This window comes from Astyanax mexicanus, chromosome 17 (genome assembly GCF_023375975.1).
Source record: "Astyanax mexicanus isolate ESR-SI-001 chromosome 17, AstMex3_surface, whole genome shotgun sequence".
NCBI classification, from domain to species: domain Eukaryota; kingdom Metazoa; phylum Chordata; class Actinopteri; order Characiformes; family Acestrorhamphidae; genus Astyanax; species Astyanax mexicanus.
Window position 1 is genome coordinate 25,909,719 of NC_064424.1, and position 121,896 is coordinate 26,031,614.

Consider the following 121,896-nt stretch of genomic DNA (forward strand, 5'->3'; position numbering starts at 1 on the left):
TCGGTCTCCTCGAGCCGGACGCACAGCACCCTTGATGGTCTGTCGTCAGCCGGCTCCACACACAGCCTGGCTCATGACTCCATCTCCTGCAGCACTCGGCAGTCCCAGGTTCCCCTGGAGTCGCGGGAGCATGAGTGGTTTGTAAAAGCAGCATCAGGCAGCTGGAACGTCATCTACTCCCTCTTTAGAGAGGATCCCAGTCTGCTCAACAAGCGGGACTTTGTTTCTGGATACACTGTCTTGCACTGGATTGCTAAGCACGGGGACCACCGGGTCCTGAACACGCTGTGGTACGGTGTAAACAAGATAGGGATGATGATGGATGTGGACGCCAGGAGTGCTTGTGGATACACACCACTGCACCTGGCTGCTATTCACAGCCAAAAGAACCTTTTGCGGCTCCTGGTGACCAAGTTCAAGGCCAACGTAGCCCTCAGGGACAACAGTGGCAAAAAGCCTTGGCAGTATCTGGAGAAAAGTGACGACTGGGAATTGATGGAACTGATGGGTGCACCCCGAAAGATGTTTGGGGTTGGTGCAGGGAGCCAGTGGTCAGTAGAGAAGACCCCAGTTTCACAGGTTGTACAGTCAGCAGCTACAGTAAAGAGACACTCGTCTCTTGCTGCCTTGTTCAAACACAAGTCTCAGCTCAGGGTCTCGGCCAATGCTGAGACGTTTCTGTAAGCAGGGGTCTTCTGTTTGCGGTGTAGAGGGAGCACGGTGGAGTCTGCTGCACTGAAGTGTAGACTTTTATTCTGCTAAGTGAAAATGGGTCTAAAAATGTTGGGGACACTATACTATGCAATGCTGTGGTCTGTAAAGACTGAACTTTGATGCCCAGCTATAATCGGGTACTGTTTTTAAGGTGGCACCTTCTTGTTTCTGGTTTATATTAAATCTAATATTGTAATGTCCTTACTTTGGGTTGATGGACACTAAATGTTAAACTATTCACGTTTTGTATCCAGTGTTGACCGCCTCGTGGCAGTGAGGCTGTATCTTGTTTATTCCACATGGTTTATTAAAATGTTGTGGGTGCTTCAGAAGTCACAAGTGTTTCTATTTAACTTGTTTAAGTCGCCACAGTTTACTCAGGCAAATGTCCTCTCCATTGAAAAGAGCTAATGTGAGTTGGTGTCTGAAAGTTGTGTAAATAGGAGTGATGGTTCTGCAGTCACGTTATGCTGATGCTCATCCTTATCATCATTCATATCATCACCTTTGCATTTTTCTTGTCCTCCAGCAGTGTTGTTAAATGTTTTCTTTGGGGTTCTGTTCATCTACTCCCTAAGTGTTTTTTTTTTGGTTTGACATCTGAGCAGAGAGAATTAGCTCTTTGACATTTTCAGCCTGGTACTGCCAGTTCTGCCTGAGCTTCTGAGCCAGAACCTCTCCACTCCCTTTCCTCTTGTTCCAGGAATGTTTGTTTAGTAACAAGAAGACCAGGTTGGCTCCATTTGGCCTTGTTCCAGTGGGGCAGAAAGTGATTTCTAAGTATTTGAAGTTGTCTCTGAGTGGGCATATCTAATTTTCACTTTAGTTAGAATGTATATTGTATCATTGAAAAAAACTTGTATCTCCATTATATTTGTTGACATAATGTGAATCTAGCAGTTGTTCTTTATATTGTAAAGATTTAATGACGACCTTTTACCTTTTCTTTTAAAGTTGTATTTTGGAGATACAAGGTTTTTATGCAACAATAACAATGTATAGCAAAGTTAATTTAACAGGGTTTAAATGATAATATATATTTTTATACTGCCATATAATATTGATTGGTATAATAAATTAAACTTTTCAGAATGTATTTGAAGTGAAATTTGTTTTTCCCGAAGAATAAGACATAAAACAATAAAAACATGTTTATCATTCTCAATTATATATAAAATTCTGGAAAAATTAAGAGACCACTTCAGTTTTTGAATCAGTTTCTATGATTTTGCTATTTATAGGTATATGTCCGAATAAAATGATCTTTTTATTTTTATTTTATTTTATTCTATAAACTATGTACAACATTCCTCCAAAGTTTCAATTAAAAATAGTGTCATATAGAGTATTTTATTTGCAGAAAATGAAAAAAAAAAAAAAGATATTCATAAAGTTTTAAGAGTTCAGAAATCAATATTTGATGGAATAACCCTGGTTTTTAATCACAGTTTTTATGCATTTTGGCAAAAACTCAAGCAGTTCAGCTTGGTTTGAGGGCTTGTGATCATCCATCTTCCTCTTGATTATATTCCAGAGGTTTTCAGTTTGGTAAAACTAAAGAAATTAAGTGGTCTCATTTTTTTCCAGAGCTGTATATACAAAGAACCTTTGTTTAGATAGTCTATGTGTGTAATTAAAACTGTAGCTACGTATGTATTCGAAAGTTTTGGCACCCTTGTTCAAATGGCACCATTTACTTATACGTCCTCTGTTTTAAATTTAATGTTTGTAGGGGTGAACTATATAAAGTAATGTACCTTTGCTTTTCCACACATATCATGTTTAATATTATAATATACTAAATCAAGGCAAGGCAAGTTTATTTATATAGCACCTTTCATACACAATGGTCATTCAAAGTGCTTTACAAATTAGAAAATGCAAAGAGAAGTCAAGTAAGTGAGCAATAGCTATACTTTAGAATGTGCAGATGTGTGTTTATAGACGATATATATTATTTACACAGTAAACAGCTTTAACACGGGTAATTTTACTGGACTGCCAAAACCTTCACTAAAACACTGAATATGAGCTAGATTTAAGCACTTTAGTCAGTACCACATTAGACCTGTCATCTGCTGTGTCCAAATGACCTTTTCTACGGATACAAGGTGCAGTAATACGCTCAGGCCAAAGAAGATCAGTGATTGAGATAAGAGCGTTCAGCAGTTTCAGTCTGTGGGGTTAATATTTAACCTTTGATCTGGTTGGTGGTAGATCTGAAAGGGAATGCAGGCAGAGGGACTTCAAATAAGAGATGGGCAATATAATTATTAAGTATTAGTTTTTCTGGAGGAATGCCAGCGTGCAGTCTTGTCCCAATTATGTAATAGGAGAGGCATGATGACTTGGAAAAAAGTTTACAAGTGCAATTGTTTTTTTAAACAAAAAAAAATATTTAAATACTTCTTAGATATTTTATTTTGTCTATTTGACCAGTTTGTAAAAAACCCAACAATACTAACACTTTGGGCTAAAAATAAATAAAGATGTAAAAAACTTTGTTTAGAGTCCACTGTGGTTGGTGATGCCTTCTACAACATATTCCTGGTACACATGTGATATCTCAGAAATGGAAAGTCCCAGCCACCTGGCACTCACTATCAGGCTTCACGCCCATAATTCACAACGTGTTGTTTTATTCTAAAACTACAGACAACATTTCTCCCAAATTCTAAAAAATAAAATAAAATAAAATGGCAAATTAAAGCATTTATTCGCAGAAAATGAGAAATGGCTGAAATAACAAAAAGATGCAGAGCTTTCAGACCTTAAACAATGCAAAGAAAGTAAGTTCATATTCATAAAGTTTTAAGAGTTCAGAAATGGAACTCTTGGTGGAATAACACTGGTTTTTAATCACAGTTTTCATGCATCTTAACATGTTCTCTTCTGCTAGTCTTACACACTGCTTTTGGATAACTTTATGCCACTTATGGTGCAAAAATTCAAGCAGTTCAATTTAGTTTAATGGGTTGTGATCATCCACCTTCCTCTTACTTATTTTCCAGAGGTTTTCAATTTGGGAAAATCAAAACTCATCATTTTTAATTGGTCTCATTTTTTTTTCTAGAGCTGTATTTGCTTGGTTTTGCACACATGAAAATGCTGAAATGTTTGAAAGAATGTCTACCAATTAAGAACATACAGAATAGAGTATATTTCTGTTAATGTTTAGATTATTTGTCAGTAATCATTGGCTTACTGTCTGTAGGCTGTATGGCCAGCCAGGCCTGAAACACAGAAACTTGTGGGAGTCGCCAAGGGTTGAGTCATACTGTAGCTGGAACAGTGAGGACGGATCTCCAGTGCTCTGAGGTCACAGTGAGAGTACAGCCCCTCTCCCTCTGCCTCTTTCTCTCTCTCTCTCTCTCTCTCTCTGAAACTGGTACAAGAGAATTAAAGCACTGTTTGTTGGAGTTCGTCCAACTCTGTCTTGTTTGCAGACACGCACTAGGCCTACGGCCTTCAGGCTGGACTGCTATTATCCACACAGTCAAAAACAAAGCAGTCATCCTGCTGCACTTAAAATAATAGAAATTACTTTAATTTCTATATGTTTATTTATTTAATTTGTACAGCTTTTCAGCTTCCCTGCTTCCTTGCTTCTCTCTTTATCAACAAAAACATCTCAGAGTTGAGCGGGAAGTATTTGCATACCTGTTAGAACTTGCTATAGGCGTGTTTCAGCACAGCCTGTTTGCTGGTTAGCAGTTCAGTTGTTTTCCCTGAATGTTTAATGTAGTTCTGTAACAGCTCAGAGGAATGCAGCTTCGGCTTGCTTCAGAAGGGCTTCCCTTTACCCATGATAAATCCCAATAACAAGCTATGAATCAGAGCCTGATTTATCTAGCTAAGGTCCTGGTTCACACTACATTATGATTTTAGTCTACTGTTTTTTGGGATCACTGACAAAAACCTCAGATTAGAGGCAAATTTCTGTTAGTATAGTTCTGTCTTAATGTAAAAGACACAATGTGACCTTGATCACCTAGTTATTAGCGATGCCGTGCAAGCCTCCGACAAATATCGAGCAGGTTTGATATCTGAACCTGTCGGCAACTGCTACAACCAATGAGAGCACAAGATATATATTATTAATATTTAGTGAGTTAAATTACTGCAGAAAGTAATTTAAGTGTCTGGCTGTAAGTGTTACTGTAAGAAGCTACTGTACTCTATATTTTCCATTGAAATGTATTATACTGTAAAGTAAGTAAGTACAGATTTTAGTTGTTTTAAATTATTTTAACCAATCAAACTGTCAAAAAAAACTTTGGGCCTGGGCCTGGGGGATTGGAGGCTGAGACCTTAATGCTACCTTTCTGAAATTAGTTTTTGCAGGCTGAGATGTCTGCTTACCTGGCATCTATTTTGGACCAAAAATATGTGTTTTCTTAAAAAAAAAAAAAAAAAAAAATTGTAATTTGTAATCTCGTAATTTGGGATACTGTGATCTTGTAAAAAAATCCTGATAAAAAAAGACATAGTGCATAGTGTGAAGACTATAACAATCTAAAGACTATTAAAAATCATGTAGTGTAAACCTAGCAATATGTGGGGTCCTGGTTTGGTCTGTTGGAAACATTTTAAATAACAATAACTAACAAAAACATGTTAAGGAGTAGTGGTGAATGATACCCAAAATCGGAACCACTAAAAGCTCTTGAACAAAAAGGTATTACTCCAAATACACCAAAATACTGATTTCCCATATTTTAGCACATATTGTGGCTTTAAACACATTTTTGAAATGTAATATATGGAACAATTACTGGTTCAACTGCTTATTAATAGTCTTTCAAAACCAAGAGTATAAAAATGCCCAAATTATCTTATTTAGCTTCAAATATAATGGCATCTCAGAGAGTGAGCACAACCTTGCAGAAGGTGCTGAAATTCCTGTTTTTCATTCCATGAAAGCTGTACATCTCCAGGGTATGTAGATATGTTTGTCATGTTTGTCCCTAAGGACAATGGGAGTGTAAAGATTGTTAAGACTACACACAGATTAAATGTTAAATTACTGTGACTCAGTGGGTGAGGCACCTGTTCTCTCCTACTATATTTGATATTGACATCATAAATGGTTATGATTACTCCTAAAATATAGGTTTACCATAGTTTTAAAATACTGTGGTATAAAACATATTTTTGAAATTGGGACACTTGCTTATTAATATTAATTATATCTTCAGAAATTAAGTGTATTAAATCTGTTTATCCTACTTTTGCTGGAGTTACTGTCCAGCAAAGACATTTTATACTAGATTTTAAAGTATTTCTGTGAGAATTTGATTGTATTCAGAATGTTGGAGGATCAAAACCTCACCTCATAATCCCCAACTCTCCAACTCAGCTTGACATCAGACATTACTGTGCTAGAAGGTTCATGTTTGTCTGTTTATGAGAGTTCTATTCTTTTGCCAGTATTTCTTTTTAGGAACTAGACACGATATATGTGGGCATTTGCACTTTGTGTCAGCAATGGCTGCAATTTAAAGTAACTGAATTCATTTTTTAGAAAGGGTGTCCATGTAAATTTGAACATATAGTGTATGATCATGTTGGACGGATGCTGTAATGGAAAACAGTATTTTCTTACATTTGCCACTGTATCACTATAATCATCATTCCATTTGAAACAGGATGATCGAAACATTGCATGTGATCTACCTGCTCATTACTGACTCATAACTTTGACTCAGAATCGAAGTGGGCTCACAGGATTTAGAGTAGAGCTTCAGTTTTTATGTTCTTGTTGAGCAAGTTTTTCAGAGCCCTGGCGCTGGTGTTTGCGTGATGTGATGCAATCAGATTTCACGAGAAGCTTAGCTTCCCTCAGCTGGAACCACAGCCACAAGCATGTAGTAATATATCAGATCATCACAGCACACACACATACCGGTATGAAGGAATGCATGGAATTCTGACCAAAAAACAGGAGGACAAACATATGGAAGCCCATTTTCGCCACCTGAAGAAAAAAAACGTCCTCAACTAAGTCATAATTATGAGATAGAAAAGTCATAATTATGGGATAGTAAGTCATAATTATGAGATAGTAAGTCATAATTATGAGATAGTAAGTCATAATTATGAGATAAAAAAGTCATAATTATGAGATAGTAAGTCATATTTATGAGATAAAAAGTCATAATTATGAGATACTAAGTCATAATTATGAGATAGAAAGTCATAATTATGAGATACTAAGTCATAATTATGAGATAGAAAGTCATAATTATGAGATAGAAAGTCATAATTATGAGATGACTTTTTATCTCATAAATATGACTTACTATCTCATAATTATGACTTACTATCTCATAATTATGACTTACTATCCCATAATTATGACTTTTCTATCTCATAATTATGACTTAGTTGAGGACGTTTTTTTTTCTTCAGGTGGCGGAAATGGGCTTCCATACAAACATGCACACAGTCATCGGAGTAACCAGTTCCAGCCCTGACTCAGAACAGCTCATCTAGCCAGTCGAGGACTTTAGGCAGATCTGGATATTACAGGGAGGTGTACTGGGTTCAACTCAAGCAATAGGGGATGAGCAGTCTTGAGAAAGACACTACAGATTAGTTGTGAGCAGACAGTTTCTCTTTTTGGCATATTTTTTTTATTTTCTCTCCACCGCATTTTTTCAAACTGCCACCCCCATTCATTGAGGACTCACTCGCGGGCTCCCTCTAGCGGTATCCCTCCACCCGTATCGGGGACGCGCACAGCCAGCGCGTCAATCACCACATCGCCACACCCCTTTTAATATCCCGAAAAAACTCATATAAAACACAGTAACTGAAAAGAAAAACACTGGGGGTTATTAACACAGAATGGGGGCTTGTAGAATGTACAGAACCCAACTTCCAAAAGACATTACTGGATGTGTAATTTTAGATTAAATATTTCGCCATCTCTCATTCAAATAAATGGAAATAGGCGGAGTTGAAAGTTGTACTGCAGCCGGCCACCAGAGAGCATAAGAGAACGTAGTGGCTTCACTTTTCAACCCCTGTCGTCCTGTCCGTACTTATATACAGGCTATGGTCTGTATATTATGCTTAGGTCGGCTAGGTGTTGTGCTGAATTCAGCACCCTGGTCAGAAAAGGCACCCCGTCTCGGGAGCATGCGCTGTCGCTGTAATGGAAAGCTGAAAAATTACGCTTACATTAGTTTGTTTATTTTGACCAAATATTGAGCAATACTCCTGAGAGAGTGCATTTCATTGCGGGGGAGCTGAATTTGGCACAACACCTGCACATTCGTCTCATGCTGACCCCGTTTGTCAGTTTTTTTTTTTATAAATTCGCATTTATCTTTAGGGGAAAGTATGGGGTGAGTGCCAGTTTATTTCATTAGTTTTTCTCCTGTTTGTTTGGCAGGAGCCAGGCTAGTTTTTGTATTTGGTTTTCTTTGTTCCAGGTGTAGTTTGGTGTTTGTTTGAAGTTCACCTTGTTATTATGGGATATGCTCACTCCTGAATCCATAATTTCTCCATTTCTGTTTAAATTCAACCCTGTTCAAACATCAGCACAGTGTTCAGGGTTTGTTCTGTTGGAGAGAGCCAGCAGCCTAACCTCAGACCGGGTCTTGGTGGTTTTAATGCTGTGGGTTATTTTCTAGATTATTAGTGTGTGTGGGCTGTTTTACTGTAGTTTTACAGAGACAGCAGCTTTATTCAGGTTAGAGGAGAGAGAGGCAGAGACAGTTTGATTGATTTTATTCTAAAGCTATATAGAGTTTTACATGTAAACACAATCACTGATCACTGCCTTTGTTTATTTGGGTTTATTCCAATGCTATAGAATAGTCACACTTATATAACAATTATATATTTACGTATGTAGCAGATCATTATCTAACACTCTAACAACCAATGGAATTTTCTAAAATTAAACTTTTTGTTTTTTTAAGCTTCAGAATATTTATGGTCTTAACCCAGAGTTGCAGATACAAGTCAGCAGGAGGTCAAAAAATAAATCAGATAAAGTAGGCAGGGCTTGTTTTTAAAAAATAAATTTATTTCGTAAAATGTGGATCTGCTGTCTTGTTGTTTCTGTCAAACAGAACAAAGCAAATCCAGCCTGTTTCATCCCCCCAAATAAACACAAAAAAACATCAACTGTCAAAAACCAAACTCAGTCTGAAATTCTACCTCTAACAAAGGCAACGAAAGCAAAGTATGAATGGCACCGTTATCGGTGTGTGAGCTCAAACATACACTGTGTTCACCAACCGTACAGGGTTACCATATTTCTGTAAAATGGTTAAACACAGGGATGCACAACGTTATCGGATTTTGTCTGTGGATAACTGCTTATGATGATGGTGGCAATGATATAATAATGATCACAGTACGTGTAGAGTAGTGGGTAACAACACTGCCCTCCTGTGGCAGACTGGGGTTTAACTGCCTGACTGCACAAGAACACCATTTTACAGCAATGACAGTCCTCGGTGAAGACTCCTAACTCATACCTGTCAAGTTTTAGATTTAAAAATAAGGGATAATTTCCTCCGTCCGCTTAAAGTCGTCCCACCAGCCCAACGAAGATTTAGTATTCCTTACATTTTAAGACAGGTTTACAAGAAATCTGAAATAACCACATGTGAACCACTTACACACTAAAATTAGATTATCAGAATCTGATATGCCTTTGCGCTCCGCGAAACCAGCAAGCTGATTGGCTGTTTCTCCTGAAAGGCGGGACTTTCTCCTTGAACCGGCACCACGATTGGTTAACAGACACAGATCGGTCAGTGCCCTGTCTCCTCAATAATAAAGTTTTTTAAATTTTAATATAATACGGGAAATTTACGGGAAAATACTAATGCGGGAGGACGGCGGGAAAGAGGAGTAAAATACGGTAGTTTCCCGGCCAAAACGGGAGACTTGACAGGTATGTCCTAACTCCACATTCTCTTCTTCCTGTGTAACAGATTTTTACAGTCAAAATCAAGACACATTCATGTGAGGCTTCAAATCTAATCCCAGTTATCTGATTGATCAGATTTCTGGGTCTGTGATTTGAACCAGTTGGTCCATTCAGAACAGATTTTGTGTTTTTACATGAAATCAGAACAGCCTTGACATTATTGGCCTTATTATCCTTAATCAGACAGGAAGTTAAATCTGAGTTTACAACATATTTTAATATTCAGGCAGTGTTATTTAGTGTGAGATTAAGGCGGCAGTAAGACATTTGTGTATGTGGTTTTAAATCTGGTCAGATCTATCAGTTTTGCTGCGTATGCAGCTAGAATTTTTTTCCATGTTCTGAAAAGAAAAAAACATGAAATACAACTTTTTTGATTAAGAGAATTTTGTTTGTGGTTTTATATCTGTTTGATTAAATTTGTTGATATGTGACTTAACTCCAGAAGGTGACATTGGGTGTATTGTACTCAAATATCAGCATTTTATTTTTACTAAAGCTGAAGGTGCTTCAAATGGTTCTTTGGGTGACGCCGCTGAAGATCCACTTTCGATTCCAGTGTAAACATCTACAGACTCTTTACACCAAGTTAGAGGCTAAAATACAAACATTGGGCGGGGGTTTAGGCATCTACAAAGCCAGCCTTCCCTCTCAAGACTTAAGAAAAGTACAGAGAATTAATAGGATGTTAGACTGGGAAGGGGGGGGGGGGGGGGGGGTGCTTCAGGCAAGTTCCTCTTCTCAAAACTTTATTTAATTATTTCATAGCAACATTAGCCCAGAATTGGTCCTGGTTGTGGACTCATATTTGGAACAAATGTGAAAATGCCCTTATTCTGCTTACCTGCTCTAAGAGCATCTGTTAAAGAACCATTCAAAGCACCTTTATATTTTAGATAGTATAATCCTGCAGATGTACAGTATGTAATGTATCAGCATCAGCACACAAAGAAAAGAGTGTGAACAATATTGAATATCGGCATCGCCCCCCCAACTCCCATAATGGTGCATCCCGTTAAAATATGTTCTCAAAATCAAGAAGAAAACAAATGGAAATGTGATAAACAGTTTGATTTTTACAGTTTACAGTATCAGCTGGTAGAAGCGTTTCTGCATATTTCAAATCTAGAACCCTCTACTTCTCCTGCTGGAGTGAATCCCGCTGGTTCTACTGGACGACTGATCTGGTTTAGATACAGAAGCACCTTTATCTTTTTAAAGCCAACTCTTAACGTAAAATGAATAAAAAAAAAACAACGCACATGCACAGTTCTCTGGATGTGCATTCTTAACTAATCTTTATAAAATATACACTTTTTTTCTACACATTTAAAAGATCTTGAGAGGTTAGCTTGGAGTATGTACACTTACATATTACAAACCTTTTCATATATAGAGGCTTTTTATTATAAATAATTATTGCAGTTGCTGATGTCATCATGGCAGCCTTTACTTTCCAGCACTTACTTAGTCTTGTCAAGAGGAAGATTGAGGATAGTCATCATTTTAAGGCTGTGTGTGTGTATCTGTGTGAGTGTGAGGGTGTGTGTGATGTGATTCTTTCTGTTTGACGAGGAAAGGAATCATCCACTGCTTATTGGTTATTCTCACAAAACTCAGCAAACACTGGGAAAACCTAAAACACTTAAAAGTATTTCCTAGACTGTTATGAAAGACTGATGGAATTCCTTCCACTCAAGTAACCAAATAACCCAAAATACTACAACACATTCTTATAATAAATTAATAATTAATATAATCACCAGATGAAGTTTTTTTTTGTATCTGCTTAATATACAGTACCAGTCAAAAGTCAAAGTTGGCGCTCTCTTATCTGGGGTGCTGTTAACTCGACTGGTAACTTAACTGACCTTCATTTCTTAAAATGAATTAGTTGACTAGTTCTTGCCACAATATGGATTAAAACATTACTCAAATAGGGCTATACGCTGTATTCACCAACTCTTATGTTTTTTATTCTCTTTACTAAATAATTACAAATGTTTTTCTTCATAGTTTGGATGACTTTAACTTATTAATCTACAAGTTTAAAATAATTTAAAAAATAAAATAAATAAAATTAAAGGTGTGTCCAAACTTTTGACTGGTACTGTACAAGGTCCATAAAGTTTTGGTGTGTCTGGCGATTTTCTTTCCAGACAGGTTGCTCAAATTAGATTTTTTAATACACCTGAACATAAAACTTAAAAAATTTGATCTTGGTATGCGACTCGATTATTCGTCTGTTTTGTGAGAATAACCTTATCCTTATTATTCAGAGTTGATCAAAATAATTGCAACAATTTGAACTACAGAGGTGGCAGTAGTTTCTGAAACATTTGAAACAATAAACAGTATTTACAGTACTGGTACTGGGGTTTTGTGTATAGGCAACAATACAGAAGACACAGTGTGGCAGGTCTGGGATCATCCGGTCCGGTCCTGTCAGGTTTGAAATACACAGGTGTGGAGGCACGTGTGAAATGGTCTGGTGTTTTTGTGGCTTGTGATGCTGAGGACAGATTCAACTGCACTTCCTAAAGGCAACAGATTACTACGGTCCATACAGTAATATCATCCTTTATACCGATGCATTCCGGTTAAGGCACTTTCCCCTCGTGTGCAGGGGGTCCTGGAAGAGGAAGGATCTCTTTAAGATTAAGATTTCTTTCTCCCTCTTTTATTATCCACTTTATTAAACCCCTTTTTCTCTCTCTTTCTCTCTCAAACTTCATCCCTTCATTTCTCTACCTCCTCAGCAGCCAAGAGCAGTGTCTTCAGTGTTCAGGTGGGCGGAGTCAGAGCGAGGTCACAGTGGTGGGTCGTGGTGAGTGGGTAGAGAGTGCATTAGAACTGGTGTCTGAAGTGTGGGTGGAGTCTGTGTCTTGTGGGAGGAGCTCAGGAGGCACGCTCTCGGTCAGTCTCTTCAGCTGCTCCTCGCCGTGTCGGATGAGCTCGTCCAGGTGCCGCTGGCGGATGAGCAGGGCTGGTTTGGCGCGGACGTACCGCTGGTAGTCGCGCAGCTGCGCCGGGCTCAGGTAGCCAGCCAGGAAATCCAGCACCACGCGCTCCCGCCTGTCCAGATTCTCCTTCAGTTCCCGTGCATCCTCCTGCTGACTGCACAGCTGCCTCCGCTTCCTCTGCAGAGACTCCTGCAGAGCAACAGACACAACAACTCAGTCTCCTTATTGTGTAGTACAGAGAAATACATTTAAGAATAATATACAACTGTGACTGGACAGGTTTTTTTTAACACCAGTGTTTTCAACTTGTTGCAGCTGCATTATTTTACATAACAGGATCAATACTAGTGTACTGATACTGATTTTTAACTGAGTTTTTTTTAATTGGTTCTTCAAATCCAGCACAACTATTGTTATGGATAAATGGGTACGAACAGAATGACTACTGTATTTTCTTTATGAACATATGATTGTTGTGTAAGCCACAAATTGCTGAAGTTCAGATTACTGAGGTTTAAACCCACAACCTTTTGCTTACTAGTTCGAAACTATTAGGCAAGCTCTAGTATCGTGTTTTGCCCCTAGTATCGTGTCTAATTTAGCTATTTTGTAGTTAGATGTGTGAACGGCAAACTGCAAAAAGTTGAGCACACTGGGATTTGAACCCACAACATTCTGGCACTTCTGTGATTAGTTGTGTGGCTTTTAAGACTACAACATTTACTTTTTATGGCTAGAAAACAACCAATTAAGCATAAATCTGCTAAGGCACTGTGATCACCTGTTTGGGCTGCAACCTACAAAATATTCTGAACCTTTGGATTTGAACCCACAACCTTCTGTTTGCTGGTTCTCAACATGTACTAGTCCCCCCAGTTAGGAAAACACAATTCAAGCACTTATCTTTTCATCTACTATTGTGTGACCAGTTATGTGGCTACAAAACGTTGGGACCATGCCATAATTTAGCCCTAATGTATAAATTTGCCACTAATTGATTTAATGGATAGAAGACAACAATACACAGTGCAGTTTATAAATAAAAGAGTATTGGAGATCAGTGCTACTCAGAATGCAGTTTCTAGTTTACCCAACAAACCGGTTTTAAATTCTAGATAGTAATTATGCAGTAGAAGTATACTGTTTATCTGATTACACTGATATTCAAAAAATCTGAGTATCTGAGAGAAATATTTATGTTTAAAATTTGGCAGAGAAATTACTAACATTACTATTATTATTATAACATTCTAAAATGCAGGTAAATGTACTATTGATTAGTGATAACTTCCAATGAAATACAGAAGTATTAAATATGCCAAATATAAAGTTATTTGTTGATTTAACTCTGATGCCCCCTGGTGGTTACTACATGCACAATAATCACTCAAAAGTCCAAAAAAATTACAGTTTATATAAGTTTAGATATAAAGTCATTCACAAAGGTGGCTCTAAATGCATTCCATATTACACAAAAAGCCCAAAACACTGTTTAACCATCATTTACTAAGACATTTTCATATAAAACTGAGCCACATGTTATTGCGTACTTCTATAATTCTCAACACTGTTTGATTACTTTATGAACAGCTTATATGTTGCGCTATGGAGTACCACAGACCCCCTAACCATAACACAGGTCTATACAACACTGCCATTTATAGAACAGGCACAGTCTGATGACTATATAGGGTAGCTTTACCTTAATTCCATTGATCTGTATCAGGTTTCCAGCATTATTAAGAGATTAGTGTTCTGAAGAACTTTACTATTACTGGCACCACTACTGTGTTTCAGAGAACCAATGCAGATAACAATGACTGGCTCACAATGTATGTGCTGTAGACTGACAATGGAGATATTGTGTGCTCTTTCTTCAATGTCTGCTTTTCTTTCTGCTTTTCCTGAAACTCACAAACGCTTTATGATTCAGCAGGTTTCAGTCTGGCATAAGCTAAAGTTACAGATTGGCCTTAATCAGGCAGTGTCACGATTTATTCCTCAAAAAAATGTGAATGAATAAAAAAAGGACTTATGTAAAGAAAGAAAATTTAGAGAAACTCCAGCAGAACTACTGGGAAAAGACAAAACTCATTTTGGTAGCTGTTCTTTTTAGGTGGTAGTTTGTTCTTTTGAGCGTTTATATAAAAATAATGTCTGGATGCCAGCAAACATGACGTCAGACTCTATGTGAGGAGCGCTGTGTTAGTCTAATGACCAACACAGGGGAGGCCGACAGAAGCTTTTCATAGCTAACTAACAGTCGTGGACACATAGTATAGATAAAGTTAATGTGGTCGATAACAACTCAGATAGAGCTGTTATACAGGTGTGATACAGGTGTTATAAAAAAGGAAGCATACAAAAAAACACAGGGCAGTATGTCACGATTATGTCACAACCATTACAGGCCATTCATGCAGAACGTGAAGAAATGGAGGAGAGGGCAAAAAGGCTGCTGACTACTGGGGAATCCTGGGGAAGTGATGGCTCAGTGGTGGTTAAAGCACTGGGTTATTAATGACAGGGTGTGGGTCTGTGAGTTTGGCCATAGGATCTAAATAAAATATTATGTAGCCCTGTTTAATTTCCCTGTTATGAATGAATGAGCAGGCTTCCAGGCTTCTGTCCATATAGTGTTCATACTGACCGAATGAGTGTGTGGAAATGTAATAATGAAATGTGAACTCTAACCCTTTCATCAGCACTGTCCTGGTCAGTCTCCTTGCTGAGAGCACTGATGGCGTTCTCCACTCGGGCGAGCCGGCCACTAAGAGACAGCAGCAGGTTCACAATCTTCTCCAGGTCTCCAATAAACATGCGGTACTTCTCCTTCTCATTGGGTTTGCAGCGCTGCTGCACCAGTGCCTCCATGCTGCTGCCCAGTGCACTGTAGAGCTGCTGCTCCTCTGCCAGGCTGGATCTCTCTCCATGCAGTACCGATACACTAACAGCCAGGGCCTGCAATAGCTCCACCTGCAGGACCAGAGGAGACATTGCTCTCAGCACAGGCAAAGCCACATCATAAAATACTTAAGATTTAAACCTATATAATATGGTTTGCACCACCTTCTGTCCCTGAGCTGACTTCTAATCCGACCAGATTAGTAGAGAACTATGTTTGCCGACAGCAGACTTTAAGAGAACTGCTTAACAAAGCTTAAAATTCTCTTCATTTTTTAGATTTGTCTATATTTTCCTTTTAGCAGTATTCTTCTTCTTTTTAGCGCTTTTTGACTTCACTATCAATACACATAAAAGAAAAGTTTGGCAAAAGGTCAAGCAAACTTGATTGATCACTGACTCCAGATTCAGTCAATCAGCCAAGACTTGACTTAGGGTGTGTCAGTGTGTCTTTGCTATCATAATGACTGGAAAAGTATGCCTTGTGCAGATCAGTAAACGCAAAAGACCTGTATTTATTCTCCTAATTAATCATAGGTGTGTTTTGGGCATTAAATCAATCAGCACATCACATGCTATTCCATTTACTTTGTCAGGTTGCTATTTTAACAGTGCAGTGCTTCTGCACTTCTCAGCAGAGGAAAATGAGATGTGCATTCACACTGTGAAGGTGAGGGAGCAGATCATTTACATAAACAACAATGTTATTTTGTTTTGTATTCTGTTTATTGTTGATGTAAAAGTTGGGTTTGTGCACTGCTGCGTGACCATGTGTGTGTAATTATCAGGGGTGCATGTGAAGATAGTTAATGAATGTCTGACAGGTGACTATTGTCAGGGTTCTAATCAATCAGGTGCGCACCTTTTCATTGCCAAGATTCCAGTATACCAGAAATTAATCTGAAAACGGTGCACCTCCAGGCCACCACGCACATGAGTGCTGATGTATTTGTCAGCTCCGTGCAGGTGCAGGGCGTGAAGTTTTTGGGGTGTAAGATAGCAATGAGTATTGCCTGTAAAATAGGGCCCATTACCTCAAAATGGGAGATTCTAGGCTAATGCTAAAATGTAACTATATTAAGTTACAGTGATGCACATCACCACAATTGTGCTTGTTCCGCCTGATAGCATTTTTTCCACTTTCACTGAGATTTTTAATTAATTTGTATGACCTGACTTGATCTGGTCCTCTCTTTCGTAGATTTTTTTGTAAAAGTAACAACAGCTATGGGTCCCAACTCCCAACATAATCATTTTACCACTATTGCTTGTAATATATTAATACGCAATAAATCAAAAAAGTCAACACAGTGACATAGAAACCTCATTGCCAGCTAGAATTTTGGTAGTTGCAGAGTGAAGGACACACACCAGCACACAAGTACAGTATAAACTCTCACAGTGGCAGGTTACACTGATTTGATTATTACACATAATTTGGCCTTCAGACTTTTTATATGTGTTGAGAGGAAATTATATATTTTAATTGGGAAAAATATCAGTTAAAAGTGTGCATCCCGCCCACAAAACAAATTTAAGGGTCAATAAAAAATATGCAGATGCAGGGCTTAGTTACCTGCTTTAAAAATATATTTCTAGATAAAATATATTTAGAATTTAGTGGCACTAGAGATTAATAACATGTTGTTAATTAAAAACAAGAAGCAACCTTCTTCTCATTTAGATTTGACTCCTCCTCATCCAGATCTGTCTCCATCCCAACTTTCACTGAGGTGCCTTCTGCTGACAGTGCCTCAGAAGCCCTGTGTGAAACCACAAAAACAAAGACAAGAAGAAACAAAAAGTTAGCGTAGTGTAAAGAATAATACTAATGCTAATCATCTTTTGTGGTGGAAGGTAATATTGAAATAGTGAAGTATAGTGATATTGATATATTAAAATAATATATAATTTTAATTTAAATAGTTTATATTCTAGAATTGCAGGTACATTATTACAGAAAGATTTGTTTCATGGTCAACTCTGTTATTGTCATACTGTGTAAACCAGTTAAAGAGTGGACATTTACTTTAAGCTACTGACAGTTTGCACATGTGTACAAGAGGCAATTTCAACACAGGAAGGCTAATTTCTACCCTTAATTTAAAACTTTGCAGTACAGTATACCCTAATAACTTGGAACATTTTATGTGCTGGTAAAATATAGCAAACTACCAGTTAGAGCCAAGGATTTATACATTAGTGTGGTAGTTAATCAATGTCAAGACTATTTTTATTCTGTGAACCTAAAGAATAATAAAGACTTGTAAAGAATAATTATATGGGTAAATAAGTACTTTGATTTTAAAATGGTCATTGTATTCAAACATCTAAATCTAATATTTAGGTGCAAGTGAGTAAAAGAGAGTTATATTTGCTAAATAATGAAATGCAGTTTTAACAATGGAAATGGTCAATGTTATCACACTCGTGCAAAAAAACTTCATTTTACTAATTTAATAATAATAATAACTACATTTTTAATAACAGATTTTTACGTAATTTGAATCTGTCCGTTGTTCTTTAAACTTTGTAGAAATGTCATGAAGAATGGACCAAAATATCTGAGAAAACATTGAACAAATAATTTTTACATTGACTTCCAAATAAAGATTTTTATTAATTGTACACACTTAGACCTGGGTGCAAATAGTGTGTGCCTTTCTTTCATTAGTGTTTTAATTCCAATTTCTAACCTGAATTAATTCCACAAGACACATAATAATATCATCATTAATTAAATATTGAATGGGAGACTCACTTAAAATGCAAATAATGAATGTACCTTTGCAGAATTTAATTACATATGATTTAGAATATAGATATTATGTGCTATTAATTTTAGAACTGTGAATAGCAAGCAAGAAAAAAAGTTTGACCTTTGATTGACAGATTTTGACTCACATTAGATCTTCAGATCCTGCTATTCTGATTAGATAAAAAGCTAAGTTTTCTTTTACTTAGATTGTATGCATATGATGGTCTTGTACTTATATGTCATATTGTTATATACCGAATTGTAACCCCTTTATCAACCCCAACATTTCATATTGTTGTGTTGTTGCCAATTGATATTTTCAAATATAAATATAAATAGCCTGTGTGAGAAAGATAACGTAAGATGACTGGATGAAGGGCAGCCATAATTTCTAATAATATAAAGAATGCTCTGTCTATGGAATAGTGGTGCTAGCATTTCTGACAGGGAGTGTAAGAGAGAGAGAGAGAGAGAGAGAGAGAGACACAAACACAAACATAGGCTTGATAAAAGAGAGAGAGTAGGAAAACACCCTTAACAATGCAGATTCCAGCAACCAAGCAGGGCGCAAGTAATTGTGATACTCATGCGTGCCTTGACTGAAACAATGGCAGTAATGACGTCAAGCCTTTAGTGCATCTGTCTCGACCCACGACCCCTAATACAGCCTTGACCAAACTAAGACTAAACGTTTAGCCCCTCAAGCTCCTAGTTAAAATGTAATTAATATGTAGTTAAAATCCAACTACATATTAATACCTATTGGTTTAGAATAGGCAATCATCAAAGCTTTTGTAGGTGGTGTAATTTGTAAGTATCCCAGTACTTTTGTCCGTACTAGATGTTGAACCATGGATGTGATGAAGATCTGACTACATTTGAGAAAACCTGAGTAGATACTGAGTAATGTAAGATGATTAGTACTTGACACACCTTGATTCTAAACGTATTGAATGGAGCTCCATCGTTACTCCAGAAAACTTTACACCACAATGTAAGGGTGGCTTTTTAACTGCTTACTAGCAGATGCTTTTCAAAATGCACAATTGTCTTTAGGTTCTTGGTCTTGAGTTCTTTAGATGGAGGTTATCTAGGTCTAAAAAGTATAAAAAAAACATCCCAGGATTATCTTCCAAGCTGTTGGAATTTCTGGGCCTGGTTTACCCAGCTCTAGTGCTTTTCTTATGAGATTAGATATTAAGGAAGCAAGGTTAGGGTACATACGTTTACATCACTGTACTTAAATTACTTAATTATTAAATTTTGTACTGTGAAAGGTAATGTAAAATTAGCATGAGTGGGTCAACATTATTAAAGCTTAGTAGATCCTTCAGCACTAGGTGGCAGTGTTTCCATGCAGCTGAAGGAACTGGTGCAGCCCCGCTTTTTTCCTAGCCAGCCGCAGAAGATGCCAGACAGCACAAAACTGAGAGTTGAGATGTTTTTTCTCTAAGTTGTCCAACACTTCATAACTGTAGCTTTTCTGATAAAGGCTGATGAATCTTTAATGAAGACCCTCCGGGCTGACTGTGAACTTTATTTAAATATAATCTCGGCTGTAAGCCTGTGTTTCCCTCTCAGACAGAATATATAAACAATCCGCTGCTAAAAAGCTACTTTTTACAGTTGCTGGAGAGAAGTCCTCCCCGGTGTTTGTTTATGTGCTGTATCAGATCTCCTGGTGGCCTGGTGGCGCTGATGATCTTTACAGCTAATGACATCAGCTTCAACAAAGAGCTGCAGTGTTTACTGTCCCTATGGGATCGGAATCAGCCCCATCACTCAGTTACATAACCCTCACCCTCACTCACTATCTGTCTTTTTCTCTGTCACTTTCTGCGTCTCTTAGAATCTGTCTCTCTTACTTTTAGTATGTCTCTCTGTGTCTATTAGTATGGCTCTTTGTCTGTTTCTCTGTCTCCGTCTTTACCCCAGTGTCTCTCAGAGTCTGTCAATATCTGTTTCTCTCTGTGTTTTCTCTGTCTCATTTAATCTCAATATTTTTCTATTGATGTCTCTCAGTGTCTCTCAATATGTCTTTCACTCTGAATATGTCTCTCAATTTCTGTCTTTCTAAATCTCTCAGTGTCTTTGGCTCTGTCTGTGTCTCTAAGTATGTCTCTTTCAGTATATCTCTGTCTCTCAGCATCTGTCTCTCTGAGTCTGTCAAAATCTGTCTGTCCTGCTGTCTCTTAGTATGTCTTTCTCAGTATCTGTCTCTCTTTTAGTGTCTCTTAGAATCTGCCTGTCTCTCCAAATCTTATAGTATATCTCTCTGTCTCTTAGTATATCTCTCTGTCTCTCAGTCTCTGTCTCTCTCAGAGTCTCTCAGTATCTTTCTCTCTCAGTGTCTCTCAGTATCTTTCTCTCTCAGAGTCTCTCAGTATCTTTCTCTCTCTCAGTGTCTTTAAGTATCTGTCTCTCTCAGTGTCTGTCTCTGTCATTGTCTCTAAGTATCTGTCTCTCTCAGTGTCTTTAAATATCTGTCTCTCTCAGTGTCTCTTAGTATCTTTAAATATCTGTCTCTCTCAGTGTCTTTAAGTATCTGTCTCTCTCAGTGTCTCTCAGTATCTGTCTCTCTCAGTATCTTTCTCTCTCTTAGAGTCTCTTAGTGTCTGTCTCCCTCACAGTGTGTCAAAATCTGTCTCTCTCAGCATTTCTCAGTCACTCTTTTTCAGCTTCTCTCAATATTTGTCTCCTAGTATTTCTTAGTATCTGTCTGAGTCTCTCAGTCTGTTTTGCTCTGAGTATCTTCTCAATATCTTTCTTTCAGTGTCTTTCTCTTTCTAAGTGTAGATCTCACTCTGTCTTTCTTTCTCAATGTCTCTCAGTATCAGTCTTTCTCAGTGTGAGGTCTGCATTTACCACCCCCTGTCTCCTCTGTGTCTCACCTGTCTCCTGGACGACGAGTGCTGCTCTTCGCGTGTTGATACAGAGATGAAGAGCGAGAGGGGAAGATGTCCTCCATCAGGTCCAAAGTGCTTGTGCTTGACCAGGCATCTAGTAGAGGAATGAGAGTCTCGTCTCTGTGCACAAGCTGTCGGGCCAAAGCCTCAACCTTCACCTCGGCTGCTGAGCGTTCTCTCCGGGCCAGCAGAGGAGATTCCAGGTCCACTGTTTCTGAGGCTTCCTCCTCCTCTTTCTCTAAAGAACCATTTTTAGGGCTCTGTGGAATCCCAACTTCAGAGGTCACAGATCTGAAGGGGGGTGAACCTGGATTAGAGGCCACTGACATAGAAGAGAGGTCATCCAGCGTTTCATCTCTCTTCTGGTGGACAGTCACAGTGGAATGATACTCCGAAACGCTGTAAAGAAAAACATGAATCTCCTCAGTGGAGCAACAACACATTTGTGAGCCCAAAACTGACCAAAGATCATCTAAATTCTGCCTGACATTCTGACCAAAAGTGGCCCATTAACACCCATAAATAATAGGCATAAATAGAAGAATAAACAAATAATAAAATGAATAAATAATAAATTAACCAGCTACCTGTTCAATCTCTGTGGTTCTTGAGGTGCTGCAAAATTCTGTGGCTCCTCCCCCATGGTTTGGAGTGTGAGTGGTGGACAAGGAAGGGGGAGGTCTTCTGTGATGTCAGTCTCTCTCATTGGCAATGGATGTGGTGGTGGTGGGGGTGGTGGAGGTGGTAAGGAGGGAGAAAGTGGGGTAAAAAATACATCATCCTCTTCTTGTGACACAGCTGTGGGCGGAGAGAAGTGGAGGCTGGACTCTGAGATCCGCAGAGAAAGGAGTGGCTTAACAGGGGATGATGGGCTTTTGGGAGTGGTGGGCGATCCAGAATGAGATAACCTGGGAGGTGGCTCTGAAAAGAAAGGTGCATGCGACCCTGAGACCTTGACCTCCAGGTGCGGAGGTGTAAAGTCAGATGTCATCTTTGGTGCTGCGATCGTCTGAGTGGTTGAGGGGTCATCTCTGGGAGCATTAGTGTCACCAGGAATATGCTGCTCAGTTCCTGACGTTCTAAGTGAACCCTCGGGAACAGTCCCAGGGAAAGTGATAGCGTCTAGGTTTGGCTGACACTGCGTCTCGCCAGTGGTGTGGGAACCAGGAGGGGAGAACGGGCATGGAAGGCCTACAGAGGCAGCCAGGCCCGAGGCACTGTGAGCCCGGGGTCGGTCCAAGTTCCGATTCCTTTCCCTCCTTACCACAGGGGTGTTCGTCTGGCTCGGACCCTGGTTCTGCGGATAGGTCCGCTCTGCACGGGCTGAGCCTGATGACAGTCGCTCAGGTGCAGCATTCCCCAGAGCTCTGTTCCACACAAACACAGAAAGAAACATAATGTCCAGAGCGTCAAAACATCAAAAAAAGGTTGCACACTTTTCATTTCACTCATTTCTTGTTCATTTTCGTCCCAAGCCAAAGATAATCAATCTACCCAAAGATGCCAACTTGGAATTCTTTCACATGACAACACAAGAGCCAAAATAGCAACAGCAGAGCTTTCAGCTGATAGAGGCACTGACCAATTAAGGCAGAGAGAAGATCAGGATTGCCATAAAAGTCACTGCTTTTTAAACAGTTTTCATCTGCCTGCATCGACATGCTTACTCTGTAAAGGATAGATCTGACGCACTGACCTCCAGGACAGGAGGATATTTGGCGATAAACATCTACTGCGTTAATTTACAGCCTGCTTGCAGAGAATCTCAGATAGGAATGAAAAATAAATATTCAAGAGGAATTTTCTGCTAAACACAATGTGGTTTTTAAGTCTGGTTTGGACAAAAAAGAGAGATAGAATAAAAGTCCACTATAGTCCCTTTTGGACATTCACAGTCATACATTCCTGGGGGAGAGGACGTTTGTTTACTTGGTCTAGACTAAAGTTTACCAACCATGTGTCTGGAGAGCTACTTTCTGCAGGTTATACCTCCATCCTAAATCTAACACAATTCATTCAAATGATCAAGCATTGGAGGCAGTGATTGGATGGATTTAGGGGGATTCATTTGTATTTGGACTTAAGGAGGGTATGATGAACCCTGGATTGTATCATGCAGTGAATAACATAGGATCGTGCAATGGATAGGACGGGATCATATAGGGCACTGGATAAAATGGGACTGCATTGTGCATTGAATACATGGGATCGTATTGCACATTAGATGACATCGGACCATATTGCAACCATAACACATTATAAATAACATGGGAGAGTATTGCACAATGGATGACATACCATGGTATCAAATATTGGATGACCTAGGATTGTATCATCCATTGGATAACATAGGATTGTATTGCATTTTATATTATATTGGTTCTAATCATGCAATGGATAAAATTGTGACTGTTTTGTGCATTGAAAAACATGGGATCGTATCAAATATTGTATAACATGGGGGTGTATACATTTTGCGGATTGTACCACATGTTATATTGTATTGGATTGTATCATATTCTGTATGGATGAGATGGGATCGCACTGTATGTTAGATAATATTAGATCATATCATGAATTGGATGATGTTGGATCTTATTGCACATTAGAAAACATGGCAACATAGTGCACATTAGATAACTCTGGGTCAAACAAACTGGACCACATAGGATTATATTACATATTAGAAGACACTAAATCATATCAAACACTGTATGACATGAGTTTGTAATGCACATTGGATAACATGGAATTGAATTGTAAATTGGACAGAATCATATATTGGAACATATAAGGTGAATACAATTAAAATGCATTGGATACAATAAACCTAAATCCATATCACAAACCTGATAACATCTGATTGTGTTGTTGCACATGAGATAATATAGGATAGTGTCATGTACTGGACAGAATCGTATATTGGAACATATAGGATTGAATCTGCATTTTAAGCAAACTCCTTTTGCGTAACGAAAATCCACACAAAGAGAACAGTAACACTGAACTTAGAATTGTATCACACGTTGGATGAAATAAACTTGAATCTGTATCAAAACCTGACAACATGTGATTGTTTTGCACATTGGTTAACATAAAACTGTGTCATGCACTGGAGAGAATCGCACATTGAATCGCGTAGGTTTGAATCTGCAGTTGGGATCATATGGTTTTTGCATAAACAATGTAAACACAAAGAGCACAGTAACACAGCACTTCTTTGTTTCCTGGCTCTCCCATGTGATGATGTGGGTGAAAGGACATTGACTCTGAAGAGGTCAAGTCATTTAGAAGACAAAGTTAATAAACAGACATGAAATCTGCAAACAGTCTGTTCATTCTGACACAAAAGCACATGCACACACACCTGTTTTCAGGCGGCTCTTTAGAGACGATCCCAAACAATCGGAGGTCTCCGGCCAAGAAGTCCTACGAGTAGAAAAAAAGAGGTTACTGCGGAACTGGAACAGCAACAGGGAAAGGAATCAGAGCGCAGGAAGTTAACCATTATTCCGTAATTACAGCAGGGCAAAAGCATTCTAGGTCTAGGGGCCTGGTTATGTGGGGCATATCACGTTCATTTTTCAGCTCAAAAGCATCCCATGATCAGTAAACCACCCAGCTATCCTTAATGAGAATGCAGAAAACACCCAAATGGTTAACCATTATGAGGAAGTAGAGCTTTGTGGAGGCAGTTGTTTGATTCATGCAGGCTTGTGCTCCATTTAGTTTTGTTTGTCTGAGACTCTGTTTGAAACCAAAACAATTCAATATTTCCATATTGATAAAAAGATACTGGTTGGGAGTTTAGCTACAGATGCAGAGTGTTTTGTGTAAATGCAAGATCCTTTAGATAAGCATACAGTAGTAATGGTATTAACAGCTGACTTATAAGTTGATGCATTGTTATGTATGTACACTCTATTTAGAGCAATGGTGTCGGTATTTGATTGCATTCAGCACAAGAGGGTCAGCATTTTTGAAAGAAAATTACATTGCAATATATATATTTTAAATAATATAATTTAAAAACATAGGAGTTTTTGACAGATTTTTCCAAAGTCAATAAACCAACATGTCATGATATGGACGGATATAATAAGCATCTGGTAGATATTTGATGGACAAAGAGAAAAGTGCATCATTTTATTTAGCATTAAGTAGCAAGAAAGTTGCAGGATGACATGTTTAACCCCTTCTGTTATGTTCATTTGTCAGGAACAGTGCAGCCAACAGTGCATTATTCAAAATATGTCTGAAACCAAAAAAACCCTACCAACTGCATTACCAATTATTCTATCAATATTTGTAGTATTTAGTGCAATGTTGTTCCTTACCTTAAGTAATGATTTAGTTAGCATAATTCACTCGTACATTTTCAAACTTTTTTTAATGTTTCACTTATTTATTACTTTTGAAAGACCAACATATAAAACATAACAGTTTTACAAAACATTGAAACATAACATTGCAATTTTGTTTTACTTTAAGTGGAGGGGGGGGTTGCAAACATGTGAGATAAACCATTTTAATGTTATATGTTGATTACAGTAATTGAGGCAAGCAGAAGAAGTTTCATACTGAAAAAAAATACTTTTAACTATTTGTCCTAGATCTTGAAACTTTAAAATGGGTTAACTTGACCCAGAACATAACAGGAGGGTTAAAATAATTTTATGTTTTTCCTTCCTGCAATGTGACCACCACCCATGTGCTGATTGCAATGAGGATGCTAATAATACAACATATTTTGCAGCCCTAGTAAGGATGTTAGATGATCACCATCCAAGCTAATCTTAAATCCTTTATCTCATCCTAAAGTAATGAATGGAGCACCATCATTTCAGAGAACACAGTTCCCCTTCTCCACAACTCAATATTATAATATTATAAAATTAAAACTAGTAACTGGTGTTAGGCATGGTGCCAATAGGTTCATGCTTTTCTTTAACTAACAATGTAGCAGCAATCACATACTACTCTGAGAATCCTCTTATTCCATAAAGAGCATGAGGTACAAGGATCTAGATAAGACATGGCAAGTCACAACTAATCAGCAATGACATTAAACCACTTACTTTAAACATTTTTAACATTGTGTAAAACAGCTCTGACGTACTCTATGACTGACTCCACAAGACTCCTGAAGGTGTCCTGTGGTACCTGCCACTATATCATTAGAGGCAGACCCTCGTGTACTCATTACCCTGATGTCAGTTTACAGTTATCATACCATGGAACACTTTTGGTAGGTACTGATTAGTGCATTTTCCTGATCCCAATTTATCAACTTCAAGAACTTCCTATTCACCTTCTTTATAATATACTGTATCCACCCTTTGACAGGTACCATCAGAGCGCTTTGTATGTTTCTTCAAATACAGCCACCAAAAGGACAATAAAATATTAAGAGTAAACTTTGCACCTCATACTACAGATTATGGTTAGATTATGGTACCAAACTAGTTTTTAAACCACGTAAAATCCTTTAACAAATTGACAATATACAGATTATAACTGTATGGGAACACAAGAAGATGACCAAAAGCTTGTTCTTGTACATTAGGTTGTGCCCCCAACTCAGTGTTTTGTGGAAAAAAAAGATGTTTATGTGATGCGTAATCATTCTCAGAGATAAAAAGCCTCTCCTTAACCATCCCGAACGTTTCCTGCTTGAAACTGTGGCGGTTTGTCCGTTATCTCTCACGACTCCTCCCCATAGTCACGAAGGAATTGCGTTTATCACTGGCACATCAATCAGCTCCCTGCCTGCAGCCAGGCTTGGTGGCACCAAACAGGAAGTGAAGAGTACTAAACATTTCCTGAAGTGGCCACTAAGCCATTTATCTGTTCCTTGTTGTACTGTAGAAAAATCCAAGACAGGACAACGCCCCGTCAACCCACCCCCTCACCACAACCAGACCACCAAACATCACACAGCCTGTATCTGACCATGCTGTTCTTTGCAACACATCATCTCATTTATCATGTCAATAAAATCTTCTTAAAGCAGCATTGTGATGAATTTTACTTTAAAATAACTGTTTAAAATCATGTTTATGAATCACTAAGATGTAATAAGTAAAATAGTGATACTAGGCTCAACCTGACAGATTCTGTACTATATAATTTTGGTGAATTGGGCATAAAAACACTTGCAAGAACTGCATAATGCTGCGGCCAAATTACTGTACCTCCTGTCAACATGCTTCTTTCACTTTCAGATCCCAAAGTGAGCTTTGTAGCTCTCCGCTTGTAAAATGCATGTGAAAAGCATGTCCTTAAAGGAGAACTCCGGTGTGAAATGGAATTGGGGGTGTAGTGAAGCCTGTTAACGAGTATAAACTTTCATCGAATAGCCCACCTCTGTTTGCCCCCAGCATTCCGAAATGCAGTGCTTTTAGCCGATGCTCCCGACAGGCCTACAATGCTTGTGATAGGGGCATAGCATTCCCAATTAAATGAACTTGCTATTTTTACACCATTAACAAGGCTTAAAGTGGAAATGCATTTCCAACAAATTAAATTTTGCAATCTTTTCCCCTATACTACCTATTTGTCCATGTTTGTCAACTTTAATATTGCGGCATCCGGAGAACTACTTTAAGGTACTGTGTGTAAAGAGTGCTTTTTAAAAACCTGTGCACTTCCAAAGTTTTCAGTGTCAGGGCCCTCCGAACGGAGGTGGGCTATTTGACAAAAAATTGACAGAAGTTAAAACTAAATATCATGTTTCACTAAACCAGTCCATTTCACGTTGGAGTTCTCCTTTAAGTGGCACCTCAAAGCAAAAAATCCCTGGTACAATGTAATGTCAATTCGCTTAAAACGTTGCTTTAATTCACAAATAAGGCTCTGTAGACACCCCAATACAAGGCTCTAAGACATAACAGCAATTGTACAGGTCTGGCTCTCTCCAACTTGGTGGGATGTCCCAAACTCCCCATAACTTCTGTTAGCCATGTTTCTTAGGGGAAGCAGATATTAGCCTTCATTTTTGAGGCACTGGAAGCATTGTGATAAAGAGGAAGTCCCAACTAATGGCTGGTATCAGAAGTAAACATATGGGAACATAGGGAAAATCCAACAAAGCCTCACCAGACACCTTCTATAGTAATTGGGATGGAATTCAGAACACTGGGTTTAACTCATAATGGAGATTGACATTTTAATTTTGTTCAAGTATAATCATTCTCCCCTCTCTGTCTACTTAAATATGCAGATTGTTATAATTTTTTAAATGTCTTGACATTTAAAGTACAGGCTGTTATTGATTGGCTTGCAGAATGTACACTAACCTGTTAGCCTGCCCTGCACCTCAAGGTCAAGATGTCTAAAGGGTGGGGTGCGTTTTGTTATGTCTGGGTGTGGAGTGCAACCTTTAACTCAATTTTAATCACAAGCATTCCTCGGAATTAGCATCGTTTTGCAGTTACAGCCAACCATGACTACACTGGATATTCTCTGAAATGTCAAATGTTCTTTTGTAGAGTTTTTTATGTTAATATAACTTTAATGCTAATATAACTAGGCACGAATGGTCACAGTCATGAAAGGTAGTGTTTAACTTTATGAATTTCTGAATTCCCAGCTTGACTTTTCATTAACATATCCGTTTTATGAGTACGTTCTGCAGTTCAGGATATTAATTAAAACAATGTATAATCTGAGCCAAATCCAAATGGGAAATTATGTGAAGTATGTTTTGCTCAGCCAAACCAGCATCTTACCTTACTGTAATTTTCCACAACGGGAGAGGATCTTGACCTAAAGTGCTGAGTTATCGGACGGTCTTCTGTACGATCCAAAAGATCCTCTGCAGAAGCTGATTTCCCTGAGCTCCTGGCTGGGACGGATCTTTCGAAGACTCCACCCATGCTTTGAGGAACAGTGCCACTGTAGAGGTGATCCAGGGCTTGAGATGGAACTTGGAAGGGAACAGGTCTCTCTAACTCCCTTTCTGGTTTCTGAGGCTCTGCGGTCTGACCCTGTGGCCTTAAATGGTACATTTCCTGTTGAGACTGTGCTTGTGTGCCCCTACTCGGGTAGAAAGGCCGCTGCATATTGGCTATGAGCAGGGAGGACTGGCGATTAACACCGTCTGGTCCTGGCTCTTGAAGAGAGCACAGACTGGGTGTAGATGTTAGGCTGCGAGAGTCTGTAGAAGAAGAGGAAGCCGACTGCATGTAGGCACTGTGGGGGCGATGTGGACGTCCATCCATCCGTCGACCCGTTTTGCGTTCTACATATTCAGCCAAAGCCTCCTGCTGCATCTGTTTCAAATCTGGCCTTGAAGTTGCTGGTTTAGGGCCTGCACTGCGACTAGCCACAAGTTCAAACATCCTGCGGCGATCTGCAACACTTGTCTCAGGAAAAAGAAAGTGAGATGGTGCTTTCCTCTGAAATGGATTAGACTCTTGATCAGAAAGGCCAATTTCATGCATGTTTTCTGGCTCTGAGTATGACATTTTCTTCTGTTCCATGGTCAGTCGTTTGCGTCCACAGATCCGCACGACTGGAGGCCCTACTGGAGGGATGCTGGGAAGTTCAGGGGGAGGAATTTTATCTGGTACCTCAACAGGGACAACATGTCGCTCTTTAGGAGTGTGTGGAGATGTGGTGGGTTTGGGACTCGTCTTGGGTCCCTTCCTTTCCAGAGACATATGCTTGGCAGGCACAGGGGGAGGGTTGACACTCAAGTCTCGTCTTCGGAAAGAAGTAGATCTCAGCACTTTGGACTGAGCATCCTTGATGCTATCCCTGTATGCCCGATTAAAAGAGGTGTCCTGAACTGTGCCCAAGATATCCTGAAGGTCATCTTTCCATTGGATGTCTTTGTCGTTTTCCTCACCAAGTTGAAAAGTGCACTTGCTTCTGTAGGGGTCTTTACCATTTTCCTCACCAAGCTGGAAGGAGCTCTTGCTCCTGTGAAGGTCATGTGGTTTTCTGTATTGGGTCTGATCGATGCTCCCATACCTGGCCCGTATGTCTTGATGTGTTTCTACAATTCCCTCATGGCTTGCCATTGCCGAAGCACTCCGAGTTCTCCCTTGAGGAAAAGAGTGGTTTTGCAAATCTTCTATACCAGACAGGGAGCTTTTGGAACCTCGGGAAACCTGACTTAGACGTGTTGAAGAGGCGTAACTTGCAAGGCTGCTATGACTGCGAGGTTTGGTCTGCTGTCTCTCAAAGTGACTAATTTTCTCCATCACAGACATGCTACGCTCACTCTGGATGCTGCTCTGGCTAGTACTGCTCTGTGGGCTAGCACATCTCTGGACCTCTGCTAATGCATTCTCCAGTCGCGTCAGTGGATGATCTGAATCCTGGTCCTTCTGTTGATAGGTACTGGAGTCACTGTGGTATCTTCCTGAAGAGTTGATTTTTTGATCACTTACTTGCACTTGAGCCGTACTGCCTCTTTGAGGTTGTGTAGCCTGTCCCTGTGCAGCTTTAATAGATGTCTGAGTGAGGTGTGGGTGAACATTCTGCTCATGAAATCTGCTTAACTCTTCCTCTCTGGGTTGTCTATAAGACTCCATAACATCCATGCCATGTGAATATCTGGGCCTGTCCCCCCTTGGCTGAACAGGGGTGAATGGGTCTCTCCTCTCTTGGCCTATGGATGGTGCTGGAGGCATGTACCCCTGCGGCTGTAAATGAGACTTGTAAGAACCATATTTGGCCTGGGGGTCATCTTGCACTTGGTTGGATGATTTGGGTTGTGTAGAAGCATGGGGCTGGCCAGGGCTGAAGTGGGACATAGTGCTTTGGTATCCATTTTCTACCGCCATCCTGACTCCAGTGTCCGACCCTCCACAGTGGTCCCTTGTGGGATGTGGGATGTGACTGCTCTCCTTAGCAAGTGCTGGGTAAACACTGCTGGAGCTGGGGTTTGTAGTAGGTATCTGTGCAAAATGGGGCTCAGGCTGTGGAACTGGGTACACACCAGTGGGCAGAATGGCCCGTCCAGGCTGTGTGGAAGAAGGGAAGCTTTGTTTAGGCTTAATTGTTGGACTACTCTCAGGACTCTTTTCAATAACAGTGTGAAGCTGACCCTCAAGTCCAAACGATGACTTTCCTGATGCCACAGAGCCACTAGAATGATGCCAAGAACCCTTGTGAAGGGAGCGCAAAGACCGAGCATGCTCAAGACTTGACCACGAGTTGGGCCGCTCGTGATTACGGATGGCTGCAAAGCTGTCACTGCGTAAAGGAGGTGCTGGTGCACCCTTCAGATTTTCAAAGGAGTTGTGGTTATGTGGTTGGCCCCAAACTGGGCCTACACTGTGGCGGTGAGATGCAGACACGCCACCACTGCTGCTTCCACTGCTACCACTACTGCTGCTGCTGCTGTTGGCACGGTGACAAATGCCACCTTGGACACTTCCACTTCGGGACTGTGCCTTCATTTCATTGGCCCTCAGCAGTGCTGCGGAAGACACCTCGTGTTCTTCAGACACCCCCTGTTGGTTGTCGTAGACAGTGCGGACATAGCGAATATCTGCCTGGTGCATGCCCTCTGAAACTCTGTGCTGTGGAACACTTTCCATGGAATATGATCTTTCCTTGCTGAATGATGGTGCAGCAGCAAGGTACTCTGGGATGCTTGAGCTGGTGGAGAAAGAGCTATACGCAGAGTCGCGCTTGCTGTGCAGGTGGTCAATGCTGTTGGTGGACTTGGAGGCTGAGAGCTGGTTGCAGGAACTGTAGGCAGGGTGAGGGGGGTCAAGGCTCTCCATGCTTCCCCTTGAACTGTACTGGTCGGGACTTTTCCTAAGAAACCCGGCATCATAACCAGACAAGTCGGTGGTGGAGGCACTGTGTGAGACAAACAAAAAGAAAAAAAAGAAATAAAAGAGTTAGTATGATAAATTGGGAATTTCAGAAGAGCACCTGATTTTTGCATTACCAGTTTGGTTCCATATGGAATGATGAAAGGCATGACTCTAGCCATTTAACCTGGATTACGATTGCCATTAATTTAAGATTCCTAAATTGGTCCATGGTTTTGTGAGAGAGAACAGCAATAAAAAGGTGATAGAATGTAGTAGACCCAGTTCTTTAGACATTACTGGAATGTTCCAGCAATATTCCAGGGAAAACTAACAGTACTGTCCTTTGTGTGCATTACGGGTGCCAATTAAATTAATGGCTGTTATGAACTTGGATCGCCTTCAAAGACAGTAATTTGGTCCCTGTTTAGAAATAATAAAACTGCATATCTTCAAACAAGGTGGTATTATTTTCACTCTATGTGTGTGTTATCTTTATGGCCTACCATGATATTCGTTTGAGGATTTGATTTTAGATGTCTGACTGCTCAACTATAAACTATAGCAAAGTCTAATCCTAATAAATGTCTGGAATGTTTACAGCCCTTCCAGTAAACATTTAGTATTGATTACACAGCAGTGAAACTCGCACTTTCCCACTTTCCTCTTTGTTTGCCAGGAAAGGCACTGTGTCCTTTTGGAAGGCTGTTAAGTGAAAACTGGATTTTGCATGTCTGTTTTTGTGTTCGGGACAGTGATCCCATGGGGATGAAGTGGCGACTGCCCTTGTATGGGGTGGGTTAGCTGGCACCAGCACGCTGGTATTTCGACTGGCACAATTAACATGATGTCAGTGACCCTTCAGTGGACACAATAGCTGTGGCCTCACTCCTCCCTCAACCCAAAATCAACCAATTACAGTCGTCTGAAAATCTGCCAGCATGTCAGCGCTCAAACCACCAGACAATAACAATCAGTGCTGACAATTAAGAATCACATAGGCGTGCCTATAGTAATGGTTGCCAGGGCAACTTCTGACCAGAGTTGAAGGACATTCATCCCAAAGCATATTCACAAATTCCCAATTTGTAGGCCATTCCGATTTCTGTTAGGGGTAGCACTCTGGTTGTTAGAGGCTGTGTGTTGTTTATGTGACACTTGAGGTCACAAAATCATATGTGATCAGCTACTAGTAAATAATCAGCAATGCAAAGCTTGCAAAGAAGCACTGAAGACAAGAAAACATAATCTTGGAGAAGCACCTGACACGACATTATGAGTTGAGAGAAATATATGTGACCTTTCTCCTCTTAGTCAAATACATAGGTGATAATGGGTTGCGTGAGAGCGAGTGAATCATTGGCTTTTCCCACAGATTCATCAGAAAAACAGTGCTGATAATATCACTGCACGGCTAATGCACAGAGTAAAACATACAGCATGGAGTCACAAAGATAAGCCTGCTATAAATTATTAATGAGGCTTTTACATACCAACAACTTAATGCATGTCTTTCAATGTGTGTCTGTCATTATAGATCAGTTATTATTATTAGTACACCATTGCCTTCTTTCAGTCTGTAAAAGAGGTTAAATCATTTTAGTGGGCCACTGTAGTGCTAGTATGGCTATACTGCTGTTGTATAGACTAAGGCTGGTTTATTTTAGTGCTTAGTGCTGCAAAAACAGAGGAACACAGAGAAAACATTGACAAAATGTTTCCAGTTCCTACCATTCTATAGAAATGAGGCCAAAATCACCATGTTGTCAAGCTTGATGTAGTGTTGAAGTGGATGACAACAACACCATCCAACTAAGGGTTAATTCCCTGGCTGGGCTGAATCATCTCACTACACAAATATAAATTATTGGTCTACATTTCCAATCTATGTAACACGAATTAAATGTAGGAAATCTGGATAAGAGAATCAGACACATGCTGTAACTGTAAATGTTAATATATTACACTCTATGCTTCATGTGGCTTACTGCAATCTGCCAGAATGTCTGTGTAATAAATATGAATTTATGTAATAAAATATGAATTAGAGTTAGCTATTAAAAATCCTATCGATTCTAATTCTAGGCAAATTAAAGGTAAAAATGCAGGTTGTGTGGAACAATTTAGAGGTTTCTATGAGGAACATAAGACAAGCCACCTGTGCATGATCATCAACATGTTGATGCCGAGTTTGAATCCAAATACAATGCAATAATATTCAGTTCAATTCAGTAATATGGCGTCCACATTGTTATAACAGCAGTACTGTTTACTGCAAAGCTTTTTTGTATAACTGATTATGTTTGTGATTTACATGCATGATCCAAGAATTCTGCATTAATAATGTGGTCTTATAGGATTATATTAATAAATAGTATTATTTACTTTGGTACTCTTTATGACTATTTTATATTAATAAATTGAACAAAATTAGACTCTTGATAAATAACTGCTTTACACATTGTTTGGTTTCTGCTGGATGTTTCTATTTAATTTAACTTTACATATAGCGTTTTTTTAAAGGGAAAATGGGTCCTAGCCTCTTATGGGTGAGCACCACAGTGATGCCAATAATTGTGGTGACAACAGTGGAAAGGAAAAACTCCCTTATATTAAGAGGAATAAACTTTAGAAGGAACCAAGACTCAGTCAGAGGAGCCCATCCTCCTCAATGTTTGAAACTGATATATAAAATAAACATTTTAATTTTGTTATTTTGCTGCTGTAGAATGTTTCAATTATTTTTCACTTCAATTATTTTATCACCAAGAATATCGTTATCACAAAAATACCCTGAAATATGTGTGATGATATTTTTAAGGCTTTATCTTTCCCCCCTAGATGCAACATAGGATTCTTTGAGTGAGTGATGCCATTATTTATTTATTTTTTTTGTAAAAGCTACAAGTGTAAAGAATCATAATAATGTGTAGTAAATCACCTGTGCTGGACGCTGACTATCCAAAACTGGAACTGGATTTGAACACCCCTGTTATTGAAGCACTACTAAACTCTAATTCCATGCCTTTTTTCTTGTGATCGACTTGACTTTAGTGTGTAATCATTGTAACCCTTCAGTAGAGTGTGGTGCCTCTGACCTTGAGTGGTAGCTCTGGTGCCAAGGAGCCCCCACGGCACCCTGGGATATCTGCATCATGCTGTCTGGGTCCAGAGGGCCCTCACCCAGCTTAGTGGAGTGCCAGGAGTGGGGGCGGGACCCAGGCTCACTGCGCCTACGAGAGAGAGAGAGAGAGAGTAAGAGAGAGAGAGAGAGAGAGAGAGAAAGAAAGAGAGAGAGACAAAGATAAGTACAGTTGCCAAAGTGCAAAGCAGACAGGGACCAAGCATCTAGGCCACAGACAAAGAACACCCAACAATAGGCATCACTGAGACCCATACCACCGTTTGCTTTCTGTCTGTTCCAGTTTCTCAGACATGCTCACACACACACACACACACACACACACACACACGCTCATCACATGAACTTAACTCCAGTGATATTAACATATAAAGCACCATTCTAACAGCAGGAGACACCCAAAGATATAATGAGACACTTAACGTTCAAAAATGACAAACAAGCCCAAGGAATGCAATTTAAACACTAGGCTCAAACTGACCAATGACTGTGCAGAATTTTCTAGGCCACTGGGGATGCGTCCAAACGGCCTTCTGCAAAGTACAAGAGGAATGTACTTTGGTTCACCACTATCAGAGCCAGATCAGATAAACACCTCCAAATAAACACTTCCTAGTTCAGAGCATCTCAAAAAGCAGCTTCAAGCACACAGACTACTGCTCTATGTAGCTAGTGCTCAAGCCTTGAGCTTGAAACAGTTTTATTTTAAAAGGCATTTTTTTATTGTGAAAATTAAAGCATTTTAAGATTAAAGGCAACTTTAAGGCAGTGAAATACAGTGTTCACTACCTTATTTAGCTATTAATCATAATGCAGAAACTGCTGTAAACTGTTGGTGACTGTTGGTTGATAAAGCACATCTTGTGGCATTCCACAGGGTTTTACTCTAGGGTCAGTAAAACTGATGTATATACTTAGTAGTTAAAACAATAGGTAAAGCACTGAAGACAAATAAATTAAATGTTAGGAAAACTTTATAGATTTCAGTCCCTTATATTTTAATACAAGCTTAATCAAGCTTAAAGAATATTTTTTCTAATGTTCTTTTATTAATGAATCGTAATTTTTTGTCATTAAACTTTTAAGTATGGGCGGGGATACACACCATACTGCAGCTGCCAAAGCAGAGGCACTAGACCTGTGGTGGCTTCACTTTTGAGGGATCTTGCACTGAGCATGATTTAAACACTACAACATTATAACAAACTGGTTAAAATGTAAATTTAGGTTAAAATAACTTATTAATAACTTATAATAATGTCTTATTTTTCTCAAAACAATCTACTACTAACGTAAAATGTAAAAAAAAAAATAATAGAGTAATTAAGATAAAAAAAACAAAAAACGTATATAACGTATAAAGTTTCAACCCGTTTTGAATCTGAAACTAAATAATGAAATCCTTCCTGGTATCAACAGGCTCTGCAAAACATGAGCCAAAAAAATGAACCAAAAATTATATATATTCCACTTTTCATGTAGTGATTCTGTAATTACCTGGGTATTTAACAATATGGGTTCACTATGAACATGGACTGGAGTAAAATGTGACAAAATGTGGCTTCTGTATCTGTTGCATTTGTCATCTTCCTTAATACAAAAATAAAAGCACTGCCTGTAATAATTTCGGTTTCAGTTGCCTGGAGGATAAAGACTCTGCTTCTCACCCCCTGCCACACACACACACACCAGTCCGTATTGTAGCCTGTGCAATGAACTGCTGATCAGCGTGACCCATTCAAATCTTAATGACTTAAGATTAGCAGCCTCAGAAAGAGGCTAAAGGCCAGTCTAAGCTAATTAAGCCTTCATTCAGTCCCAGAACCTAATTCTATACAATCAGTTCTAGTTCGAGCTCAGCCTGTGTTGCACCATTAGCCTTAGTCCAGCCTCGTCATTATGATTTCCTTGTGTCTTGTTTATTTAATGAACATCAGGGCCTTATAATGTCTGAATTAGCTGATAACATCAGGCTGTTAGGTTACATTTATGGGATTTATCTGACGCTCTTATCTAGATAGACTTACAATTTAATTTTGTTACATCAGGTACATTATGGGAACAAAATATTGGGGTGGGCGATATAGACCAAAAATAATATCACAATATTATTATTGTATTTTTGTGATTTGTGGCAGTAAATGTGTAAATGTAAAAATAATAATAATAAATAAATAAATAAATAAATAACAATAAATCTGGAACGTTTACACAAACATTCATCAAAAACAGACAAATCTTTACACTTTTTAGATTTTGTAAACAACAAATCTGTTGTAATTTTTTGTAATAAATAATGATGCAACAAAATAAATAATGTAACATAAAAATACAGTAAATCAGCCAAGAAATCTACTTAAATGCTAAAGTGCACAATATTTAGTGCATACATATATACAACAAACCAAATACAAAACTGCTTGCCAAACAAAATACTGCGATTATCACAATATGGATATATTGTGCATGACACCACATGGTACACCCCTAATTGGGACACATACTCATTAATGGCTTTTTCTAAATTAAGGGCATAAAAAATATTTTACTTTCAAAAGGTTCATATATATCTGCTCCAGAAAGTCTTCTATTGGCAATTCTCCTACTTCTCCGCCTATTTTCAAGACAAAACATTATGTTGACCCTCAGCTATGTGCTTGAGGGTGCTGAGCTGAAGATTCCAAACACCTACAGTGAGTCCAAGAAGTATTTGATCCCTTGCTGATTTTCTTCGTTGGCCCACTAATAAAGACATGATCATTCTATACTTTTAATGGTCGATGTATTCTTACATGGAGAGACAGAATATTAAAAAGAAAATCCAGAAAATAAATCTAAGGAATATATATTAATTGATTTGTATTTCATGGAGTGAAATAAGTATTTGATCCCTTAGTATTCATTAGCAGTTCTGGCTTTTACAGACCAGTTAGACACTCCCAATCAACTTGTTACCTGACCTGAAGCCACCTGTTCTCACTAATCACTTGTGTGAAAAACACCTGTCCACAGAATCAGACAGATCACACAGATTTCAAGTCTCCAACATGGGTAAAACCAAAGAGCTGTCACAGGACCTCAGAGTCAGAATTGTTGACCTTCACAAAGCTGGAATGGGCTACAAAAAGATTAGTAATGTGTTGGATGTGAAAGTAACAACTATTGGTGCAATTATCAGAAAGTTTAAAGAGTATAACATGACAATCAACAGACCTCGGCCCGGTGCTCCAAAGAAGATTTCGCCTCATGGGGTGGCAATGATGCTGAGAACGGTCAGAAATCGTCCTGCAACCACTCGGCAGGAGTTAGCAAATGACCTGAAGGCAGCTGGGACCACAGTTTGCAAGGAAACAACTGGCAACACTTTGCGCAACAATGGATTCACATCCTGCAGTGCCCGAAAGGTACCCCTGCTGAAGAGAGCACATGTGGAGGCGCGCCTCAAGTATGCCAATGATCATTTGAAAGATGAACCAAGTTATTGGGAGAAGGTTTTGTGGTCAGACGAGACCAAAATTGAACTTTTTGGCCTCAACTCCACCCGCCATGTGTGGAGGAAGAAAAATGCTGCCTATGACCCCAAGAACACTGTGCCCACCGTCAAGCATGGAGGTGGAAGCATAATGTTTTGGGGGTGTTTCTCTGCCAAGGGTACAGGGCTACTTCACCGCATCACTGGGAAGATGGATGGAGCCATGTACCGCACAATCCTGAGGGACAACCTCTGCCAGGGATCTGAAAATGGGCCGTGGTTGGGTCTTCCAACATGATAACGACCCTAAACATACAGCAAAGGCAACAAAGGATTGGCTCAAGAAAAATCACATTAAGGTCATGGAGTGGCCCAGCCAGTTGCCAGACCTCAATCCGATCGAAAATCTATGGAGGGAGCTGAAGGTCAGAGTTGCCAAGCGACAGCCCACCAACCTTCATGATTTAGAGAGGATCTGCAAAGAAGAGTGGGCCAAAATTCCCCCTGGTGTGTGTGCTAAACTTGTGGTTAACTACAACAAACGTCTCACCGCTGTGCTTGCAAACAAAGGCTTTGCCACTAAGTATTGAGTGTGTTTGGCAAGAGGGATCAAATACTTATTTTCCTCATTGAAATACAAATTAATTAAAATATATTCTTTAAAATTATATTCTGGATTTTTGTCTTGATATTCTGTCTCTCCATGTTAGAATATATCTACCATTAAAAGTGCAGAAGGATAGTGTCTTTATTAGTGGGCAAACAAAGAAAATCAGCAAGGGATCAAATACTTCTTGGACTCACTGTACTGTGTAATGTTTGGGTCATTTTATTTTCCTAAAACTCCAATAAGACATACTGGTACAAATAAATGGACAAAACACTGCATTTCTGGCAGCAGAAGAGAAGGTGTTGGGGTCAGATGAGACAAAAATAAGAAGAAAGAAGAAAAATGCTGACTACGATTTAAAGAACACCATACCCACTGTTAAACATGGAGGTGGGAACATTATATTATGGGGTGTTTCTCTGCTAATGGCACAGGACTACTTCACTGCCTTAATGAGAGAATGGATGGAGCCATGTACCAAAGAATCCTGAGTGACAACCCCCTTTCCTTTGCCAGGACATTAAAAATGGGTCGCGGCCGGGTCTTCTAGCACGACAATGACCCAAAACATACAGGTAAGGCAACAAAAGAGTGGCTCAAAAAGACACACCTAGCCAGTTGTCAGACCTTAATCCAATAGAAAACTTATGGAGGGAGCTGAAGCTCAGAGTTGCCAAGCGACAGCCTCAAAATCTCAATGATTTAGAGATGATCTGCAAAGAGGAGTGGACCAAAACTCCTCTGAAATGTGCGCAAACCTCATCATCAACTACAAATAACATCTGACTGAGTCTTGTTCGTCAGAGGGATCAAATATTTATTTCTCTCTGCAAAATGCAAATAAATGTATATAATTTGTACAATGTGATTTTCTGGATTTTATTTTTGATATTCTCTCACTGTTAAAATGAACCTACCCTTAAAATTATAGACTATTCAGGTCTTTGTCATTGAAGAGATCAAATAATTATTTTCTTTACTGTATATTGTGTAAATTATTAGTTTTAGTGTAACAATTGTGAGTTTTATGAGAGAATGTTCAATGTTTACTCAGAGAAACAAATTATTTTCTGTTTAGTTGTGTGAAAACTGTCATCTAAAACCTGTTAAAACAATTCATTAATGTATTTCACTGATATATATTTTTTATTATAAAATACTTAGAACATTAGTTAATTATTTAAACAGTATAATTAATTGAACAGTGTGTTCTTGTCAAAATAAATGTACCAGGAAAAAAAAAATATTTCAGTGCAGAATTTTGTGCTGTAGAGCACTGGCATATGAGTGTCCATCAGACAGGTTTTTATAACATTAGAAGAAATGATGAAATGAAGAGTCACTTTCATAATACATTCTGGATAAAATCTGAATATAAACAGCCTATAAAGAACTTTAAAGAAAAATATAAAAATAAATAAAGATAATAAGTTACTGATCTCGGTCCAACCCCGTGTAGAAGCTGATCGTCTGATTGGACACGCAGCACTTAAAACTGGGTGGGTAAACAGGAAATTGTGCTGTCTAGATAGAGGAACCAGTTATCTCATCAAGGGAGGATAATAACTCCACATATCTGACATATTTGCTGTACCCAGTAATCAAAATTCCATTTGTGTTTTTTGGAAAATGTTGATCAAAGAGATTAAAAAATGTCTAAAACCAAATCTAATGACATGAAAAAGACATGTAGATTTAAAATAAAAAGGCAGAAAGCAGGCAATCTAATTTTGTTAAGACTCCTGTCTAGAAATCTATCCAGCAACATCCCTGCATTTAACTGCATGCTTTTCTCAAGTTTTTCACCTGATGACAGTTACCTGGCACACATGTCCATTTTCAAGACTATTACCAGACACAACCATCAACTACTGACAGTTTCCGAGAACACCAATGGCCTAAAACATACAACTAAACACAACCTGGAAAGAACCTGTTAACCATTACCTGTAACAATAAGAGCCTTGTTACCTATGCCAGGCACAATATAAAGCACCCAAACACTGTTGCATACAACGCCTAGAAACAATTTTTTAACACAGCCAATTACTGACAGTCGCACTGAACATCAAATGCCTAAAGAGCACTACCAGATACAACAAAAAAAGTAGAAACCATTACCTGGTACACCAAGTGTCTGGTTGTTAACACCAGGCACAACAGGATGGACCTTGTCACATGTAACATCTACCAAGTAACTAAACAACCGTTACCTGGAGGTGAATCTGAGCACCTTGGAGATGAGACCGGTTGCCAGGCTGTTGACACTGGTCTCCGAGGGTGCCTTGCACAGTGCGCCATCTGACCTCCCGAGCTCAGACCTCTTCTGCTTCCTACGCAGTTTCCTGCGGTAAAACGCACCCAGCAGCTCCATCTGTTCCGTACCCGCTGAACTCTCAAGCTCAAATGGTAAATAGCAACTGGGGCCAAGCGGTTAGCAACATGGAGACGCAAACTGTCCCGTCATTAAAACGTGCAATTAAACGTCATTACGACTCATATGATAAGGCTGTAAAATAAACATCCTGCTTCCGACAAACCAGTAGCAGAAAGGGCGGAGCCAGAGAGGCACATAGATGAAGAGGTCAGAAAGACAGGTATGTCGGGTAGAAATGAGGTGAAAGAAATTGGAAGGAACAAAGGGAAAGGAAAAGAATGAAGAGGAGGACGGAAAGATCAGGCAAAGAAAAAACGTCTCTGATGCAGAGCTCTATTCCAGTTTGAACGCTGGGAGCGAACACTAACACATGATAGCATGCGTGCACACAGCCGAACAAAGACGTCTCTGTGTGTTCATCTTTCTCTATTTTCTCGTCTTCCTCCCTTTTTCTCTCTGAACCTATCTGTCAACATGTGACCCCAGTGTGAATTCATGGGGCACATCCATGGCTGGGGGCGTTATTATGGCTGAAATGGACAGGAAAGATCTGTAACACCAGTTTAAGGGTGTGTTCGTATCACAGCTATAATAATTCACCAGCGTCAGACCACGCAGGGATGCCGTGACCCACAGGGAGACACTGAGTTGTAGTGGAACAGGTGTTTTCACCTGCCTCTGCCTGTTGATGTAGAGATATAATGACAGCATGGGGACTACACAACCTCCCCCTCATTGTTGTCACACATTTCTGGATTCTCTAGTCTGGAGTACAGGATTCAGGGTATGGGAGTGTTTCACAAAGCCATCATGCAGCCCTGGCACCTCTCTTTCAGCTCAAGCACAATGGTGGCGGATTTCCGCACTTTTCCGTGGTGCGTCTCCTGGGAGACTCCAGGATTTTCCCTTCGGACAAGCGGACCCTCCCAACGTAAGCCGAGCCCCAGGAATGCAACAGATCTGTAACAGACACTCGTTCACACCCCGGTCTTCAAAAACCTCCGGCTTGAAAAACATCTCACTCCCTCTCTCGCCATCTGTGACTACCTAGGTCTAGGTCTGCCTCTTCCTCTCTGTCTGTCTCTCTCTTTCTTTTTTGCTGTCTTTCCCCTTCTATCCATCTGCCTCTGTTTGTGTTTTTCTCTGCCTCACTCTCTCTCCCCTCCCTCCATCGCTCTCTCTCTATCCTCTGTGGGGTCGGTCTATGGCAGGGTGTGTCTGGGTGCAGAAACCTTATCTGAGCCTGGGGAACATTGGTTGCAAATCTGTTTGATCTAAAGGAAACTGAAACTGGAGGATTAGACAAGAGGGAGGGAGACGGTGGTGGGAGAAAGATGGTGGGATGGAGCGAAAAGGGAAAAATGGGGTGTGGATTGAGGAGAGGTTCAAATCCCCTCTTTGCTCATTGACTGAGAAAGGAGCGCTTAGTCTTTCCACTGCTGACTGCAGTGCAATCATTAAGCCAAACTAACTCAAACACTATCCATACTAACTGTCACGTGAACGCTACTCAAATGGACACAAACATACATGGTTCATAAACATTTGCCAAACAAACTCAGGCATATACATCCTCTAAACCATGTTCAAAGCCTTCACATCACTTGTAATCACCTTAAACCTTCAAACCTGTCCAAAACTCAGAAGAAGTGGAACAAATCCGTTCCCCAGAAAAACAACCGCTCAGGTTAGGATGACGAATCTGAAGCAGTTACCGAATCTATCCTCAGAGACCTCAGATCTGATTTCCGCACCTTCTGACTCGAACTTGAACTGTCTATCGCCATCATTTCTCCAAGGCTGACTGAACCGGGTATACAGGAGACGATTCCTTTCAACACCTCATTACGTTATGAATTGTGTTCCTCAGGGACCAGTTCTCAGCCCACTCTTATTCCCTACTTATGCACTAGGTCAATGATCTCTCCACATGGCTTTTGTTGCCATTGTTACCTTTACCACAGACAACTGAATTTCTCATTTCGTGCAGAGCCTCAATAGAAAAAATATTCAGTGTTTGAATCTCAAATACTGGAGGGATTCATAATAAACTAACCTCTTCATAGACGATTATCTTGACTAGATTAAGGATAACTTTTTTTTATCCGCAAAAGATACAGAGGTCACCTCACCTGCTTCATGTGGAAGCAAAAATTTTGTACTTGGATAATCAGCCTTGACGGTCTCTGGCACACACCTTTAAGCCCCAGCATTGTGCTGTGAAGCAGTGGAACTGTGCTCTATTTAATACCCTTGATTTCAAAAGAAACAATGGATGAGCAGATGTCCTATTTTTTCTGAGACATTCTGGAAGAAAACTATTAACTATGATTACAATCTCCTACATATTCTGACCATTACCAACACAAGCTCAAACAAACATTCACATTCCAGACCTCTCTGCTATCTGGCTTTAGAAAAGTGTCATCAAGAAAAAATGCCGGCATGTCAAAGTGGACATGCCCTGTATAGAAAGCAGCAGTCCCAAACGTGTGACTCTGTTGCTCTTTCCATGTAGGGAAGCATGTAGAGATAGGATATCAAATGTCAGACAGGCCACACCATTATGACCCTTTTGAAGAAGGGTAAGAAGGGGAACTCAGTAGGAGGGGGCAAATCGACAGTGACTGTCCCCCCAGACTCCCACGGGGTCCTCAGATCCTTATCTCTGGCTATCTATTGCTGAGAGATCCTGTCACTACACTGCTATGCAGATCCCAGAGGAACCATGGTAGTAATGTAGATACTGACAGACAGCAGAAGAACCCAGTTTGGGATCTAGCTGTCCAGGGAACAGAGATATACAGTGATTAATTCAGGTCAGCGTTATGATAATGTATAATCCTGCCTATGAGCTAAGAAATGAGAGTCCACACAGGCTTTAGGAATGTATGGAAAACTCTGTCTGCAAACCAAACATCATCTTTATCCGGGCGGTGTGAGTTACTGCATGGGAACGACATGGGAAGAGGCAGGGATGCACAAAGATTACGGCAAATTAAAAGAGAAATTATACTGAAAGATAACTAGTTTATTTGACTAGTTATTAGACTATTCCTATTAGACTTTTTTTTTACTTGACTTGCATTTGGTGCATCGTGAGAAAAAAGTGTCTACTAAATACAAATTTTACACAAGAAACAAGTAGAGTTAAAAGTCAGAAAAAATCATATCAAATTTTAGTATGTTCTGTTATCAGCGACATTGACAAACAACCCATGTTTTGTTGGACCTTGTTGAAGACAAAGGTGCAAATTCCTCAGTGACTTGAGACATCCTGGAGTCTAGCTGTATTGATTGAGCTGTCCTTTTTTCCTCTTCGTTTCTGCACGTAGAGCTACTTTGATTACAAACTCTGTTCTTACATATCAATCTTAAGGGTTTTCAGGGTTAATAAATCCCCTCCACACATCCACCACTAGCTATGTAACATCCATAAAAGTTGACCTGACTGACTAATTTCTACTTAAAGAGATACAGCAGGACACAGACGGTATCAACATTGAGTGGCAATGGTTACTTTATTAAGGAACTCAGAATGGTATAATATTGGACTGGTGTCTTCTGATACTGATTCATTTAAAACTTGTCACTTGAAACGTAAGGTGCTCTGATTAGTATAAAATGATATAGTATGAACTTGTTTTGGTATTGCCCTTGGTACTCAGCAGTCCAGTACTTTGAATTGGATATTGAATTGGATCAGTAGTGGTTGATACCCAGCATTAAGTTAATTGGATCAGTATTGATATTTAACTTTAAGAGATTAGATCAGTACTGAATCAGATTGTTTCCATTAAACACTCAGCATTATAGTACTTGTATAGGTTTGGATTGGATTAGTTTGAACTACTGCTCAGCACTGCATAACTTGAATTAGTATCAGATCAGCACTGCCCAATATACAGGTATTTTGATAAGTATGATAAGCATAAAGGTACTTGGAACGGTGTCGGATCAAAGTGGTATTGGCCAATTAAGGTTCTTGCATTGGATTCATATTAGCTAGAACTCATCATTTAGGTTTTCGGATCGGATTGCTATTGGCCAGATCTCAGTATTAGCATACTTAAATAAAACTAATACCACACCACCTAGGCTGGGTTTAGGTCAGGTGTTTGTGGAGGCCAAACACTCTTTTCATCTATTACTTAATTGCAAATGTATTCCTTTATAGTTTTAAGCTGCAAATAATAAGTAGTAAGTGGTCATTTAAGTAGTAAACAATTCAAATAAAGAACAAATATTAACTTTTAACTGGTACTGTATATGGTAATAATTATAACCTGGGACATGTAAACTACAGGAAAAAACAACAATTGACTTTGGATCAGAATAAATTGCTTATATTGTTTATTGCAAGAATTCTGCAGACAATACTAATTTATCTACATCATTGTTCATGTTATAAATTACTTATGTAAGTGTGCAATTTGATTTAAATCGTAAATGAAAACAATAAGAAGTGAAATATAAAAAAACAAAGCAGAATGTAAATTACTGCCTCTGAGGGTTTATCTGAAGGACAGACAGGAAATATGGAGCTCTAAGATTGCGTGTGTGTGTGTGTCTACAGAAACAAGTAGCGCGCCATCTGTTGGACTAACTCATGACAAAGCCTTCTCACCAAACAACAAATCATACTCCTCATCATTATATCATGAAGAGCTTAATGTGAAGAGTGGCCGTTACTGTGGTGGGAATCAACTCTGCACCAGAATAAACATCTGTATCTCACTCTCTGATTAGACCTGAGGGATGATCGTCTCTTACGGAGCTCTCAGGACATTAGTAAGACAGGACGGTGGAGTCAGTGGAAGCTATACACATCTTCTGCACAGACACACTGGCTCTGGGCACTGATCCAGACACTGCAATTAATAGTGTGTATATCTCAGGGCTTGTGTGAGGGTCTGTGCGTCTTAGTGATGAAACATCACACTTACAAAACCATCACTCAACTCCTCACAAACATATACTGTATACACATGAGCAAAAAGTAATGTTTGGGTCGTAGAAAGAGTTTGCATGTCTTTAGTGTAGAAAAAGCTCGCTTTTTATTCTTTAAAGCAACAGTATGTATCATTATTATCTTAGTACCTGAGTCAGTTTAGTGCTCCACTAAATGTAATTGAGAGAACGGTGCCCCAGTCAATCCCACTCCGGGCCAGAACACTGCTACTGCACTATGGAAGTTTGGTGTAGCTGCAAAAGGCCAGCTTGTCAATAAATACATGTGTACAGCTGTTCATAAGAAGGTACTCAAAGTGTAGGGCTGCAATGATTAGTTTATATAATCGACAATGTCGATTATTTAAATTTGTCGACTACAAATTTCATTGTCGACTAATCATTCATTTGTAAAAGTACTGCATTACACAAAGTGCTGGGGACACAAGCGCAATGGGGGATGGGTAAATGGCTCACTCAAACAGTTTAAATTCAACTCCAAAAGTGCCCAAACACAACAGATTATATATTTACTAACTAAATTTAGTACTTCCCATGTTTAAACAACATCCAGGCATTTAAATGCCTTTTAAATCTTATGTTCAGCTGTTTTTATTGTTTTTAGAGATGAATGGCAGAAAATATGGCAGAAATAATCATTTACTAATCGACTAATCGAAAAAAAAATTCATCAGAGTAGTCGACTAACAAAACAATCATTAGTTGCGGCCCTATCAAAGTGTGATTTGAATTTACAGCAGTCAGGTAAAACTGTAATTTTAAACTGTGATTTTACTTCACAACTGTAGAGAAAGTCCAGGAAAAAACACTATTCCTCACATAAGGATGCTTTAACACTTAAATTCCTTTGTTAAAGGTAAATATACAACCTGTGAGTGGAAAGGCACGGTACAGAAATATTTTTTTCTGTACACCTTTAGGAATTTTGTTCTCACTGGCAATTTTACAGCAGAAACTCTGCTTTAGCTGCAGGGCAGAAAAACAGAATGCCAAACGTGGAAGCAGAACTAACCAGAACCAGTTTGGCAGACAGTTAAACTCAGAGAACAGATCAGAATCTCTGTTTTAACTGTGGGCATGACTAAAAAGTCAGCCAAACTTATACCTAGGGCATGGAAGAACAAAATGTTAAGCTCAGAGGCCAAACCAACCAAAATCTTTGTTTTAGCTAAGGAACTACAAAAACCAGTCAAACTCAAGAGATTGAAACAATCAGAATCTCTGCTTTAGTTGGGGAAAGGCAACAGAAAGACAAACTCAGATCAAACCAATCAGAATCTCAGGTTCAGCAGGGGTCGGATAAACAGACAGCCAAACTTAAAGACAAAACCAATCAGAATCTCTGCTTTATTGGGGGGAAGGTCAACAGATAGTCAAATTCAAAGGCAGGACCAATAAGAATCTCTGGTTTAGCTGGAGTCAGGACAACAAACAGCTAAAATCAAAGTCAGAACCAATCAGTATCTCTGCTTTAGTGGTGCATCCCATACTATTGGTCAGTGTTTTTCTACAGCGAATAAAAAAGCTTCGTGAACACCTTTATGAAAGCAGCTACATCCACTAATTAGAAAAAGGGTCTAGACACTTTTGTACATATTGTGTATTTTAATGAATGTAGCTCAACTACAAAGTAAACATCTACAGACTATAACTATAAACTATTACTGCTCCCAGCAGACTGTAACGATGCTCTAGCACAATAAGAAGAACGCCTCAAGAACCCTCTCAGCCTGTTGCCATAGTGACTCCCCTGTCCTGGATTCCACTGGTAGCAGCGCTGAGGAATCCAGTTATTGAGGAATTCCACCGAACGACCTTCCCATCGCCACCTTATTAGGACGAAAGAGAGCGGTAGGAGGCAGCTGTATTTATAGCATAAGTATACAGAGCAGAAATGGAAGGAGTGAAAAGAAAACAAAGAACCAAAAGGGGAAAGAAAGTAAAAGCAGTTAAAAGAGAAATGCACAGGGCACATTTAGCAGGCAAGGGCTTTCCTCCTATCCTCTTTAAAGGACATGTGTGGTGAACAAACATCATTAGACACTTTTCCCCTTAACCCCAGCCAAGACATGTTTGCACTTTAAAAAATTGCTCCAGAGCTAAGAGGCTAAGGCATAATGGAAGCTTACATTTCAATTAGCATCATGCTAACCTCATATTTGCTTTTGTGGTTACTGACAGTGTAAGAACAGGTACTTCTGTACAGTACCACCTCACCTTACATTGGTAATTTGTTCCAAGACTTCAAAATGAATTAGAAAGCAATAGCAGTAGTAACTCAAAATCCACAAAAAATCAACACAAATGAGTTGTTGCTAATAGCACTGACAAAATAAATGGTTGCTTTTTGCTGCATAATGTGTGATGGCACAAAATAATGTTAAAAGATTTATCTACTCTCTGTTTTTACTTAAAAAACTGATGTCAAAAATGAGGTCAAAGTCACATAATCAGATGTATTATGTAATGCTGTTTTCAACTGTGTAATGTGATGTTTCCATTGTGTGTGTATGTGCTATTTACAGTTTAATGAGTTGTTGTCAATTGATACAATGCTAACCTGGAGCAATGCTAACACTGATAACCTGGGACAATGCTAATAATGTTAACCTGGGGCAATGCTAACAATGCTAACCTAAGACAATGCTTACAATGCTAACCTGGGGCAACGTTCACAGTGATAACCTAGGGCACGGCTAACAATGCTAACCTGGAGCAATGCTAACAAGGCTAACCTGGGGCAATGCTCACAGTGATAACCTAGGGCACTGCTAACAATGCTAACCTGGAGCAATGATAATCTGGGGCAATACGAATGATGCTACACTTGGACATAAAAAATGGGACATATTTTTGTTGGATTCTATAAAACACCAGTAGAGACTTAAACTAGTTATGGTAACATTCTTACAGCAAACAGTAATTTACTATTCACTGTTTAGTTTATCATAGTACACAGGAAATTTGGCAGTGTTAAATCAACACTGTTAGTGTTAAATTAACACTGAAAGTGTAAAGTTTAACCCTTTCCAGACGACGGACGCGCGGGCGCGTCAAACGCAGCGTTGCTGGGTGTTTCTATAAATAGATTTGCAATAATACGGCACAGAAACACAGTTCAAACATTTCCTGAATCAACAGAGTCCGCCCTTTTATGATATCCAATCCTGAGTCTGTACGTCACTCAGGTCCGGATTTATATGCCTTTTAGACGAGCAATACGGTCCGCCTCTCTTGTGTGACTGGTGGATTCGCGTGTCTATCACCAGCCTCTCATCTGCGACTGGTGGATTCATGTGTCTGTCACCAGCCTCTCATCTATAATTGGTGGATTCATGTGTCTGTCATCTCTGTTGGTTGTGTAAAACTGACCAATAGGCTTTCAGAAAATCACAAAAAACCCTCCCACACATGATTACATCAGTCTGAGTCATATAGAAAGACACGTGGGGGCGGGGTGTAAACAGTTCACCGCGGCTCAAGTTACGGTACGCGTCCACTGGCACTTAAGCCCCGACGCATCCCATTCATTTCAATGGAGAGAGCCGCCGCATGCCGCGGTGCATACTGGGTTGCGTTGCGTTGAGCGCAGCCCCCCCCTCCGGCAGGAAAGTTGAACAGATCTCAACTTTATTCAAATGAATCCGGCCGCCGCGCTGCGTCCAGCCAATCAGGGAACAGCAGGCTGCCACACCACACACAGACGAGCCTCACACACACAGAACAGGCGCCTTTTAAACACAGAAGAGAGGCTTAAAATGGCGGAATATGGATTTATACAACTATAGATCACAGTGAAGTTGACTAAAAAGGTAAAATATTAAACTTATGATTGACTACATCTGTTGCTTCATTTGAATTCAAAAACGTTACGGACACGCCCACACGCGGCGAGCCAAGAGATCCGGCACGGCGACCTGCGTTGAAGAAAAGTGCCAGTGGACGCGTACCGTTACAGCAGCGTTAGAGAAGCAGCGGTTTTAGGTAGAAGTGCATCAGCGGCTTTGATTCTTATAATGAGGAAAAATATAGAACCGATCAGGATCCAACTGAAGATCTGTGAGTGTATTTAGTGTATTTATAAAACTGTCACTCATTAGGGATGTTTTGTTATGTGAGTTCGCGAGCTAGCGAGCTAAATGCTGCTGCCGTATGTAGAGAAAGGATCTTTGGGGAAACGCAGGGCTGATAGAGAAGCTGGAATCTCTCTCTCTCTCCCTCTCCCATACACACACGCGAACACACACACTCACACACTCTCTCTTTCACACACACACACACACACACACACATACCGACACTCTCTCTCTCTCTCTCTCTCTCTCTCTCTCTCTCTCTCTCTCTCTCTCTCTCACTCACTCACTCACTCACTCACTCACTCATGCACACACACAGTAAACACTGAAGCTAGTTAGGTTTCTATAGTCATGATCTGACAAAATTGATTAGTACACAGTAAATATTTACTTTGCTATTGGAAAATTCATTTTCTACCCATTAGTAAATATTTATTGTATAAAGTTTTTCTTTCTTTTAGTAAAAGTAAGCTTCACTTACAAATTGCATACAAATAAACATTTTATGACCACTGATGGATTGTGCCATATATATCATACTGTTATGTTCAAATTAGACTTTGTTGTATTTAGTTTTATTCTTAATTTTTATTTGTGTGTGTAGTGAATGCAAAACACTGGTAGTCTGTTTAGGTGTAAAGTGAAGTGTAGTGAAATAAAAGAGAGTAAATCCACCGTCTCTTCAGGTGGGCTCTTCTGCATTCCACTTAGGTGAGTGGGAGAAAGGGAAACTTAGTTAGCTTTTATATGTGAAAGTAGGCATTTTCTAATGAACAGACAATGTTTTTTAATACAGTAAAGTAAACATTTACTAATGAACAGTGATTTTTTTTATGTTTATGTCCAAGTTTATGGCTGTTTGCTGTTGTGTCAAGTAGAATGGCAACATGCTACTGAATAAACGTTTTTACAAAAAAATAATTTTATATCTTTATTTTACATTTATATATTATTTTATATATAGTTAACTACTGATGTGAAGCTAAGACTTTAGTAAATCAATTTCAAGCACCAAAACATTTTATCCACACGAGTAAAATATATTTTTAACATTATATAGGAATAATTTTTAAATCGGATTTCACATTTTTGAGGTTTAGGGCCACATAATCTCTTCATACATCCTCCAGGCCACTTATTCCCTTATTATTGAGATAGTTGAGATTATTCTGAACATTTTGATATAAAATATGTGGGTATTATTTTAAATGAAAGTGCCTTTAAAGGCAAAATTAAGAAAATATCCAAAAATCGGGATTATTCCCCTAGTCTGGAAAGGGTTAACACTAATAAGTGTTGATTTAACACTAACAGTGTTGATTTAACACTGCCAAATTTCCTGTGGGGCAGAGAAAATATAACATTGTTGGTGGGTCTAAGCTAATTGGCCTAGCTGATGTTATGAAGTTATATTTAACACAATTAGTAATAAGTAAACCGTAAGTGTTTAAATATAACACTCATAGTGTTAATATAACACTTAGCATGTTGATTTACCTGCAAATTAACAGTGAACATGTTAACTACTCTAAGTAAATTGTTTTCTAGCTGATAACTAGAAGGTACCTCCTCTAGCTAATGTTAACTAGATATTAACTCCTCTAGCTAATGTTAACTAGATATTAACTCCTCTAGCTAATGTTAACTAGATGTTAACTACTCTATTCTACTCTATAGTAAGCCATATTATCTTTACTTTTTTTAACTATTAATATATGTTATGTATTGTGATATGCGCTGCAACAATGTATCAAATGTCAAAACATAGTATTCATTTTTAATTAATAACTTGAATGTCAAGACTGGATGCATTTAGCATGACTGCTAAATAGCTGTACTGTACTCAGTGGTCTTTAGATCCAACTGTTCGTATGACTGCTTGTTTTTTTCAATATATTTTCAATCACAATGTACTACAATATATAAAATCATAACCCCTATATTGTAATACATATTGGCAGGTCACCCTTAAATGGTATTTTACAGGGATACAGGGATTTTTTTTGCAAAAAAAACATCTGAGCTCTATGAATGACCTCTGACTGAACAAGCTACCTGCAGTAAACACACACACACACACACAGGGAAAGTGCACACATCAGCAGTTTCTATTTGTGGTGATGCCAAAACAAAATTCCAACAACAGAAGTAAGCACACATCAGTTTGGTAACATGTGTAAACACACACACCCAAAATGTACATCTCAGCACCATCTTTACCAGCACCAATGGTCAAAAACATTACTGATACTGGCACTTCACTTTAGCTATCTATACTGCTACTGATACATTATTAACATCAATGCAATAGAACAGTTTGCTGGTAACATGCCATTACAGTTGTAGATGATATATCATCCACACACACACACTCACACAAACACATCCTAAACATGGGTACCATGCAAAATGTAGTACTGATGGTGTCCTACCATAATCCATCCCATGCAACTTCAATATTGGCAAAATTCATGCAGATTTTTACAGTAGGGGTGCAATAATTGCAAAGTAGTGTCACAACATTTATTTCTGTCCCGAGTTGAATTTATTTTTCCCCTGGAGCACTGGACTGCAAGTCTTCTCCATCACATCCCAAAAATTCTCAATGGGGTTCAGTCCAGACTCTGTGGTGAACCATCCATGTGTGAAAATGAAGTCTCATGCTCCCTGAACTCTGCATTCTTTTACAATCTGAGCCCCATGTATCCCGGCATTGTCAACTTGGAATAGGCCATATTCCAATTCCGCACCATTAAGGAAGAAAAAATCCATTGATGGAATAACCTGGTCATTCAGTATATTCAGGTAGTCAGCTGACCTCATTTTTGGGCACATAATGTTGCTGAACCTAGACCTGACCAACTGCAGCAACCCCAGATCATAAGCTTGTACAGTAGACACTAGGCATGATGGCTAATGCCTAAATCAGGACTCGCTAGACAACATGACCTGCATCCAATGCTACAGAGTGCAATCTTCACGGTGCTGAGCAAATAAAAGCTGTTTTTGACGGTTAGCCTCACTGATAAGAGGTTTTATTAAGGCTACACAGCTATTTAGTCCCAATCCTTTAAGTTCGCTTCACAATATGCATGTGGAAATGCTCTTACTTTCACTATTAAACATATCCCTGAGCTCTAGTGTTGTTTTCTATAATTTGATTTTACCAAAGGTGTAAGTGATCGTTGATCACGATTATTCAAGGTTCTTTTTGACCACATTCCTTCCCTGAAGATGATGTTCCCTAATATCATTCCACTTTTTAATAATTCGTTGGAAAGTTATGAACCCGACTTAATTAGTTTCAGCAATCTCCTTAGATGTATGCTTTGCTTGATGCATGCCAATCATTTGACCCATCTGAAACAGAGCCGCATCTTCTCCACAATCACAAGATGTGTCTTTCCAAATGGTTGTTTCTATAATCATTTTATTTCAAAATGTTCATCCATTTTCTCCCCAAGTTACACAGCCAATTACCCAACCCACTCATTAGGACTCCCCCTATCACTATTGATGCCCCAACACCAGGAGGCTGAAGACTAGCACATGCCTCCTTTGACACATGTGAGGACAGCCACCACCTCTTTTCAAACTGCTGCTGATGCAGTTTTGTTGAGTAGCATCACAGCACGCTCGGAAGAAAGCGAAGCAACTCGGTTCCAATACATCAGCTCACAGATGCCTTGTGCTGATCCACATCACCCTTTGGAGTGAGCGCCATTTACCCACCCAGAGAGAGCAAGACCAATTGTGCTCTCTCAGGGCTTCATCAGCTGATGTCAAGCTACATGAACAGGATTCGAACCGGCGATCTCCTGATCACAAATAGTTGTTTTTATCACGTGAGAAGCTAATCACTGCATCAGTTAGGGTTAAATAACTTGTCGCCGGCTAAAACATAATTCCCCATGCAGTAATTACCCAATGAGAGGCTTTACCTAATTGCTTAGTTAAATCATTTTTTGGCCAGTAAGTTTATATTAATTTAGACTTAAAGTATAACATATAAACTCATGCAGACCTGTGTTTAATACGTAGTTGAACTCCTCCACTGCATCTGCCTTTGCGTGCCTGCTGGCAGGAGGACGGTGTGAGGGGACGGGACTCGTTACAGCATGGACTGGCACAGGACTCTCTACAAAACACACACATACATACATAAACGCAGGTACATGACATAATTATACATTGTATACATTTACAGACACTATGTTTTTAACAAATATATTTTATTAATTGTACCTAACCAGTATACCATAATATGATCTTTATATTCCACCCTGTATGTCTAAAAAGATTCTAAGAACAGTGTCACTGATTACAATAGGAATGTTATGAGTTTGCTGGTGATGCTGACCTGAAGAAAGCTGGAAGTGTTGAATTTTTAAAAAAAAATAGCATGTGCTTTAGAGTGCTAGCAGAGCCCAGTCTTGGCAGCCTTCAGCATTGATTAGCAACTTCTGTTTGCCAGTTTAAGCCATATTTGGCTAAGGAGGCACCAGTCTGGCCTTTAACCACACATTCTCACACACACACACACACACACACTATGAATATTGCTCTGTTCTATGTTAGACAATATCTGTACCGGATATGGGCAGAGGAGAGTGTTATTCCTGTAAGGCATTTGCTTGTGTGTGATTTGTGTGTATGTGTGTGTGTGTGTGTGCGCGTGTTTGATGTTTGATGCTGAATAATAAATGGTGGATTCCAAATAATTCATAGTGGATACTGTTTAGCTTCCAGTAAATACCGAATGATCAATAGTTACTGAACAATTTTTAATAGCTACTGAATGATTAGTAGAAAATAAATAACATAGTAGTAATTCATAGTGGATGCTAAGCAATCCATAGTAGAAACTGATTAATACAGCATGGACACAGACAAAACAAAATTATTCATATTGGATACTGAATAATACATAGTGGAAACTAAATTATTCAGAATGGATACTCAGTAATACATAGTGTATATTTTCTAGAAGGTATAGTAGATACTGAATAAAAGTGTTTGCATACTAAACAATACTTATTGTATGCTAAATAATAAATAGTGAATACCAAAAAAATCATAGTGAATACGAATTAGCTTCTAGTAGTTACAGAATGATCAGTAGTAACTGAATAATTCTTAATAGATACTAAATAATTAGTAGCTAATTAATAATTTACAGTAGTAATTTATAGTAGATGCTAAATAATACAGCATGGATACAGACTAATTCATTGTGGATATAAAATAATCCATAGTGGATATTGAATAAAACACAGTGGATACTAAATAATTCATAGTGGATACTGAATAATTCTGTCACGTCTGGTGCTGTTAGCTCCTCTGTCCCTTCCACACCCAGCTCTAACGGAGGTTCTCAGGTCAACAACTACATTACCCAGAATGCACCACCCGCTGACATCACGCACTCACCTGATCATGTGACACCTCACCTGCTTCCTCCAGGAAGTCCTGAATACTGATTACTGGCACTATAAAAGAGCACTCCACACAAACACCCACGCCGCGTATTGTAGGTTCTCCTCATTACAAAGCGTTCTATATCTCTTGTCTCAGTTTATCTTGTGTATGACCTTGCCTTTGTTTTCTCGACGCCGATTATTGCCTTGCCTCTGATATTGGATTGCTTGTGTATTACCTGGACTGTGTTTTCACTACTGCCTCTTGTATTACCTCTGACATTGGATCTCTCGTGTATGAACTCTGGACTGTCTCTCGTTTATGGTATGGTTTTGTCTACATTGCTCTGGTTTCTGGTGATTAACTGTTTTCTGTATCAACCACGTATTACATCTGTTTATTTTTATAATAAACCTATATTTTTATCAGTATCTGCACGTGTCTGCAATTCTGTGCGCATCATGACAAATTCATAGAGGATATTGACTAATTCACAGATCTTGTATAATTCATTGCGGACACTGAATACATTTTAGTGGTTACTGAATTATTGGAAATTACATAGTAATATAATACAGGAAATTGACAAATCCTGCACCTAACAGCTGGGGTTATGCATAGGGCTCAGCCAGGATCTACTACTCACTCAACTAACAACAATAGCAAAACCACCACAATCTGATACTGGCTCGACAAGAATCCAGAAGCACAGCCTAACACTATGTTCATGGTCCATTGCCTCAACTGCCAAGTAACAGACCTACCAAAAAATAACCAATGAACAAACAGAATCCCTCCTTAATCTAAGCTCACTTCCTTTAACTATGGCAACAACACACTTACCTAAGCACAATCACACACAATAAATCACATTATTAGTTGCGTGAGCAGAACACAGCAACCACTACCATCTGATACTGGCTCGACAAGAATCCAGAAGCATAGCGAACTATGTTCATGGTCCGTGCCTCAACTGCCAAGTACTCAGACGTCTACAAAACTCATGAGACAAATTATTACAAGAGCAGGACCACACCAATCCCCTTCATCCAAACTCTAACACAAACTTCAGTGCAAGCTCTTCTCAGGGGTCATCAGGCAGGCACCTGAATTATTGGAAATTACATAGATATATTGTATTGTTTTAGTTGTACTATATTGAATCGATATGTGGTGTCAAATATTGATATGTTTATTGTTGTTAAGGCAGCCGCCTTACTTAAGGTACTGCTGCAGGAAACCCTGTATTCTAGTAAATAATTCATACTGCAAAATCAATGGTGGATACTGAATATATAATTGTAAGTGTTAATTTATAAAAGATACAATAAACATCATATAAGTTACTGAATAATTGATAGGAAATACTGAATAATTGGTAGGTAATACATTTTTTTTTTTTAGTAGTTGCAGAATAATTTTAACAGAACTAAAACATTTAACAAAAATAATTATTTTTAAACAGTGTACTACTGTATGTAGCCCAGCTAATCTCGACTGACTGCACTGGGGGAATTTTGCAAAACTGTCACCTTTAAGGAGACGGTTCAGCGGGTATAAGGAAGATGACATGAAGAACAGGACTTTGAACATCTCACAAAAATTTGAGATAAACTAAAATGATCAGCAAAAAAGCCCCAGGAAGCAGCTACAGTTAAACCAGAGCTACAACACACACTTCCTCATGCTGCACAAGATAAAGAGTACACACAAACACACACACGCTCACACAATCACACACCCACATAGGGAAGCATGTGTTTTCACACACGACCTGCAAGCAAATTCAGTTAAATGCATTAAAATCAGTCCAGTTCAGTTTCTATTCGGTTCTAAATGAGATTCGTGTTTGGGAACTATGACATGAGACACACACACACACCACACTTAACCACACCTGGACACTCCTATATCTGATTAGGTCCAAGGTGTCGTGGGAAAGTCATAAAGGAGAATCATACTTCACTTATTACTCAGTCAGCATGCTTCTCTCTCTCTCTCCCTCTTTCTCAATTTATCTCTGTCAATACCTCTCTATCTTTCTCAATCTCTCTATTCCACTTCTCTCTCTCACGGTCTCATTATCTCTCTTTTTTATTACATCTCTGCCCAAATTAACTCAGCCATCCCAACAGATAATTTCAGGCTGTTATTCTTATAGAAAACAATAATATTCCAAATGCACAAATATTGCACATAAAGATCTATTGCAAGTTACCAGTTCCTGCTGACTGAGCACCTTCATGCTCTAAATCTTATGTAATGTTATGTTAAATCTCTACTTTTAGTGGTAAATTAGCAATCATTATTAATTTATTTGTTGCTAGATGGTTGCTATGGAAATGGGCTGATTGCTAAGGTGTTGCCAGAAGGTTGCCATGGTGTACCAGGTGTTACCTTCTTGGTGCTACGTGTTTCAAGTGGATGATAGGTGTCATTGAAAATGAATAGGGGTGGCTAGAAAAAACAAGGGATGAAAAAACTACAAACAGATGAGTTAGATTACATTATGGGGACTTGCACCAAATAAGAAAACATGCAGTTTGGTGGCTGTTGGAGGGCAATCTTTCGCACAGTACTGAAAATAAACTGATTTGTAAAACATGCAAGCTGTTCTTTGTGGAAATCCTTTTTGCGGTCTTCCAGGATAGCCTAAGCCCACCCATGCTTCCTCGAAATGCCAGGCCTGCAGCAAAAACTGCCTTTAATTCCATGACAAATCCATTCCTCAGTAAATCCTTCAAAACCGCTGTTCAAGTTTCTTTGACTGGCACCATATTATCTAACATTTCACAACCTTCAACACATTACCCTCACAATCCCTAATCCTCCTCAGAGCATAGGTTCATGCAGTTCAAGCAAAAAACATCAGTAAGAAATAAACATAGCTCATTCCTATTCGATCACACATTTATCCAACCAATCCCCCACAAACCCCCCAGGACGGAGGATTTCTGTGCAGAATATGCAAACCCGCAAAATTCTGTGTTTATTAAAAAAACAAACTTGGGCTCTGTGGCAAAAATCTTGCCCCTGGCAAACGTTCTTTTCATGCAGCAAAAGCAGGGAAAAAACATAGGAACACAAGCTCATTCCTGACGCACTCAGCTGCCCAATGAAGCATGAAATATGCCCGCTGGAAATCCTAATCGGATCCCACCGATGTTATTCTAACATCGATTAACGCAATTAACAGAGCTTAGAGAACAGAACGATCCTTGTGCTGCCAAAGCAAATTTAAAAAAGAGCACATTTACCTGTTCAATACCTGTATATGTGGGTAATATAATGCAGGGGCTTAAGGGCTCTGACTTGCCCCAGAAGACTTAAAACTTGACCTTAGAAACTCAAGCCTTAACTTGGACTTGCACCTCAAAAAAAATAAATTTAGTGACTTACACCTTCAGAGACTCAACTCAACTTGTTCCACAAAGACTCAAAACAAGAACTTTAAAGGACATTAAAGACATGAGGCAAGAACCTACACCTTAGAAACAACACGAGATTCAATACTTGACTTAGATTTGGACCAGACAGGCTTGGGACTGGACTTGAGCTCACACTCCAGAGACTTAAACCTCGTCTAAGACTTGCACACTAGGGACTTAATTCAGGTTTGCAGCCCGGAGCCTAAAGACAAGAAGCCACAGCTCTGAAACCCAAAGCTCAACTTAGGCTTGCACACCAGAAACTCAAGACTTGACTCAATATTGCAGCCCAGAGAATCAACACAGGAATTCACATACCAGAGATTTAAGAATTAAATCAGACCAAAGGATCAACATTTGACTGAGCCCAAATAATAGAGAAATGCATACTTTAGAAATTGAAGACTCAGATTTTTACTTACCACCCAAAGACCCAAGAGTTGAGACCTTGGGCACCAGGAACTCAAAACTTGATTTTGACTCTTACTTTAGAGACTTGACTCTTAGAGACCTGAGATTTCATCCAGAGTCATGTCCAAGACTCTAGACTTAACTTTGACTTGCTTTCCAGAGACTCGGGTTAAGGACTCAGACCTCAGATAATCAAGACTCAACTTGGACTCTCAACCCTGAGAGTCAAGGCTTGAGATTTGACCTAAACTATTAACCCAAAGACTCAAGACACAAGTCTGACTGGCATTCCAGAGACTCAACTCCCTTTGCCAAAGATCCTAAACTTGACTTTAACTTTCACTGTTGAGAATCAACTGTCAGAAATTTCAGATTTGACATGGACTCAAACCCAAGAGACTCAAGTTTCAATTCAAACTTGCAGCCCAGTTCTTAGAAAGTCCTGACTCAGACTTACACCAAAGAAACTTTGGGTCACAGGCTAGCAATTTAAAACTAAACTTTGACTCTAGGTATCTGTTATGCAGTAGTAGTTTATAGTATACACAGGGGGCAGGTATGTTCTTTATCCCACTCTTTTCCTGCTTCTCACTTTAGAAACAGTATTCAACAAAGAGAAGGGCTAAAATTAAACGTAAAACTAAACACACTATGATAAACTACACTGCTTTTAAGAGGATTCTTTTCATTCTTTTCTCTCTCGCTCACACAGACACACTCCTTCACTCTCTCTTTCCCTACTCTCCCTCTCTTTTATCTCAGTGTGTCAGTAATACTGCCAGTATTTTAAACATAAGTTAAGCCTCTGATGGATAGTTATTAGTGTGAAGCAATGAGCCGCTGATGCTGCTCTCTCTGGCTGAGACATTCCAGTGTCAGTAATTCTGTTTCTATTTTAACCATTACAGATATTGGCAATGCCGCATATAGTACCTTGTGTACCATCTATCTATCAAGATAAAGACACGCTGCATGTCCAAACATAACCAGACATCCCTTCTAATTAATGCACTTCTAATACTATGTATACCTATAGTATGTTAAGGTAGACAGTTATCTGAATCTGATAGGAGTTGGACCTGAGCGATGATAACACTCAAGAGGGTTTACTGGACCCTGTGTTGATATATGTATATGCTTTTAGAGGGTCAGGGGCCTTATGCTTTGTATCACTCCAAACATTCCACACATGCCAACCTCTCTGCTCTCTAGAAAACATAGAGTGAGCTTAATATGAAGCTCTATACAGTATGAACCACACCCAGAATTTCATTATCTGGGGAAAGATTCAGATTCACACCTCAGAGACTGAAGACAGAAGTCGGATTTGAACCATAGATACTCAAGATTCTATCTAAGTCACACTGCAGAGGCTGAAGTTGCAAGTCTCAGATCCTCAAGAATTTACTCAGACTTGAGCCTCAGATCTTCAAGATTCTACTCAGACTTAAACCTCAGACTGGGACTTGTGGACACTTGAGGCTCAACTCCGATTAAAAGACTCACATCTCAGAGGCTCAAGACTCGATTTTGACTCAATCCTCAGAGACTCAAGACTTGAGGAAGGCTCGCACCCAAAAGACATAACTGATTTAAATGTGAGAGACTTCACACTCAACTTCACCTCACAACTGACTCCAACTCACACCTTAGACATTTGTGACTTAATTCAGACTGACACCTAAGAGACTCAGACCTGACTCAGACTTACACTATAGACACTAAACACTTGATTCCGACTTGCACCTCACAGACTTACCTTAGACTCAAACTTAAACTCAAATTCAAACTTCAGAGACTCTGGACTAAACTCAAACTCACACCTAGAGACTCAAGACTCAATTTAATAAAACCTCAAACACTCTAGATCTGAGTCACACTCACATCCTAGAGATTTGAGACTTAACTGAAACATTAAAAATCTAAATTCGACTTGGACTCAAAATTAAACTTAAAATCAAACTTCAGATGTTCTGGACTCATTTCAGACTTAAATCTCAAATACTCAAGCCTTGACTCTCACCTCTGCACCTCAGACACAAGACTTAACTCAGACCCATAGACCCAAGACTCAACTTGAATTAACAGTTCGTAGACTCTAATTGTAAATGCACCTCAGAGACTTAAGACTCAACTTAAAATCAAACCTCCGACACTCAAGACTCAATGTGGAGTCACACCTTATTCTCAAATCTGGCTTGCCTGTAATTATTTTTGGGGGCAGCACAAGGAACAAGAAAGTGGCCTTTAAAAAACACAGACCACACACACACACACACACATGCACACACACACCCTTCCCATGCATGTGGCAGAGAAAGTCTTTAAAAGCTAAACCAGCTCAACCCGTTACTGGAATGCTGACCTGGTAAGCCATTTACAGAGAAAGAGAGAGTGAGAGAGAGATAGAGAGATTCATAGTGAGGCTGCTGTGGGGTGGGGGGGGTCAATGTTGGTAAACAGCTCTTCAAGGTCAGGAGAAGAAATTGTGTCCAACTTCCTTGAGGCATTATGTTTAACTGGACAAGACCTGGTTATGGGACATTCCCACACACAAGAAAAATGTAAGACACAAAAACACACACTTACACACATTGACCCTTCGAACTGTGAATCCCCAGATTAATTTTGGTATCAACAGCAGAACTGAAGTGTTTCCTTAAAATAGAACGCTCCATTAATCCTGAATAAACAGCGGCCTAACTTAAGCAAACCTGAGCTGCAATCAAAACATAGAAATCTTTGTGAACACTCCTTCTCATGAATGCATTCAGCTACTGTAAGTACTGAATGCATTCATTTGAGCTACAGCCAAACGAGTAGGAATTTCCAAAGCAGTGTATTAGCTGACTAATGCCAGCCGTACGTTAAAGGGGTATAAATCCCCAGTATTAAGCTGTGGAGAGGTTGAACTGTGCTCTCTGAAACGATGGTGCCTTCATCCAACACTTCTGGGATGAGCTAAGGATGAGTTGACCTTATTCATGCACTTGGCTACTGAATGCATTCGATTCCTCACAACAATGTTCTAAAATTCAGTAGAAAGTCTTCCCTAAAGTATAGAGACAGTTCCTCTGTCTCTGCAAAATCAGGATACTCCTTTTTTATATCCTTAATTTTTAAAAGAAACAATAAATGAGCAGGTGTCCTAATACTTTTGTTCATAGTACATAGTGTATATCTGTTCAGGCTAGACAGAGTGAGTCTGACCTCACAGGGTGGAAAGGCGATCCAGAGTGGAGTGGAGGAGAGGACTGAGAGATAGGGATGGGGGAGAGAGGGACTGTTCAGCTGAGATGTCAGGAATGAATGCTGGTCTACAGGATTCAACATAGGAGCGTTCCACAGCTCTGCTGAACACATCATCAATTAGACAAGAAAACAAACACACGCAAGCACACACACACACACACAGAAATATTGCATTCTGATGCTATGACTCAATCCTTATCCATCTCGGGTTCACTCCTCTTACCTCTCTCCCTGTTTTCTGTTTTCCTCTAGTTACTCTCTCTCTCTCTCTCTCTCTCTCTCTCTTTCTCTCTCATGCTCTCATAATAACGAAATGGACAGGAATCCAAATGTTTCAATATCTCATGTTAGTGACCTTAAACTGAAAGCTTAATATTGCATTATTTATTAAATAAAATTATTTATTCTGCACATATTATTATACAATAACTAGAACCACTGCATATTTAATCACAACTCTTACAAAAAAAACATACTCATAAACATTTGTAGAATTATAGCAAAATATTTAACAATTACTCTGCATTATTCAGTACCTACTTTGAATTATCCAGTATCTACAATAGATTACATTTAGTACCTACAATGAATCATTCAATATCTACTCTAAATTATTCTATATCCATTATACATTATTCAGTTTCTATTATGAATCATTCATCAATCATCAGTATTAACTCTGAATTATTCTGTATCCACTATTAATTATTCAGTATCTACTATATTATTCAGTGCCTACTATCAATTATTGAGTATCTACTTTAAATTATTCAGTACTTACTATAAATCATTCAGTATCTACTCTGAATGATTCTGTATTCATTATTAACTATTCAGTATCTACTGTATATTATTCTGTATTCATTATAATTCATAGAATTCATAATTAATCTACTATGAATTGTTCAGTAACTGTTGCGTCATTTACTTAGTTAATTAGTATCAACTAAATTAGTTAAATTAGTATCTTTTTACAAATGATTCAGTATGTACTATAATTTATTCAGCATTTACTATGAATTATTTCTACTATGAACAAACCATTATCTAGTATGGATTGTGTAGTCCCTACTAAAAAAGATTAAGTATCCACTATGAATTATTTAGTATTTACTAGGAATTATTCAGCATCTATTAGACATTATATGCATTGATTTATTTCATATCTTATACAAATAATTTAATATTCTATTATTACAGTGTTATATTAATCAATCAGCATATAGTATGAGTTATTAAGTTTCCACAGTAAATTATTTGGTATCTGTTATAAATGAATCACAACTATAACACTACTATAAATGATTAAGTATCCACAAAAAATTATCCAGTATTCACTATTACTAAAATCTTACATAAATAAATAGTAACTACTATGAATAAGTCTTGCTGTGCATCCCTGGATTCTGCCACACGTGTGAAAGGTGTGTGTTAATCTGAGTATCTTAATTTATTAATCCATAATTACTGGTCTGTACAGTTAAATTCATTCATTCATAATTAAATGAATGAAACTGTAATGAAGCTCAGGTTCATTAGAATACAATGATATAACTGTTGTGGAGTTCAGGATTTTAACCTTCTTGTGTTGAAAGCTTTTTCTTTGCTGTTACTCAATTTTCTAAATCCTGCTGGTCACACACTGTTACACTGTGATATCAGTGTAATGGGGAGAGATAGTGAAGAGTGCTAAAGAGAAGTTCATTTAAAGCCTTTAGAGACAAAGATCAAAAAGAAAATCCTCATACAAACCAGAATCCATATTCAAATCCATTCAAATTGCAGGAATGACTTCATCCCAGCAGACACGCACTGACCACATGGCCATCTCATCTTCTACACTGTGGAAAAGATTCTGCCCTTCCGCCTATAGGTTCACCTTCTGTATTAACAATCTGACTTTTTCAGCTGAGCACAAAAAACCCTGAACCTGAGAAAACCAGAGAAAAACACAACTCAACAAGGCAAATTAGTCAACCATTTCAGGCATTGTTTAAGAGAAGATCATAGACCCTCTCGTGCAGCTCTGTTACATCAGCAAATTGAAATTGTAAATTGAAATAACACTCAAGTTTAGAAAATAACCACTTTAAATTCTACCTTAAATGTGGCAGCTCGAACAGCAGTTCCAATACAAGACGCAGCTTTAGTCAACCTAATGTTAGCAGCAAGTTCTATTTTTCTCTCACTCAATGTTTATAAAGCCTGCTAGAAGAGTTTAACAAGACGTGTCTCATCTATTATTAGCATTTTCCCCTTCGAGTTTTCCCTTCCACCTTTAATTCCACCTAAAATGTGGCGGCTTGACCAGCAGTTCCAAAACAACAGGAATACTTTGGCAAATGCTATTAAACCTTTAATGTACAAAACAGAAGCCTTATCTCAATGATGTCCAGATGCGATGTCAACTTCTTTGGCCTAGGAAGCCTCTTGATTGGACCAACACACGTTCAAAACATACAGTATATGGTGTTTAGACAAATTCCAGATCTCTTTTGGAATAAAATAGACACTGTGTGCTTCAGACCAAAGACGGTAACAACTTTCCAGACCTTTTTCAGAAACAAGCCCACAAGTCAGGGTCTGTTGTGAGTTGTGTCAGTACACTTCTGTGATGGCAGCATTAATGCAGAAAACTAAACATTAGGTATAAGTATCTTAAGGACTTAGAAAATATGCCTTAAGCTGAAACACACAAAAGAAATCTATTAATTCTGTTAATTAATCATGAGTATGTTTTGGGCCTAGCGCACAATGAATCAATCAGCATGTCATTTGCCATTCGATTTAAGAGCCTGGTGCGTTCTGATTATGACATTGCTATTTCAATGGCACAGCTACCAGGAAGTCTTCAACACTACCATACCAAGCAGTAGTGTATGTGTGTTGGGCACATGCCTGTGTTGACAATTCACTGCCAATTTAGCAATGAATGTCTTACTGTTGATACCTGTCTAGGTTGTTTTCAGTTAGTGGCACACCGTTGTTTTTTACATTGCTAAGATAGCAAAACAATGACGCAAGTGGAAGGTGTGAAAATAGACTGTTGGTAGGGTATAAGATAGAAATGAGCATCGTGCCAAGCTTTTTGCAGGGCCTTTAATCTTTTCCAGGGTGGTTCATGCATTTTTCAACATTTCAAGACAATGCAAAACCACATGCTGCACACACTACAAAGACATGGCTAAGGAGGAAGAGAGTACAGGTACTGGACTGGCTTGTGACTCAGTGTCCCCACTAGGTTACACAATATGCTGTATGGACAGTATGCAGTATTATCCTGCTGAAAAAAAAATATGACTAAATGTTGTGGACTCCACTTCTAATGAATGCTTTAATCTAATTAAGATAGTATCTATTGCTGAAACAGATGTACACCTACACAGCTAGTCTAGTCTCTGTTGAGAAGAATTGCCAACAGAAAAGGACTCAGAGGGATGCAGAGAAACATGAGAATATTGGCAACATGCCTAAGGCCAGGTGTGGGTTAGAGGGGTATAAATCCCCCAGCACTGAGCTGTTGATTGGTGGGATTGTTCTCTGGAATAATGGATAGATAGTCAATTCAATATGTTTGGGAAAAGTTGAGAAGTTGAGGATGAAGTCATCCAACATTTAACTCCAATGCTGCGAAGTCTAGGACAAAACCTTCCATGGACAGTAGAGATAGTTACACCAACAAAAGCAGGATAAATACAGGATACATTTTCAATGCCATTGATTACAGAAGAAACAATAAATGAATAGGTGTTTTAATACTGTTGTCTATGTAAGGTATGTGTATTTATAAATGCTGTTTAGTTAAGAAAGCTTTATAGCTGCAATTTTGTTATGCATTCGTGTGTGTGTGGGTGTCAGAGATAGTTTCAGTATTGTGTGTGTGTGTGTGTGTGTGTGTGTATGAGGGCAGTTTCACCTGCACAGGTGAGTAGGCTTACCCCTGTAGCCGGAACCGTGTGTGAGATCAGATCAGGTGTCGCTGAGTGGAGACAGAAGTCCCTCAGTGTGAGCCAGCAGCCCAAACAACAACCAGCCGCCTGCAGAGTGGACTCTACCTGACCGGCAGAGCACCTGAGTGACTCACTCCAGCACACAGACCTCACACTCGCTCTGTTTCTGTCACACACACGCACACTCGTACACACGTACACTCGTACATACCTGCTCGCTGTATAATGCTCAGATTCAGAAACAATCCACGCTGAAAAAAAGAGTGAGCAACATCCACTGTTTCCCTCCTCCTCTCTCTCCACTGCTCTCTCTCAAAACACTGCAGAGGCAACAGGGAGGAGTCTGAATGACTGCCCTTCCCTTGGCCAATCAGCACAGCCGCAGGCATAAATGGGGGCCGCAGGTGTGATGTCATAGGGCAGGTTCCTTATACCCTACAGCTCTTTCTCTCTCTCTGGAAAGCTTTCTCTTTTGTGATATACACACAAACATACACACAATATATCTCTTCACAACTTCACACAAACAAACAAACAAACACACACACACACACACACACAAGTAGACAATGAATTCTCTCTTATGCACAGCTTATTGTTCTCAGGCCATATCTGTGCTAGGCATGTGAAGCATGATGATGGTAGCATCATGATGGGTGACTGCTCAACATCTCAATTCTTGAGGACAACCTCTTTCAATCTGCCAAAACTGAAATCAAGACTGGTACAGAAGTTTACCCCTTCCCTTAACACATGGATGTTGCTATACTCGACTGGTATATATGTATTAACAAGCCAAATGAAAGCCCAATCTAAGACTACAGATCTGTGGTATGATTTAATGACTGCTTTACAACAACACAACAAATCTAACACGAAGAACCTGGTGGAGTCTGTCTGAAAGACTGGGTAAAAACAAATCCATCCTAGTTGCTAAGCTAATATAGATATACCAAGAGATTTGAAATGTAAATGCACCAATATTATGCATTATTATTGTGTGGTAGGCGCAGTATGTTGCGCGAATCAAATAAAACAACCCTCAACGTTCCATAATAATTCCATGTTGTAATGCAGAGAAACTGGAAATACAGGACTAAGGCTGCGCTAATACCAAGCAGCTTGTTGTCCAAATATCAGAAGCATTACCATCTGTTTATTGGGTGTCTAATTAGTTTGTCATGGTGAGGCAGATCTCAGACAGCCGGAGATACAAACAAGAGAATTTATTAAAACGAGTATCACTAAGAGTAGTCAGGATATGCAGGGTCAATGCCGGTAAACAGAAGCCAACAGGAAATAACATGCCAAAATGTGAGTAACAGTCCAGGGTTCAAGGTAAATTGTGTTGAGTTGAGGTAAAAAAAATGAGAGCAATCAAGACCATGGAAGTACCACTTTGTAAAGCAGGACAAACCAAACAATACTCAGCAACAAGTGTGTGTGTGCTGAATGGTCTTAAGCGCTGTGATCACAGGTGAATTCAATATTCTGGTGATTTGCTTCCTGGAGTCAGGTAATCGTGTGAGTGTGTGATGTCATGGTGTGGTGCGTTCTGGGTAATGTAATCCAGAGACTGGAGATCGCAGTAAGAGCTGAGTGCAGGGGAGACAGTTGCACTTTCAGTGCCAGGCATGACATAGTTTTGTAGATGGGCCTACGTCGCCCAACTGATTCTAATTGATGTGAACTCAATTGTTGTCTCAGTGCGGGAAGATACACTGGAATTTTGCTTTAAACACATAACTTATGTATACACAATTTTTCCAGATATTTGTGGACACCTCTTCTGATGAATGCATTTAGCCATTTTTGGTTTTGGTTGTACCTACTGCTAGTTTATGTAGTGATAGGACAGGAATCTCTAGAGCAGATGAACATAAACTTTTTGGTGATGGTGCTCCATCCAGTAGGTTTAAGGTGAGCTAGGGAGGTGAGCTTACTGATGTATGTGTCACTAAATACAATCAAATCCTTACAGCAATGCTCCTAGAATGTTTAGGACTCTAGATAGTCTTGTAGAAAGCCTTCCCCAGACAGTAGAGAGTTAAGTCCAACAAAAACAGGATGTGAGCAGGTGTCCCAGTACAATCGCCTATATTGTGTATGTGGTACGTGACTGTGTGTGTGTGTGTGTCTCCGTATGGGATGTGAAACCAAGAAGCACCTGCCCTATTCTACACCTGTCCCCAACCCTACACCTTTGTCTGCTCTGACCGCCACCATAGCAACGCACACGCGCACATGCACACACACACACACACACACACACACACACTCACGCACACAAGCATACACACAAACACTGACTGGATGTGGATTGGGTCCTCCAGGCCAGCTTTAGGCCGTCTTTCTCCAGTGCAAATATATGCAATTGTCTTTGCATGGCTATTAGCATACAAAGCACAGCTGCGCCATTAGCATCCACAGCATGTGGCCAGTTCCCTAGAGGTGGAATAGCTGTATGTCCCACCCAGCCACTGCAACAGCAGCTCATATCAATCTTACAGGAATTAACCAGGAAGGAAACACCTTAAAAAGCAAAATGCAGTGTCAGTGACGCTGCTTGTCTGCTGTAAGTATATATGCTAACAGTGTACTTTCCTCAAAAATACACAGTACGATTATTTTTAGATTTTATTTCTCTCAATTAAGCTAGGCTAACCTATTAAGCTGTATATACCAAGATGATGCCACAACACAAGAAGGGTGAAGACTAGCACATGCTTCCTTTGACACATGTGAAGTCAGCCACCACCTCTTCTTGAAACTGCTGCTGATGCAGAATTGCAGCTAACAAGTAGCATCACAGCATGCTCGAAGGAAAGCGCAGTGACTCAGTTCTGATACATCAGCTCACAGATGCTTCATGCTGATCAACATCACCCTTTGGAGTGATGAGGCACCATCTACCCACTCAGAGAGAGCAAGGCCAATTATGCTCTCTCAGGATTCCAGCAGCATGACTGGGATTCGTAGTGGCAGCGCTTAGCCAGCTGGACCATTTGGCATCCAATGTTTGGATAGTGATTTAGATAGATAAATAGATCCACAATCCTTGCTGTGTGTGTGTAAACATTATTCTGCTGAAGAAACAAAACATGATGTAGCACTTACCTCGAATATTAAAATAAGATGGATGCTGTTGGACCAGAACTAGGTTCGTAAAGGGCAGTTATTGATTAAATAACCATTGACCAAAAACAAATGAGAAAACACCACAGGCCAATGTTAAGTTTAGAATTGCCGGCTTTATGAAAAAAAATGTAAAATTAGGAAGTAGAATTGTATTAAGAAATAGGATCCTTCAAAACATTACATACTTAACACATGACAGACAAAATGATCACATATGGATGAAAAGAGAGTCAAACAAGAATCTGAGATTTACTCAGTTACCCTGTAAGTTAAGAAAACCCTTTTTGAATTCTTACTCTCTAGTTAACTTAACTTAGTTAGTTTCAGTAGTTTAATTAGTATCTCAATTGAGCTCTTAGTGTTCTAATATCGGTTTTTGTTTAGTTGGTTTGAAGTTATTTGATATAACTAGGTTTATTTATTTTAATTATCTATCTTTGATATTAATCAAATTAGGCCTATTTTTATTTTAACTAAATCACAAGCATTTGGTATTACCCTTTATCAGTAAGTTATTACAACCAAAAAAAACATAGGGCATATCACTAAGTCCACATGAGAAAGTTAACACCTGTAAATGCAGTATCAATCAACCTTACAGTTAAACACATTCAAGGCATATGCATAAGCATCTAACTGTATCAATGTCCATTAAATCGAGTCCTTAGTGCTAAACAGTCCTTCAGCAAACAAAATGGAGACGGTCCTTTTTACTCAGCAGCGCGAGCTCTCCATGCACTGCTCACGTGATCCAGAGGGAAATTAGCACTTTAATTTGAACAGCCTTACCGCGGTTGCTGAGAGACCCTGGCTCCTCGCTACAACGTCCACTCCCTCCGAATGGGAAAAAGATCGTTTCTCTCGACGCACAAACACACAGTCCCAGTCGTAGCTCCTAACTCGGGTGGCTCGCCATCTACTTTTATCACGCGCTGCGGCCGTGATGCTCCAAGCTCCACTCTTCCTCCGTGATTCTCGAGAGTAATTCAAATTAAACGCTAACAAAACCACAGTCTATCAGCATAGACAGAAGACTAAACAACACTTAAAAAAACAAATAAATTGTGAAATCCACTTAAACCTTCTCTTTTTCTTTCCTTCTTAATGGAGCTACTCTCCAACGCGACTTCACCCGTGTGTGCTGCGTTGATTCTGCCCCGAGTCCTCTATGGAGGACGACTATCGGTGCTGTGATTGGCTGTTAGCTATGACCTTTCAACTTCAACCAATGATAAAATAATGTACCAAAACATGAAATAATGTTTTTTTTTTTTTTAATACTATTTATTTATTTTATACGTTTTTTAATATCACTAACTAAATTATTAAAATTATGAATTTCTGCTTAATATTCATTCTTATTTATTAACTATTTAATAGTCAATGTCTACTTTCACCTGGGTTACACCCTCCCCTCTTAAATCTATGCAAGTCCCTTTGCATGAATAAAAGGCTTACACTACTTTTGGCTCAGGGAGTGGAGTTAACATAGATTCTAACATGGAGCTAGAAATAGCTGAACTCAAAGACTGGAATAAGTTTTGGACAATAGTTACTAAGGGATTCCCAAGCTCAGGATATGTCAGTTTTCTGGGGGGGTCTCTTTGTCTTGTAGATCTTCGCAGTTCACTCGGATTTTCATCTTCTTCTTGATCATCTTGTATTTCATCAGTCTCTGTTTCCTTCTGAGTTTCAGGTAAATTTCCAGCATCAGCTGCAACTGTTATGGTTTCTCTCCCTTCAGCAGGTTGGTCTGCTGTCTGTTCGGGTAAGTTCTCTCGTCCAGGTTGGCCATTTACAATTACAGGTTCCATGTCAGGGGTGCGCTGTGTTTCCAATGAAGGTAAGTTCTCAGGTGGGGATTGGCCAAGGTCTTCTGGGGCGCTGCAGGAAACTACAGGATCCGGACAGGCAAGTACGACCGGAGGACGGGTCTTTTCACTGGAAGGCACAGGCACAACAATTTCCTGTGTGGACCTCGTGGTTCCAACGACCGGATCCTGAAAAGAATAGACAAAATCATCTTCATCCGAGTTGGGCTCTGGGTCGACAGTGTCAAGGTTCGGATGTTGACGGGTGCTTAGCCTTCGAGGTTTAGGCACAGCAGGGGGCTCCTCGTTAGAAACGGGCAGAAACCCACAGGGTAGCAGGAGGTCCCTGTGCAGCGTTCTGAGAGGACTGTCTTTGTTCTCTGGCTTGACAGAGTAGACTGGGAGATCACCCTTTCGGCTCACAACGACATGCACAGTTTCTTCCCACTTGTCCGCTAACTTGTGCTTTCCTCGTAGGCGTACATTTCTGACAAGCACTCTATCACCCACATCCAAAATAGATTCAGTGACACGTCTGTTGAACCTCACTGTGTTCCTTCCTGCTGCTTTGGCAGCATTTGTCCTGGCAAGTTGGTAGCTCTCCCGAAGGTGGTCTTTCAGGGCTTGCACATAATGGGAGTGAGACTTCTGTTCCTTGCGGTTCAATGGAACATTGAAGACAAGATCAATGGGTAATCGGGGCTGTCGCCCAAACATGAGCTCATAGGGCGTAAACCCGGTCGTGTCATGTTTAGTGCAATTATAAGCGTGCACTAAGGGCTTTACAAAGTCTCGCCAGTGGGTCTTGTCTTCAGCTTTGAGTGTACCAAGCATGCTTAAGAGCGTACGATTAAATCTCTCAACAGGGTTGCCCCTGGGATGGTAGGGTGTTGTTCTAACTTTGTGTATGCCAGCAAGCTCACAGAGTTCTCGGATTGTCTTTGATTCGAAATCTGGGCCCTGATCGCTGTGCAGCTTTTCAGGAAACCCATAGTGGACTATAAAGCTTTCCCAAAGGCACTTGGCCACTGTTCGAGCTTTCTGATTTGGAGTTGGTATTGCCACTGCATATTTCGTAAAGTAATCCGTTATCACTAGCACATCCTTGGTGTTACTCCGATCTGCTTCGATGGAAAGAAAGTCCATGCAGACTAACTCCAGAGGTCTGGTAACTTGGATGCTCACCAAAGGTGCTGCCCTCTCTGGCAGGGCTTTACGATGAACACAGCGGCTGCAACTCTTAATCTTCTTCTCAACATCATTTGCCATCCTTGGCCAGAAGAATCTGGATCTGGTGAGGTCAAGGGTTCGGTCAAAACCTAAATGACCCATGTCATCATGAAGGCTTGTCAAAACCATCGCTCTGTACTTCTCGGGCAAGACTATTTGATAGTGAGTTTCATCGCAACCCTGTCTTTTTCTGTAGAGGATGTCATCTCTCATTTCCAGCTTGTTCACCTCTCGCAGGTAGATGGGAAGGTCGGGCAGCTCTCTCTTGACCGCTGGAGAGGGCGTCTCCCCAGTCTCCATCAAATGGAGGATTTCACAGATGGCAGGATCTGCTTTCTGTTGTTGTCGCAAATCTTCCTCTGATACACTGGGAATGACAGGAAAACCATCGCAGCTCTCCAAGCTTGCAGGAATAGCTGTAGCCGTCATGGCAAGAGATGTGACAAGCGGGGTGATGGGACTCCTCTCGCTGGTTCTCACAGGAGGACAGACTAGATGCTTCTCACAGACTGCACTAACCGTCTTGGTAGAGAGACGAGTAAACTCATCGGACTCAGGTAGGTGATGGTGAATGAATTGCCGGATTCGCTCCTCTTCTTTCTGAGACACCAAGTCATTGACAGGTTCAGCATGCGGACGTCGTGAGAGGCCATCGGCGTCGAGGTTCCGTTTCCCTGCTCTGTACTGGAGCTGGAATCTGAAGTTGGAGAGGGCAGACAGCCAGCGATAACTCGTTGCATCTAACTTAGCTGTGGTGAGCAGGTAAGTTAAGGGGTTGCTGTCTGTAACAACTGTAAAAGAGACACCGTACAGGTAATCTGCGAACTTTTCTGATACAGCCCACTTCAGCGCAAGGAATTCCAGTTTATGAGCTGGGTAACGGGATTCGCTCTTCGATAGGCCACGGCTGGCATATGCGATAACTCGCATGACTCCCTCCTGCTCCTGGTACAGCGCTGCCCCGAGCCCAGTTGTACTTGCATCTGTATGTAATACATACGGCAGCTTGGGGTTGGCGAATCCTAATACAGGGGCAGTAGTGAGTTTGTCAATGATTGTCTCGAATGCGGTCTGGCAAGTATCCGTCCATCTCTTTCCAAACGGCTCTCTCGGCTTGAAGTACTCACCATTGGTCTCTTTCTGCTTGTAAGTCTTTCTGAGGGGTGGGTACCCAGCAGTGAGGTCGTTAAGTGGCTTTACGATTTTTGAGTAGTTTTGGATGAAACGGCGGTAATACCCCGCGAATCCTAGAAATGAGCGTAGCTCTTTCAGGTTCATTGGGCTAGGCCAGGTCTTTAAGGCCTCAATCTTCTCGGGGTCGGTCTCGACACCGTCCTCGGACACTACATGCCCTAAGTACCGAACTGACGCCTGAAAGAATTTACATTTCTCCAAGGAGAGTTTCAACCCATACTCCTTCAAACGACTCAGGACATGAAGAAGGCGCTTCTCATGTTCTTCAATAGTGTCCAAAAACACTATCAGGTCATCCAGGAACACAAGGACTTCTTTAAGGTTGATATCTCCCATGCACCGCTCCATCAACCTTTGGAAAGTACTGGGAGCATTAGTAACCCCCTGCGGCATCCTATTAAACTCCCAGAATCCCAATGGACAAACGAAAGCTGTTTTGGGTTTGTCGGTTTCTTCTACCTCGATCTGGTAATAACCAGACTTCAGGTCCAGTACGGAGAACCACTTAGAGCCCGTGAGTGCAGAAAAGGCTTCCTCCAGGTTAGGTAGTGCGTATGCATCCTTGATGGTTCGGAGGTTTAGCTTGCGGTAATCGATGCAGAGCCTTACATCTCCGTTCTTCTTTCTAACCACTACGATGGGTGAGGAGAAGGGTGACTCAGATGCACGGATTACTCCTGCTTCACTAAGCTCTTGAAGGTGTCTCCGTACTGCGTCAAGATCTTGTGGACGTATCGGTCGAGGTCGGTGTTTAAAGGGAGTTTCATCACTCAATCTTATCTGATGTTTGACTTTATCTGTTCGACCAAAGTCTGAATCATGTAGAGCGAACACTTCGGGCATAGCATACAGCTTTTTCTCTATCCTCTCTCTCCAATCAAATGGAAGTGGAGAGCCATCAAAGTTCAAGTTCAGCTTTACACTTTTCAGGGGCTTCGGGAGGTTGGATGGTGCTAGCTTAGCAGGGCTTTGCTTGCTTGAAACTACTTCCTGCAGGGCATGAATTTCAGCTATGACACTCCTTGCTGGTATAATGATGTCATGCTTACTCTCATTGCGCAACACCACTGGTAGATTCCTTGGTGAATTGTCAGGTGAGGTGAGCAGGCAGCTTGTGGCTAGCAGGCCTCCAGGCAAGGATGATGAAGGGGGTTCGATTACAATCCACCGGTCTAGAGCTTGGCTGTTGACATGGGCTAGCCCTTCTATGACACAGCTCTGTCCAGCAAGGATGACTTTCGGTTCCTTTCCTGGTAGTCTTACTAGTCCCAATTTACTGTCTTCTCTTTGCTTGTTTCTCTGCTGCATTACTTTCAGGATAACTCTGCACCCATATGGAAGGGTCTGAAAATCGGTGTTCACGCTGCGGCAGTTCTCATACACTAAGTCCAAGGTATTGGTACCTATCAGAAATTTGGACTGTGTATTGGATCTTGTGCTCGGGACAACTAATGCAAGTGTGGACACCGCGACTTCAGATCCAAAACAGGACTTCGGAAAGGTGATGTTAATTTCAATGAAGCCTGAATAGGGTACAGTTTGACCATTCGCCGCCTCTACTTCCAACAGGTCATTCAGGGGGTGGATCTTCAAGTGAGCAAGGTTGCTTTCATAGAATGATTGTGACACCGTAGTCACTTGGGATCCGGTGTCAAGTAGGCAGCTGCAGGACTGTCCATCGATGAGTACATGAGCAGTGTATTTAGCTCCTATCAATCCTTTTGGGATTCTCGTGTCACTGGATCTTTTATGTCTGCGTCCAATGTCAGAGGTGGGACTATCATTACTCATTTCAGTTCTCATTTGCCCCACAATGAGAGCTGAGTTCAGTTTAAATGCTGAGAGAAAGCAGGGTCATTCCTGCTGTCCCAGAGAGACTGTTTCTCTTTCAGCTGTTCTTTCTTGGTGGCTACTAATAGCGGGTTTGGTTCATTTGGACACACAGTGGCAATATGTCCATCTTCGCCACACTGAAAACAATACCATGGCCTTGGTCTGTTACTAGGCCGAGGGCTAACAGCTGGGGGACTGTCTGGCAGTTTGCTCTTTGGTTGGCGCTTTACACCCGCCTTTGGTGCACTGGCCTTGGTCTTTCGTGGCGCTTGAGCTCTCCTATCTGTGAGCTGACTCTGAAGCTCAGCTACTTGTTTCTTTAATTTTGTGACGACAGCATCAGGGGAAGGCTCATTAGACTCAGCTTTCTGTGTCTTTAATCGGGCAAGTTGACTCTGCAGCTCCGTGACCAGCTTTCTCATTTCAGCGATATCATTCTGTGCTGTTGGGGGACCTTCAGCAGAGCTTGCAGCTAACAGATGGGCGTTGGCCCTTTGCTTCACAGCACCAAGATGTTTCTTCTTGCGAGATTCTTTTGCACTCTGCCTATCCTCTTCCACACGAAGCTGCAACAGTAACTCTGAGAATGGAGGGGGCGTGTCTCTTTTGCGCTCAAGCTGGAGATCAGCTATCATGACATTGTCCCAGCACCCACGGCAGAACTGACGCAGTAGGTGCCTATCAACTCCATCAGCAGATACACCTCCTCTTCTCTGTGCTTTGGAAAGAACTGTCTGAAGTCTCTGTAGATACTGAGAGGGTTTCTCTCCAGAGTCTTGAAATGTACTGAGGAATACAGCAAAAAGCTCATCTCCGTCCTCGACTGTCCCGTAGGCTGACTCTAAGAGGTCGAGGTAAGCAGCTGGCAAGGCATTTGGGCCTAAAGGCTTCACCACATTAGTTGCCGGTGGCGCTAGACTGTCTAATATCTTCCTGGAGCGCTGTAAGTCAGACAGAGCTGGGTCCTTGAGAATGAGTTCAGCACTGTTCCGCCATGTATCAAAGTCTGTCTCATGACTTGGGCAGGGACATCTGCCTGAAAATTGTCTCAGTCTGAATGATGCGTTCATCAATGACACTGAAGCTTCGCTTCTCACCACATGCTCGACGACCATTCGTTGCACCTCTGGTGGATTAGTGTAGCTCATGGCAGCAAGAGGAACTTCATTCACTCTGGCAGCTCTGAATACAGTCGACTTTGTCGGGCTCTGGGAGGATTCAGCCTGCTCTATTGTCTTATCATGAAGAACATGTTCAGCTGCTCGTGGCTGAGGAATTTCGGGTGGTGGTTCTTCGCTCTGAACCTCCATATTGGATGACTCAGTGTCAGGTTCATTTGCAGGCTCTGAGCTCACAGCCGCTCCAGTTCCTCCGCATTTCAATAGCTGTTCTCGCAGGATGTCTTCATAGGATTTTCCACTTAGTCTTGCTACCTTCTGCAGTTCTCTTAGGAAACTCTGGGTGGCGCTCTCGGTCACAGTGGGGATGTACTCACTTGACAGGGCTTTGATGTGGAAGATGACTTCACTTGGGCTATTATAGCTATGGGGAAGTATTGGTTCTAGGGCGGTGACTGCAGCTCCACTATCATACTCTACAATGGCATGTTTGTGGTATGGGGAGTCAGGATCATCTATTCTAATAACTCTCCCTATATGCCCATATTTTTCCAAGAAGTCAGTGACTTCAACATCTCGCTCTGTTCCTGTTAATCCACTAATAATGACTGAGTTTGGCACTTTAACGTTTTCTCTCTCAACTATCTCCATTTTGGCCGGACTTGGTCTATTTTAGGTCTGGATGCTTAATCACATTTATCTTGATCAACAACTATTGTTATTTTAACCCAAACTGCTCCTGGCTGAGCTCGCCAAATTTATGTAGCACTTACCTCGAATATTAAAATAAGATGGATGCTGTTGGACCAGAACTAGGTTCGTAAAGGGCAGTTATTGATTAAATAACCATTGACCAAAAACAAATGAGAAAACACCACAGGCCAATGTTAAGTTTAGAATTGCCGGCTTTATGAAAAAAAATGTAAAATTAGGAAGTAGAATTGTATTAAGAAATAGGATCCTTCAAAACATTACATACTTAACACATGACAGACAAAATGATCACATATGGATGAAAAGAGAGTCAAACAAGAATCTGAGATTTACTCAGTTACCCTGTAAGTTAAGAAAACCCTTTTTGAATTCTTACTCTCTAGTTAACTTAACTTAGTTAGTTTCAGTAGTTTAATTAGTATCTCAATTGAGCTCTTAGTGTTCTAATATCGGTTTTTGTTTAGTTGGTTTGAAGTTATTTGATATAACTAGGTTTATTTATTTTAATTATCTATCTTTGATATTAATCAAATTAGGCCTATTTTTATTTTAACTAAATCACAAGCATTTGGTATTACCCTTTATCAGTAAGTTATTACAACCAAAAAAAACATAGGGCATATCACTAAGTCCACATGAGAAAGTTAACACCTGTAAATGCAGTATCAATCAACCTTACAGTTAAACACATTCAAGGCATATGCATAAGCATCTAACTGTATCAATGTCCATTAAATCGAGTCCTTAGTGCTAAACAGTCCTTCAGCAAACAAAATGGAGACGGTCCTTTTTACTCAGCAGCGCGAGCTCTCCATGCACTGCTCACGTGATCCAGAGGGAAATTAGCACTTTAATTTGAACAGCCTTACCGCGGTTGCTGAGAGACCCTGGCTCCTCGCTACAACGTCCACTCCCTCCGAATGGGAAAAAGATCGTTTCTCTCGACGCACAAACACACAGTCCCAGTCGTAGCTCCTAACTCGGGTGGCTCGCCATCTACTTTTATCACGCGCTGCGGCCGTGATGCTCCAAGCTCCACTCTTCCTCCGTGATTCTCGAGAGTAATTCAAATTAAACGCTAACAAAACCACAGTCTATCAGCATAGACAGAAGACTAAACAACACTTAAAAAAACAAATAAATTGTGAAATCCACTTAAACCTTCTCTTTTTCTTTCCTTCTTAATGGAGCTACTCTCCAACGCGACTTCACCCGTGTGTGCTGCGTTGATTCTGCCCCGAGTCCTCTATGGAGGACGACTATCGGTGCTGTGATTGGCTGTTAGCTATGACCTTTCAACTTCAACCAATGATAAAATAATGTACCAAAACATGAAATAATGTTTTTTTTTTTTTTTAATACTATTTATTTATTTTATACGTTTTTTAATATCACTAACTAAATTATTAAAATTATGAATTTCTGCTTAATATTCATTCTTATTTATTAACTATTTAATAGTCAATGTCTACTTTCACCTGGGTTACAATGACATTTGAAAGCCCTGCCCTGAGAGACAAATCATGCGTGTCCTGCACATAACACTTAGTTGTTGGTGTGCCTTAAATCACTACTAGAGGTAACCGACTTTCGTATTTTAAGACACATCAGATCATCACACCAGCAGTTCAGCAGAAATTAAGTGCTTGTCACTCCTGTAGCAATACGTAATCATTTCTAATCAAACCACATCTTTTATTATTTACATATCTGTATGAGACATAACTGCAAGCCAAGTTTTGCAGCAATTTGAGGGCTTTTTTGAGATTATAGACAGATAGATAAATGGATGGATGGATAAATAGACCGATAGCACATATAGTGAAAATTATACTTCTTTATCTGGTAGTCTAATAGACAAGTCTAGTTTTGGAGAATGCCAGGAGAAATGACCTGTTTGACTGCATTGTGCCAGTTGTAAAGTTTGGTTGAGGAGGGATAATGCTATAGGGTCCAGGGTCCATAGAAGTATGGTTCCTGACTGAACCTGACTGGCCTGCACAGAACCCTGAACTTACCCTCACTGAACAATCTGACTCAAGAATCCTCTTCTGAAGGTATAGGCAGAATGTCCCACAGACACACACAAATATATTGTAGAAAGCTTTGTCAGAAATGTGGAAGTTGTTACAGCTGCAAATGGGAACCAACTCTATATTAATAATTGGAAATTTAGAATGCAATATAAAAAATATCCATCTTGTCCATTTAATGTAACTAGATGATGAAAACAACAATAAGATGCAGAAACTACTGTTAGACCCAAATGTCATGTCACCCCCCCAGTACACCCAGCCTAAAGGTGTGTCATGTTCATAAGCATATGTGAATGCCACACCAGTCAGCTGCTGTTCACTCCTGAGGAGTGGACTGAACAGGTGGCGTGCTGCTGCTGCTTTGCATAGGCAGGTTACACATTAACAGCACAGACAAACCCAACACACACATACACACACAAACACACACACAGACACAACAACAACGATTAAGCTGTGATCACACCGAAAGCAAATAATTCAGCCTTCTGCAGACTGAAAAATGAAAGAGACAAAGACAGACGAAAGGATTAAGCTTAAAAGAAAGAGAGAGAGAGAAAGAGAGCGAGAGAGAGAAAGAGAGAGAGCGAGTAAGAAAAGGAGCGAGAGAGAGCTGGGCAGGTGCTAGGCGAGGCACTTGGCAATGAAGCATCGTCTAACAAGACATTGTTAAATATTTACAGCATTCCTGAGTATCACACAGCGACTACATCCTTTCTTTTCCCTTCTTGTTCTGTTGCTCTCTCTCGTTTCCTTCTCTCTCTTCTGTACTGTTCTCTCTTTACTCGTCCTGTTCTCTTCTCTTTTTTCTCAGACTCCACTTTGATCTCTCTCTTAAAAGGGATGTCCATCTGTCCATCCATGATCTCAGTGTGGTTGCAGGTGTGCTCATACTGCCCCATACCAATAAAATTAACAGTAGGGCTGTAAGAAAATACTGAAATATATTGAAGTATCATGATATTGCATTTTGTAGTATTTTATCAATTTGCAAAAACACAATATCGATTAAAAGATTAAGAAACTATTGCTGTATCAAAACATTATAATAGTATTTTTAAAAATAATTACACTGATCTTCAAAACAGTCCGGTTTAAAATGAAAAATGCAAAAAACTGGTATACTACATCCTGAAATATTTAATTGATTATTTTAAACAAAGTATTAATTTTAAGTAACTGTTTATAGATCAGTGACACAACAAAATACTGAGATATCAAAGCATTGCAAATTATGTATTAAAATATTTTAGTTTCTTACTAATAATTTACTAATGACTAATATTTATATATTAACTGCCTATCGATTGAAGGTGTAGTATTAATATATTAAGATATTACAATATTTTTTTCTATATTTTTTTTATTATCAAAAAGTCAGTGTTAACTAACGAGATTAAAGGTGTAAAAATATTGATATATCAAGAGTTATTTGTAATATTACTTTTTGCGATATTGTGCCGATTCTCGAAAACACAGTATATTTTTTCAACTGCCTATCGATTAAAAATATCAATATATAACAGTATAATTGTTTTGTTAATTGTCTATAATTACTTCACTTTCTTTGTGTTGGGGCATCACTAGTGATTTTTTTTTCAATAATAAAAAAATCTTTATATATTTTTTTTGCTTACAGTATCACAATTTATTGTAATAAACTGAATCGAAACCCCTGTATTATATAAGTGATACATAATGTAGTGCCAGGATCTTGCAGGATCAGTGACCATCTCTTAAGCCAGTGTTCATTAGCAATATTAGCCTAGCATCTCCCATTTTAAACTAAGGAAGCAATCCTGTTCATCTGTTTTTTCACCAATCTGCTGCTTTAAATAAATCATATCAGTATTAAATGCGTTCACATTTATTACAAGACATTGAAATGCAGAGTTGCAGCAGTACAGTCGCAATAACGTACTTTGTCTATAACACAAGGCCTCAGTATATAAACATAATGACACACAATATGATATATTATAAGATAATAAACCTAAACCTAATAAACCAAAACCTAAATTACATTTAAACCATAAATCATTTAAAGCATTTATACACGCCATAAGTGTTTTAAGCATGTGCTTGCTTGTGTGTGTGTGTGATTGTAAGTGTGTGTGTGTGTGTGTGGCCTAAAGAACAGGTAAAGCTACATACCGTTCTGAATCAGTGCTAGAGTCCGAGTTCTCCATGACAGCCTCTTCTGTCTGATCCGAGACCAGCTGCATCTGACACCAGTCTGATCTCTCTCATTCAGACCTCCCAGTGCCTCTTCACGGAAGAACAAAAGCCAACACAGGTGCAGTGACCTGCACTCAGATGTGCACTAATCTGTGAAGTGCAATAATTTCTAAACTCAGAAGTCTAGAACTACAGAAGTCTAAAGTACTCCAAAAAGTATAGCTAAAAAGTGTCTAATGAAACAACTTAAACATTGTCTAATGCACTTTTAGCATTGAAAGTGTCTAATGCTAGCTAAAGAATTTTAATAACTTAGTGCACATGTTTGTAAAATAAATAGTGCAGTAGTTTGAAAAGTTTCTAATGCTCTAGTTTAAAAAAGTGTCTAGTGCACTAGGCTGTAAAATGGATAGGGCTTCTTCTTAAATGGGCCTCACACTATGGAGAAAGTACTAGTTTGATAATTATCTAGCACACAAAAGGTGTTGAGTGCAGTAGGTTAAAATTTAATGCATAGATAATAAAACAGATATTGTGATAAATTTAGAATTAATAGTGAACTACACTGTAAACTTGTCTGGTGCAATAGTTTGAAAACTGGATACTGCATTAGTTTTAAAACTGTAATGCACTAGTCTGAGTTTTTCAAATTCTTCTAAATGAGTGCACTAGTTTAAAAGTGTCTATGTCACTGATTTGTAAAATAAATAGTGGGATGGTTTGTAAAATGGGTAGTGCACTAGTTTGTAAAAAACTCTAGTGCACTACATTAAGCGCATTAGTTTAAAAAGTCTCCAGTTCACTAGTCTGAAATGTGTATAGTGCATTAGTTTGTAAACTGGATAGCTCACTATTTTGTTAATTGATATTGAAAAAAATAGACAGTGTCCAAGATGGTGAAGTCTCTAGTGCACTAATTTAAAAAAGTATCTAGTTTACTAGTCTGAAAAGTGTCTAGTGTACTACTCTTTAAAATAGTTAGTTCACTAGTTTGTAAAATTGATATATTGCACTAGTTTGTACAGTCTCTAGTGTTCTATTTTGCCCATAACATTTCAGAAGTACACTAGACAGAAATCATTTCCAACTATAATTATGCTACCTCAGACAGTAAAGCTCACTTGTCTTGTCTGTAGCACCCTAGTCTGAAGAGTGTCTGCAACACTAGTCCACATTTGAAGGCTTAAGATGTGCTTCAAAAAGTAAGAGTTTGGTGCAAAGGCTCAGACAGCGAACATGTTGTTTGCAGGATTCGATGCTCTAAAGACGCTCCTCCTGGGCTGTCCTGGATTTCTCTCCAGACCATCATGATCACTATTCAGGGAAAGTCCAGCAAGACGTCCATCCAGTCTCTGGTTCTCGATAGACGCGGCTGGGGTTCTAAGACTTCTGCATGATGTTCTCCACCCCTGAGCCCGAGCATTTGTCTTGTCCGGGTCTCTGCCCACACTTCCTCCTCCTGCTGCTGCTCTTTCCCAGAATGCCGAGTCCTAAGTCCACTCTTGTGTAACTGCTCAGAAGAGGGGAGTGATGACATCACAGGCCATGTGGAGACGGTTGCTGGGTTCCGCTGGCTGCTTGCTGAAGCTAGCTGCTGGTGTATTAGCCACTGCTATGTGTGTTTCTGTGTATGTGTGTGTGTGTGTGTGTGTGTGAGTATAGTTTAACAGAGTCAACATAGAACAACACCTAGAGTAGCAAATTGTGTGTCAGGCATGCAAGAATCTGTGTGTGTGTGTGTCTCCTTGTCTTGTCCTCCTTCCCCTCGGGACATGACCTCCAGACTCGTATGCAAACGAGCATCTTAAGCCCACCTCCTCTTTATACTAGTACTATAGACACATTCTCTCTCTCTCTCTCTCTCTCTCTCTCTCTCTCTCTCTCTCTCTCTCTCGCTGTCTGTCTGTCTGTCTGTAAGTTTGGCTGCTCTCTCAATCAGTTACTCACTATATTGTACTTCAGGTCTGCTGAACTTGGGCCTGTGATCAATATTATAAAATATAAAATCTCTCTTTCTCTCTCACTCACTCACTCAATCTGCCCCCCATCCCCACCACACTGGTCCTGAAGCACTGTTAAACATACCCCCCTCCATCACACACACAAACACAACCCAGCAGGTGTTTCACAATGCCTACTATTATCCCTCCATGTTACTTAGCCTGAGAAAGGCTAGTGAACCATCACGATCACATCCACCAATCAGAAAAAACAATCAAAACATGCTGAAGAACCATCAGAATGTGCAGAACCACCAACATAATTCAATGATCCACCTGTGCCATCAAAATGCTTCCGGTAACAACCAGAAACATCATAAAATGTCAGAAACCATCAAACTTAATAAAACATCAGACCCACAAAATGTTATAGAACCAGTAGACCAATCAAATCTACCAAGTTCTATCCAACTTATCAAAATGCTGCAGTAAAATAATCAAAATGTATTCACACCTGCCAGAACTATCTGAATCATCAAAATGATTCACTGAACTCTCAGAGTCATCTGAATCAATTAAATGATTCACTGAACTCTCAGAGTCATCTGAATCACTGAAATGATTCACTAAACTCGCAGCATCATCTGAATGACTAAAACGATTCACTCACTGAACTCTCTGAATCATCTGAATCACTAAAGTGCTTCACTTACCCTCAGAATCATCTAAAATCACTAAAATTATTCACTGAGCTCTAATAATTATTTTAATCACTACAATACTTCAGTAACCCTCATCTGAACCACTAAAACACTTCAAGGAAGTCTCAGAATCATCTGAATCCTTAAAATGCTTTAATGAACTGTCAGAAACATTTGAATCACTAAACTGCTTTCTGTACAATTCAGAATAATCTGAATGACAAAAATGTTTCCTATAACTTTTAATACCATTTAAATCACTAAAATGCTTCAATGAACCATCAGAATCCTCTGAATAACTAAATCATGAATCACTGAACTCTCAGAATCATCTGAATCAAAAAAAAGTTACTTCACTATTGCTACCATTTAGACCTTCATAAATGCTTTACTTAACTTTCAGAGCCATCGGAATCACAGAAAAGATTCAATCAATTATTTGAATCATCTGTAGTATGGTTCATTAAACTCTCAGAATTATTTGAATTACCACATTAATTCCACAAATAAGGAGCACCATGAAAGTGCATGCAAGACAAGTTAGAGTCATGTGAATCAATAAAATGCTACAAAGAACCTTCAGAACCAAACTGTTCCAGTTAAACATTTTTGATAGTACTTCATAGTACTTTCAGAACCATTTGAATCCTCAAAATGCTTCATAAAATCAATTAAATTATTAACCATCACATCAACTGTCCTACTAGAACAAAAACAGCAAGTGTGTTTGCGCAAGTGTGTGAGTGTGTTGGGAGGTATCTGTATTGTGTGACAATAGGGGTCTTTCTGCCCTCCATGTCCCAGTTTAACCCATTCTAATTCCATATTATATGTGTCCTCAGAAAACCTCACTTTTTACACCTCCCTCCCCCTCTCAGTCACACACACATGAACATGCACAAAACACACACACACAGGCTCTTTGTGTGTGGCAGCGCGTTCTCAGGGGATTAACTCTACACAGTGTTCCCCCTACAGGCTAAACTGTGCTACTGCCAGTCACCATGACTGGACTGTATTAAATGTCTGCACCTGCGGCTCAGGTGTGATAAAGAGCGCTTTTTGAAGAAAACACTCGACACTCAACACAAGTTTAAGATCATCACATCAGTGAGGTAGATTCTGCGATTAAAGGGGTACTTGATTTTTTTTTCTAGAATATCTATATAGTCAAACATCAAACCCTTTCACGGACACACAGAGAATTTGTTTTCAAAATGTCAGATTTACTGATATGGACAAATTATAAACCATTAAACTAAAGCAGATTGGGGTTGAGATATTTTAGGTGGAGACTAAAAAGTCATTTCTGAAGTGGTTTCTCTGAGTAACCACTATGCACCAGATATGTGCTACTTCACTACTGTACTAAAGTACTAAAATGCTGTATCTGTAACTACTGGCCATCTAAATAATTAAAACAATTCACTGAACTCACATAAACATCTGAATTACTAAAATGCTTCATAGGCCTTTTTAGAGCCAATTTGAAACATCAAAATGGTTTATAGAACTTTCAGTATCATCTGAATCATTACAATTCACTTAACTCTCTGAATCATCTGAATCACTACAAAGTTTCATAGAACTTTTAGTACCATCTGAATCACCAAAATGCTTCAAATAAATTTTAGAGCCATCTGAATCACAAAAATCATTCTGTGAAATATTTGAATCATCTGTAGTATGCTTCATTAATCTCAGATTTATTTGAATCATCACAATGATTCCACAAATAAAAACCACAAACATATATGTAAGACCATTCAGAATCATCTGAATCAATAAAAGGCTTCAAAGAACCTTCAGAACCTGTATCTACTTCAGTATTATTTTTTCTTCTACTTCCTTTTTTAATTCACTATATATTTTTCTTGAGTTTAATACTTTTACTCTGATGCATTTTTATGTGCTGCATTGTTTCTCATAACAATTCTAAAAATGTTATGAATTTTTCTAAATTCACATTATCATAGCGGTAGATGCTCTGCACTGTCACCAAGTTTGATGAAGCTCCTCATTACTGAGCGATTTAAGCGAGCAAGCTGGTCTTGTTCGAAGACCGAGCTGCTTCCGTTCTGCCTCTTACTCTGCTGCCTGATGTTGAAAGAACACTTCAACTTCTACTCAAATCACTTTTTTGATAGAGCACTTGTACTTTTACCTCGGTCTCAAGAACTTTATACATGTCTGCTCTAAACTAAGCAGTGTTAACTATATCACTTGCACTTATATTTTTATTTTTAAGGGTAGCAGGATTTATGAACTTAAAATAATCCTGACATAAGCACTTAAAATCCACTGAGCTGGCTTTTTGAACAATTAACAGTTTATAGTTTATAAACTACTTATTTATTTCCAAAAAAAGTGAGGAACCTTTTCAAACACACTACATATTCAGACATTAATGGACACTCCTACTAATAAATGCAATTCAGCTACATTAAGTTGCACCCAGATGAGCAAAGTTTTGGAGCATTATTACTGTATACTTCTCAGATGATGTTTGTGGGAGTTGTAGATGAAAGGGGGGGGGGTGATCATCCTATATCCTGACTCCACTAATGTTTTTTGTTACTGAATGCAAACAAAATCCCTCACAACAATACTCTAACATTTAGTAGAAAGTCTTCATTGTATTGTACAGACAGTTACTCCAACAAAAGCAGAAAAAAATCTTTTTTAATATCTTTAATTTTGGAACAGATAATGAATAAGTGCCAACTGTCTATTAGAAACATGAGTTTGATTTTTAAATAAAAGGTCTGTGTTTGCGTTGTAGTAGTGTCCTGCAATGTTCTCTTCACTCCCAAATTTAAATTTGTTAATTTTTTTTACAATTAATTGTGATTAACTCTGATTGACACTAATTATATCTCAACCACTGAATTATAATAATTAGGTAAAGGATGATATATATGATATTTAAAACAAAACATTACAGCAGATGGATATTAAAGTGTGTGTATGTATGTGTGTGTGTGTGTGTGTGTGTGCACGTGAGCATGTCTCAGAAGAGTCCTTACCTGCGGACGGTGAGCTCTAGGGTTTTGTAAGACCCCTTGACCAGAGAGATGGCCTCCTGTCTGAACCCGCTCAGCTCCACACCGTTAATGATGACCACCTCATCTCCTGCCAACAGGGGGCACTCCAGCAACCCAGCCTTGCCGCCCTCCTCGACCTGCGCACACACACACACACACACACAAAGAAAGAGAGAAAAAAGATGTGAGAAGTACACGGAGAGAGAGAGAGAGAGAGAGAGAGAGAGAGATAGAGAGAGAGAGAGAGAGAGAGAGAGAGAGAGAGAGAGAGAAAGAAAAGATGTGGTACACACTCTCACACAAACAGGAGCTGGAGAAGAAATTCACACGCACTAAAAATGCAAGGAATGTTTTCTTTGGAACTAGGAACACACACACACACACACACACACACACACACACACACACACATTAATAATGCTCTGACCATCTGAGTTATAAAGGTCCACCATGCAGAAAGTATCTTTGGCAGCATCTGCCAAAGCAGCAGTCTCTTCTAAAGCTGACCATCCACATGCAAGAATGACTAATAAAAAATGTATCTATTTGCATCTTCAGCAAATATAGAATAGTTCCACTTTATTACACTTTTAAAAAGTTTTGTGTTAAATGTTCTACAAATATGTAATAAACTCAAGGCATTATTTAAAAGCTCATATATCACTGATGTTTTTATTAATGTTATTACAATCATAAATTAGAGAGTATGGGAAATGCAACAAAAGATTAAAAAGTAGAATTTCTTGCATATACTTTGAGTTGTATTTGATTGCAGACAGTTCAAACCCATGTTATTCATGTCTGCTCAACTTCATTTCCTCATTATACATGCATTCATGCATTTTACTGCTACACATTCCAAAAAAATTGGAATACCGATCCGTCTTGAGCAACATACATAAATTACCACTAAAATAAAGTAGTATGTGATGGTCTATCCTAGATGCCACTGAGCCTAGATACTACTTTATTCTTGTTTAAATTACTATCGGGTACTGGAATAAAGCATCCATAACCAGTAATTACCAAATTTGCTTTGGTTAAAAATGATAAGCGGGGAATCTGCCCAGTCTGGCAATCTAATGTCCATGGAAACCCTCACAAAAACTAAGAATCTAAAAATCATCTAGGAAGTGGGACATAACCCCTGAACAACATCTAAATAACTGCAAATCTGTGTAATCTTAAATAAGGTCCCATCCATCAGAAAACCTCTGACCACAAACAGGATCGGTGTCAGAATAAGAACAAGATTATAAATGCTCAGATAATAAGACACAGCATAATGAGACATTGATAAATACCTACGCCAAGTGTTTGGACTGCACAAGGTGAGAATAACCATGTGATGAAAAGAAGGGGGCAAATAGTTTTTCATATGAAGGATTCAAGGATGGGGTGTTAGTCCACTGACAGAGGGTGACAGTCTAATGCTAATTTTTTCACTGCATGGTACCTACACTAATCTGGCCAGTCAGAACATTGCAAAGTTTACATGTGACATCATGTCACTTTAAATCAGGGGTGTCAAACTCATTTTGGCCGAGGGCCACATTGGCATATTGGCTGTCCTCTGAGGGCCAGATGTAACTTATAAATGTAATAAAATGTAACCAAATGTAATATAAAATGAATGTAATTACTCTTTAATGTTAAATAACTCTAAATGGAAAAAATGTTTGCTTGTTGCTCTATTAACATAAATCCTTTTAATTTGTCATGTTATGAAATCCAAAAACTCCATCAATCAAGAACCAAACTATTCAAGTGAATAGAAATGACATAAAATACAAGTTATATTAACTTTGATCAAAACGTTTGATACTGAAATAAGGCTTAATAAATATAAAATCAAAAATTGTGAGCTGTTAAGAATATGTGATAGATTTAGCAGTTCCTCAGATTTAGCAGTTCCTCATCCAACCACTAGTGGCAGCTGCAGCAGCAGCACAAGCCCCCGCTGTCTTCACTGAGTCAGAGCTACAGCCCAGCCACGGGCTACAGGCTCAGCTCAGCCAGTCTGGAGCGTTTTTAAAACATTTTAAGTTCTTCTGTGTAGGAAATAAAGGTTTTAACCCCACTAACCGGATAATACAGCTCTCTACAGTTCATCTTTCAGCCCAAGCAGCTAACAGCAGCAGTTCAGAGCAGCGTCACGGAGTCACTGCTCGGATTAACGTTACATTATAAACAGGTCAGTTAGCGCGCTGCTAACCTCAGAATGTTTATAACTACGGAGTTTAGTGCACACACCACGGCTGCAGGGTTAGACTGTTGAAGGCTACTGAAGACTATAAAAGGCTATTGGAGGTTATTGAAAGGGTTATTGGAGCAGAAATCAGTAAAGGCTGGTTAGATAAGTGATTCACCTCCTCCTCCTTTGCTGCGGTGAAACTGTGACTAGCGCTGTCACAGTGATGTTTATTAACCTCATTAAAACAGATTTTGTCAGCTATTGTCTTATAAATATTTACACAGAACTTATATCTCTCATAAAAAGCGTTTATTTTGGTCAGTAACACTCTTCGTAACACAAAAGGCATACCATTCTTTCGCCTTGAAGCACAGCCGTCCGTCTGAATCAGCTTCTCTTTTTCTGGACATTATGGGATAAACATTTCACCCGCGAAGTTACGCCTTCCCTCCGGCAGGGTTTCCACATCAATGACTACACTGCCGTGTAGTGGCAGTAAGCCGTAACTTCGCGGGTAATACAATCGACAAGCATTGTGGGAAACGTAGTTTTTGGTCAAAGCACGCTTCTGATCCATTTATTATAGACACTAAGATCTTACAAGCTCTCGCGGGCCACATAAAAGGACGTGGCGGGCCACATTTGGCCCGCGGGCCTTGTGTTTGACACATGTGCTTTAAATAAACAAGTACTAATCCAAAAGAATAGGCCCACTTAGCAAAACTTCCCAGGTTCCATGTTGGTCCCACATATAGATGTCAGTGATGGGCCCTTTTAGGGTCAGGGATGAGACTAGGAGGCATTAAAAAGGAACTCTGAATTGTACACTGCACATCTAGATGAGACACATGAGATTAAGGTGGGCTGTAATGATGGGGCCCATTTGGAAAGCCAAACTGGATCCCAGTAACAACACTTTCTTAATATGATTAAACAATGAAAAATCAGTGGTCTAGACCAAAGTTCTGTAGAAATGTTATGGCAGGACCTAAACTATGCACTTTGTGCTCGCAGGCCTTCAAAATGTCCCTGAGCTGTAGCCCTACTGCATTGTGAGGCACCAATTAAAAAACAACAAAAAGTTCTTAGTCAAAGGTATTGCCGTTACAAGGTGGGTGTAACCAGCTATTGAAAGCAGGGGGGCAATTACTTTTTCACAGTATCTACCAGTTTCCCATACGAAATCTTACACCACAGTATTTCCATGGTTTAAATTTAGACCCAGAACAAGCTTTTGCTTTTTTTTTTTTTAACGCAGAACGTAAGTAAACTGACTAATGGAGCTGCTGTTTCTAGATCAGCGTTTTCGCCTCTTTCCCTTCAGGGGGTTTCACATTAGCCACACAGGGCAGTGTGTATCCATTACATCCGCCTAAAGCTCCTGGAAGTGTCCACAGTCCCAGATCAGAACAAAAGGGCAGCTCCTCCAACGCCCATGCCAGCACTGGCTTATCTAAAGAGTCTAGTGACAGGAAGCACTCAGGCAGTGTAACGGTTAAAACGGTCCCACCGGAGGAGCGAGGTATGCGGCATTTACGCTGACCTTAATGGATCAGATTCAGTAAAAGCTTCTGGGACCTGCATTAAGACTTCTCTTCAGCTAAAGGACCATTCGAGCAGTGATAAATACAGATAAAGAGCAGGCTTTATCTGCATCCTAGGAACTGTTCTCGCAGAGTTGTTACAGACACAGTATGTGGATGTAATGTATTCTGTAAACACAAGGTATCAAGTAAGCTGAGACTTCAGAATTAGTTTAAAAGTGATCTCTCAACTCCACATGTTTGACGATTCACAGGTGCATGCTTCTGGATTGGCCAAAACACTACCTAGATATTCTCACCCCATTACTCTACCACACTCAACTTTTTATTAGTCTTGCTTCTAACCCCACCCCTTTTTCTACCTTCAAATTGTTTTCCATTTACCAAGTCCAGTTCACCAACTTCCTCTAATTAAACATCTATCTTCTAACTACGCTGCTTTATTTTAATTCCACTTTTAACCCCAGCCAGTAGTTCTTACTCCACCCTTTTCTTTTATTTTTCTTTTAACACCAAATCATTCTACATGTGTTCCTGTATAACTTTATTTCCTTTAATATTAAATTTACAATGTAAATAATTCATAAAAAGAAAGAAACATTAAATGAGAAGAGGTGTGTCACAACTTTTGACTGGTACTGTAACTGTAGCACCTTTTTGTTTGACGCAGACCTTAAATAGCAGCATTCTGGAGTGAAGCAGTGTCTGGTTTCTCCTTCAAGATACCACCAGGACACTGCCCTCAGCCCTCACATCTGGGCAGGCTGTTTTTAAAGTTTAACAGACACAATTCCCAGCACACCTTCACTGGATGCCCTTGCCACTTCTCTGCTAGTTCGTTCATCATTCCTCTAGACAGGATCACGTCAAGCAAGTTGGAAGCAGAAGAGCGTGACTTTGCAGCTGACCTAGAGAGTGGAGGTGACCTAGAGACCCGGGAACGATGGATATGCGTCACAGTCCTCACTTGACACGCTCATAAAAACTGCGTCCTGTTTTGTTTCGCTTCCTACGACATCCTCCCTTCCTTTTCTTTTCCTCGTTTTCCTCGTTCACAAAAAAGTGGATGGAGCTGAGCGCTATTCGTGACATGCTTAGAATAATCAGGAGAGCAAGCATGGTCTATCCCTTCAGTCTACACGAGCGCAGCCGGAAAGAAAAGCCCGCAGACGGGTTTACTTAACTTCCAGCAGAAAAGGGGTGAATAGCCGCCTTTTACTACAGAAGTGGAGCCAAAAGCAGTGCAAACAAAGCCTTTAAACCGGGCCGGACAAAGCGCCTAATTCCCTTAACCTTCCCGTCGCCCTCGCCTCTGGGGTCAGAGGTCGCTGTCCCTCTGATGGCTCATGCTAAAGCGAGGCCAGTGGCGATGTGTTTGGAAGCAGGCCCAGAAAAAGCTGTGCTTAAGAGGAGAGGCTGCATCTATTATCCCAGCTACGTCAAGTGTGTGTTTGGCTCGTCCTTGTGTGTGTGTGTGTGTGTGTGTGTGTGTGCGTGTGTGTGTGTGTGTGTATGTATCTCTCTTTCGTTTTTCAGCAAGAGCTCTTGCAAATTTCAGTACTGACATTCCACTCTCCTCTTTTCTCTCTCTTCACTCAGTCTCTTATCCTCTCCTTCTCTTCCCCTCACTCTCTCTCTCTCACTCTTTATGTCTCTCTCACTCTGTCTCTCTCTCTCTGTCTTGGACTGATGCCAGAATCCTGGGCTGCATTCCGGCCTGCACTTCCCAGTTCTCGATGAGAAGGTGAGGGGGCAAGGGCAGTGTGTGTGTGGGAAAGCAAGAGAAAAATTTCAGTAATAATATGAAAGAATATTGAAGTGTGTGTGTGTGTGTGCTGCTCGTTTATGTTTGGATCTGTAGCTCAGACCCCACAGAGACTTCACATCAACAACTCAGCAGCCTGTCCTCCCTTCATTTTTTCTCCTTTTCTCAGTTTCTTTTCCCTCTCTCTGTCTATATTGTGTCTCTCTGTCTTGTCATTTATTTCTTTCTCATCTTGCCTCTCCTCCTGTCTCTTTTTTTACCTGTCCTTCAACCCCTTTCTCCTCTCCTGACTTATCCCTCTCCTCCTCACTTCTCACTTTCTACATCTCCTCTTTTTCCTACCCCTCCCTCACCTCTTATCTCCTCTCCCCTTTGTCTCATTCCCCATCTCCTCTCCCTCCTTCATTTCCCTCACCTTTCTGTCCTCCCTGACTGTTCCACTCATTTCTCCTCCCTTTCTCTCAACTCACTCACTTGTCTATCTCCCTACATTATCCTTCTCCTCTCATTTTCATTCCTCTCTTTCCTCTCTCATCCCCTTTCTAACCTCCACTCTTGCATACTTGCATCTCATCTCACTCTCTTTTTCTCTTCATGTCTCTCTCTCTCTCTCTTAACTGCCTCTTTAACCTTCTCTCTCCTAATCCCACAAGCTCCTCCCACTCACCAGCATGTCCTCCCGTATCACTCACTTTACTTACATTTTCTTCTTTTCTCTCCTCTTACCTCTCTCTTGTTTCTCTCGGCCTTACTCTTTTACCATCTCTTGGACTCCTCCATCTCTCCTACTTTCTCCTTTTCTTTATTGCTCCCCTTTTCTCTCCTCTCCTATTCTTTCTCCATCTCCTATCTCTCTCACTTTTTTCTTTTCTCTTTTCCTCCTCCCTCCATATCTTCTCTTCTATTTTCTCCTCCACTCTCTACTTCTTATCTTCCTCTTTACTACTTATCTCTTTCTTTACTCCCTTTATCACCTTTCCTTCACTTTACCTTTTCACACTATGTCTCTCTTCCTTTACTGTCTCTTCTTTTTTTCTTCCTTTCCTTCATTTTCCTCTGTGAAGAATAGTTCAGCACGCATTTAGTGCCAAAAATCATGTTTTTAATTAAATAAAGAAGTTCATTTTGGCACAGATGAGTGCTGCACCATTTTTCATGAAGACTTATTTTTGATTTTGGGTGGTGTTCAAGAAACAAAGAAGTTTGTTAAAGTACATTTTCCACTTCTTTTACCTTCTGTCTCCTCTTGTCTCTTCCCTCTCTAAACTCTTTCTCACCTCCTCCCTAAATGTGCTCCTCTGTCCTCTCTCTTTAGTTTGTCTACTCCACTTATTCCTTCTTTTACCTCCTCTCTCCTCCCATTCTCGGTCAGTCCTCTCTCTTAACTCCTTTTCTCTCTCTTACAGCCTCTCCGACCTCCCTCTAACCTCCACTCTCCTTCCTCTCTCACCTCCTGCCATTTTCTCACTTCTTCCATCTCCCTCTGTTTCTCTCTCCTAATACCCTCTCCCATCTCCTCTCATCACCCTCTCACCTCCTCTTTCTCCCCCTCTCTCTACTACTTATCTTCCTATTTATCCAATCTTTCTTCACTCCTACTCTTGGTATACTCTCTACTCCTTCTACTCCACTTTCTCTCTCATCTCCCTATCGTCCTCTCTCCCACTCCCTTTCTCTTAACTGCCTCCTCTCCTACTGCTGTCTTCACCTCTTTTGTCCCCCCTTTTTCCTCTTGGTTTACTGCATGTCCTCTTGTCTCATTACTCCCTCTCTCACTTCCTCTCTCCTCTCTCTCCTCCTCCTCTTTCTTTTTTAGTGTGATTGACAGTTATATCTCACATTCAGATACTTTATTTACTCCTCAGTTTAAATACCTTTATTTAGAATATAACACCAACACTAACTATAAAGGCTGATGTCATGAGGGTGAGCTGCTATTGTGCCATCAGCAGACAGAGGTTGTTGCTGACACATTTAAACACACACACTCCCACACCCACACCCAACCACACATACGCACACCCACACACATCATCACCAGAGAGCAGATTAGAGTGTCAGGCACTGTAAGAATCCATGTGATGACATTTACACCCCCACACTGCAAGGGAGTGGAGGGAGTGTGCCTTCTTTCAGAACCTTGTGCCTATACCATATAAGGTGGATTGAAAATCCAATTACTAAGGCGGAATTAGATATTACTATAAACTAGGATAAGAACTGGGTTAGGATGCCAAAAACTCAAAATATGTTTTCAAAATGTTTAATACTTAAATTTAATTTAATTTAATTATTATCAGCGACAGTTTCAGACAAAAATGTTCATTTTGGTTAATTCCTAACAAATATGACTCACTTCACCAAAGTTACAAAGTGCAGTAGCAGTGTTTCAGTCTGTATATAATTATTTAACATCAAATCATGTGTGCCACAATTATTAGCACCCCTGATGTTAATACTTTGTACAACCCCCTTTTGCCAACAAAACAGCACCTAATCTTCTCCTGTAATGTTTCACAAGATGGGAGAATACAGAAAGAGGGATCTTTGACCATTCCTCTTTGCACATTCTCTCTAAATCATCCAACGACCTGGGTCCTCTCCTCTGCACTCTCCTCTTCAGCTCACCCCACAGGTTTTCAATGGGGTTGAGGTCTGGGGACTGAGATGGCCATGGGAGGAGCTTGATTCTGTGTGCGGTGAACCATTTCTGTGTAGATTTGGCCACATGTTTAGGGTCATTATCTTGCTGAAAGACCCAGTGACGACCCATCTTCAGCTTTCGGGCAGAAGCCACCAGATTTTGTTTTAAAATGTCCTGGTATTTTAGAGCATTCATGATGCCATGCACCCTAACAAGGTTCCCAGGGCCTTTAGAAGAGAAACAGGCCCACAGCATCACTGATCCCCCGCCGTATTTCACAGTGGGCATGAGGTGCTTTTCTGCATACTCAGCTCTTGTGTTACGCCAGACCCACTTAGAGCATTTGTTGCCAAAAAGCTCTATCTTTGTTTCATCTGACCAAAGCACACGGTCCCAGTTGAAGTCCCAGTACCGCTTAGCAAACTCCAAACGTTTGCGTTTATGATTGTGAGTGAGAAATGGTTTCTTCCGTGCATGCCTCCCAAACAGCTTGTTGGCATGTAGATAGCGCCTGATGGTTGTTTTGGAGACTTTGTGACCCCAAGAAGCTACCATTTGTTGCAATTCTGTAACAGTGAGCTTTGGAGAACTTTTTATTTCTCTTATCATCCTCCTCACTGTGCGTGGTGGCAAAATAAACTTGCGTCCTCGTCCAGGCTTGTTTACCACTGTTCCAGTTGTTTTAAACTTCTTAATAATTCCTCTGACAGTAGATATGGACAGGTGTAGGCGAGTAGCGATTTTCTTGTAGCCATTGCCTGACTTGTGAAGGTCAACACACATCTGCCTCACTTGAATGGTATGTTCCTTTGTCTTTCCCATGTTGAAGATAAATGGCCTCTGTGTCACGTCATATTTATACCCCAGGGAAACAGGAAGTTGTGAATTACTAATTAAATGTTCCTACATACTCTGATCAACTTCGTAAACTACTGTAGAAGTGACAGAAACACTTTTATTAAATTTATTTCCTAAGAATTGTTAGGGGTGCCAATAATTGTGGAACAGGTGATTTTATGAAGAATAATTATTTCTTAGTCAGGGATTTTATTTCCCCCTTAAAATTTACTTGAGTTAAAGGTTGGACTTTACTTTTTTTCCCATCGTGGTCCTATATTATTTTGAACAAAACTCAGTTTATGAGAAGCTAAAGAACACATCTTAACCAGGGGTGCCAATAATTATGGAGGGCACTGTAAATGTGATGCTCCGGATTACACCCAGTGAAGCATCAACATCATTCAGAAGCTGCTGTTTAAGGTGAAAAAAGTGACAATGCTACTTAATAAAACAAATAATGTCAAAACAGATTTGTGCTTCATGCCTGTGAATTCAATGCGTTCAATGTATCAATGTAATTAATATGTCCAAATATTTGTGGATACCCCTTTTAATTAAGGCATTCTGCTACTTTAAGTTGCACTATTGCTGACAAATGGCAAATCCACACACACAGCTTGTCTAGTCGCTGTACAGAAAGACTGCAAATAAAATAGGATTCTTTGGAACAAACATGCTCCATCTTATACTTTTGCAAAACTCAACAATTCTCTTGATACTGAACTCAATCAAATCCTCACAGCAGTGCTCCAAAATCTAGCAGAAAGTCTTCCACAGACAGTAGAGACAGTTGCTCAGACAAAATCAGAATAAACTCTTTTTTAATACCCTTGATTTCAAAAGAAACTGTGAATAAATTGAGAGCAGGTGTCCCAATTCATATAGTGTATTACTCTTTCTTCTCTCTCTTTCTCCAGATACGTATCCTGTTCCTCTGTTTCCTATCGTCCTTTTTTCCTGTCTCCTGTCTCCTACACGTAGCGTCCCGGGGTCGCCCCGTTGCCATAGTGACAGTGGTGTTGGTGTCATGTGTGTGTGAGTGAGTGAGGGTGAGTACGGTGGTGGGGGTTCCTCTGCTATTGTTTCAGTTCTGTTCAGCCATTCAGTGCTGCGCCCACCACAAAGGCCTGCTAGCCACCGAGCGCCACATCAAAGCCACAAACAGCCCAGAGCTTTCAGACTCAACACAGAAGCCCACCCTACCCTACACCCAGTGACCCCCCGCAAAACACAGTCAGCACATAGTCAGCTCCCAGCCACCACTGAGCCCCAGACTTAAAAGAGAGGAGCAGAATACATTGCCTGTACAAAAAGTAAACAAGTATAAATACGACTTACTATTAGAACTGCACCCAACGTTTAAAAAAATGTATTAATCTAAGGATTATTTTTCTTAATTTTGGTTTATGATATGGTATGACTGTATATCAAAATAAAGTCTGCTTGTCAGGTTTAATTTACCTGAGGAGTAATTGCGAATGCGCCTGTGTAATGTGAATGTACCATTTTCCCATTCGCATTTAACTAGAGAAGTGTTTCCAAAAACCGGCCATGACACACTGTTCTGCACATTATAGTGTTACCCCTGCTTGGTACATGTCACCCCACTGCTCATTGAGCTCCATTGGCTACCAGATGATGCTCGCATCAAATTTAAAGCTCTTACAATCGCCTACAAGGTGATGACAGAACAGCTCCTTCCTACCTGCACTCACTCCTGAAGGCTTACAACACCTCCCGGCCGCTGCGCTCCTCCAATGAACGTCACCTCGCTTTACCAAACATTCACACAAAGCAATCCAGACTATTCTCATACAGAGTTCCCCAATGGTGGAACAAACTACCTTCCACTACCAGATCAGGAGAATCTCTCGCTATCTTTAAGAAACTCCTGAAGACAGAGCTCTTCAAAGAGCACTTACTCTCCTAACCCCTCTAACAAACTAACTACTTCTAACCTTCTAACCTCCCCTACTTCACTCCTCTATCCCATTATTTCCCTTCGACCTCCTTCAAGCCCTATCTAAAGATGTTTTTACCTTTAAACTCCTATTACTTTTGTACTTGACTTGTCGCTTTGGACAAAAACGTCTGCCAAATGTAATGTAATGTAATGTAATGTAATGTAACACAAGTGTCTAACTACAGTGTACCATCACTAGAGCTGCTAAACATGAGAAATCACTCACAATCCCTACTCTCAGTCTGAGTGCTCAAACAGCTTGACAGTTGGCCTAGACTCATAGTCCAGCTAGCAGTCATATTTTAATCCAGTGTCTGAATATTTTTATTAATTAAAATTACAGTAACATAATTTATCGCAACCTTCTCTTGGACAACACTGCGCTGGCAAAATTATCTGCTCGCCTGCATTGCATTTGGTTACGTAAGCCTTGGAAGCAGCTGCTCGGCCATGGAATCCCTTCCATGAAGTTATCAATTCACTGTTCTTAAGCCATTCTAAAGGCTACATAAAGTTTGGAGGCCTGTAATGATGGACTTGGTTGAAAGTTGCCGATCTCTGCTTACTATGCACCTCAGCATCCACTGACCATGCTTTTACGTTGACAGAGAGAGTTGCTGTTGTTCAAATTTGCTTCCACTTTGTTATAATATCACTGATAGTTGACTGTGGAATATTTACTAATAAAAAAAAATTCACGACTGGACTTGTTGCACAGGTGGCATCCTATCACGGCACCATGCTAAAATTAAATTAGCTCCTAAGAGCAATACCCGTTCTTTCACTAATGTTTATAGGAGCAGTCTGAATGCATGGGCGCTTGGTTTTATACACCTGTGGTCATGTAAGTGATTGGAGTCCAATGATTTGAATGGGTGAGCAAATTCTTTATAATATAGTGTATCAGCCTTAAAAACAAATACTGTGACAGTAAGAAGTATTACCTCTTTTGTCACAAACTTGACAGGCATGTGTGTTCGATCAATGATATGTTTGGAGGAGATAAACTCAAGAGACCACAGAATCATCTGGATCTTGGTATGAAGCTTTTACTTCAGGATGGAATCCCAGAAATCGCCTTTTTGGTGCAAACTGAGAGTACAGAGACCCAGTTCTTAGTTCTTTTCTTGCGTAACATCCTTCTTCATAATAGAAAACATCATTGTGAGGGATTCCTGTTTGCCACTGCCGAGTCTGTAAACAAACACAAAACTCAGGACAATGGGATACTAAACCACCGTCGTCACAGCAGCTGAAACTTCACAAAGTTTCTTGAGCATTCCACATTTCTCCTTTTGGAATCCACCGGTCGAAGGGCCAAGCAGGAGTCATTACTCACGTGAAGAAAACCTTGTTTCCAAAAAAGGGCAGAGGGGGCCTTATACGCCAGCCTTGCCTCCTTAGACTAACATTTTGGCTTGGGATTTTTGAGGAGATAAGATTCCATAATAAAAAGCAAGAAAAACGTGTGGTTCAGAAAAATAATCCACTGTAAGCTGGAGATGCTGGACCAGTCAGGAACTTAGTACTCTACTAACAACATAACGGGATATCCATGTAGCCACAAGTGTTAATGTTGATGTTAAGTGTTATAACACTATATACCAACATTCAGCTAGTTTTCACATCTAATTTTGGTTGATCTAGTCTGGCTTCATACCTAATGCCATATGTGTATAAAGGGGTGACACTTCTTTCACTAAATGCAAGCGAGTCCTCAAAGCAATGTACCAAAATCTAGTAAAAAGGTCTTTCCTGTACAGTTGACAACAAATTACTCTTGATTTCAGAAGAAACAATGAATGAGCATGCCAATATGTTAAAATAGAATATGAATGTAATATATTCTATAGGGCTGGGGCGACGCATCGACATAATCGACGTCATCGATTACAAAAATACATCGATTTGCATAACGTGCGTCGGCGCGTCGTAAACATGGCGGCGCCTGTGGAGAGCATTAGAGGTTTTAGAGGTTAGATCGGGCCCAAAAATTCCAACTGGCTGTTTTCGGGCTGTTTTAATGAGCGAAATATGATCAGAATTATGTTAATTAACACGGTAACATAGAAGCATAGAACTATTATTTAATTAAAATGATTTTTAAGAACAGCTAAACACAGTTCTGCAAGTCAAACGCGGAGGAGTTCACGTGCGAGAGAGAGAGAGAGAGAGAGAGAGAGAGAGAGAGAGAGAGAGAGAGAGAGAGAGAGAGAGAGAGAGAGATTTGCTTGTTCTACTCACAGGTGAAGATTCTGCAGCTCCCTCAGTGTTTTCTGCCGTATTTTGCGGCTAGCGCGAGCGCTTACAACTGACACCGCGGACCGCGAGGTGCCGCCGCGTTTGTGCCGAATCCGACTCTCTGCTGAATCTGACTCCCGCTTCGCGGACAGAATCGGCACAACACCCCCGCTGTAGAACTGCGGTAGTGAAAACAGCGCTTATAAATAAATTAGTTTAGTTTCACTTTCAGTTTTCGTTATTTTTTTTTAAATAAAAATATAATTAAAAAACAGATGCCTACATCTCGGACTATTTTCTGGAGCCCGGGTCGGATTTACGGGCGGGCCTCGGGTCATGTCGGGTTCGGGCAGAGAATCTAAGCTCTAGAGAGCTTGGACTCCGGAGAGCAATCTCCAGCTACAAAAAAACGCCAGCGGGCATCTAAAGTTTGGGAGCATTTCACGCAAAAGGGCAACAATGTGGTCCTCTGCCATACGTGCAAAAGGAGCACTTGAAGCGCAAACATCCAGGAGCACTATGTCAACAGGGTCACACAGTAAGTTACCGTTTACATCAGGGTCTCCGCGGGTGTCCTTAAAAAGACTTAAGGCTGTCTACCAAAGGTTTTAAACCTGCCACAGGCAGAAATTATACATTTTTGGTTTATATTTGTGCATGGCATTTCGCAGTTTCCAGAAACAGTAGCATTATTCATAAGTTCAGGTGTTTAGCTAAGCTAGCTGCCTTAAGTTATTTTAGCTAGCGCCGTCGGCGCTGCGGTGTCACACCGTTTTCTGTCACCGTCGGAATTTTGTGACCAGTGCTCACGGTTATGAGCGTTCATTGGCAAAACGGAAGCTTTCTATACCTACACCTTACCCTCAGCCCTAAACTGAACCGTTTTGGCCAGTCGGGGTAAACATTAGAAACGAACACGTTTCGAATCGGCCAGTGCACCGGTCTGCTGAGAACTACTTGCCAGTGGTCACAAAATCTAGCGGTCACAGAAAACAGTGCAACACACGGTTGTGGTGTATGGGAGCTTATCCATTTTTAGCGTTATAGATCTAAACAACGTGCTGTACATGTAAGTGATTATAAGTGTGGGGTTTGGTTTAGTAGGCTTGTGGTGTTGTTGTTGTTGTTATTATATATAAATATAGTAATTTATCGTTTGCTTTAAAACGTAAAATAATTATTTAAATATGTTTCTCAATGAATAGATTAGTCGACTAATCGAAAAAAATAATCGTTAGAATAATCGTTTAAAAAATAATCGTTAGGGACAGCCCTAATATTCTATACAATCACTATGAACACTAAATCTAATTCTAAAACTAATGCAATTCCTAAATCTTTACATAGTTAACTGTATTACAGTTCATTTTATAATGTCTTTCTCTGTAATTTGGTTGGATATACATTATTACTGGGGACAGGGATTTGTGTAAGTCCTACAATATCATCAAATTCTGGGTTGCTCTTAAATACAAAGTTCAGTTTGTTTACGCAAGTGAACACTGCACACACAATTAAGTCAGTCATAAAAAAGTCAGTCTGAAAAAAATTAGCACAGCTAATCAAAGGAGACACTAAGCCAGCATGATAGCTAACATTATGTTCACCACAGAACTCAAGTCAGTCTAACTGAATTAGCACCTGGACAGACAGAACACAGTAATTAATGTTTCTGAAGCTCACTGGAGTATAGATACACTGAGTATCAGACTGTGTAGTACACTTTTTGTTTTACTAAACTGAGTACTGATGATAAAATCTTGCATCTGAGAGAGTGAAGTCTTGGTTAGTTAAGATTAGCTAACAGGCTGACTACTAACGGGCTAACCGCTACTGTAACACCACATTGCAGACCATGTTCTTTTGACTTAAGTCACACACACTTACAAAACAAAGCTTTAAACTTGCACACACAGTTGAGTGAATTATTATATAGGCGTTCCTTTCTTTTGAATATAGCACACTGCTAAACTATGGGGAGAAAACCCATTTTCAGAGAATGTTTGAACTATTTTGCCTGTTAATATAGACACAGAGCTAGAAATTTGTGAAAAACTGTCCTTTTATGTTACCATTACTACTGACAAGTTTTATTAGGGCGATATACAGCATTACTGTTATACCGCCCATTCCTACTCTGTAACATTCAACTGTTGTTTAGAATAAAAAAACTACTTTTTATTTATGAAAAATGGTCATTGGCTTCATTAATTTGCACTATATTAAAGCAACAATTAAACACAAAGATAACAAACATTGAGGTACAAAACAGCTGAAGCCTTTTTTTTTTAGGAAATCTGGGGAATTGTACCAAGTATTGTGTGGGTAGATTACTGTGGCAGTCTTAATGGGATTTCCACTCCAGTTCTTGTTTAATTATTGTTAATTACTCCAGTAAAGCGGCATTTTATAAAGTTGCTTTAACTGTATAATAAGCCTGCAGTGGAAGGTCTCCAAAAACAAATCCAGAAACACTGCAAATCATCACATTCCCATGTCTGACACCACTGGGAACAGTAGCTTCTAAAACTATTCCAGGGATGCCAGGAATGAATCCTTCAATGGCAAAAAATTCATGCAGAGTCAGTAATGATTAAGCAAATGGTTAATACCTAGGTGAAAGAGAGGGAAATGTCAGAAAAGATCACTCTCTCTCTCGCTCTCTCGATTATTTAGAGGATTACGGTCCAACAGTAGAAATACTGCTTCCTCTAGGCCTGCGCTCCAACAGTAATTCTGCCTGTTTCTGCTGTCTTTCCTTATCTAAGAAGTAAGTAATAACAGCGTTTGGTTTCTATTCCAAATATTTGACTGGACAGACCGTTATGGCTGACAAGTTTCTCTCCATAAATATCCCAACAGACTAAACCTAAAGAACAACTGCAGGTCTGAGTAGGGTAAAGCCATGCAAGATGATTTGGAGATAACACCACATCAGAAGAATTGGATATACACCATTCCTGTATTTCATGCCAGCGACACATTAAAAAAAAAGTTGTTACAAGGGAGTTTACGGCTGCTAATGAGCTACAAAACTCAAGTGATTAAACTTGGAATTGTAATCAAGATTTGGAACAAAAATTCAATAAAAAAATTATCCTTTAGGAGAAATAATGCTGATAGGGCCACATGGACACATGCTTACTTTGGCAAACCCTGTTTGTTGTGCACTGTAATATGAAGTTGCATTAAGAAATGCCACATAAAAATATGTTGTGTAAAACAGCAGCCTTATGTTAACCACGTGTGAAAGTGGTGTCAGCTTCTATTGGCTTGGAGGCCTCTGGGATGGATCACCACACAGTGGAAACATGTACTATGGTCAGGAAATTATTAGTATTGGAAGAAAGTTTTGGAAGAAATGTATTCTCCAGACCAAAGAATTTATCAGCAACAAGACCAAAATCCAGGGTATGTCCATGATACGGGGTTGTGTCAGTTCACTTCTATGGCGGCACATTACAGCAATACTCCAAAAAAGAACATTGAGTATTGGAGCAACATATGCTGTCTTTGAGAGGGCATCTTTTTCAGCAAAGTCCATGCATTTTTAAATAAGACTACTGGTTACATGTACTGGATTTGCCTGCCTGCAGCCTGACCTATCCCTAACAGAGAATGTGAGGAGAAATTTAAAACAAAAATCTGACGAATATTACATACTGTTGCACACATAAAAGTCATGCTTGCAGAAATAATGGGACAAAATAATACTTGACACACTTTAGCACTTAACATCCTCAGTGCCAAAACATATTTCAATTGTAGTTAGATAAATTGTGATAAGTCATACATTTTTTACCATCCCAAGTGTTTTTGAAAACTGTTTTACACCTGAAATGCAGGAATTAGACCAACTTGGGTACTTTGACAGCTGACATGTCTACTTTTTGACCTTGGATAAACAAAACAAATTAGTTGCCACTGCTCTCTCTCTTTATGTGGGATATAGACGGCAGCTAAGACTTTGCTCTGAAAGGAAATGAGCAATCTCTTGGCTCAGGCATGATCTATACAAACACTTCGTAACACACCACTACGATCAAATTTATATCACTTACAAGGAGGCTGTATTTAGACAAAGTCAATGATTGACCTGAACTGATTCATCAACGAAAGAAAAACAATACCCATGGCTTGTAACAAAACAAGCACTTGAAAATGGAGACCAATCTTAATATAACTTGAGTGTTGACTGGAGTTAGTGCAGAGCAGTGACTGACAATTCCACCTTCCTAATGGTAGACTAGAGGTTGCGTCTCCCCCTGGTAAAACGCACAGCGTCCTAAATCTGCGTTCTCTTTCAAAAGTACCAGGTTACAATGCCAACTCACTGGTTGTCCTACAGCCACAATATTAAACCTACCAACCATAACAATCTCCCTAACAAGACGTCTGAATGTGTTATGTGGTATCTGAAACACCAAGTCTGATATTAACAGCAGATCCTTTGGTTCCTGTAAGTTGGGTGGTGAGGCATCCATGAGCACTGTCCATTGTCCTGTCCTGTTCCATGACTTGTGTCATGTCTGTATAATTATTAGCTGGATAGAAACAGTTTCAAAGTGTTCCACTTAATGTGTACTTTTTACATATACTTTAAAAATTTAAGTTTTTTCATATTATGGCTCATCAGTATGTTGCTTTGTAAGATTTTTCAACAGTACTTTACATCCTCCTCCTTTATCCTCTCCTCCCTTCTCATTCTTGTTTTCATTCTTGCAAGTCTCGTTGTCGCCGCTGTTCTGCCTGAATCAGCATTGAATTCCAGAACAAATCATAATAAATCAAGTACGCGTATAGTGCAACCAAGCTGAGCACGGGACCGGAGATTAGTAGACACACAGCCATCAACACACACACACACACACACACACACACACACACACACACATCAACACAGCGTTCAGCAAAACGCACAATCACACAGTCCACAGTAAAGCCAAGAAAGAGCTTTAACAGAGAAAATGCGCCTGGCTGGAGCTCTTCCATGCTACACCACCCAAAGACCTCTCCAATGTTATTAAAAACTTTTACAGACTAGTCTCACGTCAAAATCTAAGAATCAAAGCAGGCTATTCTTCTTATCTTTTCCCACAAACCATAATGACATACAGTTAAAGGCAGATCAAAACCATCAAGCACCAGTTCAGCTGGAGATGTAGATGGGTTTTCTAGTTTACAAGTGGCTTAGAGTTCTCAACACCATGCACATCACAGACTGCAAGCAAAACGTCTCTACTCAGACTGCAAGCAAAACTTGCACCTCACCTACTTACAAGCACCTACTTACACCTCAGACACCTCAGAATCTCCCCACTTGACTTAAACACAGACTGATATATCTTAGACTTAACTTCAACCACAAAGACTCAAAGACGTATAGCTACAGACTTGGATTTCAGAGACATAGATTTAATTTTGAGATAATATGGACTTGGTTTTTAGTCTCAGGAATGTAAAACACATTTCTGGATTTCTGGTTTCATCTTGGATAAAAAACAACATTTGAACATCTTTGCCCTCTAGCAAAGAACCAATAGGTTTACTAAGTTCATTCTAGACTTCTTCCACCTTTCCTTCTTCCAGCACCTACATGATGCCAATTATGCCCATGCATAATTGGTGACTGTAACACAGAGTGAGATTTTATGAATGTAAACGGTCACTCTCTGTTACTCACGCCAGTCTGAACGTCACACCAAAAATCTGACCTTGTACTTCTTAATTAGGATCTAGACGCTTGTGGCCTTCGGTTTTATTAAAAAGTGTATGACACACAGGCATTCATGCATAAATTGTGCATGACAATACAATCCATGGAAACGTACAGTATGGGAGAGGGTCCGAGGCCTGAAACTTTAGTTTAGAACTGACTCTTATATCATGTTAATCTCTCTCTTGGTTGCTGTAATACACAGTAACGGGTTGGCTAATGTAACACTATTACAACTAACGCCTCCAAGGAACTGTGACATATACAAAACAGTTAAGTTGAAGTTAAATCAGCAGAGCATTTTGCTCACATTACAAAACACTTTGTTTTTTCGCTCAGGTAGGATTTCGATTTTTGACAGTGTCTATAGATTTAATTAATCTGTCTGAGATATAGAATGCACACACTGATATGTTTATTTACATCATTCTTCTTCTTTCCACTGTAGGAAAAAAGCCACAAAAAAGACGATCTGTTCACTTTAATGCCACATGTCTTCATTTTAGATGTGTCTGACTCAAAACCACATATGAAATTGAATCAAATCTTATTTGTAATGATCACTGCCCTGAAAAAACCCAGGTCTGTCTCACATTAAGGCAAAAAATCTGAATTACCTCAGCCTGGTAATGTGAATGCAGCTATTGTCTTGTAAATGACCAAATTAATAAAATGTAACTTAAGGACAAGCATGTAGCTATGTCTGATATCTATACAAATGGGAAGGATATAAGTATTGGGGTCGATATGAGCAACAAATGTTGTTTAGATATTGGAAGATATTGGAAGGAAGAATCCGATTCTACCTTAAAACAGATCCATCCCAAAACAGTACACACTCATACTTAAAACATTTAAACATTCATATTAAAGGAAAACCATTTTGTCAATGCATGCTTGTCTTTGCCTTGCACAATTAAATGCTAATAAAGTGAACAATCATTCAGCTTAGATTGGTGGTTCAAAGAGTTCACAGTGGTGTGAAAGGTGACATCTAAACAAATAATCTAAATAAAACAGGCTCCCTTCCAGAATATTATCACACCAATTATTTACAAATATGCCACTTAATGCCTTCGTAGTTTTTGGGAAGCACTTAACTTCAAACATATTTCAGAAACCCATTTATTGTGCAGCAAAATTGTGCCCAAGGAAAAAACTTTCGAGAGTACATAAATACATTTGTTTTGTAGTCAGTGTAAATACTGGTTAATTTCACCACCACTGGAAATAAATGTTAATTGAAAAGTTTATCTGCAATTAACCACAATTTTACATCAAAATGTTCTTTGATCATGTTCATTTTAAATGCTTAAGCAAGTTAGAAAGTTATAAAAATATGTGGAACCCCTGTTTAAGTGCTCCTATCAGTTGCAATTACACCTGCATATATACTGCCGTTTCAAAACCAGTTTCAGTAAAGACTGTCTAATATTTTCTCAGTTGATTAGATCAGTCAAGTGTGAATAGGTCAAACATCTGTGCAGAAGTTCAGCAATGTGTTTACACACCAATAATAGATAGATAGTTTGTTGGTCAGTTCATTAGTTAGTTTGTTGGTCAGTTAGTTTGTTTGTTGGTCAGTTAGTTAGTTTGTTGGTCAGTTAGTTAGTTAGTTTGTTTGTTTGTTAGTCAGTTAGTTTTTTGGTCAGTTAGTTAGTTTGTTGGTCAGTTAGTTTGTTTGTTGGTCAGTTAGTTTGTTTGTTGGTCAGTTAGTTTGTTTATTGGTCAGTTAGTTAGTTTGTTGGACAGTTATTTAGTTAGTTTGTTTGTTGGTCAGTTATTTAGTTTGTGGGTCAGTTAGTCAGTTAGTTAATTTGTGGGTCAGTTTGGTTATTTAGTTAGTTTGTTTATTGGTCAGTTAGTTAGTTTGTTGGACAGTTATTTAGTTTGTTGGTCAGTTAGTTAGTTTGTGTGTCAGTTCGTTAGTTTGTGGGTCAGTTCGTTAGTTAGTTTGTTTGTTGGTCAGTTAGTCAATTAGTTAGTTAGTTTGTGGGACGAGGCTGAAGTTGGTTTGATATTCGCAGCTCCAGATTCGTTTGGCTCGATATTCGCAGCCTCGTATTCCCCGGCTGAAGTTGGTTTGATATTCGCAGCTGCCGCTTCACTGAACCACCGTGAACTAAAGGGAGCGTTCACAAACACCCGCTGTTTATATTAAACACCTCACAGATCAACACTGAAGGAGATAGAATGAAGAAAAGCAGTACATCTGTTTATTAACAATGTAAATATACAATATATTATTAAATATGATTTTGTATATTGTAAAATATTTATTTTAATTACTGAATTTATAATTATATATTACAATAAATAATTAAATATATATTTAATAAAATTATATTTTAAAAGCCATTGCGCTCAAATAATATGAGGCAGATGTTCAAGTGTGATTTTGAAGAACTTTTTCATGTTGGGCCAGAACAAATACACATGATCTGAAGAGTACTAGTCTTCTACTTTAAGAAAAACCTGGAATTAGCCTGGCCCAAGCTGATTTTATACTTTAAAATTAACTGGCAAATTTTGAAAGACTTTTTCATCTTGGGCCAGAACACATACACATCAGATGAAGAGAACTACTCTCCCACTTTGAGGAAAACCTGGAATTAGCCTGGCCCGAGCTGATTTTATACTTTAAAATGAACTGGCAACATAGCATACCAATCCATAATGCACAATTTTTTTTATGTAAAGCTGATGTTCCAGTGTGATTTTGAAGGACTTTTTCATCTTGGGCCAGACCAAATACACATGATCTGAAGAGTACTAGTCTTCTACTTTAAGAAAAACCTGGAATTAGCCTGGCCCAAGCTGATTTTATACTTTAAAATGAACTGGCAACATAGCATACCAATCCATAATGCACAATTTTTTTTATGTAAAGCTGATGTTCTAGTGTGATTTTGAAGGACTTTTTAATCTTGGGCCAGACCAAATACACATGATCTGAAGGGTACTAGTCTTCTACTTTAAGGAAAGCCTGGAATTAGCCTGGCCCAAGCTGATTTTATACTTTAAAATGAACTGGCAACATGGAATACCGATCCATAAAGCACAATTTTTTTTATGTAAAGCTGATGTTCTAGTGTGATTTTGAAGGACTTTTTAATCTTGGGCCAGACCAAATACACATGATCTGAAGGGTACTAGTCTTCTACTTTAAGGAAAACCTGGAATTAGCCTGGCCCGAGCTGATTTTATACTTTAAAATTAACTGGCAACATGGCCTACCGATCCATAATGCACAAAAAATTGAATATAAAGCTGATGTTCTAGTGTGATTTTGAAGGACTTTTTAATCATGGGCCAGACCAAATACACATGATCTAAAGAGTACTAGTCTTCTACTTTAAGGAAAACCTGGAAATAGCCTGGCCCAAGCTGATTTTATACTTTAAAATGAACTGGCAACATAGCATACCGATCCATAATGCACAATTGTTTTTATGTAAAGCTGATGTTCTAGTGTGATTTTGAAGGACTTTTTAATCTTGGGCCAGACCAAATACACATGATCTGAAGAGTACTAGTCTTCTACTTTAAGGAAAGCCTGGAATTAGCCTGGCCCAAGCTGATTTTGTACTTTAAAATGAACTGGCAACATGGCCTACCGATCCATAATGCACAAAAAAATTGAATATAAAGCTGATGTTCTAGTGTGATTTTGAAGGACTTTTTAATCTTGGGCCAGACCAAATACACATGATCTGAAGAGTACTAGTCTTCTTCTTTAAGGAAAACCTGGAATTAGCCTGGCCCGAGCTGATTTTATACTTTAAAATTAACTGGCAACATGGAATACCGATCCATAATGCACAATTGTATTTATGTAAAGCTGATGTTCTAGTGTGATTTTGAAGGACTTTTTAATCTTGGGCCAGACCAAATAGACATGATCTAAAGAGTACTAGTCTTCTACTTTAGGTAAAGCCTGGAATTAGCCTGGCCCAAGCTGATTTTATACTTTAAAATTAACTGGCAACATGGAATACCGATCCATAAGGCACAAAAAAGTTTAATTTAAAGCTGATGTTCTAGTGTGATTTTGAAGGACTTTTTAATCTTGGGCCAGACCAAATACACATGATCTGAAGAGTACCAGTCTTCTACTTTAAGAAAAACCTGGACTTAGCCTGGCCCAAGCTGATTTTATACTTTAAAATGTATTGGCAACATGGTATAATGAGCCATTTTGCACAAAAAAAGCCACTGTTCCAGTACAATTTTGAAGAATTTTTAAATCTTGGGCCAGAACAAATACACATGATCTGAAGAGAACTAGTCTTCTACTTTAAGGAAAACCTGGAATTAGCCTGGCCCGAGCTGATTTTATACTTTAAAATGAACTGGCAACATAGCATACCAATCCATAATGCACAATTTTTTTAATGTAAAGCTGATGTTCTAGTGTGATTTTGAAGGACTTTTTAATCTTGGGCCAGACCAAATACACATGATCTGAAGAGTACTAGTCTTCTACTTTAAGGAAAACCTGGAATTAGCTTGGCCCGAGCTGATTTTATACTTTAAAATGAACTGGCAACATGGAATAACGATCCATAATGCACAAAGAAATTGAATATAAAGCTGATGTTCTAGTGTGATTTTGAAGGACTTTTTCATCTTGGGCCAGACCAAATACACATGATCTGAAGAGTACTAGCCTTCTACTTTAAGGAAAACCTGGAAGTAGCCTGGCCCGAGCTGATTTTATCCTTTAAAATGAATTGGCAACGTGACATGAAAGCCATTTTGCACAGAAATAATGAGTATAAAGCATTGATTTTGAGAATACCAGAACTCTTCATCTGATGTGTATTTGGTCTGAAAAAAAAAGTCCAAAATCATACTGGAATATCAGCTTTAAATAATATTTTTTTTTGTGCTGCCATGTTGCCAATTAATTGTGCAGTCTAAAATCAGCTCTGGCCAGGCAAATCCCAAAATTTCCTTAAAGTAGAAGACTAGTACTCTTTAGATCATGTGTATTTGGTCTGGCCCAAGATGGAAAAAGTCCTTCAAAATCACACTAGAACATCAGCTTTACATAAAAAAAATTGTGCATTATGGCTCGTTATACCATGTAGCCAGTTCATTTTAAAGTATAAAATCAGCTTGGGCCAGGCTAATTCCAGGTTTTCCTTAAAGTAGAAGGCTAGTACTCTTCAGATCATGTGTATTTGGTCTGGCCCAACATGAAAAAGTTCTTCAAAATCACACTTGAACATCTGCTATACATAAAAAAAAAATTGTGCATTATGGATCGGTATGCTATGTTGCCAATTCATTTTAAAGTATAAAATCAGCTCGGTCCAAGCTACTTCCAGGTTTTCCTTAAAGAAGAAGACTAGTACTTTTTTTGTGCATTATGGATCGGTAGGCCATGTTGCCAGTTCATTTTAAAGTATAAAATCAGCTTGGGCCAGGCTATTTCCAGGCTTTCCCTAAAGTAGAAGACGAGTACTCTTTAGATCATGTGTATTTGGTCTGGCCCAATATGAAAATTCTTTCAAAATCACACTAGAACATCAGCTTTATATTCAATTTTTTTGTGCATTATGGATCGGTAGGCCATGTTGCCAGTTCATTTTAAAGTATAAAATCAGCTCGGGCCAGGCTAATTCCAGGTTTTCCTTAAAGTAGAAGACTAGTTCTCTTCAGATCATGTGTATTTGGTCTGGCCCAAGAAGAAAAAGCCCTTCAAAATCACACTGGAACATCAGCTTTACATAAAAAAAAATGTGCTTTATGGATCGGTATTCCATGTTGCCAGTTCATTTTAAAGTATAAAATCAGCTTGGGCCATGCTAATTCCAGGTTTTTCTTAAAGTAGAAGACTAGTACTCTTCAGATCATGTGTATTTGGTCTGGCCCAAGAAGAAAAAGCCCTTCAAAATCACACTGGAACATCAGCTTTACATAAAGAAAAATTGTGCATTATGGATCGGTAGGCCATGTTGCCAGTTAATTTTAAAGTATAAAATCAGCTTGGGCCAGGCTAATTCCAGGCTTTCCTTAAAGTAGAAGACTAGTCCTCTTTAGATCATGTGTATTTGGTCTGGCCCAAGATGAAAAAGTCCTTCAAAATCACACTGGAACATCAGCTTTACATAAAAAAAATTGTGCATTATGGATCGGTATGCTATGTTGCCAGTTAATTTTAAAGTATAAAATCAGCTCGGGCCAGGCTAATTCCAGGTTTTCCTTAAAGTAGAAGACTAGTTCTCTTCAGATCATGTGTATTTGTTCTGGCCCAAGATGAAAAAGTCCTTCAAAATCACACTGGAACATCAGCTTTACATAAAAAAAATTGTGCTTTATGGATCGGTATTCCATGTTGCCAGTTCATTTTAAAGTATAAAATCAGCTTGGGCCATGCTATTTCCAGGTTTTTCTTAAAGTAGAAGACTAGTACTCTTCAGATCATGTGTATTTGGTCTGGCCCAAGAAGAAAAAGCCCTTCAAAATCACACTGGAACACCAGCTTTACATAAAGAAAAATTGTGCATTATGGATCGGTATTCCATATTGCCAGTTCATTTTAAAGTATAAAATCAGCTCGGGCCAGGCTATTTCCAGGTTTTCCTTAAAGTAGAAGACTAGTACTCTTCAGATCATGTGTATTTGTTCTGGCCCAAGATTAAAAAGTCCTTCAAAATCACACTAGAACATCAGCTTTACATAAAAAAAAATTGTGCATTATGGATTGGTATGCTATGTTGCCAGTTCATTTTAAAGTATAAAATCAGCTTGGGCCAGGCTAATTCCAGGTTTTCCTTAAAGTAGAAGACTAGTACTCTTCAGATCATGTGTATTTGGTCTGGCCCAAGATGAAAAAAGTCCTTCAAAATCACACTAGAACATCAGCTTTACATAAAAAAATTGTGCTTTATGGATCGGTATTCCATGTTGCCAGTTCATTTTAAAGTATAAAATCAGCTTGGGCCAGGCTATTTCCAGCTTTTTCTTAAAGTAGAAGACTAGTACTCTTCAGATCATGTGTATTTGGTCTGGCCCAAGATGAAAAAGTCCTTCAAAATCACACTAGAACATCAGCTTTACATAAAAAAATTGTGCTTTATGGATCGGTATTCCATGTTGCCAGTTCATTTTAAAGTATAAAATCAGCTTGGGCCAGGCTATTTCCAGCTTTTTCTTAAAGTAGAAGACTAGTACTCTTCAGATCATGTGTATTTGGTCTGGCCCAAGATGAAAAAGTCCTTCAAAATCACACTAGAACATAAGCTTTACATAAAAAAATTGTGCATTATGGATTGGTATGCTATGTTGCCAGTTCATTTTAAACTATAAAATCAGCTCGGGCCAGGCTAATTCCAGGTTTTCCTCAAAGTGGGAGAGTAGTTCTCTTCATCTGATGTGTATGTGTTCTGGCCCAAGATGAAAAAGTCTTTCAAAGATTGCCAGTTCATTTTAAAGTATAAAATCAGCTTGGGCCAGGCTAATTCCAGGTTTTTCTTAAAGTAGAAGGCTAGTACTCTTCAGATCATGTGTATTTGTTCTGGCCCAACATGAAAAAGTTCTTCAAAATCACACTTGAACATCTGCCTCATATTTTTTGAGCGCAATGGCTTTTAAAATATAATTTTATTAAATATATATTTAATTATTTATTGTAATATATAATTATAAATTCAGTAATTAAAATAAATATTTTACAATATACAAAATCATATTTAATAATATATTGTATATTTACATTGTTAATAAACAGATGTACTGCTTTTCTTCATTCTATCTCCTTCAGTGTTGATCTGTGAGGTGTTTAATATAAACAGCGGGTGTTTGTGAACGCTCCCTTTAGTTCACGGTGGTTCAGTGAAGCGGCAGCTGCGAATATCAAACCAACTTCAGCCGGGGAATACGAGGCTGCGAATATCGAGCCAAACGAATCTGGAGCTGCGAATATCAAACCAACTTCAGCCTCGTGTTTGTGGGTCAGTTAGTTAGTTTGTGGGTCAGTTAGTTAGTTTGTAGTCGGTTCCCCCGTTCTCCCGCCTACCTTTGAGATGATTAAGGGTTCTCCGTGTTCGAGACCACCTTTGAGGGTGAAACCCCACGGCGCTCCGCCCTGGAGCCGAACTTCCACCAGCACCGAGTCTCTTGGGCTGCCTGAGGGGCTGCTAGCCATGCTAGCCACACACATCCACTTGTTTGCCTACTCTGAGGGGAAAACTCTTGAGTTTAGCGGGCTAGTCCGGACTGCTAGTGATAAAAGATGTCCTGCTACCTGGAGTATCCTGGTTATTGCTTGGGGTTTAATATTATTAAAGTTTTTAAAGGAAAAACATGTTAAAAACGTAACGTTATAGTTAGCCTAAAAACCGTCGTCCACCTCCAGCGGATCAACCGTTGCTTAACAACGCCGCGGTCCGGGTCACGAAGCGAGGTGGAGAAGTGCACATTTCTTTCATTTTTAACTTATAAAGTTGATTTTAAAAATGAAAACCAAGTGTAACTTAATTTTAAAAATCCCTCTGCGGTCCGTCAACACGCTTGCTCCTCTCCCGACTTCATTTTTACATTACAATACACATTTGCTCCGATCCACTGCGTCCACAGAAAGGCGAGCTCCCGGCGCCTCCGCAGCTCCAGTCAGTCAGTTAGCGTTAGTTTTCTGCGCGCTGATTTGTTTGTTAAAAAGTTTACCGCGAGCGAACAGAACCCCACAAAGAGCGTTTAACTAATCCAAAAGTGCTCAGACCTTAAAAAAAGAAGAGTAATCAGGTTGTTATGCCATAGTCCTGCAGGAACAGATTTGTCGAGTTCATTTCCCCACTTGTCCTTTCGCTGGGACTCTTCCCACCAGAAGCGCTGGATGAGGGAGCCTGGCTCCCCCGCCCTCCGCACGGCTCTACAGCGGCCGCGAGTTCAGAGCGAGAGGACAGAGAGCAGCAGTGATGGGGAGACCGAGTCACTCACCGAGTCGGTTCTTTAGAATCAGTCGTACGATTCAATTCAGACTTAGTATATTTCTCAATGAAGCAGCTCAAGCTAACATTTTAGTTCTTACATAACAAGTACATTTTTGTATTTGTAAACATCAGCACAATTTAAAGTGATGCTTAAGCTATTGTTTTCTTTACATTCCATTTTAAAATGTTATTCAGTTTTTTAGGCATATTAAGCAGCCCTTCAACCTTACATGCAGCTTTTATATTAAACATGGTGCAAAAGAAAAGGTGTAGAATATGAAAATCACACTGCTACATAAAATACTTCTTTACAGGTTTCTGACAGAGGCAAATGTCTATCTACTGAGATTTGCTCTGGTAGCCTCAATATGTAAAGATGTACAATCTTGATTAATTTGATTAATCAAATTAATTAGATTAACCTCCCAGACCTATTTGTTTGTATTAAGTTCTTATAGCCTGTACTGTGTTCTTGCATTGTATAAAGATGCCTTTAAAGTGACAGTCCAGAAGTTTTTGGTGAGAATGTGCATGAAGCCTGCTAAAAAGTACTTTTATTTTCAGCGTGAATGAGTCACTAATAAGCACTTTAATGATGACTCTGTTGCACTCTTTTAGTTTGCCATCTTTCTTCAGTTTTAATTGTACATTTCTTTGCTTTATCAAGCATAAATAATGATGAAGCCTGAGTTGGCAATTTTTATCTAATCTTCATGTTCATAGGCTATTAACTCTTGTTTCAGCATCAATTGCAGCAAAGCTATTGTAGCCAGAAATACGGTGACCTACCAGACACCCTGTTTAAGATCTAATGTATGTGGCTTTGCATGAATGGTAGTAGTAGAACATTAAATCCATGTATTATACTATTTTGCTCATTCAAAATGTAATGAAGCCAAATATTATTTTTATTCAATGCTCTGTGCTACCAGTATTTGCACAATTCATGTCATATTTACATTACAAAATGTAATGACTTTTTCCATATTTTGTTTTAATGTGACATTGATTAAGTGGGTGTGGACAATAAATTAACCAAGATATTAGCTGCCTCCCAAAACCTAGGCTACACCAAATTGGGCTGCATTTCTCTGAGAAATGCTAGTTATGCTAGTAAACTAGCATAACCAACTGTCTTTCAGTATGATTCAGTGTGATTTCCCCTGGACAATCAGCTGAAACTCACTGCCTGAAGAGGCATTGGTTGATACAGCTTGTATTGTTCATTGTTTAAAATTTCAAACATGTTCATACTTTCGTGAAATAAATCTGTTTATGTTTTTAGTTCCAGAAGTAAAGCCCTTAGAGGTCCTGCTTGGTAGGAGCGCAGTGATGGGCAGGGACTGAGCCGTAAGTTATTAATGCTTCTCACAGTTTGCTGCAAATGAGGTTCCAGAACATTCTGCTTAGAGAATTAACTAACAAAACACTCAGACAGACATGATGAATAATTCCTCTTCATTACAGCTACTAACTCATCCTGGTGTTGCAGCAATAGGCCTAATATCCCTTGTTACTGAGATAGCCATTGCCTCAATGCTTTTGGGTCCAACTCTCATTATAATATCCAAAATGACCCACTGCTGTGCTGATATACAAGCTTGTATTCATCAGGGGTGGGAATACTGAGAAAATGCTGGCACTTTTACTCAGTTACATTTCCAAGAAACAAGGTCCCAAATATTCCATAGAAAGTGCATTGACTATTCAAGTGGTTGTTTAGTCAGAAACTAGTAAGTATGTGACACACAATGTTTATTCTTTTTACTGCTTTTCTGATTTTATTGGTTGGCTTATATCACTGAGAGCTGCACAGCTGCATAGCCTAGCCTAGCCTAGCTTAGAATTGTAACAATGTCAAATACAACAAACATATGCTATGCTTCTCAAACTTTATTGAATAGTACACTGGAAGTTTACTTAAAGAAAGGATTGACTAAAGTTCAGTTCACTGATTTACTCTATGTAATATTTAAGTCTTGAAACCGAGTTGAAGTTACTTAAATTTGGGTGCCGATTGGTCCAGTGGTCTAAAGCGCTGCCACTATGAGCAGGAGGTCGCAGGTTCAAACCCCCGCTCATGCAGCTTTGCCATGCTCTCTGGCATGCCCTCTGAGCTGCCGGTGCTCAGAGGGAGCAAAATTGGCCCTGCTCCCTTTGGGTGGGTAGATGGCATTCTCTCCCCACATCACTCCTAGGGTGATGTCCACAGCACAGGGCGTCTGTGAGCTGATGTATCAGAACCGAGTCTCTGCGCTTTCCTCGAAGCACGCTGGCTGCTCGGCTGCACCAGAACTCCTTTTTGCAATGGCATGCTTGATTTTATGCCTTGCTTTCATATTCTTCAAAATACGTTTCAACTGTTGCTAGCTGGCTTTGTTATTTATTTTTTATTTCCAGTATCAACCCAATTGCTTGGTCACCCCACTATCATAGAATGTTACCAACAGTTGAAGGATGAAGACTAGCACATGCTTTCACTAATACATGTAAAAGACCACCTCTTCTATACAAACTGCTGCTAACACAAAATGGAGGAGAACACTAATCACCAGCAATTAGTGACCCAAGTTACTATAAAAAAAAAAAAAAGTTTTTGGCCAGTTCTTGGAGTATAGATGGTTGTATCACCAGGGATCAAACCTGAAATCTTGCAGTTCAAAGGCCAAGGCCAAGATTCCTTTATGGCTACAGTACCCACAGTACTTTCACTATAGGACAATTTCAGACCCTCTTCTGCATGTTGTTTCTCAATGGTAAATAATAGATTTTTGTGCTTCTTCATCACAACAACATAGTTCAGGAAACGTTAGTATGAGGTCAGCAGTTTCGGACTCATGCCTGCATTTCTTTCCTGACAACTGAAACGTGCAATTACAGAGCAGTGCAAAACAAAGGTAACAAACACCCTAATTCTACCTTTCACGCTCACCTGCACCTGAGTAGCTTTTACGCTAAATCACACATGAGCGTAGCCTCCAACGCTGCTTCTCTTTTAGCAGCACTCCTGAATGTGTCTTTCTTCATCACAAAAGCGCACCTGGGGCATGACACAGCAGGCGTGGCCGCAGTACTCTCAACCACAGAACACATCAGAACATGTTTACAGATGACCTCACCACCCTTCTGTCCGATGAGGTCACTCTCCTGAACAAAGAAACATTAAAAAGTGTGCTGTATGTTAATGTTTATCACCTGAGCACTGATTTATTCAGAATATATTGGATCAGGTGCTGCTGACAGGCCAGTAACAAAGTCCTTAAATAGTTTCACTGATTTATTTAAACAAGCAACAAGTGCTACACAGGTAAGACTGAGAAGCAAGAAGGTGGATTTGGGGCATTTACTACACATAAGACACAGTATTATTACATGCAGGCTCCTACATACATTAAATACATATGGGACATAAACTATTACATAAAGGTACTTACCTACATGTGATAAAATGGCACTTATTATTATTATTATTATTTCATATGTCCATATGTACATATTTTTGGGAAATATTATTACAATTGTATATACATATCCTTACACAAGTAATACACACAGATAATAATATTTTTTTTACCACATAACAGTACTTACATACATATAGTACTTCCGAGGCATGTTATTATTACATATTGATACACACACATAGTTGGGACATAATATTATTATTATATTGTTACTTACATTTAAACAAACTACATATAATATACTTCTGTCATTGCAAATCAATGCTGACATGCATGAAATTACAATCATCAAACATATTGGTACCTATGTACATATAAAACATATGGGACATATTATTCCAACAAATTAATATACATAGATAAACCATTTCTAAATTATTTTCTTTACTATTGTAGATATTTTATCATAAGTGCCATCATGGATGAAAAAATATAAGTTTAAATGTTAAATAGAAAAAAAGAGTAACTGAATATAATATATATTGTTCTTCTGTTTTGTGGTTGACTGTATGGCCACAGTGTTATATGCCATAAGAGCAAGTTGTCATTATCTTTAGCTGGATTCATTTCCTCTTTAATTGGAAAATAGTCTGGCAGTAAGGACACACCCATTAAGCAGATAAATTATGACAGAAGACAAATTGTTGTTTGATATTTTTTTATATTTAAAGTTAGGAAAATAAATTAAATTAAGTAAATGAAACTGTATTTTAAATACACTTAAATAGTTGACATCAAGTAACCTGAATAACAGTTACAATCTATTAAAATTTTTAAGGCAGTCAGGTTTCTAAGTCTTTAAATAAAACAACTTATCAGATATTGCTGTGTATTATTTGATGTTTTGTTGTTAAACACTTGCATACATACAGTACATATGGAGCATATTATTTGCACATATAGATACTTGCAACAAAAATATTATTACATATTTATTCTTATAATATATATCTGAGGTATTCATATATATGTATGTCTTATTATTAGATGTAAAAAATAATTTAATACATTTGTTTTACAACAACTGTATACAAGTACCCACTGTCCCATGTCCTGCTATTGTATGACATTGTGTGTGTGTGTGTGTGTGTGTGTGTGTGTAATTGAGACATTTGTCTGTAGGGCATGTCTGAGCCTCTTACATTCACCCCATGCTGCCCAGGTCATGACCGCAGAGATCAGCCAGAGATCAGCATGCACTCATGGGTGGGTAACATCAACACGTTCATTCCACAGTATATTAAGTCACAATGTGGGAGACATATTCTCCTTATTTACAATATAATATTAGCTTACAGCAAAGAGACCCAGCTATATATAGCACTACCCAAACATACAGGACCCCCTGCCAGGGTGAAAAGCCGAAATTTGAATATGTGATGCTGTGTTTAATGTTAAAAGAGTTGGTCCTTCTTACATATTGCTGTTATTTTGCCAAAAGAAAACAAAATCTTCCAAATTTCAAATAAACATATTGTCATTTAGAGCATTTATTTGCAGAAAATGAGAAATGGTTAAAATAACAAAAAAATGCAGAGCTTTCAGATTTCAAATAATAGCAAAGAAAACAACTTTTTATTCGTAAAGTTTTAAGAGTTTAGAAATCAATATTTGTTTTTTACTCACAGTCTTATGCATCTTTAATTGTTCTCCTCCACCAGTCTTACACACTGCTTTGGATAACTTTATGGCACTCCTGGTGCAAAAATTCAAGCAATTTAACTTGGTTTGATGGATTGTAATCATCCATTTTCCTTTAACTATGTTCCAGAGATTTTCAATTTGCTAAAATCAAAGAAGTCATCTTTTTTAAGTGGTCTCTTATTTTTTTACTCCAAAGCTGTTTATATGTTTTATTATTTTATGATATTATTACCATACATGACCGAGTGTGTGCTACCAGGTGGAGACAAGAGAGGGCGCTCTTACCTTAAATAAGGATTCTGAAACCTGAAAGTGTGAAGAATGCTCCTTTAGCTCTGCAGAGATACTGAGATAATGATTTTGGGGTTTTCATTGATTGTAAGCCATAATCATCAACAATAAAATAAATAAACTCTTAAAATAGATCGCCCTGTGTGTAATGCATCTACATAATATATATATATATATATATATATATATATATATATATATATATATATATATATATATATATATATATATATATATGAGTTTCACATTTTGAACTGAATTATTGAAAAAAAGGAACTAATGATATTCTATTTTTTTATGCATCTGTAAAAAGTGTAACGTTAATGTATTATTATAATGATTGTTACTCCAAGATGGCTGCTACCACATTAAAAGTGCTAAAAGCAGTACAATTACTTCTACAAATACTATTGTACAATGTATTAGCACTAATCTGTCATATACACAGTACTTTTACTGTTTACATGGCATTTAGATGCATAATATACTGCTTCAACTGATAAGACTATCAATGCTAACCTGGGGCAATGCTAAAACGATAGCAATTTAACTGGAACACAGCAAATTCGGGGTTGATATCATTCCCAGCTCTGACCTCCAATTCCTGAGGTAAATAGAAAGCAGCCTATCTGTT

The 121,896-nt window shown here is 39.3% G+C and overlaps 2 protein-coding genes across 7 annotated transcripts in view; one reads left to right on the plus strand and one right to left on the minus strand.

The window, feature by feature from the left end:
• Window positions 1-1,046, plus strand: part of LOC103039733 (ankyrin repeat domain-containing protein SOWAHB) — a 2,497-nt gene extending 1,451 nt beyond the window's left edge. Inside the window, exon 1 of the mRNA XM_007233965.4 lies at window positions 1-1,046. This exon is cut by the window's left edge and continues 1,451 nt beyond it. Within this exon, the coding sequence (XP_007234027.2) occupies window positions 1-684 (684 nt within the window). The 3' untranslated portion in view covers window positions 685-1,046.
• Window positions 1,047-10,912: 9,866 nt separating this feature from the next.
• Window positions 10,913-115,823, minus strand: shroom3 (shroom family member 3). 6 transcript variants are annotated; one of them, XM_007233962.4, is made up of 11 exons: window positions 114,951-115,823; window positions 88,000-88,154; window positions 54,646-54,759; window positions 35,072-35,206; window positions 28,929-32,019; window positions 24,566-24,627; window positions 21,786-22,565; window positions 21,184-21,597; window positions 17,204-17,297; window positions 15,325-15,606; window positions 10,913-12,819 (listed from the first exon to the last, which is right to left on the minus strand). In XM_007233962.4, exons 1-11 carry the CDS (start codon window positions 115,092-115,094, stop codon window positions 12,466-12,468), a joined length of 5,625 nt encoding a protein of 1,874 aa, XP_007234024.3. In that variant the 5' UTR covers window positions 115,095-115,823; the 3' UTR covers window positions 10,913-12,465. The 6 variants fall into 6 exon arrangements, with proteins under 6 accessions (XP_007234024.3, XP_015456973.3, XP_007234025.3 ...); XM_015601487.3 differs by lacking the exon at window positions 54,646-54,759; XM_007233963.4 differs by lacking the exons at window positions 88,000-88,154; window positions 114,951-115,823 and adding an exon at window positions 82,309-83,938.
• Window positions 115,824-121,896: the final 6,073 nt, after the last annotated feature.

Coding starts and splice junctions, on each gene's coding strand:
- shroom3 (XM_007233962.4), bottom strand. CDS start 115,094: ATGTGTGTGGCTAGCATGGCTAGCAGCCCCTCAGGCAGCCCAAGAGAC. Junction 32,020..35,071: donor CACCAGAGCTACCACTCAAG/GTCAGAGGCACC, acceptor TGTCTCACACAG/TGCCTCCACCACCGACTTGT. Junction 17,298..21,183: donor ACTCGTCGTCCAGGAGACAG/GTGAGACACAGA, acceptor GGTTTCACACAG/GGCTTCTGAGGCACTGTCAG.